The sequence below is a fragment of the Calonectris borealis genome, chromosome Z (genome assembly GCF_964195595.1).
Source record: "Calonectris borealis chromosome Z, bCalBor7.hap1.2, whole genome shotgun sequence".
NCBI lineage: Eukaryota > Metazoa > Chordata > Aves > Procellariiformes > Procellariidae > Calonectris > Calonectris borealis.
This window is the reverse complement of record NC_134352.1, coordinates 86,786,285-86,889,085: the sequence shown is the minus strand read 5'-3', so window position 1 is coordinate 86,889,085 and position 102,801 is coordinate 86,786,285. Positions and strand designations below refer to the sequence as shown.

The 102,801-nt window shown below is 44.7% G+C and overlaps 3 protein-coding genes across 5 annotated transcripts; all 3 read left to right on the top strand.

The window, feature by feature from the left end:
- Positions 1-18,714: 18,714 nt before the first annotated feature.
- On the top strand, positions 18,715-46,399 carry ATP8B1 (ATPase phospholipid transporting 8B1). The gene is made up of 27 exons (XM_075136577.1): positions 18,715-18,901; positions 22,527-22,624; positions 23,933-24,046; positions 24,581-24,679; positions 24,786-24,847; positions 25,287-25,359; positions 25,455-25,525; positions 26,778-26,860; positions 28,589-28,747; positions 28,926-29,014; positions 29,774-29,964; positions 30,881-31,089; positions 31,946-31,989; positions 32,133-32,289; positions 33,471-33,659; positions 34,415-34,527; positions 35,009-35,173; positions 35,533-35,644; positions 36,787-36,862; positions 37,665-37,797; positions 38,954-39,239; positions 40,009-40,232; positions 41,173-41,256; positions 42,203-42,448; positions 42,703-42,841; positions 43,954-44,084; positions 44,996-46,399. Exons 1-27 carry the CDS (start codon positions 18,721-18,723, stop codon positions 45,224-45,226), a joined length of 3,759 nt encoding a protein of 1,252 aa, XP_074992678.1. The 5' UTR covers positions 18,715-18,720; the 3' UTR covers positions 45,227-46,399.
- Positions 46,400-48,062: 1,663 nt separating this feature from the next.
- On the top strand, positions 48,063-64,190 carry NARS1 (asparaginyl-tRNA synthetase 1). Its single transcript, XM_075138071.1, has 15 exons — positions 48,063-48,165; positions 49,117-49,199; positions 49,422-49,487; positions 49,596-49,688; positions 50,125-50,214; positions 51,432-51,510; positions 52,510-52,580; positions 52,864-52,950; positions 55,984-56,205; positions 56,602-56,801; positions 57,267-57,402; positions 58,437-58,550; positions 61,217-61,348; positions 61,952-62,083; positions 62,689-64,190. Exons 1-15 carry the CDS (start codon positions 48,123-48,125, stop codon positions 62,818-62,820), a joined length of 1,680 nt encoding a protein of 559 aa, XP_074994172.1. The 5' UTR covers positions 48,063-48,122; the 3' UTR covers positions 62,821-64,190.
- Positions 64,191-68,024: 3,834 nt separating this feature from the next.
- On the top strand, positions 68,025-86,274 carry FECH (ferrochelatase). 3 transcript variants are annotated; one of them, XM_075136633.1, is made up of 11 exons: positions 68,027-68,111; positions 70,423-70,522; positions 71,739-71,858; positions 72,241-72,389; positions 78,565-78,699; positions 79,223-79,329; positions 81,360-81,458; positions 82,245-82,352; positions 83,335-83,499; positions 83,932-83,991; positions 84,493-86,274. In XM_075136633.1, exons 1-11 carry the CDS (start codon positions 68,045-68,047, stop codon positions 84,625-84,627), a joined length of 1,245 nt encoding a protein of 414 aa, XP_074992734.1. In that variant the 5' UTR covers positions 68,027-68,044; the 3' UTR covers positions 84,628-86,274. The 3 variants fall into 3 exon arrangements, with proteins under 3 accessions (XP_074992735.1, XP_074992734.1, XP_074992736.1); XM_075136634.1 differs by lacking the exon at positions 78,565-78,699 and having other exon boundaries at positions 68,025-68,111; XM_075136635.1 differs by lacking the exon at positions 70,423-70,522 and having other exon boundaries at positions 68,037-68,111; positions 84,493-84,911.
- Positions 86,275-102,801: the final 16,527 nt, after the last annotated feature.

The window sequence follows — 102,801 nt, the reverse complement described above, 5'->3', positions numbered from 1 at the left end:
TGCAAACATTTGAGTTCACAGATAATCTGAACACCCTGGATGAGGGAACCAGACCTGGTGAAATTTTACCCAGCAAAAAACCCGAAGTAATTTTTTCAGCCTCATTAATCCCCTTGATGCAGTTCACTGTGACAGCACAAGACTTTTGCCGCTGACGAGCAAGGTGCTGTAAGGAGATGATACTGTGTAGCTAGGATGCGAAAGCAGAGACAACTACTTTGTGCAGCAGCAGCCTCAGCCTGCATACACACCCAAACCTCCCCGGTCCTCACATCAGCTGGACAAAACGAAATCTGGTCACAGCGCCTGGGGATACGACTCGGTTCTCTGCCTAGGAGCTCCCACAGTGACTGTAGGTACTGCAGTGACTGTCTGTCACTGCAGAGCCACCAGCCCCGAGGTCTGGGGGTGACACTCGTCACAGCGGGTCACTGCAACCGTACAGACTGATGGGGCTACTGCCTAGGGGGCACGAGACACATCACGGGACACAGGGAAGAGCCTTTGGGGATAGCACAGGGTGGGATGGTCAGGGGAGGAACCACAGGTGGAGAAGGGAGGGATCCAGGTGGTCTGGGGAAGAACTGCCCGATCGGCACAGTCTGTCCTGAATTCTCATTAAACTCCATTTCTAAATACTTTCTCTCTATTCTGTGCGCACCAGTGTACATGGAAGTCGAAGCGCCAGCAGGATGAGACCGTTGGTGCTGTTTGCTCCTGGGCACCTCCTGCAACCAGGATGGCTACCAGGGCTGCCACATGAATGCAGATACAGGGCAGGTGTGTGTTTGTGTGTGCAGCAGCAAAACAATAGCGTGAAGGCCTTTGAGACAGGGTGACCCGGTCAACAAACCCAGGATACAAACAAACTAGCAAAATCTCTCCACCTCCAGTTTTCAAGTCAGGGGAACTAGTAGTCAAGTACAGCAGCATCCAGGATCACGTGCTAAGGCTTATGAAAACTCACTGAATTAAAACTTACAGTGGGAGCTCATCACGTTCATTTGACGAGATCCCAGTAGGCTCCGGAGATGTTTACATGTATTTTGCTGCAGTCTGAAAGAAGAAAAATACAGTGAAGAGGATTGCAAATGGATACAGCATATAGCAGAATTGCACTACTGTCAACCCTAAACATAACTGCTTTATTTATTAATTAATAAGCAAAACTATCCGTCTCAAGTGTTAACAATATCATGACTGGGCATCCTCCAACTCTCCAATCCTTCCTTAAAAGGACTTGGGAACCAGGAGTCCATTCTGACCTTTTACAAAGGCCAAAAGGTTAAAGTCCTGTACCTCTTACAAAGTTTTCTCTGTAACACTGTATGGTCCTAGTAATAGACGGGATAAATTAATCCTGTCGCTTAAAACACCACCAGGAGGGAGGTCCCACCTATGGCAAAAGCTGTGCCTCCTCGGTGCCGGCACCCGTTGCCCCCAGCCGCAGCCTGGGCTGGGAGCAGGGACCTCCTGAGCACCCCCGAGGGCCCAGCGCCCTGGGACACGCTGAACGCTGTCTGGTGCCAGACAGACCACTTCTCCTGCACACGGCGGGGTGACGCGCAGACGGCGGTAGCCGTCGCCCCAGCCCCCATTGGTACGGTGTTAGTTTCTGTCAGTCATCACCGGAGCGATGATGACTCCAGGGGCCAGGCTGCCTCAGCGCAGGCCTGAGGCAACGCAGAACTGCGCTCTGCTCGACCGGCACCTGGCCTTTGTCGACGGGGACGGAGGCCTGGGGCTGCGTCCTCTTCCTCCCACAACGGTTTGGGAGCCACTGTTGAAGCACTCCTGGCATCTCCTCTGGGTGACAGAACAACCACCGACACCACGTAATGGCAGTGCGGATACAGGCAGAGGGGCAGCGCCGGGGGTGGCCCTGCTACACGGCATATGGTGAGGGAGAGACGAAGCCTCTTTGCTTAGGGTGATGATTTCTGTGTGTTCTTTATTACCGCTAACAACATTTTCCCCTCACGATCCCGCTTTCTGCCCCTCAGGCCCGGGAGCCCATCCCGCTCCGTTCTGAACCCCTGTGCGTGAACCGGCGCCCTTCCCCGATGCCGGAAGGGCGGGGGGACTCTCCACAAACGCGGAGGGGGTTTTGCAGGACCTCGGCGGGAGCAAGGGCGCTCCGTGGGCGCGGGGCCTGCTCACGCCGCGGCCCGGCTCTTCTACCCGTGGACGGCGGCCCCGCGGACGGCGCATTCCCGCCCCTCACCTGCCGGGGCGGGGTCGCCCTCAGCCGTGCTGCTCGGCCGGGCGGGGGAAAAGCGGGGCCAGCACCGCCCCGCCGTGTAACCAGAGCCGCGGCTCCGGCGCAGGAGGGTCCCGCCGCCGCCTCCCCTCTCGTGGGCCGGCGGCGGCGGGTGGGGGGAACGGCCGTGGCGGAACGGGGAGAGGGACAGGCACAGGGACAAGTCCGGGGCCGGCGCGGCCCCTCCCCTCCTCCTGCGCGGCGGGGCCGGCCCGGCGAACTGGGGGAACCCGTTTGTCCGGTCTGACGGCGGCTCCCGCGGGGCGGCCGGGCGGGAGCGGGGCCGAGGGAGGCATGAGAGGTCCCTGAGCGAGCGAGCGAGCGGCGCTGGGACCCGCGCCCACAGGTGCTGCCAGCGGGCGGGCTGGGGCCGCGCCGCTGGCGGGAGCGGGGCGCTGCCTCCGCCGGCTGCACCTGCCGAGGGACGGCGGCGCCTCCTGCCGAAACTCGGGCGCTTCGGTAGAAGGGGAGCGGAGCGGGTCCCCAGCCGCACCCGCGGGCCAGCCCCGCGTCCTCTCGCCTCCGCGCGGGTTTGCGGCCGCGCCGGTAGCGAAGTGCGGCGAGGCGGGCTGCCGTGCCGGGGAGCGGCGGGGGCGCACACCGGGGCGTCGTCCGGCAGGTATGTTAGCCCCGTCCGGGCAGCCCGGCTGCCCCCCGAGAAGCGCTCGGTGGCGGGTCGGGGCGGGGGCTCCAGGGCAGAGCTCTTGTCACAAGCCGCCCCCGCCGCCTCCTCCCGCACCCGCTGCCACTGACCTGGGAGAGGTCAGAGCTGACCCTAGGGCGGACCTGAAGCGATTTTCTTTCTCAAAATATCACCCCCTTAATCTGAAGCCTGATGGGTTTTTGTTGGGAGGTGTAAAAGCTGAAGCACCTCCATCAGCTGGTTCGGGCTCGGGGTGTGAAGGCGGCGACGGCTGTGCCTGGGGGTGCAGACGCTGTTTGCTCGGGCGGGGCTGGCCCCAGGGGAGCTCCTTTTCCATTGGACTGGGGAGGTCCGGTAGCGCAATGAATATTTAAACAATTAAATATTCATTCAGAGAAGAGCGGCTTCGTCAGGGGACCGTGAGGCGGCTGGTGCCGAGGCGGTTGGCGCGAGGCCCCTTCTGCCAGGTGAGGCCTTTGCTCGCGCCCTGCCCGTCCGGCGTGGCGGGGCCGCCGCGGGCACCGACCGGGCCGCCTCCCGCGCGCGCGAGGGGCTCTCCTCACCTCGGTGCCTACGGGACAGCGCGTTTCGGCAGCGTCGATCGAAACCCTCGCGGTGATTGAGTCTCCCTCTCCCACCCAAAAAGGCGTGCGTCAGTTGATCATCAAGTTTACCGCAGAGTCTCCCAGTCTGAAGCTTTGGGTTAAGGAAAGAGTAAGTATTTGCTGGGAGGTAAGGCACGGGGGAACAAACGCAGCTGAGCTTTCTCCCTGAGCTCTGGCAGATGCCGCCGTTTTGCTGACTTGCTTTTGTGGCCGTGGGCTAGTTGCTCTGCTTCTGGCTTTCCCCCCCATCTATAAATGAGGAAAACAGCTTTCACGGTTGTGGGGTGATTACTCGTTAGTCAATGTTTATACAGCCTTTAGAGCAGTAATAGGTGTCCATATTAAGGAACTGTCATAATTCTGCAACAGAAAATACTGGAAAAGTTATTTGTGAGGTCAGTCACTCACTTGGGAGATGAAAAGCATTTTTTGGCTCCCCAGAAAATCAGTATCTCAGTCATGTTTCCTTCTGCTTTGTGTCTATAGCTTAAATAGCATCCCTTCTCTTAGAGTCTGAATGGAACTGTGTTAAATGGAGCAGCTAATGAAGTATTTCACCACTGGCTTGAATGTCAGCAGAAACGTTTTGAAACCGAAGAAGGCATACTGTACAGGGAGCTTCTGGCAATAAATAGTTTCTGGTAATGAGTAACAGTGCGGTGTCTTTTATCTTGGGTGTGTGGTGGGGGGTCTGGATGTAAGTGGCTGAAGAGTGCCCTGGATGAGTCAGTGGGACTTACAGCTAACCTGGTTCTTGTACAGCCCCTGCCTCTGCAACTGCTGCTGCAGTCCTTGGGTTTAACTCCCAGCATAAGTGTCTTTACTGGCTCAGACTTGCTCACAATTTTCTGTTTGGTTCTGGTTTTTTGTATGTCTTTCTCTTCAAAGTCTGATTCAGGTGTCAAGTGGTATTTGGTCATTTTGTCTTTTTCCTTGTGAGGTTCTGCATTGCCGTTACTGATGTTCACGTTAGAGTGTGGTTGCTTTTGTATCTGTCTCAGACCCGTATTTGTATCTTTGTTAACTTGTAGGTATCATAAAGCTTATTTTCGGTAACTTCTAAACTGTTCTCTTCATTTAATTCTTCCTTGTGAGGTAGCCTGTGAATGTTCTAGTCCCTTGCTTTGCAGTTTGTGATGGTGAATTCAAAAAGCCACTTGCTCGCTTTGCATTGAAGCCCTCTATTTAAATTAGCTAGAACTTATTTTCCAGGCTCTTTTGTTGTTGTGGCTTTTATTTTGATGGCATAGGTAATCATATTGGGCCTGAGTGTAATGTGCTACCTGTATTTAAATATGGGGAGGAGTTTGATTGATTTTCTTTTAATTATGAGGGGGTTTGATGTTCTTCCTTGGCTGTTTCCTTTATCTGGCCTCTGTTAAATGAGATGCTTTGTGAGATGTAATTGAATGTGGGATATAAGCCAGGAGCTTCTGAAATCTAACCCTATGTCTGTCTGTGACTTACCGTATGGCCTTGGGCAAATCACTTAACCTTTCTGTGTTTCTGTACTTGTCAGGGGTGAAGAACATGGTTCTCATTATATCCCTAGGAGACTGATGGTGCATGAGCTCTCAGCCCTGCTTTGAAGATGCTGTGCTCTGTGACAGAGCAGTACTGCTGCACCTTTGCTTTTTGGCAAGCTTACAAAATTATTCTGTAACGTGTAGTGGTATGCTTAGTGCTGTGTGGTTTTTTCCTCACGTATTCTTATATAAATTAGAAATATATTTTTAATTTGACAGTAGAGATGGACAATTTCAGCAAGTTCATGGATGCTTTTGTTTACAAAATGGTGTACAGTTACACCCAGGGAGATGTAAAAGCAAAGTAACATCTAAAAGAAAAAAATAAAAGGGAGGGGAAGAATAAGCAGTGTAGAGAAAACAGGAAACAAATCAAGGAAAGAACCAGGTCAGTTGCCAAAGTGACTTTCTGCCTGAAAGGAGGAAGAGGAGGTAGCATGAAAGGTGTTAGAGAACTGACCAGAAATCTTTCTTTTTGTTAAGAAAGCTTTGCAAGGCAAATTAATTTCACTATTTGCCTAAAAGAAATTTTCTTTTGTTATTGCATGCACATAGTCTCATGAGGTGGAAGTCAGCCAAGAAGCCATTTTCTAACATTGTTTCGTTGCAGACGGAGCCTAATTTAAAGTCCAATACAGGGAATTCTTCTTGAGCGGCCGGTGGTCTCTGTGCACTGACAGTACAAGCGTTTCAAGCTACGTCTGTAATGCACTCTTTTGGTTCAGTCACAAACTGTGTTGGATAAAGGTCAGTTTAGGAAAATATCTCTAGTGTCAATTTTAGATGCTGACGGAAAAGGTATATTACTGTGTAATCGCCAACCTTGTTAGCAGGAAGTAACCTTTATTTTTCACAGTTAAAAATACCTGCTGGTTTTGATAGGGGAGGGCAATATTGAGGAAAATAACTCTATTTAAAGTTCCAAAAATCTTCCATGCCAAACAATACGGTTTATGTGTGCACAAAAATAACGATTTTTTCCTTTATTAAAACAAAGATATGCTGTTTATAACATGAACCTTGAGAGGCAACGTAACGATCTCTGTAAAAGGCAGGTTGAAACCCCCTCAGAGTACATTCGAACCTACAACTTGAACAAAGGTTACCAACTTTATTATCTTCTGTAAAGATAACTTGCCTTGACTTGGACTTTAAATGATGGAAAGTCTGCATGTCTGTTAATGAAAAATCCCAGTGCAGATAATGGGTAAAATTATTATTTTGTTTCTGCAAGTGGCCCATCTTCAACCACCAAGCCTCAGGCAACTTGGACTGTAGGCTATGGGTATCTCTTTGTTATTATTTTCTTCTAAATTGTTGGTGACTAGTTAATCTTTTCCTTGTGTAGAGTCCTGTTGGCTCATAGTGATCAATTCACTTATATTGGAATGTCCCTCACATTCATTTTCATACATAGCAATCTTAACATTTTAATAGGTAGTTATATTGGTCAGTACACAGTGGCCACTAGTTTAATTCTAGTGCTTCCTCTATGAGGAAGGTGTGTTGTTTTGTTTTTTGGACGAGGTGCCTTTCTCTAGTTGGTGTGATCATGCAGAACTGGGATGGGAAGCATTAGGAGCGAAGGCATTTGGAAGCGGGTGTCCCCCATGTTTCCGTTTTCTTCTGCTGATACTGTGCTTTTTTTTTCTTTCTTTTTTTTTTCCCAAGATTGGTCTTGGACGTCTGTCAACAGTACAAAACTGTACGCCCTCTTTCCGGTCACCTCTCTGCAGGGGGTTTCAGGGTTTTGGTGCCTCAGCTTGTTTGGCTGTGCCTTCTGTATGTTCATTGGAGAAACTGTCACTTCCCTTCACCCAAGTTTGAAAAGAATAGCTTTTGGAGAAAGCAAGATTTCACAGAGCTTGGTGGTACTGAAGTGTTACAATTTTAAAATGGTGTTTACCTCCTGATGGTGCAGGTAATTAGTGTCGCTATGGCATCCAAGGAGGGACTGGAGTTGATTCCTTGTAAAAGAAACATCTGTGGATATTACAAGGTTGGCTGTGTACGATGCCAATTGAAAAATCTCTTGGAGCTGGAAGTAGTCCAGTTCGGTAAATCCTTGATCCTCACGGTTAAAAGGTATAGCTTTTGGAAACACCTTTTTGGAAACACCTTTTTTAATGAGTGGTTGCCCTCGGTACATCGTACGAGGCTGTGTGTGTGTGTTTCCTATTGCAGTGCAAGCTGAAAGAGACGCCATAGCTGTCTCCCAGTACTGTGCCAAGAGGCTTCTTTGTGGCAGAATAGCCTCCTTCTAGCACACGTGTTTTGCCAAAGCAGTTTGTATACTGGGAAATAACAGTGCAAGTTTGCTTAAGTCTTTATTTCTCCAGCATCCTTATTCTGCACAATTATGGCACATCTTGTTGCCCACTTCAGACATGGGTGAGTTGATAAACATAATGTTAAAGTTTTGAGTGAGGCACTGTGGGCTTACGGCACCTTAGCATATAGCTGTGTACACGCAACTCTCCATCGGTTGTCTGCGCTGTGGTATTCCCAGATTTTTATCCTGGCGCTAAAATTTAAAAATTGGTGGTAAGGGGAGATAAGGAGAAATCAATTATTCACCAGTTTAACCATCTTCAGGTCTTCTTCCTCTGGTGGATATTAATGAAGTTATTGCTCATTCTCTGTTAGTGTACAGATTGTGTAAGATACGTTATTTCTAATCAATAGATACAAGATGTTAACTTTATGATGCTAATGCTTGTGGAAAGTGAAATGAACCTCTGCTATTCAGACTAAATTCTAAGTAGCCTCTGCACAATTTGTAGTCACAAATTGCTTGAAACGACCTTTTTTATAAATGTTTTCTGTGAGATGAGGTACTATTGTCAAAATATAAATATATATAAAAATTGTGTGTGCGTGTATTTGTACATGCATATGTGTATAAAACTTGGGGCTGGTGAATGACAGCAATAGATGATATAACCAAGCTGACTCATTTGAGACCTGTTGCTTACGAAGCAGGTTCCCCAAAGATTTCTCATGTTGCGGTGATAACCTGAGTCTCTGAAAGTGCTGTTTGAATCTTTTGTGGTTCTGTTGTGTGGTGAAGATCTGGGACTCGTCAGGTATGATGTGTGTTCTGGTGTCCTGGGATTTGTAGATGCACTACTTCACCACAAGCATTTTATCCTTAGCCATATTTTAATCACTTGCATTTTAACCTTTTTTTGGTGGGAATTCTGAGTCACCTCATGTTAGGCATGTGCTGGTGGTTTCAAGGTGGGAACTTTCTCCAGGGTCACAGTGCAATGAAGAAGATGTATAAGGTCAGGGGTTTGTTTCCTTACTGCTTCGGCTTTGATTAGCTTACGCTCTTGAGTATGGTTTGAGCATACTTATTTCAGAAAAGCATGCCTGACCCAGAATGTCTTTACTGTAGGAATTGTTGAGCTGTGGGAGCTCTGACAGACAAGCAAACCTCTGCTTATTTCCTCAGCTCTGATGTATCTCCGTTGGAGCGGTTTGGCTGTAAGCTGACCCATTTGTAATGCACGGTATAAGTGTTCAGCAGTTCTGTTTTCCTGAAGCAGCACTGGGAACTGGGGTGTGCCTCTACGTCAGCTGCCAGGAACCTAATTGTCCGTGATGCAACTGACAAGCAGACTCTGCCCAGGTACCAAGCGTGCCATTTCCGATAGTCATTGGGAGCACTTGGGATGATGCTAAAGGGCACACACCGTATATGATACGTTCTGAATTATAAGCTGTGTTTTTTTGCCTAATGCAAAGTGTACTTGGTTGGCTTGGAGGAGTTGAGGCTTCAGCTTCGGGATTCAGTTTGCCCCACTTCTAATGTACTGCATTGATGGTACTTGATGGAGACTGCCTCAGATGAGCAAGAGCATGCCTCCAGTCACAGCTGACTTGAAATAGTTACCTGAAGTCTTGAGGTTGCCTTTCTCCAAGGCATTCAAGAGCTGGGCTTTGCCACGGTCATGGCATACCGTAAGGATGCATACAAAAGTCGGTGTGTTTCAGAACAAATGACTGATAGAAATCGTTCCCCTTGAAAGTGTAATTTTGGGGGTGTTCAATTATTTTAAGGTGGTCCTTCAATGAAGTAAATATAACTGTTGTGTATGAAGTAGCTGTATAAATTGATGAGCTTAAAGTGTGTAATTTGCATGGCAATCTAATCAAAGCTTAGTAGGGTTTGGAATGAAGGTTATTTCCTTGGCCCTTTGTGCTGATTCATGCTATTTCGAGTAACTACTTTTTTTTTTCTTAAAATGTCATAAAGGTTAGCTAGAAGGTTTGAGTTGTTCAGAAGATACTTCTATCTGCCTGTCCAAGCACTTCTTACCAGTAAAGTTTCATATCTGTTTTGAGTAATATGTGATCTGTCTCTTATATTTTGGAAGCAAATCTAGTTTTATATTTTCTTGTTTCCTTGTAGAAGCTTTTTACAAGTAGATTAGTTGATTAATAGATTTTTAATGAAGCACAATACTCTATTGGCTGGGATCACTGAAGTGAGAATAGAAATGCAATATCCTGCCATCGAAGGGCTTCAGTTCTGACCGCTGCTTTGTGAGGATTAGATAGCGAGCAAAAACTGTAGAAGCATTAACTGAAGCCATGTTACCAACTTGATGATTATCAGGCTGGGAGACGGACTGCCGTGCAGTGTCCCAAGGTAACGGTTCTTCTGGATATCCTGTAATGCTCACCTACAACTATTATCTCATTTGTTGTTTGTACCAGCTTGTGGAAAGTTAGGTGGCAGCTACTTTTGTGGCTGTAGGAATTTCACTTCACAAATAAAACAAATAGTATTTTGTTGTCTCCCTGATATTTATAGAACCCTCTGAGAATTTCTGTGGTGAGAAGTTGGGCTCCTGGTGTGGTTTCCTACCCCTTCCTCTGTGTTTCATGGTATAAAACCATCTTGCATTTAAGCAACTGCATTGGATGTATTCATCTCATAACTTGGGGGAATCCTCTTTCTTTTCTTATGCCCTAAAAATAGCAATAGCTAATAATATCCATATGAATTGCTGTCACCAGATGGGAAAAAAAAATCTTTGCATGTCAGCTGGATGAACCATCCATATGCTTTGAATTCTGCTGCTCATTGCCTCTGTTCTGCTGGTTTTTTTTTTTTTTGCTTCTGTTTGAAGCCCACTGCTGTCTTTTTAGATCGAGAATGTTAGCCTTAAGACAAAATGCGTGCACCTCTGTATACCTCCTGCTTTGCTGTGCAAAGCAGAGCTTCCTTTTTCTGAAGCAGTCTCTGTTCCTTGGAGTTCTGCTGAATTTGCTGGGTGTGTTAGTAGTGTGAGGAGGTGGGAATTACCCCGGTTGTGTCTCAGTGTGCACTGCCTAGGCGTTTCAGAGCCCCTTTGCCACAGTCAGGTTTACAAAATCGTCATCTGGATTAAATACTTTGCTTTATATCTGCGTTGTCAGAAAGGACAGATAAATTGATCCTTAGGAAGCGGTTGTTTTGTTTTGCTTGCACAGGACTTGATATTGGTGACCAGGTTATTTTAAAAGAAACAAAACTGCAACCTTACCCGAGAGTGGATCGTGAGCTGTCTTTTCAATTACAAACTTCAGTTCTCAAACATTGTTAGAGCTGTTCTTTAAACGTGCGCCCATGGATAAAAAAGTCATTCTTAAACCTAAGGGGGTGTAAGCTGGGGTACGGACTTGAGTCTCTTAAATACAAGTGTCTGCTTTGATAGAGCCATCAAAGTACTCTGTGGGCTCTCATTTCTTTTTTGGTTTTTGGATTGCAGTCCTCCAAGTGTCCATTCAGTTGCTCTATTTACCTAACAAGCTGTCTTTGTTTCGTGCTCCCTTTTTAGCTTAAAATCTCAGTTACTGGCAAGATGAGCAATGTGTTACAGCTGAAGATGGCAGAATAATTACTTCTGTCTCTTAGGGGAAAATGTAATTGGAGTAATCGTGCATCTGCTAGAAAGTCCTTGGGGGGGGAAACCCCCACCCCAGAGATTAATGTTAGACATGGTATTCTAGCTGCAGTTTTGGAAGTGCATATTCAGTCCTCCTGGGAGTAGGCTTTGTTTTTCAATGTTTCTTTCTCCAGTAACACATAGTAAAGAAATAAATCTAATAAGTGTAGGAAGGCTTTTAAAAACATGCAAATTGGTGAACATGTAAATTCTACCCAGGTGGAGAAATTTCAAAATTAATTTTTTTTTTTTAACAGTTACTCCACTGCAACACTATTCTGCTGGCAAGGAAAACAAGTATTGTTTGACTAGTTCATTGTTGGCGCTCCAAGTAGAGTACTGGCTTTAAAATGTTTCATGGAGTTTCCCAAGTGAGATTGAAATACAGTCTCATTTTACTGAACAGGACATTGGTGTTACCGTGTTTTAACAACTATGGTTTTGCTGTTTTATTGAAGAAGACTATTTCCCTTTTGGTTTGGCAAAATGCATTTCTTTGTTTCACAGCAATGTGAAGCCTGACAGCTTTCAATTTGGATTACGTTGTTAATGGCGCAGCAAATGATCACGATTTAATAAATGCGGAATTGGTGCAGCTATGGAAGTTTCAGCATTTGCCTTCTGCCTGCCAAGGCGGTGACTAGTCAGCTGCTGTTTAGATTTCCTCTTGGGATCCTCTCGACAGGTGCCCAAGAAAGACTTCGTTCAGGGGCATACTGAGGCAGGAAGCTTGTTTGCATTTACCTGTTTTTTGCTTTGTTTTGTTTTGGTTTTTTGGTTTTTTTTTTTAATATGTAGTGATGGCTCTTGTAATCTTTCTAGAGTGAAGAAATATGGGATGAACCCCAAATATCTGAGGATCAGGCTTCTCATTTACTTTTTTTAATACATAGTTAAATATCAGTGAAACATCTTGATGTAGTTTTTTTGTCCTATTTTAACTCCAGAGACCTATAGTAGGTCAGAAAGGTCTCCCTGAGCTTGCTTTTTGTACTATTTGAACGTGTTTTATGACCCTTGCTTAAAATAGTGATGTTGCATTCTAAAACAACAGTCTGTGGCAAGGTTTGAGAAATTGTTGTACTAGGCACTGCATGAACGTGTGAGATTGTTGTGCAGAACAACATGCTAAGGAGACGATGGCAGGTTGTAAGCTGGGCACATTTTGTGAAGGGACTGATGACTGACTGACAGGTATGTAATTATTAGGCTTGTTCTACTTCACATTGTAGGTTTTTATATCCACAATAAATAAAAATAACAAATTTAGTAACATTTTAATTCTTTTAGCATTAAAGTTATGCTCCTTGTGACCCCAAGTTCTTGCAACAGTGTCACATGCAGTGGCTCTCCGGAGGAGAATTGAGAGTAAAATTTTGTTGTTGTTGTTGTTTACAGCCTTCAAACAAATGCAGTAAATGCTTTTTTTTACAAGGTTTAAGTTATTCCCAATTAGCTAGTACTTGCCCTGAGGCATGAGCAGACACAAAAGCTGAGTGACCAAAGCACTGTGGAATTTTCACCTGAGTTTTCTGCCCTTTTAGTAAATAAACACAGTGTTGTGATTTAACCCGGCAGGCAGCCAAACACCACACAGCCGCTCGCTCACTTCCCCCCCTGCAGTGAGACGGGGAGAGAATCGGAAGGGTAAGCGTGAAAAAAAAACTCGTGGATTGAGATAAAGACAGTTTAATAGAACAGAAAAGGAAGGGAAAATAATAATGATGATGATGATACACCATGAATGATGCACAATGCAATTGCTCACCACCCACGCTGACCAATAACCAAGTAGCAATCGCTACTTCCGAGAACGCCTACCATTCATATACTGAGCATGACGTCACATGGTATGGAATACCCAGTTGGCCAGCTGGGCCAGCTGTCCCGGTTATGCTCCCTCCCAGCCTCCTGTGCTCTTGGCAAAGCATGGAAGCTGAATGTCCTTGACTAGTAGGGTACTTAGCAACAACTAAAAACATCAGTTATCAACATTCTTCTCATACTAAATCCAAAACACAGCACTAGGAAGAAATTTAACTCTATCCCAGCCGAAACCAGGACACTCAGGCAGGTATATTTAAACTTGTGTTTAATACTATTTTCCTCTCCTTTACCTCCCCCATACATCAACCCTGCTGTTGGATCAGCTTAATTTTCTAAAATAAGGAGACTGTTAGCCCGGTTTATGCCTGCTATGCCAGAACCGGGAGCTAACCATTGCTTCCCGCTGGCCCGGGAAGCGTGGCCGCCCCGGTGAGTGCCCGCCTGGGCTCAGTGCCGACCCCAACCCCTCCGAGGGAGACAGTCTTTCTTGCTGCACTGGCTATCTCGCTGCAAGCAAGGTTAAAGCAGCTGCAGTTCAAGTTGTCGGTGCTCTGCATGCCCGCTCTCAGAGGCTGGCTGATGCTGATGGACAGTTAGTGGCTACTGAGCTGTGGGGAAACCTCTTGATTTCGTCTAATGCTTTCTCTAGACTGAAGTTTTGTTTAATGTCAGGGTTTCTGCCTTTGTGACTTATCTGAAATGGAGTGAAAACCCCTGTCTTCAAGTCAGGAACTAGAAAATAGGACCATACAACCAAGAGCCAACTGGTTTAAGTGTTCTTTGAGTATTTTATCAAGCACCGTGTTACAACTGTGTTGTTCTATCGCAGGCCCTCCCAGAACTGTTTCCACAAGCACCAAAAGCTCTCTTTGTAAATTTTGACAGCATTAGAATTTAATTCAGAATTTAGGAAAGTTACTTATGTGTAACACTGCTGGTGGGATGGCGTTTGCTGCCCTTGAAAATGCATAGCTCAATCCCTGGGCAGCAAGATCCTTTGGGGTTTAAATGTTACATGTAGTCAAGTAGATCTCGTCTTATGAAATGCTCATCCTGTCTCTGAGAGGAACTGTGCAGCTTCTCTTGCGTTGGAATTTTGTTTTGCTAATTACTTTTCTTTGCCACTGCATATATTCAAACATTAATAATTATTGGTTGAATCTAATTTGATGTGAGAGATGATGCCCTCAAAGCCTAGTTATTTGTAGCTTTTTTTATTAGTCCATTCAACGCAAGATCTGTAAAAGCAGTGTTCATTTTGGGTTATATTATTGTGAAACGGGAAAAGCAGATGGGATCTTGTGTGAAACAGTTTTACCCCCAGCTCCAGCAAGCCAAACCTTTTTTTTTGCCTTACTTGAAAGACTGTTTTGTAAGCGATTGTTATTTCAGCTCAAGTCTGAACGTAAGCAGTGCACACAAACATAAGAAATTGTCTGTCTCTCTTCTGAGAGTAGATCCTTTTAAGAATGGACCATTGCTTTTATTTTATTTCAACACTGTTCATAAATAGTTTGTTTCTCCTGCATGGCATAGCCTTTCTAGCTTTTTTTTTTTTTTTTAAATTGTGGTGCCTTTTTTCTCCTCAGAATAGTGACCGCTGCAAAAATCAGTAGCGGCCGCCCTCTCTTCCTGCCATGTTTAATTCACCTTTGGTTTCTGTTGCGTCCATCCTGCGTCCAGGTGCCAGTGGATGTGTGCTCTGCTCTCTTTCCGTCCCCAGCTGCCTCAGTACTATTTGGCATCTCTGCTGGTCCGTGCTGTCGGTCCCTCCTGTCTCCTCTTTCACGTTGTGATCATTCTCTACCTTTCTCTGAACTTCTGACGTGGCTGTGACATCCCAGCTAGCCCTTTCCATGCAGACTAGGTGTCAAGAAACTTAACTCTAAACCAATTTGTCACCCTGTCACTGGAGGACTCCTTCGCCCTTGGCTGCACAACACCTCTCTGCTCTCTTCCGACTGCGGGTGCCTTTCTGCGGTCTCCTAGCCAGCTCCCGGCTCCCCCGCTGCCACGCGCTGGCTGACAGCCCCGCCTGTGCTCCCCATCAGTTGGACCGCTGTTCCCAAGGGCAGGGTGCCTACAGAGCAGGCAGGCAGCGATGCTTCCCGGGAGACTCTGCTGGCTACCAGGGATGTTAGTGGTGAGATCTGCATTTCATGGTATCAGGGTTAGTAAATGCTGCCTGAAATTACTGGCGTGTGTGCGATTTCATTGCCTTCTGCAGAAATGAAAATGGTGCTCTGCAGCACAGAGCAGCTCAGTGGACAGAGTTGTGCTGCCTGCAGGGTAACAGTTAATGAGATTTCCTCTGTTAGCGGGGTCTTCCAGTTACCAGTTTAGTTCTTTAAGGAGGTAAAGTGAATACAATTAATTTGATCTTCCCCCCAATAAACCATTGCACTGGCATTCCCAGCTAGCATCACGGGCTGCTTCTGTTTGTATTTTAGGTATTTCCATTTAGCTATGCATCTATAATAGAAAACAAATGCAGTGGTTTTTTGACATCTCATCTAACCCTTTGCATGGTTAATTAGTTCATTAATCAGTTAATCAGTAAAGATTAATGGACTAAAGGCTGAATCTCTGTGTGCCAGGGGTGTGAGCTTATTTTGCTTGTCTTAGAGCGAGAGCGATTCAAAGATCTGGTGGTATTTTTTTGTTTTAAGGATTGTGCTTGTAAGGATCTTCAACTCTTCCCCTCCAGCAGTCCCCATGTAAGGTATTAGCAGGGCAGAATCCTTGACTACTGCAGGGCTCCTTGCAGTCATGTATATTATATATATTTATATATATTTCAAAGAGGAATTAGTGTTATGTCCTGCTCTAAAAGGACTTTGTTTAACATTGAAACAATTTGTGATTTAAAACTTAAGGAATTTCTTCTGCCTGAACAACATTCAGTGCAAAGAAAATCTAAGCATCTGTAAACCCCAAAGGAGGCACATGGTTGAAGAGTCTGATCCTGGCTTGCTTACAAAGCTAAGGCATTGTTGGCTAAGGGCAGGATTGTCCATAGCCCTGTTTGGGTAGAAAAAAATTGGACAAAGTCAAATGTTTGCCTTGGCTGTAAGTATTGCTCAGCAAGTCAGAGTTTGCAGAATTGTTAAAAGTCAAGACTAATACTCAATTCAGCAGCGTCCGTCTGGCTTGCCGACGGAATGAAACCTCGATGTAACCTGGGGGCCCCTGAGCCCTGACATGGGTCAGGCAACTGCCCGCCTGCAGCCGCTGCAGCGCAGCGAGGCGAGGCACTGCGCCCAGCAAGGGCCGTATAGCCAGCTGCTCATTGACCACCGCGTGCCAGAAACTGCGTGGATTGCATCACAGACCGCTTCCTGTAATGATGTCTGTGCAGGTTGTCCTGGCCCCGTGTATTAAGTTTTTAATGAGTAGGTTGCTCTGGAGATAAATTTTTGGTTCAGGTTTCATACTTTTCTTCCTTTCTATATCAGGAGAAATACGAGATTATATGGGGATGGAGTGGTACCCTTAAAAAGAGGAGAAATAAACCAAAATATCACAGTGAGGTATTCAGGTGCCTGAGTTTGAGCTTGAATCTCCTGTGTCTTGAGGTGAATTCCCTAACTCCAAGGCTATTTAGGAAAACAAATGATCTTTTCACAAACGTTTCAGGTTCCACAATTGTGTTAGTGACTAGCTGTCATATTCCTGGCTGATTGCGTCAGTGAGCAGCCTCTAACAGCTTGAGTGGGTCTTGGGAGAAGTTGTATTAATTCATATTAGATTAAACTGTGTGTTCATATGATACCTGGTGGGTTTGGTTTATTTTGTAAACTGGCAGTCTTGAAACATTAGCCTGTGTGCTGGGCAAGCACTGCAGTGCTGCGGCTCATGGGTGTTGCATGCTTTGGGCTCCCAGCCAACAGTCATGTCATTTGAGTAGCATATTAAGTGCTCATGTAATATTTATCTCTCTCTTATAAGAGATGTTAAGGAAGGGAGACAATTCAGCTTTGCAAAAATAGAAACTAAAGTGGATGTCGACAGGGTTTGGTGTCAGGCCCAGTGACTGCTGGTTTTGTTAGCAGCAGCATACGGGGTGTAGGGTGGCGCTGGCCTTCCTTCCCAAAACCGGGCTCTTTTTGCAAGACGGGTCAACAGGCAGGTACACTAGCTGCTGTGCACGTTATGTTACTTGGCTTCAGCGATCCTTTAACTTGGTTTTATTTTGAAGTTGCCAGGGAGCAGCAAGAGCAGCACTGCTCCCCATGGGAAGGCAAGCGGACGGGGGTCCCAGGGCTCACGAGGCAGGCAGGACAGGTGACGAGACGGTGGCCAGGGCCAACCAGAGTCCAGGCCATAAGGCAATGCCACGGGGATGAGGCAGGTCCAGGGTCAAGCCGGGAAGTTGATGTGTAGCTCAGGGTTTGGGTCAGGCCCAGCGATGGCTGCAGAGGTCCACAGTGTCGAGGCAGAGCTGAAGGGGGCATGGACATGGCCACAGCTCAGCTAGAGACTGGCCGTCCTCTGATGCAGCTCAGACCGGGCCCGTGGCCTGAGCCAAAATGTGGCTCCTGGTCCCATGGGCGTGGGCCGGGGTGAGGCTAGTCAGGGCCAGAGAGGCTTATTAGTGCCCTTGGGGCCCTGGCAGAAATGGGTAAGGTGATAGAGCCCCCTCCTCTCCTCATGGTTTTTAATTTTCTTACAGTTGTTGTGGTGCCTAGCACAGACAGGACAGAGCCTGTTTGGAAGTGTTGATCTGCAGAAACAAGTGCAATTTAAGCTTCAGTACCACAGATTTGGGTATTGCATGGTTAGAAATGAACAGGACACACTCGTCAGAATGGCCTGAACCCTTGTGCCACATCAGTTACTAAAATGCCAGGACACCCAGCAAGTCGACTAACTGGCCAAGCATAGATGAAGACCACCTAGGAATTGTGCAGGTGGTTATTTGTAGGTGTTGGTTGGAGGGGAGTTACGCATAAGTAGATGGTTTCTGGATTTTGTTTACAAGCAGTTAATTGGACGCTGCCTGTTGCAGTAGATACTTAAGCTGTAGAAACTGTCTTGGTGATCTAAAAATGCTGCAGGAGGCTGGGATCCCTTGTTGCCTGTCTTGCTCCCATCTCAGATCACAGCCAAGTGCAGCAGCCCAAGTCACAACAATGTTGGGAGTTTTTTAAGAGCTATAATTTAAATAAACTTTATGGAAAGTGGAGATCCCAATTTGGGAGATAATGTGCTAGTGCTCAAGGGTTAGGGAGCACGTGCGCTTTCTGAAAAGCTTCAGGCAGAGGTATGCGCACACACATCACAGCTTCAACTGACTGTTCTTGTGTGTTGAACCACAAATTAGTTATAAACTTCCTCGGATATTTGGACACCAAGATGTGGGATCTTGCAATGAGAAATGCTGACATTCAGCCTGTGGGGAGGGGAGAGGAAGCGAGGACTGGTTTGGGTGAGACTGGGCAGACTGGGATGGAGGAGCAGCTGCGTGACCCGAACCCTGGATGGCACGACTCGCACTGGCCCGGCACTCGGTGCCCATGCCTGGCCCCACCATGGCCAAGCAGGGCTCTGGCTCCTGTGGCTCCGCAGGGGACAGTGTAATGGCCGCTGGGAGTCAGGTGTTTGTGGGCTCCCTAATTCCTACGTCCCACTCCAGGTGTCCTGCGTCACGAGCACAGGGCGTTCCGTAGTCTGTTGTGTGAGCACGTGTAATTACATATAGCAGAACGGTAATGAAAGACTTGCTGTGAAAATAACTGCCTCATGACTTTGGTCTGTGCTTGAAAACCAAGCCCATGCTCTACGCTGTCCCAGGCAAACTGGTTTCAAACATGGTTTTTGGTGCATCAACAGAGTAAAATTACGGAGACGTGGTTTCCAGCATTTGCTATGTTAACTCCTTTCCCTAACTTCTATGAAATGCTTGCAGGGCGCTAGCAGCATGATCACAGAAAGGGATTCGGAGACCACCTTTGATGAGGATTCCCAGCCTAATGATGAGGTGATGCCATACAGTGATGATGAAACGGAGGATGAGTTGGACAGTCGGCAGCCTGCGGTTGAACCAGGGCAAAACCGAATCAACAGAAACGCCGAGGAGAGTCAAGAGCCATTGAAAAAAGGTAACGTTATGACAGAAACTTGATTTGGGTAGCAAATGATCCTGAATACAGAGGCTGAGCCATGCATGGATCAATTTGATTTGTGCTTATTCGTTAGGTAGGATTTGGAATGGTTTATGTGAATTTGTGGAGGAGTAACTGATGGCAGTTCAGTTTAACAAATGTCAGAATGAAAATCAGCTTCATTCCAACCTGCAAGCAGAGTTCTGTGCCACTGCTTGTTGCGTAAAGCTAATGATCTGCATGGTGGGTGACCTCATCTTAATTAAGGCAGCCCTAGATGTGCATAGCCTGTGGTCTGAGAACTGCTCGAACAGGACTTCAGATACTTGTCTTCCCTATCATCTGGAAACTTGAACCAGTATAAGCCAATTTGCTGTGTTTAGTCAGTTGGTTTGCATGTATTTCTGCTTTCTAAGTATTGTGCAGATGAGATTTCAGCTCCAGTGCTAATTTTGTGGCCTCATGATTTTCTTTATTTGCAGTAGTTTCAGAATTACAGAGAGATGGTTAAGGTGAGTAGGAGTTCAAAGAAACCCGTCAAGTTCAGTCTATGCTGCCACCAGCGTAGGAACATAAATGGGAGGAACCTCGCTAGCATGTTTTAGACATACCTGTTCTTAACCAAGGAACAGGTCCAAGGAAAGTCTGTAACTCCCCTACGTACATTTTTTTTTTTCAATGTTGCAATGTGAGTACTTTTTATTTAACCACCGCCTGTTCAGTATATATAGATTTCTTCCTGTTTGTGTAGCAATAGGGAACAGTTGATCACCTCTCACTTTCTAAATGCCTACTACGTGTTTTCATTTTATAACCACCTATTACATGTTTAGTTTTGGTGTTTTTTTATGATGACTGAGGTAACATAGTCTATAGAATAAACACAGTTTTTTCAGCCTCTCATCATCCATCATATTTTCTTGAGTTCTCATCATGACTGTTGCTCTCTCCCCCCACTCCCTCTTCTTATTTTATCAGATATTTTATTTCGTAGCCACAGTACACCAGCAACCACAGGTTTGCTTTGTGGCCTAGCATAAGCAGAAGGAAAAGAAAAAAGAGAGAAAGAAAACTAAAACAGGACCGCCTACACCTTCAGTTTTTTTTCTGAAGTGTGCTGTGCCTTTTCCTTTATTCTGGTGAATTGGAGAGAATCTGAAAGCAGGGAGATCAGTTTTGATTCTGCCTTCCAAAGGGTTCATAACTCCCGCTAGTTCAGTGTAACCACAAGTCTCTGCTGTCTATGCAGTTAATGTTACCCAAATGATTATCCAAAATATGGACTAGAGCTATGGATATGCCAGAGTTCCTTTGAACTCCGAGCTAGGGCAAAAGCTTTAAGGAGGTAAAAGATGTTACCATGCAGGCTTGGTAGGCCAGTACTCTAATCATAGAGCTTGTAAACAGTTGACAAACTCTGTCAGATTTTTTTTTTTTTCCTCTTTAGACCCTTTGGGGTTTTTGGTTTGTTTATTTAAATCCTCTTTGCCTGCTTTTTCTGGTTAAGAGATAATTCTCTGGCATAAGTTGCAGAATTTGTAGAATCTGCTGACTGGTTCAGTAGCTAATTATATTCAGGTAGTGCTACAAAAATGTCATCCTTTTTGCTTATTTTCTTTTTTTCCCTTCAACAAAGTCAGTTTTCCCTTTATGTTCCTTTAAAGATGATGAATTACTGATGCAGCTTCCCAAATATTAGGTATTACTTTAAACTGCTTGAAGTGATATTAATTTTGGGGAGCTTCCTTCCTGCAGGTTTTATTTAAGACCTAATTTGCCAGTTTTCCATCTGGGGTGCTAAGGTTTTATCAACACTGCAATGTTTTTGTGAATGTGGTGAAGAAATGTTCTTATACACATTTACAATTTCCTTCAGTCCTGTCATTAGTAACTTTCTCAATTCATGCACTTTAGTAATGCTTATCTTCTTTTAAACCAAAACCTGGTCCTCCAAAATTTTTTTGTGAATTTTGTGTAAGGCAGCTAAAACTCTGTGACTCGCAGCACTTCTATATAAGCCCTGACCAGAATGCACAATGTATCTTCACCATCTGCTGTATGTTTTCATTTATGCAGTCTTAAATACAAGCGCTACAGCGAGATAATTATTGCTCTACTATCTTCTCAGCTTGCAACCAATATGCTGGAAATGAGTTGTATAGTCACAGGAAAGATCCTGGATACGTCAAACGAGAACTTGCTTTATGTGTTGGATAGAAAAAAAAAGAGGCTTTGTGTCTGGATTTGAGTTTTTCAGTCTGAGTCAGCCTTACGGGACACGACTGCCTTTCAGCGGCCCTTCCAGCAGCCCAGGAGCACCCCCGCACCGCTTCCCCGCCGTCCCCGGCAGCGTGTGCCGGTCCCCAGCCCGCGCCTCTGCCTCCGGGAGTTTCGCCCCATCCGCGCTCTGCAGCGCTGCCCGCACTTAGGTCACAGGAATCCCGGGAAACCAGAGAGAGCGCCCATTACGGACAATCGGGGTTGGAGAAAAGGGGGAGATGCTTGGCTGATGAGTCAGGAAAGCTGAATTTCAGAGTACTGCTGCCTCATCCTTCCCAGGCAGGCAAAGCACGCCTGCGAGTCGGCTTGAAAACCTGCTGAATGAGTTCGGCGGGGAGTTTCTTTGATGTGGGCAGGGCCTGAACTGGTGGGTGTGGGTAGCAGGATTAATAGGGCTGTCGGTGATGCAGGCTGGAGCGCAGGAAAGGGATCTGAAGGATCTTGGAGGGAAAGAGGTAGCCTGTGAAAGAGCGGGCGTGGAAAATAACTTGACAGGAGGAGGCATTCTGGCAGTAAATAGTGGTCAGCCAAAAGCTATCCTAGGTGAACCCCATTTAAAGATGGACTTTGTAGGACTTAGATTAATGATAGGGACCTTAAGGTGGAGACGGATGATTTGTTAGCAAGTCCTCTAGAAACTTTTTCCTTAGGGAGGCTGTATGTCAAGTCAGGTTTTAAATGCTAAATACTGAAGGTGACAGAAGGAAGCAATATTGCTTAGCTGCTTTGTAAGCAATTTTATCAGCTTATGGTCAAAAACTTCAGAAGGCTGCTGCAGACATCGCTTGTTTAGTTTTCTTAAATTTTACCGCAAAATGTTCCTGAGTTTTCAAGCAATCAAACAAAATTGCTGGCTGAAGAAATAAAATGAGCACTTCAGATTTTTACTTTTTTTCTAGTTGTAAATGAAAACCATTGCACAGTATGGTTACATGAAATAATTGTTTTCAAAAGTTGAGTGGACCTTTTCATTTCTAGAAAGACTGAGAAACCCTATTTGGGGTGCTTAGTGCTTCACAGGTGTAAAAAACAAACAAACAAAAGGGGGGAAAGAAAGGAATTTAGCATGAATAAATGTTACTCTGATAGATTTTCAGTTTCTCATAGAACTCCCAAATTGTTAATCACCACTTCTTCCTACCTCAGATTACATTTTATGTGTTAATAAAGACAAATAGCCTGGAAACGTCTTGAAAACCTTTTTTTAGACTATGTACTAAAAAGCACGTACCAGTCTTGTTTCAATTGAAAGTACCTTTAAAAGATGGCATTTGAGAGAACACCTGAAACTGGCAGATTTGTAACAATCAGATGTTGACCCATTTTGTCTTGTCTCTTCCAGACTGCAGCTGGCAAGTTAAAGCGAATGATGAACACTTCTATGAACAGCCCCAGTTTAAGAGAACAATATTTCTGTGCTTCAAAAAAAGCAAATATGCAGTAAGTTTTCTTTTTCTCAATTATTTGCTAATAGTAGTTGTCAGGGTGAATACTTTCTTAATCTCAGTAAGATCTTCCCAACCACTGCTGATTAATGTAAAAGCCGCAATTAACACTTCCATAGGATTTCCATCAAAGGTGGGGAAGTATAACTGATTTTGGGTTTGTGAATGGAAAATCATGGTATCAAGAGACTTGTTTAAGATGAGATAGAGAATTAGAAGCTAGGTGTCCTCAGTCCAAATTCCAAGTTTTATCTGCTCAACTACGGCTGTTGCAAATGTCCGCGTAGGTGTCATCTTTCATATGAGAAGTCTCAGTGTAGTATTAAGCAACATCCTGATTAAGCTAGACTGGGACAGTCTTAAAAATAGACATTTGGGAATGTCTAGTCATTTAAACAGTGTCATTCTAAATCCACCTAATTATGATAAAGGAGACATTTTTATCTCATTTATCAAGACAAAAGGTTGAATTTTTTTTTCCCTGTTCCTAATTAACTTTTCAAAGTAATAAAGCTATGGTGCCTGTATGTGGTGCTGGTTTCGAGTCACAGAGGCTTGGGCTGCGTGGACTGTCCGGCTTTATCTGTGATGCCTTGGCTCATGTGGTTCCCTTGTACCTGCTGAGATACCTGCCTTGCCGACTTGAGGAAGGATTATCTCATGCATGAGTATGAACTTTTAATAGTAAAACTGCTACAACTGGAGCTGTTAAAATGGAAATCCCTCATGCTTGGACTAGGTAGTGACTGGCACTCATGAGACTCAATCTTTGCTGGATCTGACATTGTCCCTCCTGAATAAGTCTAATTAGCAGTCCTTTGTATCTGGATTCAGTATTTGTAGTTTGATGCCTGAGACCAATTATATGCCTAACAGTGAGTTGTGTATTTAGCAAATAATGTTGAAAGGCGTTACAGAGAAGATTGCCAAGGAGGAGGAGAGCACTGAAGTTTCCTCCCTTCTCTGTGCTCATCTGGCAGTGCCATGTGCACTGTGTCATTTACCTGGGGAGAGGCTGTAATCTCTCCACACTGTGACTGTGCAATGCCCTGTAGTCCTCGGTGTAGCTAAAGCTTCAGTCTGAAATGCTTTTTGGGGTATGTTAATGTCAGTGAAACAGACCTTTTTTGCCTTATCTCATTAAGACGGTGACCCATGTTAAACTGTTGAGGAAAGGTACAACTCTAACGAAGTTCATAGGAAAGATTTCACTAGTAAAATGCTTTACTTAAAAATATGCATTGTACATTTGTAATGTAAGAAGAATCTGCTGTTCTAAATGACGTTTGGTTTTCTTCAACAGGGAAATGCAATTAAGACATACAAGTACAACCCTATCACTTTTTTACCACTGAATCTGTTTGAACAGTTTAAAAGAGCAGCCAACTTCTATTTCCTCGTTCTTCTCATTTTGCAGGTAAGAAAGTTGGAGAGAATACTGTGAAGTGAATTTGAGGTACTAATCTGCTGAGCTGAATAATACTGATGACACAATTCAGTGCTATCCTGTCAGGAAATTGAAGGGTACTTTGTAAGGGACTGGATCTGAACTACTACAGAAACTAAGCCCATCTTAACAGAAATCTGGAAAAACCTACACTAGCTTTGTGTTAGCTAGGATGACCTAGTTGCAGAGTTCATGAATTTCGGGGGGAAAAGATGTTTCTTTTACTCTGTAAAACATGATGGCCTTAAGTTCCACTCACGAATCAGAAGGTCCAACAGAAAATATGAGGAACTACAATTGTTAAAGAGAAGCCGATGCTGAGGTGGGGCAGCACGGTCAAACTCTCCCCCAAGAATTTTGTTCATCTTCACAACCTGACTTAAAATTTTCTCTCTGATGTGTTGGTTTTCTTTCTTATGTTATAGTTGGATCACTATTAAAATGTCTCTGAATTGAGCTTGATTGATAATCCTGTATTGAACTGATTTTATTTGTCTTTTGTAGTCGATTCCCCAAATAACTACCCTGTCATGGTATACAACGCTGGTGCCCTTACTCTTGGTGCTGGGAATAACTGCAGTCAAAGACCTAGTGGATGACATTGTAAGAAACATGTTTTGTTAATATTAAAAGCAAAAAACCCCAGTGTTTTTCATTTCTTTAATTGTGATAGGCAGTAGGGAGTACATTCTCTACTCCTGGTTTTCAGGCTCGTCACAGGATGGACAACGAGGTTAATAATAGGATATGCGAAGTCATCAGGGATGGAAGGTTTGTACTGTTCCCTCCTTAACTTTGTAAGTAACGTTTGTTGCCTTGTTGCTAAGTTTCATCACAGATCTTAAACCATAGGTGATAGAGAAAGTTCAGCTTTTTGTTCTCTGTTACACGTCTGTGTGAAAACCTAATTGAAAATGGAAGAGAATTGCCCAAAGGAGTAATTTAAACTAAATTCTGTGGCACTAAATCTGTGCTAAGAGCAACTTCTTTGGAGAGAAGGACAGAAATTCAAATATAGGTGAAGAGGGAAGAGAAGAGGTAGGTTGACTTCTAAGTTACAGACCCCCATCTAAAAGTTTCCAAAAAGAAAAAACACACCTTACTAAGGTGTAACATTTTTGTACTAAGGAAAATTCAATATTTCAAGATTTATAGAGTGCATAGTGTTCTAGATTAAATAGTAATAATTATTAAACTATCTTGATATTAGGTTCAAAAACACAAAATGGAAAGATATTAAAGTTGGTGATATCATTCGTCTGAAGAAAAATACTTTCGTTCCTGTAAGTGCTTTAGATATATTTGTTTTATGTTTCTACAGAGTTCTGTACGAATCTTGACTTGGATTTATTTGATGCTTATTTATTTGTTGTTCTAGGCTGATATTTTGCTGCTCTCCAGCTCAGAACCAAACAGTCTCTGCTATGTAGAGACAGCTGAACTAGATGGGTAAGGCTTTATTTAAGGATTTCTTGGATTTAATTTTGGCTTACTGGTAAAAGAGCAGGAAGTGTGTATTTCAGACTCTACTTGTCACTTGTTAAGCCACACCTGGAAAACTGTGTCCAGTTTTTGATTCCCACAATTCAACGATCATTAAAAATTGGTGAGTGTCCACTGGAGTGCCACAAAGATATCTGAAGTGTTGGAGAAAGTGATATATAAAAAAAGGGTGAAGGACTTGGATTTATTCAGCCTGGAGAAGAGAAGGGCGATTCAATCAGTCTTCCAGTATCTCAAAGATAGTTACAGTGAAGATATTTTCTTCACAAGGATGCATATTGACAGGACAAGAAGCAATGGATATAAGTAGCTCCAGAGGAAATTCTGTCTGCATTCAAGAATAATTGTTCCCATGGTGGATAATTTTTACCATTGGAATAAGTTGCCCGGAGAAGTGGTGGAATTTCTCTCACTGGAAACAGTCAAGGCTTGGCTTGACAGGGCCCTGGACAATCTCATCTAATGTCCTGCTTCCAACAGGAGGTTGGACTGTTGATTATCAGAGGTCTCTTCCAATCTGGACTTTTCTATTATTTTAAACTTTTCTTATTCCCTGGCAGTGGGAAAACAAAAATACATGTTTTTCTGTGGAAGTTTTTCATAGAAACTGCTTAGATAGCATAAATCTTACTGTCTCTGTCATGTTGCTTTGTAAATGTTTTAGTTCATGTTGTCAGAAAAGCTAGTGCTGAATTCTTTTAGAGAAGTCCGTAATGATACGGACTTCACCTAATGAGGTGAAATGTTCCTTTTTCCGAATGAGCAGTGTATTCGTCACTCAACCTTTAGTAATCTTAAAAACAATGGCTTATAACAGCGTGTAAAACAAGGCTCTGTTTGTGTTGCAAAAGATTTGTTCTCTATTGGAGCTTTTAACAGTATCAGTTATTAAATATTGCTTTCAAATAACCATTGCTTCAAACTTAATTATTGCATTAGCAAAACAATAATTCTGAGAAGCTTCACTTATCTACAGTGAGCAGACGTAAAAGGGTAAGATTTCACTTGTGAAGAAAAGCAGCCAGTGTAAGAACTAGTCACATGCTTCGTGAATGCTTCATATTCATGGAAATGCATGGCTTTGCCATTGCTTCAAAATAGGAGGTTGGCATATTGATTTGCTTAATTTAATTTTGTTCAAACTTCTTCCCTATATCCATATTTTCAATAAAATGACCTTTTTATCCTTTCTTCTTAGCGAGACTAACTTAAAATTCAAAATGGCACTTGAGGTAACACACAGATACCTTCAAGAAGAAAGTGCGATGGCAGACTTCAATGGTTTGTACGGTTATATTCTTATAACTATTCAAATGTTGCTCAAGCAGTTTATAGGACAAGTAAATAGAACATGGGTGGGGACGGAAGTGTTGCCAATGGTGCTTGTGATTCTGCAGTTAGTGGCTTCCTGGCTTTTGTCACGCAGCTGCGTAAGCAAGTTGCACAAAGAAATCTGCGCTGCTGAGCAAAATATAGTCTGTCTGAAGATGAGACCTTTGCCATGAATGAGCTATGGCACACGAAGCAGAGATGATGGAGCCCTTTATTAGTGTTTGCCTACCTGTTTTCTTTGGAAAAAAGTATGTTTGCTGCTGGGATTGGATCTGGAAAATATCTTCTATTGTCCTTTTCATATTTATCATTATGATCTAGCCGCTTTCTGTGCTTGTTGTGGAAACCTGAAGGGCAGAAATCCCTTCTTTTACTGAGATCTGACACAGAGTTTTATCTCAAGCTGAATTTTTTAGCAATCCTAAAATTGCAAATGGTTTAAAAAAAAAGGGGGGGGGAGGGGGGAAAAAGGGGGGAGAAGGGGGAGGAAAAAGGGGTGGGGGGAAGGGAAAGAGAAAGAAAGAGACTTAAAACAGAGTGACATGGAGAAGTAAGCAAGTAGGGACTGTTCCTGGTTTCCTCTGGTATAAGAACTGAGAAACATAAAGTGAAATGAGCAACTGACAAATTCAAAATAAACAGAAGGGAGACGCTTTTTCACACAAGAAGTAGTTAGGCCAAAATTCAGAGTTTGTCAAAGGATGTTGTGGATGTAAAAAGTCTGTGCTTTCAAAGAACGTCTCTTGAGCAAATTTATACGGAAGGAGAGCCTGCCCACAAAGACATCGGCTCTGGTTCAGGAGTTCTGTTGGCTGCAATTTGCTGCGAGACTGTGAAAGCGTTTCAGTGGCCTGCGCCTGTAATTTTACTCTTCCTTGCACATCTACCAGTCTTGATGAGAGACAGGGATCAGGGCTAGAGACAGAAGTGTTTTGGCCTGAAACTGCCATTCTGTGCTCCTCTGTAGCAATCGGTGGTTATGCTGACATTTACATTTACTTATTTATTTCTGAAACACAGTTTTGATAATGGTAACTGCAGCATGAAGCAAAATTTTAGGGTGAGCTCAGTTTTGGGGATGGAAATGTAAATATGTAGCATCGAGTGCCAATCATAAAGTAGGCAGTGGGAATAGGGCAAGTCAAAGTAAAATGTCACTTTTTCAGCTGCAGTATTCAGGTATCTGCGCAGTGTAGCAATGCACGGCGGCAATGTGCATCTGTAGCAACGTATTGCATGAAGGTTGTCTTCCCCTTGTGGGATCATTGCTAGTAAGTCTTCAATGGCAAAATGAACTGAACGCTGCATTCATGCTAGAGCGTAAGATCCAGAGACATACGCTCTTGTAGGCAGGCATTTGTTAAAACTTGAGAAATATTAAAAGAAAAGGTGAACAAAAGATGCCCTATTTGGCAGTAAATACTGCCTGTACTGGTCTTGGTGCAGAAATGAATTCTTTCTGCTATTTCAATCTGGAAAGCAAAATGCCACCCTAAGATACCGTATTTAAAATATCAGTAACACAGCACTGAATATTTGTACACCCTAAATTTCAAAGAAATGGTTTATTCAAAAAACCAACCTCATGAAGTAAAACTACTTCTGTGGTGGGTGCAAATCAATGCATTTTTATTTAACTGTTGTATATTAAACATATTCTCCTACAATTTTTTTTAGGTCTAATTGAATGTGAAGAACCTAATAACCGACTGGATAAGTTTGCAGGAACATTATTCTGGAGAAACGTCAGTTATTCACTGGATGCTGATAAGATTTTGTTACGTGGGTGTAAAATCAGGAATACAGAATTCTGCCATGGAGTGGTCATATTTGCAGGTATTTATGAATTGAACATGTGTCATATTTACCAACTAAAAGCATGCCCTGTAGAGTGAAATGACGTCTTTATCTTATAAACATTGACTGTATTTTATGTCCCAGTTTTGCAAAATAGTAATACTAGCACTTGTTTGTGTATTGTATCTTCCCTTTCTTTTTTTTCCTTTATTTTTAGGTGCTGATACAAAAATTATGAAAAATAGTGGAAAGACGAGATTTAAAAGGACAAAAATTGACTCCCTTATGAATTACATGGTTTATACTGTAAGCCTTTTTGTCTGAAATTCAGATGTTTGAGTTCATTTTAAAGTGCATAGAGTGAATGCACATTTAGGAAACTTTTTTGTTTTGTTTTGGTGTAATAAGTATGTTTCCACTTTGCTTTGACCTGATGAGTTGGGATGAAGTAGGAGGGAATCTACAAAGGTGCCTTGCTGTTGGCAGAATCTGCGACCCTAAACTGCAGGTGTAGGGCAGCCTACATGATGTGGAAAAACGCTTCAAACCCAGTGTTGCAGGTGCTTCTGCTTGTCTGCACTGAACGGTTGGACAGAGACCTGAGGACCCCGGTCCAGAGGTCCGTTCAGCCTGCAAGGTTCAACACCTGTGGGTTTTGTCCTTGGCCAGAACCCGAGGGGTTGTGTATGAGGAATACCCCCTGCCCTACAACCTGCGCTCTACCGAGTGTGGTTCTCTGGGACGGGGAAAGAGGAGAGAGGCGCTGGCCTGTTGGCAGGCAGAGGCACTTAACGCAGCACGATTGCGGTTCTGTCCCTGTTCCGAGCATGTTCGCATACCCTATTCGCTGCCTGCTTAAATAAACGTAAAAACATGAAAATAGTGCTTGGGGAATAGACTAAAATTAAACCCAGATGATTTGAAGAGACCATTTTGTGGGAAAGGTTTACTCCCCTTCTTCTTGCTTACAAATAAATGTAGTATTCTATTTTGAACATGGAGATTTGGAATTTAAGTCGAGGAAGTGTTTCTGAAGTGTCACAGGCCTCTCTGTGTACACTGTAGATCTTTGTCGTCCTCATCCTGCTGTCGGCTGGCCTTGCCATTGGACACACTTACTGGGAGCAGCAGATTGGCAACTCGTCGTGGTACCTCTACGATGCACAAGACTTCAGTCCTCCGTATCGTGGCTTTCTTAACTTTTGGGGATATATCATTGTTCTGAACACCATGGTTCCCATTTCCCTCTATGTGAGGTAGGTAAATACCTTGGCCTTTAATAGCTGAACTGGTGATAGGGTTGAATTACTTAACTTCTGCATTAATAGTGAATGGACTTAATTTCCTGTTGGTGGTAACAAATGCAGCTTCACATTGGATGACGACGCATATTAATTCTCTGTCTTACTGAGAAGACACTGGATACATTCACCCTCTTCACTGAGATTTTACAAGAAAGTGATCTGTATTGCTTTCATACAAAATCATCACTCGAGGATCTTTGACTCGGAATTTAAAGATACCAAACTCTTCTTACAGTATTAAGCATATTTGTTCTACACTTCAACTAAGGAAAAAATTCTCCCAAGCAATGATCTCTGCCAAAATTGGAGGCTTGATCCTGATAGTATTTAACTTCAGTCTAATTCTGCAGTCATAGTGCATGAAGGAAACTACTTGGAAAAAAAAATTAAAATGGAAAAACTGTATTTTCCAGATTTATTCTCAAAAGAGAGGCCTCACTGTTCCATGAAGTATGAATAATTTTGCCTTTGCCAAACCTGTCTGTAACATATTTGAAGTCATCCAGCCTTCTATCCGCTCTTCTCCAAATTGTACTTAAAATGCTATTCCCAAGTGGGGTTTCTATTTGTTATGGGAGCAGCACCATCGATACTTCTGGCTTGATAAGACTGTAGAGGCTTTTCCCCAGTTACTGCGGTGTTGTTGAAGCTGAGCTGTGTGCTCCGACATCAGTTTGAGTGGCCTGTGTAGGGGTGATGGTGCTCTGTAATGTGCTGGTAAATGTAATTGTTTTGTCTTAAGCTCCTGGGCTATATAAGCAATTTGAGTCCTGGAATATAGTCAGAGTCCCCTGGATCTGATGATATGTCATTATTTTGAAATATGAGATGCAGCTGGGAGTGAGAAAATTCATTTTATTTCATTTAGCGTTGAAGTGATTCGTTTGGGCCAAAGCTATTTTATAAACTGGGACCTGCAAATGTATTACCCTGAGAAGGACACGGCCGCGAAGGCCAGAACCACCACGCTGAACGAGCAGCTGGGGCAGATCCACTACATCTTCTCTGATAAGACGGGAACGCTTACACAAAACATCATGACGTTTAAAAAATGTTGCATAAACGGCCAAAGATACGGTAAGTCTGTGCCACACTGCTGCCCCTGTAGTGAAAACCATGGCTAGCACAGGAGCTCTGATTTATGACAGGAACACAGGGGAAGGACCCTGCAAGTCCCTGTATAGCACAGCTGGCAGCCTCTGACCAATCTATATAAATGAGTAGGAATTTTAATGCTTGCTTGAAATTGGGTGCACATGAGTCTTTTTAGTTTCAACTGAACTTCTGTGAGTTAGCCCTGCCATTGAGTAAAGCTCCAGTAAAATTTATTTGTTGGGGTTTTCCCACCGTTTTCCCCTTTAAAAAGGGGAAACTCATGGACCTGAGTGGAAACTTCCAGTAGAAAAGTCAGAAATGAGTAATTTACAGAATGCTTTACTTCTGGTAGAAACACCTCAGGGACAAAATTTATCTAGAAACAAATAGGAAAATTTAACAAGAACAGCAGTTTTTCATTTCAGTGTTAGTTACTTCCATTTCCAATCTTGTCTGGATTTCAGTATTTAGAAGATGCAGCATATGTGCTCCAAAACTATTGTTTGGTCAGTTCAAATAACAAAGAACGCAGTGTGCTAGCGCCATGTGCTTTTTCAACATCCTAACTCTGAAGAGAGATGAGGAATTTCTGACAGTGAAAGCTGTGTTACACCAACATGGATGTTTCATGACAATTCCACCGCATGCTTTTTTTCTTATATTTGCTTTGGGGTCACTAGTATACAAAGGTGCTGCGGCTGTGAAAGAACTTGCTTTTTTTCAAATCTGAGCTGTTCTAGTGCGGTAGATATTCTATATGTTTTTTACTTTGTGAGTGAGTTGTAAAAACTTCGTTACTCTGTCCCGTGCCTTCTAACTGATGGTGCTTGCATTGCAGGAGACTGCCGGGATGGAGCAGGGCAGCTTCAGAGCCACCCAGAGGTAGGTCGGTCCGATCTGGCGCTGAAGGCACTGCGGTCTGTGGAACAGGGGACGTTCCCTTGCCAAAGTGTCAAGAGATGCAGGTAGGCACAAAGCAACTGCACATGAGATAACTCAAACTCTCCCTTCTGTTTTCTAAGCAGCAAGTGGATTTCAGCTGGAACATGTACGCAGATGGAAAGTTCTCGTTCTATGATCACTATCTGATAGAGCAAATAAAATCTGGAAAAGAGCCAGAAATTCAAAAGTTCTTTTTTCTGCTTGCTATTTGTCACACAGTCATGGTTGACACTTATGATGGTGAGTATGTTTGGGTGCTTTTTTTTCTTGTGTAAGGGGAAACAATAATTCAGATCCTCTCCTTGCACAAGGAAGAGGTCTGAAACTACTGCTAATCCCCTAAGTGAGAAGGAGTGCTAGGCACTTAAATTAAACAAAAGCAAGAGCTGGTGCTATTCCCTGTGCTGAACTTATCTGACCATTTATGGAAGGAGGACTGTCTTTATGACAGTTACAGTTGTGGCAAATGCGCATCTTAAATAACAGCAGATTTAGAAAGGTAGGGGAATAGTTTATACAGAAGTCTTGTGTTTTCATGTTATAGGTCTTCTCTCTGTTCAAATATATCTTTAAAATCTCAAAAGCAGAAACCTCGAATAAAATGAAAATGACACTAGCATAGTCTCCGGTTCCACATTACATCTGTGAAAGTACAAACACATTTGGACACTTGTTTTCAGTGTGGAAAAAAAAGCGTTTTCAGCATGAGGGTTTCACGCCCTTACTCCTTGAAGCACAGCGGCATGGACGTATACAGATCATGTATGTCTGTCCTAAGAGTATTGGCAGCAAATAACCAAAATGAATAACAAAAATGTGACAGAAACTAAATTTACAGGTGAATGGCTATTGAAGAATTCATGAATGTGAAAAATAAGGTTGGAAGATTCAGTTAGAATGAAGAGTAATATGGCTTTACTCCTACCTTTGCGAGATCTTTGTGAAACCGGCAGTCTCCTGTCCTTTCTTGCTCTTCCTACTAATGTTTTTGGGGTTGTTTCCAGTACATTATATTGGTGTCTGTGGCCAAGGATTTGTCTTTTGGAGCTTCCTTTGAAAATGCTTAAATGAATGCATTGAGAAATTAAGATATTTAAGTTACATTTGTTTTGAGACAGAAAAGTTATGGTTTTTGCTTTTGTACCTGGAGGGAAGAGGGTTCAGTGACTTACCCCGTTTGGAAAGTACAGGTAATAAGAAGGAGGGGGTCCCTAATCCCTCTCCTCCGTGTGCACTGCTATCTGGTGCTGCAGCAGTGTATTAGACCTCCCTTCAGAAAAGGAAAGGATGTGGCATTGCATGTCCAGCTCTCAAGTACTCTGAAGAATGGGTGTGAATTTTTTAGCTGTGGTGTCCGAGTGCCCCTGTAATGCTCAGGTATATCCTGGCTTTCTCTTCTTTTCACTGTTTCAATGACACAGGCCAGCTCAATTACCAAGCAGCTTCCCCAGACGAAGGGGCCCTGGTTACGGCGGCCAGAAACTTTGGCTATGTTTTTCTTTCACGAACACAAAATACCATCACTATAAGTGAAATGGGGATTGAAAGAACTTACGATGTCCTTGCTATCCTGGATTTCAACAGTGACAGAAAACGGATGTCTGTCATTGGTAAGCTGATTACAACCAACATTTACAGAAAAAGTCATTTGTATTTCATAGGTGAAAAAGTACGTGCAAGGGAAGTTGAAGTCAAGAATTACGGCTGTGTTACGCACAGCCCTATGATAGATTTTAATCCACATAGCTCTGTATAGCAAAAGAGAGGTTTCATAATTAGGTGTGAATGTGTCCACTAGACAGTCCTGGTGTTCGGACGTGGCCTCTGCTGAAGACAATCTTAGGTCCCTTTAGTAGAAGCTTGAAGAAATGCTGCAAAGATGATTTATTCCCCTTTTTCCCCAGAGAACAAACAAGTTATATGTTCCTCTAGCTATTGGACACTAGGTATGCAGGTTGAGGGATAAATAGCTCTTTAGTTTTAATTTCAACTATCTTTAAAGAAGTCAGTCTTGAATCAGTTAGAGATCTGTTGTTTTTAAGGCTATAATTATGGTGCATTATCCCTCCAGCGTATGTCTCTGCCCAGCTCCTATGGGCAAGTGAGATATTAATACTGTATGAAGCATTATCAAAAACGTAGTCATTGGGAGTTTAAATATTCTCTCCTGTCACGAAAGAGAAGAGGAAATGCACTTGTCAACCAAGTTACTTAATTGAACAATATTAGAGATGATGAAGAAGAAACATGATCTTGTAGTTTTGGTACTTAACGGCAATAGACTGAAAAATCTAATCTGAAACTATTCCTTTATTTAAATATGTACTCTAACATTTTGTCCAACCTCTCATATTTTACTCCACAGTAAGAGAATCAGGTGGAAATATCAGGCTATATTGTAAAGGGGCTGATACAGTAATTTATGAACGGTTGCACTCAAGGAATCTAAAGAGAGAAGCTACAGAAGAAGCACTAGATGTACGTTTGTATTTTATATGCTATTTTTAAATGAAAAATTGTTTATCTGTGACTATAATCTAATTATTAATTTCCTTTTCCTAAGCTATTAAAACAAATGCAGACCTATAATTGGTTCTACAAGTCATCCCAAACCTGAGAAATAATCAAAGTGATAGAAGTTTTCATGCATGTTCTTAAAAATGCATTCATTGTCTTTTCCTGAGAAGTGAACTTAAATTTTGTTTACATGCTTTTTTTTTTCATAGTTATCAGTATTCCAGATCACTCCACTCTGTTCTATTTGTCACCTCTTCAGTCTTTCTCTTCAGACTGCCTTGTGAGGTATAATTTAATTTTTGGCATTTCTGAAATACCCAGGACTAATTGTGCAGTCAGATTTGTTTATCAAGACTTATCAAATGCTTATGATCTTAACTCTTATGTTTAGATTGCAAATTAAGAGGTTTGGGAATATGTTTTTTTTTTAACTATTTTTCAGATTTTTGCAAATGAAACTCTTAGGACGCTCTGCCTGTGCTATAGAGACATTAGTCGTGATGAATTTGAAGCATGGAATAAAAAGTTTATGGAGGCCAGTGTAGCTACAACTAATCGTGATGAAGCTCTGGACAAAGTATATGAGGAAATAGAAAAAAACTTGATTGTAAGTCAAACTTTAAATTTTTAGTGTACTTTTATTCTTATCTAAGAAGAAACAGATCTTTTTGAAAATAAATCATCCTTGTTTATTAGGACATTTTGATTTAGATCTTTTCAGTATTTTTTTGGCTTTAGAGCCACGCCAAATTTTGGAGTTTAATAGAATGAAGGGAAATGTATTTTAGTACATGTATTTCAGTGTAGTCACTTCTATATGCAAGAGTTTGTCTTTACTGAATTCTTAGCTTGAGCTGTACCTTGGCTTGAAGACATATCCAGGGTAGTTTCATTCTCTACTGAAAATAAATCAGGTTTTTATAGATGTTTATCCTACTAAATACCTATATTTCAAATATCTTCTAGCTGCTTGGTGCAACAGCTATTGAAGACAAACTACAGGATGGAGTTCCAGAAACTATTTCCAGACTTTCAAAAGCAGACATTAAAATCTGGGTGCTTACTGGTGACAAAAAAGGTGGGTTTACTTACAGCCAAAGAGCTAGTAAAAACAGGATAAGGGGTAGAAGATAAACTGGGACAAATGCACACTAGAAATAAAGCATGTGTTTCTAGAAAAGCTGAGTTTGAAAGTCCGTTTAAATCAAAACTGGAGGAATTTCTACAACGTGCAGAATTTCATCCTAGCTGTTCCCAGTCCAGAGTTACTGGATGGGCTTCTGTGTGACTTCTGTTCCTCTAACAGATTTAGCCGAGATGACTGATTTTGTGACTGTCTTCTGTAGGGAAGTATCCAGCTACTGCTTTTCCCAATGCAAAGCAAATGCAGGACAGCTTGCTTTTAACATCAGAGGGCAGGTACCAAAGCTGTCTTTTTACAGAGAAAATTTACTTTTCAGATAATCACAAGTGCTGCTGACAGAGACTGATTTGCTTTTCTTTTGGTAGTTGCTAGTCTGCAGTCCAGCAACACGTTTTGTTAAGTCAGTTCAAAAAATGGCATTAAATTTGTAAGTAAGAATGGCTGTACTACAGCCTGGATGGAGGTGCAGCCAGACCAGCATCTCTCTGACGCTGGCAACAGCCTTGGTTCAAGGAATCCACAGTTAAGGACAGGGCAAGGTAGTGTGGCATACCCTGTGGTTGATTCTTGCAATGCCTTCGGAGTAATGGCGCTGACATGGAGACAGCATCTCCATCATCAAGTTAAATAGGCCCTGGTAGATCTTTCTTCCATGAATTGGTGATAGACTTTTCCAGGTCACCAACAGTTTTTGCATTCAAAACACCTTGTGACAATGCATTCCACCACAGTAATGTACATTTCATAGGAAGCGTTGCATAGGAAATATAATTCCCTGTTGTTGACTTTAAATCCATTGCCCACTGCGCCTTCATTGCCACACAGTAGTTGTATGACAAATAATTGACAAGCATTCTCCCAGCTTCTCTGTGCTATGTATGATTTTTTTTTTTTCCCCCTGTTCATCCACACTGTGGTAATGAAAGGGAACTTCTCATACTGAAACATAACTTACTTAAAAATAGAATTAAAATTAAAAATTACTTAAAAGGACTTCAGGTACTTCTGGCTGCTCCCAACAGTTACTCATGACAGAACTTTAAGTAAATATTTTCCTCTCTTATTTTTTATTGTAGAAACTGCTGAAAATATTGGATTTTCTTGTGAACTCTTAACAGATGAAACAACAATCTGCTATGGAGAAGATATCAGGCAAGTGAAAAGCACAAAGGATTTCTTTTGTGGGAATTAAAAATTTTTAACATTAACCCAGCAGTAACATTGGTTTGTCCCACAGTGACTCTTCAATGACTGAACAGTATTTCTTGGCAGTTGTTCAGCTGTACGTTGTCTGTTTCTTTGCTTTTTATGGAATTGTAATTTTACAAGGCAGCCTCTTAATTGTGGGTAGAGGTGGTGATATCCTATTTGCAGGAGGTTATACATTCTAGGTCAACAACTGTTGACATGAAATTTGTCCTGTAGCTCAGACAAGTCTGGAGCCCACCTGGAGTGGGCTAAGCAGGTCTCTCCCTAGTCCAAAATTGAGTACTTGCCAGGTTTTGCTCTCACTGCCTGTCCCTGAACTCCAGCATTACCCCAGCTGGTCTTTCACCCTATCCCATGCTCCCACGCAGTACAGACCTATGCTATAAAAACACAATGGATCACAAGGTATTCAGCGCTTAGTCATAAAGAATTTGTCAAAATGGTTAGACCCAAGGAAAAACAACATGGGGCTGGGAGGAGAACTAGGATCTTGGAACAGTGTCAGAACTATTCCTGACTCGTTTTTCCAAATTTTTCCTTATTTGCAAAACAGAAAGGATGTCAAACCAGTGTGATCCTCTTTTCACTGTTGCTCTAGCACTGCTTAGAACGTTGCCTAATATGTGGCAAAAAAAGTCCTTGCAGCATGTATGGCATTTCTTTCTTGCAGATTTTCAGTCTGGGACTGATACAGCTTAAAGTTTATCCTTGATTTTTCTATTATAGTATCCACCTCTCTTTCCAGTGCTCTTCTTCAAACTAGGTTGGAAAACCAGAGGAACAGAGCTGGATCAAGTACACATTCCTCTCTAAGAATGAACGAGCCCTTCTTCCAGGGTAGTAGAGATCGTGCTTTAATAATCACTGGCTCCTGGTTGGTATGTACAAAAGATATTCTCCTGAGAATTTGAGATTTTGGGGGTACCACCAAGTCACAGTGTCCTTCACTGAGGACTCCGTTCATTTGTCTGCTTTGCTAAACCAATCAATGAAAATTCTTTGGCCATTGTGCCGCCAGTTGAACACATCTGTTTGGTATTTTTGGTTTTGAAGGTTGAAAATAGTGCTCAATAAAACAAGGAACGTCTTGGGCCTTTCAAATCACTCTGGTAGCTGCCATCAAAGTAAAGCCAAGCCCCTGCAAAAGCACAGTCTGATTTTCAGCGTTTTTATTCTTTGTGGGGATTCTGGTCTAACGGAAAAAAAATGAGAAGGAGATTCTGCCAGTGCTACAGGATGCATGGCTTCCTGTAGGCGCAGAAATCGTGCTTGAAATGAGAGATAGGAGTGAAAGCATAGAAACAAAAGACAAGTTTCCTGCTCAGTCCTGCAATATAGTGCTCTGACAGGAGCTTAGAAAGCAGAGAAGAGCTTTTAGCAGAGAGGTGACTAGCAGTAATTCCGTGACTATTACCCATCCTGTTGGCACGCTGATCTTACGGACATCTGTAAAGGAGAAAGTCCAGTGAACAGCTAAGGACCATCTGCCACGTTTCAGTGTTCCAGCCCTAAATCTTTATTTTGTATAAAGAAATGTACATCTGTGTATAAGGCATAGGAAGCAGGCTGGGGATGCCTAAAGGTAATCTAGCAGGAGCATCAGATAAAATTGCAGGTCTCTGTTACCTCCTACTCCAGCTGAACCGCCCCAGAGCTAACCTGGGTATTTATAGGACACTTCCACATGTGCTGGGCATGGTTGTGCTTCCTTTAGGAGATGAGGAAGTAGGAGGGAAGTTTAAATACCAGAATGTTTTCAAAAGTGAATTAGTTCCCATCAGAAGAAATGTTCCTTTGAACTCTGCAAGAAGTGCTGTGATACTAAATACAATCATTTTGCTTGTGTTAATCCCACCAAGTACATTCTTTTCATTGTTTCTGTAGCTCTTTGTTCACTTGTCTGCACGAGCATTTTATTAAAATGCTATAAATGGGTGATGGGAGCATAATGAAGTTAAGTGTGTTGTATAGGCAGTACTTGGAGTGCAATTTGAAATAGAGTAGAAGGAAACATAAAATATTTTTGTTACACAGAATGAAATCCTGCTAGAGAAGAAAAAGAAGAAAAATAAACTTAAACTGAAATTCCCCAGAACAGCAGAAGAGAAAAAAAATCAAACTGAGAAGAGAAGAAGGGCTGAAGCTTACAAAGAACAGCAGCAGCAGAACTTTGTTGATTTGGCCTGTGAATGCAGGGCTGTGATCTGCTGTCGAGTGACTCCAAAGCAGAAAGCCATGGTGGTCGAGCTTGTGAAGAAATACAAGAAAGCTATTACTCTGGCTATTGGGGACGGTGCCAATGATGTAAACATGATTAAAAGTAAGGCAGCTGTAAAACTTCTCTCAGTAGGAAAGACTTCTTCTGGGCATTCTTCTGCAGTGTCTTCGCTATTACTCTTTGTTCAGAAGACTCTACCATCTATTCCATTACCCATGTTAACGTCACTTGGGGTTTGTTAGCTTCTATGCCTGTGCTTTCCCTTTTTGAGGAAGCCCTTTATGAAATGGTTAGTGGTTTTTGCTGATGTATTTTAGCTTTTTCTGTAGACGTTCCCTGAGAAGGCACTTGAATTACATCTGTTACCATGTTGTGGGTTACAAAAGTGTAATGTAAAGAACAAAGCAATAGCTTAGCTGCCCCTTCCTTGGAGGTATTAGCTGTGCTGTATTGCAACTGGTACTCTTTGAACCGCTTCCTGAGAAATCCCACTGAGAAAGAAACTTCTGGGATATGGTTTATGTTAGGAGTGTGTTTGTAAACTACCTGGCCAGTTCGTTCAGGGGCTTGCTTGCTTTGTCTCATCGCTTAGTTCTCCCTTGGTCAAATTTCCCAGCGTCCATTCTGACGGAACAAGCACTGAGAGAGAATCCAAGCAACGATGGAGACGTGAGCAGTAAATAGCAGGGCAAGGAAGGGCTTATGCAGTGTTGTGTTAGTCTTTAATGCAGCCTTTGTGCTGTATACAGAAATAAAATGAGGCAGGAGAACCTGAAGCAGAGAATGGGAATTGATAGAAGATTTGCCCTCAGTCATGTTGTTCCTCTCCCTTTGTTCAACACAGTGTGTGGTGTTTGTTTCATTAACTTAGCTGCCCACATTGGAGTTGGAATCAGTGGCCAAGAAGGGATGCAAGCCGTCATGTCAAGTGACTACTCTTTTGGGCAATTCCGCTACCTCCAAAGACTGCTGCTGGTCCACGGACGATGGTCTTACATTAGGATGTGCAAGTTTCTAAGATATTTTTTCTACAAAAACTTTGCTTTTACACTAGTCCACATCTGGTATTCCTTCTTTAATGGCTTTTCTGCCCAGGTAAGAAGGCATGCTCATGTGTAATATTAACAAGCAAATCTTCCTTTTTGTCAGTGCAGAAGTGATGGGAACCTGAAGTTATCATCAATAATTTCTGCAGGAGAATAGGGGATAACTACTAAGCTAGTTAGTTACAAGCTAAGCAGTTGGTTATGATTTCAGAACACTAATGTCAGTATCATGATTGTACAGGGAGGAGGGGAGGAACAGATTATTATATAGCCATTTGGGAAACCTTTCCCAACCCTGCTACTTAAGATATTCCTAGGTGAAGTGAGATGGTGCATGTATATATCAGTAGGAAACCAAACTCATTTTTTTTTTATCTTGGAACTGCTGGCTAGGATAGCTTGAAACGTGCTTGTTATAACTGGCAGTGTTCAAAGTTCACATAGCATTGATAGGTTGTGTTGAAAGGACTTTAAGAGTTAAGATGCATCTCCATGGGCATAACCAGACGACAGGAAGATGTCATTGCATGTACCAGCAGGGAGGGTTAGGGCTGCAGTCACAGACAAGCAGCCCTGCCTGAGGTTAATGCTGTTTCCTGTGATGGAAACTGTGGATGCCTAGGACAGAGCAAAAAAAGAACATAAAAAGAAACCAGGGTTCCCAAACTTGTGTGTGAGATGTCAAGTGCTCATTGCAGTCACAAGCGCAGCTGTGCCAACCAGAATGACGCTTAGTGTGAGGTGTTCAGTTTTGATAGCGTTCCAGGTCAGGTACCTCTGATGGGTTGTAAGGAGTGGGGCAGCTTAATACAGGCTAAAAATAGTTTCAACAGAGCTTTGAGCTAAGGTGCTGCTTGCCTTTTGGGTAAACACTGAGACAGGTAATTTAATGCTATAGTAGAGCATGTGTGAATTTTCTCAGGAATTGAAAGGAAAAGGTGTAATCAAAAAGAAATCATTAACTACTGAAATTCCTCCTCTTCTTGCAGACAGCTTATGAAGACTGGTTCATCACGCTGTACAATGTATTGTATTCTAGTCTCCCGGTTCTGCTAGTTGGCTTGCTTGACCAGGTATTCTCCATGTTGTTAACAACAGATGAATCCAAAGGCATCTAACATCAAGTCTTTAATTACACTGAAACTGGTTGCTTTGTTCTATGTACAAGGCATTTTGGGGGTTTTGTTTGGTCTTTTGGTTTTTAAAAATGTATTCTTCCCAGTGTGTAAAGTAACAAGAGACAATAAGCAGAGGGTTACTGAAATAGCCAAAGGGTCAGAGGTCTTCAGTGCTAATAATGTTTGTTAAAAATATTTCTAAGTGCCTGCTATTCCATGACATCATTCACACAGCACAGCAACAGGCAGCTTTGTTAATGGAAAAGATACTCCTTGCTTACCCTTCTGAGCTGAAGATGTAGGGACTGCACAATTTTAAATGACTGTATTTGACAGGAAGTCTTGGTGTGTAGCATTTGTTTTAATTCAGTGGGACAAGTGCTTTTGCCTTTTCCGCTTGTTTTTCCATACAAGGCTTACCTGCTGACTAGGCAAATCAATGTTTCTGCTTTCTTTTGTGATAAAAGCTAAGAAATAAATTCAGAACCAAATTAAGCTCTCACTCGAGTATTTGTTAGAGACTTAAAGTCAGGACATGCAATGATAGCCCCCATCTTCTGCTTATTCACCGTGTAGGGAAAGGACTGCAATGCAACACATAGCTGTAAAGAGCTGTGCAACTGTGGACGTTCTTGTCTTTGCAAATAATGGGCTAAAAACTTAGAAGCCTGGAAACGGATTATGTGACAGCTTTGTGAGTGATGTCTTCCAGACTTGGTTCTTCCTAGTTGCATGTATTACTCTGCAAAGTCCTGCTGCCCACACTGCTATTTGAAAAGGAAAAGAAATCTGCCATTTCCTTTGGGACGTTGTATAGTTGAGCTTCTTACTCTTCAGTGCTCACACTGAGACCAAGAAATCGCAGCAACTTTGTTTTTTTTTCTTTTCTCCCTCTATTAAGGATGTGAGCGACAAATTGAGTCTTCGGTTCCCTGGACTGTATGTTTTGGGACAGAAAGATTTACTTTTTAACTACAAGAAATTCTTTTTAAGTTTGCTTCATGGAGCTATAACTTCATTGATAATCTTTTTCATACCATATGGAGCTTACCTTAAAACTATGGGACAAGATGGCGAAGCACCTTCGGATTATCAGTCATTTGCTGTCACAGCAGCATCTTCTCTTATATTTGTCGTCAATTTTCAGGCAAGTAAGCTTAGCTTCCTGATCTCTGTTGCTCTGAAAACGCTTTCTGGTCACGTTTCTAAATTTGTCTACTAAAACTGCAATAATATGCAAAAAGCTTCCCCTTTCTGCCTTCTCTCTTCTCTGTTGATGCTCTCTCTCTGGCTGACGTGTAACTGCATGAGAGATGACTTTGCCAAAACGCTGTCAGTCTTCAGAGTGGTTGACATTATTTTGAGTTAATAAACTAATTTGGAGCTTTTGTTTGCTTTCAGATTGGCTTGGATACATCTTACTGGACTTTTGTTAATGCTTTTTCAGTATTTGGAAGTATTGCACTTTACTTTGGTATTACATTTGACTTCCATAGTGCTGGAATCCACGTTCTCTTTCCTTCTGGCTTTCAGTTCACAGGTCAGTCCTTGTGTTTCGTGTTTCTTGTTCCTGTCTCACACAGCTTTGTAACTTGAGCAGAACGATGGCCAAAATGGCATGAACCTGATGCCTGTGAAAGGAAATGGTGTTAAATGCTAACACACTTCCAGGGAAGGGTTTTGTTTATGTTGGGGCCAGGTTGCTTTATTGTAATATTTATTTTCTTTCAATGAAAATAAGCTGGAACTTGACGTTGCCCAGCAGTAGGAGTTCGCAAATGAAAACTAAGTTAAAATTGGTGGGGCAGCTTAAAGCAAAGGGAATGCGATGATCTGGCAGGGTATGTGTTTGCCAGGTTGCTCTAACTGATCAGTGGAAGGTAAAAGCCCAAAGTAAGACAGAGCCAAATGCTGTTAGCAGCTCCTTGGGATTTTGCTGGAAGTCCGGGGAGGTGTAAGTAGCAGCCATTAGGAAATTTTTTTCTGAGGAAAACTCTGCTTCCTAATTTTCCTGGTGACAAATCTTTCTTACGTTGCCTTGGATCTAAATGCCCCCCCCCAAAATAACAAACCCCCTCAATTTTATATTCTCATTTTTAAGCTGAACCAAATTGAAAAAAGGTAATTCCTCTAATACAGTGTTTTTCTTTGACCTTTATAATGTTTTACACTTTGTAACTTCCTTCTACCTGAATACTTCATGCATTTCAGAAGTTTATAAAGATGTGACTGCTACTTAGTTTGATAGAAAGTTCTATGAGATTGGTGTTTGGCTACTAAGTATTGCTTGCTTTCTAGACCACATACATACCAATGATACCAGGAGGAGTTTTTCTTGCTTTGCATGTTTTAAAGCAGAACAAAAGCCATGCATCTCAACCAAGCGTTTGTCTTGCAGCCTCCCATAACTCTTAAAAGGGCTTTGACATGAATATGGATATGTTGTAATAGAAGTGCTTTATAAAATTATTTCCTATTATGCTCTCTTCATAGTAGAGTCTCTGAAGAAAAGCTTGATGTTGTGATACACAACAGAATACCTGGATGTTAGGTCATCAGGAAAGAAGCTGTGGCTTTTAGTATCTTATTTGTGTTTTATAACTAGTTTACTTGATCTGTCATAAACTAATTTTTTGCTCTTTTTATTCCTAGGTACTGCTCCAAATGCTCTGAGACAACCGTACCTCTGGCTGACCATAATTTTATCAATTGCTATTTGCTTACTTCCTGTAGTGGCACAGCGTTTCTTATCAATGACAATTTGGCCTTCGGAAAGTGATAGAGTGAGTAAAGTCTGAAGTTGTTTTGGTTGATTTGGCATGATTTACTTACAGGAGTCAGTATTGGTGCTAATATCAGAGATAATTGAGCGTGCCCTAGGAAGAACTACATGAGGCTGGAGCTCGGGTCCCGTGGGCAGGGAGGGTGGCAGCAGGGCTTTCCAAAGCCCAGACTGAGCCTGCCTTCTAGCTGGGTGACGACGGGTGCTATGACGTTTTGCCGTCCAAAGCAGTGTGTCACTTTGCGGTGTTCTTATTTCCCCGTACCTTCCTTGTGTGCTTCTGTGTGATGCAGAGGTACGGGTACAAGCTCAGCACACAGTTCAGTGCGGGCTAATTCAGCGTTTGTCTTGGCTGAGCACTTGACTTCGTAAAACCACAGAAGCCTACTTTGAAGCTACTGATGGCCTAACTTGTTTTTATTTGGGCTGTGTTGGAGTTCCATTATTATCTGTCAGAATATAGTGGACAGCTTTTGTTTGCCTCTGTTCTGCCTTGAGCTGGCAAATAGCGTATGGGTATGAAAATAGTTAAAATTGCGGTAGTGTTGTTTAAAAAGATATTAAAAAAGATATTAAAAAAGATATTTAAAAAGATATAAAAAGATATTAAAGTGCCAGCATGAGAATACAGGAACACCTTTCAATTACATATCTTCAGTCCACTTCAATGAAAGACATTTAAAGATAAATTAAAATAATGAAGTTCAAAATAATACAGTAAGTCTTCCTGAAATGGTGATGTGTTACTGCATATATTCTTGTTTCTAACAAAATCAAATTTAAACAAAAGAACCCTCCTTTTAAGCAGTTTGAGGATGTAAAAAAGTATTGGCTTGTTTCCCCAGACGGTAAATGCAAACAAGCTGTTTTCCCTTGTAATCTGTAAACTAATCTGTCTTTGCATGCATGAAGATTCAGAAGAACCGTAAGAAATTCATGGCAGAAGAACAACAGTGGAAGCGAAGGCAGAGTGCTTTTCGCCGAGGGATATCTGGCCGTCGTTCTGCTTATGCTTTCTCCCACCAGCGGGGATATGCTGATCTTATTGCTTCTGGACGCAGCATACGGAAGAAACGGGCTCCTTTAGATGCAGTCTTAGGCAACAGTGTGACAGAAGTCAGAGATGCTCGTGACAAAAGCTGATCTACTGCATTTTGGGGAGAAGCTTTTTATCCCAATAATTGCACAAAAATTTTTTTTTTAAACAAACTCAGGATATTTTTGTAACCAAATGGCATAAGGATGTGAAGATTTTTATGTTTTATCACAGAACTTCCTGGTTTTGGACTACTGGAAACATAGAAAGGCCAAGAGTTTTCTACGGAGCTACTAATCCTTGTGCAACTGATTTCTGTTTGATGTGAAAGTGAAGGATATGTGTGCTAGGATATGAAAACCCAGCATTGTAATTTTTTTTTTTAGTGATGCCTGGAATTGCAAACTTTTTTCACATTTTAATAATATGTTGGTATAAAACTGCAGCTACATTTCATATTTTGTCTTTGAAAGCAAACTGCTAAGTAGCAGTTATCTTGTGTGCGCCATTTCATGAAATTGCACAGTTATAATGGCAAATCAGACGATCACTCTTTTGAGAGGGCCCTAGATATTCTCATCTGAACTTGTACAGCTGAGGGTAAGATACATCTGGTGATAAACTTTAGTCAGTGTCAGATTTTATTGGGAATTCTGACATTTACAGGTGTGGTTTCTGTTCCTTTCTTTCTTCAACAGTTGACTACAGCTTGCTGCACTAAATTGAGAGAGATCGTTCTTTGCATCTTGTTAGTATGAGTGATATGCCGTTATTCCTTTCATAGCCAATTCCTTGATTTCCCCCGGAATAAAGAGATCCGAGTCAATAGTTAACAGAGTTTTTTCCTCACTTGCTGTCTGTTTCTCTGCCTGTCTTTCTTTCCAACTCTAGAATATGTTTGTGTCTACTTATACAGTGTATTTATGAACAGATATGTCTGATCTCTGGAGAGCTGCCCTTTGAGCTGGCAAAAGTTTGTTCATTTCAAGCAGTCAGTAATGGATAACTAGAAAACAGTCGCTTGTAGGTGGAACATACTTCACTTGCTAGTGAGTCAATTCTTACAATGTAAAAAGTGTTTTTATGAGAGTCCCTTTACATTTGCACATATTTTTACTCTTCAAGTTGAGATGTATTAATGTTTCACTTATATCTACTTCCAACTCCCAGACTAAGGTTGATTACTGAAATGGTTTTATAGTAAAAATCATGATATACAGCTCTTGTTCAATGGAGTGTACATTTCAAAAATTTAATGCAAATAAATATCCTAAAGTTTACAGCTTCTCTTCTAATAAGTATATGGGTAAGAATAGAAGTGTGAGAGGAGTTTAAGTAGGAAATAGAGATAACTAATCTCTCATTGAGACAGATGGGTTTGGTCTTTAAAAAAAGAAAAAAACCAAACCCCACCACATGTTGGACTCTAAAACCGTGTGTAATATTAAAATACTAAATAATGTAAATTCAGGTGGGTATATTCCTTTTATTTCTACTGAGACTTACTAAAGACAAACATTTGTCATAGATAATGATTGTTGGGCTTTGACTGGTCATGAAAAGCAAAGCTGCTCTAGCTAAGGTTTGATTGTTTGAAGGGTGACCAAAAAGTTAAGAAAACGTGGATGCGAAGCGAGTTTGAAAGCTAGCAGGCTCTGAGCCTGCTGGAGTGTTCTTCCCCTAAGGAGAAAATGTTCCTGCTGTTAGCACCACAGTAGGCATGGCAGACTTTGTGTTAGAGATTTCTATCAACGGGGCTTTATTCCTTGGACAGGACGACGGGGCATCCGATACAGAGCCAGGAACGCCAGCTTAACTCTGACCACGCTGTCCGAAGTCTCAAACGAGGAGAAGCTGAAAGGAAGGCGTTAAGTTTCTGGGTAAAAAACGGTATTCCTCAAAACAGCCTTTCTTACAACCTCGCTGCGCGGAATGGGCCTGAGCCAGTGGCCCCTCCTTGTGCCGCTCGCTCCTGCCGCTGCCGCTGCCCGAGGAAGGCCCCTTCTGCCCGGGGCGTTCTTGCACCCGCCGCGCTCTGGGGACAGCGCTGGCCCGCTCCTGCCCGCTTCCCCGGTGTGTGGAGGCCCCTCGCTCCTTGCGGGCCGTGTCCCCGGGCCATCGCCGGGGAGTCCAGGAGGTGAACGGGGACGGTATGGAAAAGCAGATGATGAGGTTAAACACAACGTCGAGTTGAAATGGCTGCAGTGGAACGGCTGTAAATTAACACTAAAAATGTTTAGTCTCCGGCCCCTCCGCACGCGCGGTGACGACGCTACCTGAGGAGGAACAGGCATCAGTGACAACGAACGCTCCGCTGCCTTTCAGACAGCGCGGGGGGGCGGGGCCGGGGCGGAGGCAGGCGGGCGAGGGCGGGGCCGGAGGGGTGGGGCCGGGGCGGAGGCAGGCGGGCGAGGGCGGGGCCGGAGGGGCGGGGCCGGGGCGGAGGCAGGCGGGCGAGGGCGGGGCCGGAGGGGTGGGGCCGGGGCGGAGGCAGGCGGGCGAGGGCGGGGCCGGGGGGCGGTGCCGGGGCGGAGGCAGGCGGGCGAGGGCGGGGCCGGAGGGGTGGGGCCGGGGCGGAGGCAGGCGGGCGAGGGCGGGGCCGGCGGGGTGGGGCCGGGGCGGAGGCAGGCGGGCGAGGGCGGGGCCGGGGGGCGGGGCCGGGGCGGAGGCAGGCGGGCGAGGGCCGGGGGCGGTGGGTGCCTCCTCCCCCTCGCACTGCCTCCAGGCACGTGACGGGTCTGACGCGCCCGCATTGCGCAATGGCTGCGTCCTGTGGCGCGTTAGCGCTGTCCGTCACGTACGTGTACTCCGGCGTGACCACGCGCGGGGCGGGGTCCCTTTCCCGCCACGGATCCTCCCCGAGGGCTCGGGCAGGGGCGGTGGCTGCCGCGGGGCGGGGCGGGGCCGGGCGGCTGATGCAAGGCGGCGGCGGGTTGGCTCAGGGCGGCGGAAGCGCGGTGACGACGCTTCCGGCGGTCGGCTGCGGCAGTGCGGGCTGCGGCCATGGCGGGAGAGGTGCTGGGGAGGACGGCGGCGCTCGTCCTGGGTGAGGCCCGGGCGCGGTCGGGCGGTCCCTGCGGCGCCCGGTCTCGGCCGTGCCCCGGCGATGCGGTGCGGTTGGGCCGGGCCCCGGCCCGCGCCCCTCGCCACAGGCAGGAGATGGCGGCAGGCGGGTGCCGGTGCCGGCCGCTCTGGCTGGCGGCCGCAGGGCAGCGTGCTCGCCCCGGGGGCTCCGGGTTTATGGTGGGAAGGAGAGGAGCCCTGGGCGTGACTGGAGGGGTGGCGGCGTGCCTTAGTGAGGCTCGGGAGGTGGCTCGGTTCGGCATAGCGGCAGAGGCGGAGGGTGGCCCGAGCGCCGGCGGGGGAACAGGGGCTCTGTGGCGGCCTTGCGATCGGACGCGGGCCCTGCCTGCCTTGGTCCCCGCAAGCTGGAACCGAACACATCCACGGGAGCGAGAAGGTTCCCGTTTCAGCAGCCGGTCAGTGGAGGGGGGACCCGGGCAGGGAGCGGCAGTGGCGCTCGGGGCTCCGGAGCGCAGGGCATTGGCGAATGTCCAGGCGCTGGCAGAAGGAGGAAGGGTTTTCTGTGCTTTTGGTTTGTGATTCACTTCTGGGCTGTGAGCGAGCTAAACGCTGACCTGAACGCTCTGGCTGTTCTCAATCACTTGTCTCCCTGCTTGCCTAGAAAAAGTTATTTCTGTAAAATGCTGCTTCCTTTTTTGGTTCCTGATGTGCAGCCAGTGACTTTCAAGAGTTCAGTGTCTTGGGAGTCCATAAGACTTTAGCGTAACACACTTACTGCATGGATTGATTTTTAGAATGCAAAATACTAAGCAATTCTTATCCTCTCTGACCACCTGGTTGTTTTTGAAGGTTCCTCGCTGCTGATAACGGTGAAGACTTTATATCCTTGTGTGTGTCCAGTTTCTTTCTGACCATTTCCATTGCTGATAATTTTTTTTTTTGAGTAATTGTCTGTCTGTGTCACGCATTACAGAAGAGCTGTATGTTTCTGAACGAGAGGGCAATGATTCCACTGGTGATGGGACGCAAAAGAAACCATTCAAGACTGTTTTAAAGGTAACTGTGGAAAACACCTGGTGTTTGTTTTGAAGGGTGTGAACTGCGCTTTAGGTCAAGTGATTGGCCTTGTATTCTAAATACAAATTTTATATCAGTTTTTGCAACTCTGACCAGAAGGATCAGAAGTAGGATGTCTGCTTGGTGTCTGCTCGGTCTCTTTAAGGATGACTTTAGTTCACTTGCAGTGCTGTTGATTCTGTTGTTTTCTCCCCCTTTTAGGCTTTGATGACAGCAGGAAAGGAACCGTTTCCTACTATTTATGTGGATTCGCAAAAAGAAAACGAGGTGCCGTAGCATTAGAGCTTCCCTAGTAGAAATGATTTTAATGCTCCTTTGTGTAAAGGCACACAAATGTAATCTCTTCTCTTCTGTTCTCTCCTTGGATGGATTTAGAGATGGGCCATTATTTCAAAGTCACAGATGAAAAATGTCAAAAAACTGTGGCACAGGGAACAAATGAAGAATGAAGCTAAGGAGAAGAAGGAGGTAGGTTGCAGATGATGCCAAGTTGGAGGAAGCATACCACCTTTCTTTTCCAAAAACATTAAACAGCATTGTTGTCAGTCCCACCCCTCCAAAAAAGCTTCAGTTTGTTCTTCTTCTGTGTTGCTGTTTTACACATATGTTATTTACAACTTGCCTTCGTTTAGATTAGGACAAGCAAATGGCTGAAACTGGGTGAGTTTTGAATAATTGTAATTTATTGCCTTTAGACTTTCTGGAAAAAATGTGAAATGCATCTGTGCAATGCATCTTATCCTGGTCTTGAATTAGGGCAGGTTTAGGCCTCAGCAGGGTAACATCAAGGCTTTTTATGACGTCTATGTGTGTAAGTGTACATTATAGTGTCCAGTAATTGCAAAGACTGGGAATGTTACAAAGCCTGGTTACAGCTACTTAATACTTTCTTTTTTTTAACCAGGCAGAAGATCTCTTGAGGAGAGAGAAGAACCTGGAGGAAGCTAAGAAGGTTGTTATCAAGAATGATCCTAGTCTTCCAGAGCCAAAATGTGTGAGTAAGATCCAGTGCGCTTGATCCAAGGCCTGTGTTACAGCGTCTTGTCTGCACAAAGATTGAGTCTGTCTCTGCTTTGTGGCTCTGGCAGCTGTTGAAAGCCACTGTCTTTTTGCTGTCCGTAAACGTAGCTTTGTTTTTCTGGTTATCTGTGTCCTCTAGTATATAGACTTTGGTCTTTCTCATGCATTTGATGGGTATCTGAACTTTCTTAGTTCACATCAGACTTCTCTGTATCGTGTTTGTCTGCTGGTGGAGACCATGTTTCTGTTTGAAAAAGTTCATTAGTTTTGCTTTGTCTGATTATTGTAGTGGTGGAGAGTGAAGAAACAATGCTGGTTAGAGGATGTAACTTAAGTTACCGAGACATGTTCTTATTTGGCTGTTTGTGGAGTCCTGCTGGATCTGGTGATTTGGTGCAGTCCTTCGCTTAGTAAGCAGATACTGCGTATGCTCTGTGATAGGTTTTTGTACGCACCCTGTGTAGAAGCGGTTTCTACGTACCTGCGTAGAAGATGGCTTTGATTGGAGCCCTGCGCTCTCATGGCTGCTCTTTGGGAAAGGGCCAGCCGGGCCCAGCTGTGCTGAAATCGGTCTCCTCTACACCGGTGCACTGTAGCAGTCCTTAACTGCCTGAGGCGTGGTCCGTTTCGAAGGTGCCTGCTGGGTTAATTGTTGTGACTGTAGCAGTGTCAGTACCTCAGCTACGTGCCTATATGTAGGGCCCAGCGGTGCTGTCAGATCCAGGTCCTCTGCTTCTTAGACTGCTATCTGAACTCATCTATGGAATGTCTTTAGAAATTAATCCAGAGTGCGTTCAGAGCGCCAGAAGTCTTTTGGTCTTAAGGTGTGAGCTGTTAGGAGTTTTCACTTCTCCTTTTGGGCAAATGCAAAGTGAGTTTCTTTAAAAGCTATTACAGTCCTTAGTTTCTGCATGGCCAAGTAAGCCTGCTAAATAGAAAGGACTCAAGTCTGGAAGTGCTGTCTGAAGGTACTGCCTGTCCTGGCTACAATCCTCTCTCCTTACTAAACAGCTGTTCAGTATTGACGGCTGTGCTTACACCCTGGGTGGAACTGGGCGTCAAGTGCTGCTGGGAGGAGCCGTTTTGGGGAGGGAGACATCACATACACTTGTGTTCTAAGTAATTGTGGAAAATGCCATCTAAATGGTGAATCATTTCTCTGTTTGATTGCTTTTATTCCCTGTTTTACAGGTAAAGATTGATGCTCTGGAGGCTTACAGAGGCCAGAGAGTGAAGATTTTTGGCTGGATTCACAGATTACGGAGGCAAGGTAAACCACAAGCATTTAGAAGTTACTGAACCTGTGCAGAGAGATGGAACAAATTCAGTAGCCTTCAAAATTTGAACACTTAAAATGAATCAGACAGCACCTATTCTTAAATTTTTGAACCATCAGTTAGATGTCCTCTTAGTTTATCACAGTGGTCACTACGACACTGAAAATTTTGCGTGACGTATAAGCAGATAGACGTTTCTTTCTTGAAATCTTGTGGGATTTTCAGTTTGGAAGCCGATCTTGCAGAATTTCTTCAAAAGACTTGTTTCATGTTTTAAACTGATTCTGCAAACTGAGGAGTTAACTAGCAACTGCTCATAGTGAAATTAGCAAATTGGAATTTTAAAGTTATATGAAGTAGCATAACTTCTTTTAAAATAAGTTTAGCAAGTAATACTTGCTATCAAAATGATTGGTATTCTAGTTAGCAAAGTGACGTCGATCGGGGCATGGAAGTCCACGGCAGAGGTGGTTCTGACTCCACAGGTATTTGTTCAAATTATCACTGAAGTGGTTGTGGATCTGGATATCATGAGCAGTTTCTAGCAAGTTACTTTTGTAATTAGATGCTTATGTGGAGAGGTGGGTGACCAGAGTGACATCACTTTATCCATGTTAGGTGTATCTTGGGCCTGTGCATTCAGCATTTCTGCAAACAGACTTATAGTCCCTCAGGACCAGAGGGACATCTGACGTCACGGCGTGGCAGCACAATGTTGAGCTTGGAGCATGCTTTGCTCGCGATGTCTGTTGAAACTTACTTTAACTTGTTAATACAAAATACAGCTCTGTGAAAGGTTTCTATAACTGTGCTAATGCTTCAGTGTTTACCTGGAGCATCTTTGTCTCTTAAAATGGAAAAATGTGATCACAGTCCTTCTGTAATAATCTGCACATCAGTGATTAATATGTCTTGGGAGTGGGTCTGTTCAAATGGATTGGTGAATAAAGCTGAGGCGCCCTGGGTTTTTTTTCTCTTCTCTTTTTAACTAGGAAAAAATTTGATGTTCATTGTTTTGAGAGATGGCACAGGTTTTCTTCAGTGTGTCCTTTCAGATGAACTGGTAAGTTGTGATGATTTAATTCTGTTCTGTCATTAAATAAGTGAAGTGTTCATACCTCAGCCATCTTTCTTTTATATAGACGATTGGAAGTTCTCCTAAACCTACTGATTAAGTTGTACTATTGTTAAATTGTATCTCCTACCACTAGAGTTCTTTTGTCAATGTGAGAACTATTTAGAAGTGACTATGAGTTAATCTTGTCTGTGACTCCCATAGATGTCGCAGGAAAACTAAAACTAAAAAATTGCCTTAACTATGCCTTTGTCTCTTCTTCTCTCTGTAGTGTCAGTGTTACAACGGGCTAATTCTCTCTACGGAGAGCAGTGTTGCAGTGTATGGTATGCTGAACCTCGTTCCTGAAGGCAAGCAGGTACGGGAGTTAGCGTGTTTGGGTTCTCTTCCTCTTTAACAGTTTATCATTTTCCTGACGGAAGGAGAAGCGGAGGTGGAAATAATTATTAGATGATTTTGGTAGAAGTTTGGTTTAGAGAAAAGAACAAATGTCCCAGAACTGCTGCTGTCACCCACAGTTCAGCGTGAACTATGTGACGGTTCTGCTTTTGCCTGAAGCAATTTTCCACTGATATGTCCCATAGATATTTCCTAGAATATAACAGTGGAAGATTATCTTAAATAAATGACTTAGCTTTATTTTCCCTAACAAGAGTTTTGTTCAGTTTTTATTTTGTGAGGCTAAGAATTTGGGATTAGCTCTCTTCTTTTACTGAGATGGATTTATAGGCTCTTCACCGTGTTGTGTTTGTCCTCCAACACTTGACAGCTGTATGAACTAGGCAGTTTACTGTAACCTGTTTTACAAAACTTTGTTTACGATGGTGGTCTCAGATTGGGGACTGGGCAGGTGTGATTTTAGGTCTCAAAATATGATGCTGCTTATGCCTTGTGCCTTTCTCATTCCAGTCTAGATCTACAAACTGTTACTGTTTGGAAAATTGTTTGAATCTGGAGTTAGGGCTAAAGCCATGTTAAGCAGCTGTGCGTGAAGGATGGCCCATAAAAAGGATTCCAACTAAAGGCAGGAGAGAAGCTTTTAGGAACCGTTATCTGTGACAGCAACTCAATGCACTCATCAGGACATGCAGGCCTATATCAGGATATTTACTGAAAATTATTGTAAGACTTCTGTCTTAGTTACTAAGAGGTGACTGAGAGACAAAAATAATTTGTCTCTGTGTTGCAAAACTTAACTTGTGATGCAGAAACAGCAAGCAAGCTCAGGCCACATTTGTTCTATTAAATCTTAAGTCATCCTTTTAAGACATGAGCTCCTGATAGCTGCTTATAGTAACGTTCTTTTTTTCTGAAAGAGAAAGCAAAGCAGTAATGTTGAGATTCAGAGGACAGATGTACGTTTGATCTTGCTAGTCTGTAAGCTTACGTCTTCCTTTAGGTATATATTCAAAATTGTCATCCACTCTTGCACTGAGAGTTGTTTGTTCTTTTATGTGGATTGGCAATCTGTATTCTCCTGTCTGCTCTCTTGAGTAAGTATACTAACTCTAGAAAGATAACAGGGAGAAGAAACATGTCTGAAAAAAAGAATCACGCTTTGGAGTGTTATATTGCTTCAAACAATGTTTCCAAGATGTATTAGACAATATTTGAGCAAAGTAGTCCCTCACTGTGGCTGCCTGTAGTGTGTAAAATAAGGTCAAAGCGTTAACCTTTTGTGGTGCTTTGTAGATAATTCAATTTTCTTGTAAGCCATATACTGTTGGCCATTACTAGCATGTTTTGCAAATGAAATTTGGATGGGCTTAATTGTTCTAGTTGTCCCTGCTACTCGGGTCCTACCCCAAGAGATCGACCTGAGGTTAGAGAGCCAAGCTCAGTTAAACGTGAATCCACTCCCTGTTGTGTTTGCTGATCAGAAGTTAGCAAGATTTCCTTTCCTTCATAGCTTACACTACTGGGACTTCTAAAAATAAATGCAGCCAAACAGGGATCACTTTTTTTTTTAAACAACTTCATGCAATTTGGTAATCATAAGTAACTCGTAGTATGTTACTGCTTATAATGTTTCGGACATTGAAAACACTTAATGTTTTCATGTCTCGTCACAACGATACAATGCTTTTAGTGAACAGAACCACCAGATTTGTAAAAATCTGTTGATTAGACTTTGAAAATGTGCATTTATACCCTGAAAATACTGTGAATGAAAAAAATACCATTTTAGGGGACAGAAGCCTACTGTGACCCACACGGGGGAGCTGGTGAGACCAGAAATGAAGAGGTCTGTTCTGTATAGCCTGGGCAGCTGGACAGGGCTGAGCCCTGGCGCGGAGACCTCTGCTTGCCCTGTGGCAGCAAATAGGACAGGGGAGATAGCCAGCATGAAACTTGCTATTTTCATATGGTGGTGAGATGCTACCTAGTGTAGAAAGATTGCTTTAGTGTCTCTGACAGACAAACTCAAAAGTACCCATAGTGAGCTAGTTCTTCCTCTGTCATGATCTAAGCAACTTTTTTCAACTTTTTTGAAGTTTGCCATCCAGTAGGAGAATGTGGCTCAAATAGTACAAAGAACAAAATACCTTGAATGTCGTACTGCAGTCTTGGGTCTGCATTTTCTTCTAATAGATGGGAGCACTCTTCACTCTGTGTGTGTGTGGTGGTCTTAAGGCATATGGGAAGGTTCTTTGTGCCAATGTGTTGTGTTTTAGCACCATACAAACTACTACGAAGAAAATTAACTCTATCCTAGCCAAAACTAAAACACAGTGTAAGTTACCACAGAATGGTTTTGGTTGGGAGGAACCTCTGAAGGTCATCTGGTCCACCCTGTTCTTGAGGAAGATGTAATGTGAGGTCAGGCTGCCAAGGGTCTTACCCAAATGTGAACATCTCCAAGGATGGAGACTGCAGTCTGGCTTGGTCTATGCTCTAGCATTTCAGCACCCTGGGAAGAATTGTTTTCTTTATAGCCCGTTGAAATCTCCCTTGCTGCAACTTGAGATGTTTGTTCTTTTGCTGGACACATCCAAGAGAGTCTGGCTCCATCTTCTCTGTAAGCACCCATTAAATAGTTGAAGGTAGTAAGTAGTTTCTCCCTGCTTAGCTTTCTGTTCTTCCAGCTGAATAAACCCAGCTGTCTGTGATACATTCAGTTTAAGTATAATATATCTGGAAGCTTCTAATTATCTACCTGTAGTACTCAGTCCCATTCACGTTAAGTCTGGGGAACTCATAGTGGTTTACAAATGGCACTTCCAAGCGTGGTATGACTGAGTTACAAAGCAGTCACTTTGAAAATACTGCAATTAGGATTTTAGTATCTTTTGTTTAAACTGGGTTAATATCTCTGCTATGATGCCAGATGGTGACATCCAAGGGGCGAAAAGTGGACTTCTGAAATTTTTATGTCTCTTCAAATTGGCAGGCTCCAGGAGGCCACGAGCTGAACTGTGATTACTGGGAGCTTATTGGTCTGGCCCCAGCAGGAGGAGCTGATAATCTACTCAATGAGGATTCAGAGGTTGATGTGCAACTTAACAACAGGCACATGATGATTCGAGGCGAGAATATGTCCAAAATCTTCAAGGTGCGCTCCATGGTAGTACAGGCCTTCAGGGATCATTTCTTTGCCAATGGATATTATGAAGTAAGTATATTTTTCTGTGTCAGCAAATGACTGTTTTAATGTCCTGACTTCAAGGTTATCTTTTTCCTGGAAAAACTGTGTAGACTTTCTAACTAACCTGAAAGGGGCAAAAGAAAAGCTGTTTATTAGGAAACTATTATTTGATCGCTTTCATAGACATAGATCTCAAAGGTGTGTAGACGCTTCTGACGTTACAGGGTGATTCACAAACAGCTTGCATACCTCTCGTTAGGGTGCTGAAGGATATCAGACTGAAGTACTTGTATGCGTGCATACAAAAGCTTTGTATTTGTAGATGGTGTTCTGGAAGAGTGTGTCTTGCATTACTGCTCTTATGTGTCGTCATCATTGTCCTTAATTCTTCACTTAAGAAATGACAGTCTTGTTCTTTAACAGGTCACACCACCAACTTTAGTCCAGACGCAGGTGGAAGGCGGCTCAACCCTATTCAAACTGGATTATTTTGGTGAAGAGGCATACTTAACACAATCGTCCCAGCTCTATCTGGAGACCTGCATTCCAGCGTTAGGAGATGTTTTCTGTATTGCTCAGTCGTACAGAGCTGAGCAGTCCAGGACCCGCAGACACTTGGCAGAGTATGGAGAGAGTATATGTCTTTGTTATTTATGTATAAGTGAATCTATAAAGCAGGGGAGTAGCAGGCAGTTGGATGACGTAACGTACAGTGAGCAGACAGCATAATATAATGTGGAAGGACTGATCAAAAGTATTTGGGAGTAATACCTTGTCTTGGTCAATGTCCAGCTAGTCATAATACATTGACATTTGGTGAAGGAAGATCTGGGCAAAACAGAGCTGATGCATTTTTAGGAAGCTTTGTGTTTTTAGAAAATCAAGTTCATACTGTTATCTTCCTTATTTTTTCTTTTTTTTTTTTATGACTTTATTTCCTTTACAGTGTAGAAGTGGGAGAAATTAAAAAGGGGACAAAAGTGTGTGTTCTTGGGTTGTGGGGTTTTTTTTCCTCATGAGGATTTTTTTCATGGCTAAAGATTTGTTGCTTTTGTATGGTTTTGTAATGGCATGACTTTGTGTTTCAGATACACTCACATTGAAGCTGAATGTCCTTTTATAAGTTTTGAGGATTTATTGGACCGTCTGGAGAGCTTGGTTTGTGATGTAGTAGACAGAGTCTTGAAATCACCTGCATCGAGCTTACTGTATGACCTAAACCCGGTAGGCAGCAATGTGGAACAGTCATGAATAGCCAAGAAAATAAGATCTTTAGCCTTTCCTGAGCAGCATGTTCATCTGGGGAAGGCAGGGCATGGCAGTGAGCTCTGCTTGCTTGCTGTTATTAATAAGAAAATTATTAAGTAACATCAAAAGAATGAAAATGCTGCAAGGCTGGAAATTACTCTTCCAGAAGCAGGGGACTGTGGGGAAAGGAGTTCCCTGCTAGCAAGTTCCAGGAGCCAGCAATGTGCTGGGATTTATTGCAATGTGTACTGTACCAGTGGAATAAAAACCTCTATCCCAGAGCTCGTAATATTGATCGGCTGGTACTTGCAGATTGAGCACAAGGGAGCAATGAAACAACTGGTGTTTTACTTTGTACCTTGGAACGTGGAGCTCTGTAAAGCTATTTTCATTTGTTAGAGACCCTTTGTCTTCTGTTGCCTTTGCAAAGAAGATGGCTTTAAGAGACTGCTAACCTTATCTCCATCACTAGCTTTACTCTCAGAGCCCATACGAACTCAGTCATCCCTGTTATTTTGAACTGTTTTCCTGATAAAAACTGGGAGGTTCAGTTTTGGGCTGAGACAGGGGTCAGGAGGTAGGAAATAGCAGCAGCACAACCTACCTCTCAAAGGCAGGTTCTGAAGCTGTTCTGTGCACAGGGAAGCAAAAATGTTCTTTTTGTGGCCTTGCACATGGAACCTCTGCTGATGGCTCAGTTTGAAACACCTACATGTGCAATGAATTCATAGAGAAGAGGAAGCAGCTTTGAAAATACTTTCTCTCTTCTCTCTCCTGCAATCTTTTTCAGCATCTGTTCTGTGAGCTTTACTGGGCTTGGAAGATGGCTGTGTTTGGTTCTAGCTTTTCAGTACTGAGCTTTATCTTTTTTTTTTTTAAAGCAATAATTTGTCGATGTATGAGTTGGAAAGAGTAACGTGTATGCTTCAAGTCTGGAAGTGGACTTGCTGAGAAAAGTATTCTTTAAAAATGGTACTCTTCCAACTGTCTCTGTCTGCTTTTATTTACAGGGCTTCAAGCCGCCTAAACGTCCTTTCCGACGAATGAACTATACTGAAGCCATTGAGTGGTTAAAGGAACATGATGTGAAGAAGGAAGATGGCACTTACTATGAGTTTGGGGAAGTAAGTCTTTCTTAGGCTCTTTAGGAATCAAAACCAAACAAAATCCCATGGCCCCGCACTAAGGGCGTGTAAGTCCCTTGAAGAACAGTGTGTTTGGACCATGATGCTATTGGGCTTACTCTTGCTGTGTGAATCTGTTTTGTTTGGTTTGGAATGATATCAATAAGGAGTGAAATTCTAGTCCCGTTTAAGTTAAAGGGAGTTTTGCTATAAACTTCAGTGAGGCCTGGGTTTTTGTCTGAACTGTGCTGGGAGGTGTAATGATGTCGTATTGGGGAATGCAAGTGTGGGTTGGGTTTTCACATAATGTCTTTGAACATTGCAATCAAAATCTGTGTTGTCATCTGTCCATCTGTTCCCTGTCTCGCTCTTCTCCAACATGTAAGACAAAATTATTTGAAGGAGCTCAGGAGGACTTGGTGGTGTAGCCATAGTCATCGAAAGATTTAAGAGAAGTGAGATTTTTAGAAGGAGATCATATAATTTTTTAACTTCAAAGTCTACACAACATGTTCTGAGGGAACCTTGGCAGCTCAAAATCAGATGTGTTGGGTTTTTTGCTGTTACTGTTTTTCCCATCTGTATCAAAGATGATAGAGATGAAGGGAGGGAAAAGCCTTCAAACTGCACTTAAGGTTCCAGAGGGAAATAAGGATTCTTACCTCCTCTCCCCCATTGCGGGCTGACACAAGGCCTATGTTCCTTGCACTTTCCTTGCTGTGCATGCTATAGTTGGCTCCTTTCTGCCCCCCCTTCCACAGCAGTCAGTGCTGTAGCAGTGTTCAGTTGGATGAAAACAAGTAACAGGTGTGGCTGTTTTTTCCTTTTAAAGAAAAAATCTAACCTTCTGACTTTAACTCAGAATCTAAGAAAAGTGTGATACCATCGGCTGAATAAAAGTTCAAATTAAACCTTTCAGGGATAGGCAGAGTTTTTTGACTAAACAAAGTGTGTTCGTTTAACAAGCCATGATCACATCATCACTGAAGTTCCCTGTCTCTCAGAGTAACTGTGGTGTCATCCTTCACTATTCCCCAGTTTTTAAACAATTGTAGAGTCATAGAATGGTTTGGCTTGGAAGGAACCTTAAAGATCATCTAGTTCCAACCCCCTGCCATGGGCAGGGACACCTTCCACTAGGCCACATTGCTCGAAGCCCCGTCCAACCTGGCCTTGAACACTTCCAGTTGTGGGGCATCCACAACTTCTCTGGGCAACCTGTTCCAGTGCCTCACCACCCTCATCATGAAGAATTTCTTCCTTATATCTAATCTAAATCTCCCCTCTTTCAGTTTAAAGCCATTACTCCTTGTCCTGTTGCTACATGCCCTTGTAGAAAGTCCCTCTCCAGCTTTCTTGTAGGCCCCCTTCAGGTACTGGAAGGCTGCTCTAACGTCTCCCCGGAGCTGTCTCTCTTCCAGGCTGAACAACCCCAACTCTCTCAGCCTGTCTTCATAGGAGAGGTGCTCCAGCCATCTGATCGTCTTTGTGGCCCTCCTCTGGACTCGCTCCAACAGGTCCATGCCCTTCTTATGTTGGGGGCCCCAGAGCTGGATGCAGTACTCCAGGTGGGGTGTCACGAGAGCAGAGTAGAGGGGGAGAATCACCTCCCTCGACCTGCTGGCCACGCTTCTTTTGACACAGCCCAGGATATCGTTGGCTTCCTGGGCTGCAAGCGCACATCAACTGATACCCCCAAGTCCTTCTCCTCAGGCCTGCTCTCAATCCATTCTCTGCCCAGCCCGTATTTGTGCTTGGGATTGCCCCGACCCATGTGCAGGACCTTGCACTTGGCCTTGTTGAACTTAGAGGTTCGCATGGGCCCACCTCTCAAGCCTGTCAAGATCCCTCTGGATGGCTTCCCTTCCCTCCAGCGTGTCGACTGCACCACACAGCTTGGTGTTGTCGGCAAACTTGCTGAGGGTGCACTCAATCCCATTGTCCGTGTCACCGACAAAGATGTTAAACAGTGCTAGTCCCAATATCGATCCCTGAGGAACGCCACTCGTCACTGGTCTCCACTTGGACATCGAGCCGTTGACCACAACTCTTTGCGTGCGACCATCCAGCCAATTCCTTATCCACTGTGTGGTCCATCTGTCAAATCCATGTCTCTCCGATTTAGAGACAAGGATGTTGTGCGGGACAGTGTCAAATGCTTTGCACAAGTCCTGGTAGATGACGTCAGTTGCTCTTCCCTTATCCACCAACTCTGTAACCCCATTGTAGAAGGCCACCAAATTTGTCAGGCATGATTTGCCCTCAGTGAAGCCATGTTGGCTGTCACCAATCACTTCCTTATTTTCCATGTGCCTTAGCATAGTTTCCAGGAGGATTTGCTCCATGATCTTGCCAGGCACAGAGGTCAGACTGTGAGACTGACTGGCTTGTAGTTCCCCAGGTCTTCCTTTTTTCCCTTTTTAAAAATGGAAGGCTTGGATTTTAATTGAACAGATTCCCCCCCCCCCCCCCCCAACAAATATGTTTTTATATATAAATATAGTTTCTTCTAAGATAAGTTTGTTCTAAAAATTTAGATAAGTTAGGACAAATGTGTGGATACATGTGGTCTGAAAGTGTCTTTGTTTCATGCCTGATACATGTGGAACTCAAGGTATTGGAGTGGTTTTGGTTTTAAATATTAACAAAGCCTTCTTTAACCTTAGGATATTCCTGAAGCTCCTGAGAGATTGATGACAGACACCATTAATGAGCCAATCTTGTTGTGCCGATTTCCTGCAGAGATAAAGTCTTTCTATATGCAGCGCTGTCATGACGATTCCAGGCTTACTGAATCTGTAAGTTGGTATCTTACGTAGTGTTGCACGCGTCTAAATAGAGTGGGGAGTGTCAGTGTGAGTGAGCATAAAATGAATAAGTTCTCCAGGAAAATCTTGGCGATTTCTTACCAGGTTTTGTTTTGGTGTCTCTTGGCATGGCTTGTTTAACCTATAGAAACAACTGTGAAGTGCTAATCAAATGTCGGTAGATCACAGTGAGCATGCTCTTCCCTGACCTCAGGTAAGTGCTAGTCTAATGACGATACTTCTGTGACCTCTTGGAGGCTGTATTGTCTGAACGCTAGCTGTCTGGCAGCCAGGAAGAGTCGGGGTTGCTGGGAATGCTGCTGGGTTTGTGGTTTGGGGGAGTTTTTTGTTTGTTTTTTTTTTACAGTTCAGCGTGGCCAAGAGTATTAGAGATTAAGTTAGAGCATCTAGTCAGTTGGTTTATTCCATCTATAAATTGGGTCTGGAAGGAATTGCCTTCCTTCCTGTCGTGGAGAATTAAAATTGCATGGTAAAATGTGTTATGGAAATACAGTTTTAAGTTTGGGCTATTTTTCCTCCCCCTCCTGCAGACAGCTTAATTGTAATAGTTTGATCTCATGTTGTGTGTTGTAGGTTGATGTGTTGATGCCCAATGTTGGTGAAATTGTTGGAGGCTCTATGCGTATCTGGGACAGTGAGGAGCTACTCGAAGGCTATAAGAGAGAGGGCATTGATCCCACGCCGTACTACTGGTATACTGATCAGGTTTGTAAAACAGATTAGATGTGCTGCTTGTCAGATGGGATATTTGATTTTTTTTTTAAACTGCTCTTAAAATGATGCAGTCTAAATTGGAAACATGTTTTTGGTGGCCCAAAGTAGATAGTCGTTTAACCATTGGCAAAATGCAATGGGTAACAGTTTCCATTCTGTTAAAACTGCTGTTGTTTGCTGCAGTTGCATGCTGCCCTTACCAGCTCACCTTCATTAGACTGGTCTGTGTGGATGTATTCCTCTCTTAATGTCTTCTGCAATGTTTGTGAAGCCCTTGTTGTGAGATAGAGAGGTTGATCTTTACAGTCTTGAATGGCTAAGCTCTAGCTAGTGTAAGGGGAGGAGAAAAGGAGGCAATTAAAAAGGCATCGTTAAGACTTTCTTTTCACCTTCCTTTTTCCTCTTCTAGTCCTTACACTGGAAACGCAGGACAAGTAAGCAAAAATATCTTGCCTGAAAAGAGCATAGTCCATTTTCCTCATCATTCAGAAAATAATCTTGGAAGGGTTTGGGGTTTTTTTTGGTGGTATTACTGCAATTATAATATAAATAACAAGAAAATGTTTAATATCTACTCTCTGATCTTAATTTCACAGAGAAAATATGGTACGTGCCCTCATGGTGGATATGGTTTGGGATTAGAACGGTTCCTAACCTGGATTCTGAATAGACACCATATCCGAGATGTCTGTCTCTATCCACGCTTTGTCCAGCGCTGTAAACCTTAGCTATCCTTGTGATAAACTCCTAGAAAATTAAGCAACTGATGCTTGGAAAAGAACGATACCCTCTGCTATACTACAGCCTGTCTGAGAACAAGAATTACTGCAACCTGTTGCTAATACAAATATTAAGTTAGGGTGTGAAAAGGAAAACAAACAAAACCCTTTTTTAAAGGAAAATGCTCCTAATTAACTGGAAGAAGCCTTAGAAAAAAATGTTAGATGCATTTATGCTCTCAAGTCAACATAAAACAAAGATCCTGATAAGCTGTCATTTAAAAAACAAGATATGCTTCTGCTTTTAATTTCTGTGACTTAAAAGAAATATGTTGGGCATTTGATTTTTTTTTAATTTAATTTGCTTTGATTTTAATCTGTTTTCTCTTGTGGTTTCTTGTTGGAGAAATCAGGAGTTCAAGCTCTTTCCAATTCCAAATTTCCAGTTTCCAAATACTGACCTCTGAGAATGGTATGAAGAGACATCATCTAAAGAGCTCAACAAAGTATAAAAATGGGAATAATTAATTAAGCGCTGCACATTTTAGCTCCTACAGTTTTTAATGGAAGTTCTGTTTGAGTTTATTCAGTAATAAGGTATGTAGTATTGAGCACAAAATCCCACTGCAAGAGGCGTGGGTGGTTTTTTTCCCCCAGGTTATTTATTGGTTAGAAATGGTGAGGCTGATGGTGAGGTACGCTTTGCTACTTTTTCCTGATACCTGTGGATGAAGTGCTATCGTGGGTCCATGCGCACCCGACCTATGCTGCACTGCAGTAGGAGGGGACATGTTGTCAGAGCACTGTCTGCCAGCTCGTGGACACTGGGGTGTCTGTGGTGCCTTCCAAATTCAGATTCTGCCATCTGTTTCAAACCAGAAATGACTGATTGAAGACCCAAAGAAACTGGTAACTTTGAAATACACTTGGATTTCAGCATTGTATGCTGACTGAATTGCTGTCCTCTCTAGACGAACTGTAGTTCAGGCAGGGCTTTCCCACGTCGTGCTAAAGCATGTTTTCATAGTAGAGCGGTTCTGTGTTTCCTAGCTGGCTCCGTGTTCTCTTGTGCTACTGCATCTGAGCAGATTCTCTGGCTGTAATCAAGTTATCAAGTAGGATTAATTAAATATTTAATGTGTTGAGTCATCTGTATGCTTTTTAGTCATAAATAAAGCAATTCCTTTTACTAGAGAGAAAAAAAATGGGTAGGTGCATCATTTGCTCTCTGCACTGAGACTTGATCTAGATTTGCCGTTCATAGAATTGTTGAGCTGTGCAATATCCATATTTTTTAATAAATGACTGGTTTTCTTCATCTTGCATGTTACATATATAAACTGGTCTAAATCAGCAACCAATAAATTATGGCAACATAAGTTGGCGTGCAAAACAGTAGTTCTTGACCTGTAATGTCTTCCTTTCCTTTCGCTTAGTCTTTATAGCTTACTTGCTTAATATAGCCTTAATATAGCTTAATATCTATGTGGGCAAAAGCACAGGAAAAGTGAATTTTCAAGTGCAGTAAACACATATTCCAAAACATGGAACTAGCTTTTTTCTTTTTAAATGAAATCCCCATTAATTAACTTACAGGCATGAATTTTTCTACCAGTTACCCAGTTGAAACATCCTAGAGAGAATAAATGAGAAATGTGGTGCTGACTAATTGGTTGCCAAGGCAGCAGCTCCAGGGGGAGCGGGCCGTGACTTTTGCTGCTTGTAGCTGTGACTGCCCAAAGTGAGGCCAGGTTTGTAAGCAGAGTTAAGATCTCCCTCGCCAACTGATAGAGTTGGAACAAGTGAGGTTATTTCCAGAGCTCTTAAACATCTGGATTTAATGTCTTGGGGTTTGTTGGGGACTGCTGTGGCATGGCTGTGTGACCTGAGGGGTGCCCCTTTGCAGCAGGGGAGTTGAGTAGAGGCTGCATGAGGATGAACGAAAGATGCTCGAAGAAATGAGCATTGCTAGGATGGTTTTCTTTCACCCTTTTCACCTATTTTCCCAGTCCTTTTGTAGCCACAATAGAAGAAAATCTTGTACAGTAACATGCCTCAGCTCGCTCTCACATTTGTCCTACTCTGGTTTTGATGGGTTGTTCTTCGTCTGAATGCAGAACATAAGACTCTCTTAAATATCTGCAAAAGTAGAGTCAGTTGTAAATTTCCTGCAGTTTGGGGTATTGTTGCATATGTGTTAAGTACATAAACTAGAGGAAGAGGAGAAAAATTAACAAGCTTGACTGCAACAAAATGCTAGCAATTTCTTACTTCTAAACTTGCATGCTTGACAGCTTACTAACAGTGAGCTACAGGAAAAATCCCCCCAGTCCAAAGTTGAACATGCTACCAAGCAGTAATCCTAGCCCTTGGGGTTTTGTTTTTGTGGGATTTTTTTGTTGTTGGTGGTGGGTGGGTGGGAGGGGAGAGGAGCTCAAGAGGCTTCTATAATTCAGAATATTTAGGTGTTTATGAGCATATAAAGACTTTTTATAAAAAAATTTCCTTCAAGTGCCTGAAGTGATGGGAAGAGAGGAGAAAGCTATACTAGAATCAAGGGATAAGATACTACTAGAAAAACATCACTTGTTGGCAATCAGTTTTCTGTCCTGAAAACTGGCAGGGCTGAGCTGCTTTGTAAAGGTTAAAAGCCTCCATATCAGGGGAGCTACTAGAGGAAGGTCTGAGGACTTAAGAGGTGCTCCTGGAAGAGGCAGATCAGATAAAGAGCTTAAAAGGTGACTAGGATGAAAGATGCTGTCGAACGGAGACTGCTGTGCAGTTCCATAATCTGCTCGTGGAGCAGAGGTGGTGCTGTGCAAATCACCTGCACGGGAAAGACCCCTGAATTAAGCAAAAGCCTGTGCAAATCTACTGGTGGAGTAACAAGGAGAAATTCCTTAGGCAGCTGCTGAAACCTAACTGACAGGAACGTGATAATGTTGAAATGCTGCTTCAAAACAAACCTTCACTATGTTAAATAGGATTGGTGTAGTTCCTGATTTATCATCGAAGCTCAATTCAGGTTTTTGATCATTAAGAAAAAAAATTACTTCTAGAGATTGAAAAATGATAAATGTAGCTTGGTTTTATTTCTGTGTCCTGTCAGTTGTGGTTTTGTATGGTGTCTTATTTCTTTTTTTCTTGTGTTCTTACAAAATTTGCTGAGTTTGATTTTGTCTCCAGTGATTTAAAACTTATGATGACCCTGGGTGTTTCTGGCAGCTATCCAGAAAGCTAGTTTCGAAGCTCTCTGTCAGTAAAGCTTTTTGATTGTAAGTTCTTATTCAGGGCTGATGTAATCACGTTTGCTGCTTCACATGTTCTTTGGGCTAGCAGTGTTCCCAGGTCCTTCATTTAAGTCCTCCTTAATAATACAAGTACTTCGTATATGTGGGCAATACTGGTCAGATACTGGGGGAAGCGAAGCAGCTAGTTGGTCTCACGGGCTGTTAGGACTCCAGGGACTAGAGGGAGCAGCAGTTTCCTCTGGGCTCCATCACAAATTCCTGCGCAGCTTACATCCGTTGCAAATTGTGGCTGTTAATAACAGCTCTCAGAAGGGCACTGCAGCTGCTTGGAATACAAGAATGCTTGGTTTTATTTTTATTAGAAAGGGTAAACAAACCTGCAAAGGAGGAGAAAACGTGCAATCAGAACTTGGATTTCTCCTCATCCTCACTTTCATTTTCCCTCAAGGTATCTCCACACAGTTGGACTGGTAATTGGATTGGTAATTCGTAAACTGGACTGCCAGCACTGGCTCCAAGGTCCCTTCAGCCTTGTAACTGGCAGCTTTGAGATCACTATTGTGTAGCCTTGTTTGGGTTACATCTCCCTACATGCATTATTTGATATTTATCTGGAACTCATCTGGCCACCCTTTGTAAGGAGCTTTTGAAGTTCCTTACCAGTGTCGTGGCACTAACTATCCCAGAGAGCCCAGCATACTTCAGAAATGTGACATTTCTCCTCTTTGCTCACTTCCCCACCGGGCAGCCAGGACTGAAACAGCTGCCGCTCGCTGGAAGGGCGAGGAGAAGGGTGGTGCTGCCAGGCCTTGGGCGGCGAGAGTCTCTGTAATTTTATCAGCTTTTTCAAAGCAAGTACCGTGTTCTGGGCAACAGTTTTCCGGTGGTCGTTGTGAAGGTGTGCCAGTGCAGCAGGAAGTGATGCTGGGTGCTGGCGCAGCCGCGCTGCCCGCTGCCGGCACCTGCTGCTGCGCCAAGTGCTGAGGACCGGTTCGAGCGCTGAGGACCCGTTCCTAGCTGGCGTGGCCCTGCGCGGCGTCCTGCCCCAGATTCGGTCAGACACGCCGACCGCCCTCACATGTGTCTTCCAGTAAAACCTCAGGTGAAAACACCCCCCCAGTCACACACACAGATAAACTCTGGGCGGCAGTGGTACCCTGAGCACAGCTCTGGGTGCTGATGCAGACTTACAGAGTGGGATTGCTGTGTTCAGACTGTACGTCCATGACCTGTGCTACCGACGCGGGCCCTTTTCAGACAGGGTAATCTCCAGCCCCAAAGCTTCAGGACTGTCCACAGAGAGGCAGCTAACCCGGGTGACAGGGCATGGGGACAGCTCTTGGAGGAGCAGAGAATTATTAGAGGCAAAATAAGATGGTGGAAGAGGCCATCGGTTAATGTCCCCTGGCAGAGGCAGGCTGAGATCACACCAAGACTCTTCATGAAGCCGGGAAGAAGGGACGAGGACTTTTGTAGATGAGGATCCTGGCTTAACCACAAAGGGTGACTGAGATCTGACGTGGTGGATGAGCTTCTCTGTTGAGAAAGATCCCAAGATTTAAAAAAAAAAAGATTTACAATCCTTTTCAAAAGGGTCTGCAGCTTCTTTGGAGCCTAACTGTGCAAACCTAAGAGATGTCCAAGTACATATTTTATTTAGCATGCGTGTTTGCAAAGAAAACCTTCAAAATGTAATCCCTGCATAATGGAAGGGATGCTATTATTAGTTTAGCTTCAAAAAAATTAGATATTGGGGTCTTTTGTTTGTTTTGATCATGGGGTGCTTGATCTCTCGTTTCTGAGCCCTCGGTCCTGTGGTAACGGTCGCACGGGGACCGTGGAGGACAGCCGGGGGAGAACAGCCTGAGGGACTCCCGGCTCGGCCACGGCCCGGCACCGCCCCCGTACAGCAGCGGGGGCGGTGCCGCGGAGGCGGCGGGGGCGGTATAAGCCGGGGGGCGGCGGCGGGGCCGCCTGAGGGAATGCAGGCGGCCGCCGCCAAGATGGCCGCCGCTGGTGCTAACGCCGCCGGACGGGCGGCGCGTCATCGTGAGTCTGTGGGCGCCGTCCGCAACCGGCGGGAACGGGGGGCTGAGGCCTGGCGGGGGCTGAGGGCTGCCGGCAGAGCCGCGGGGGCTGTGAGGGCGGGAGGGCAGCGGCACCGCCGGGACCGCGTTACACAACGCCCGTGAGGTGCCTTTGCGTAACGCTGCCGGTAGTGCCGGGGCCTCCGATCCCCGCGCCGTGACCCGGGCTGGAGCCTGCGGGCGGCGGGGGCCGGCGAGCACCGGGCGGCGAAGGCCGGGCGCGGTGGGGCTGCCTCTGCCGCGGGGGTCGCGTCTCCGCGCTGTGGTAACTGCGCTGCAGGGACCTTAAAGAAAGTCCGGCTTAATTAGCGGAGCGCGTGGGTAGTGCCGGACCGGCTAATGATGGTTTTTCCTCTAAATGAACTGAGGGCTGTGAGGCTTGGGATTTTCTCATCTGAGGTACATTTGTCGTTTGCTGCTGTCGGCCTCGGTTTTTCATTGTTTGGTTTGGTTTGGTTTTTTTTTTCCCCTCTCAGGAGTTTAATTTTAAATGAGGGACTTTCCTTTTTAGAAAGTGTTTGTGTAAAAATCATCCTTGTTTAACAGTTCACAGGTTGAGTTTTCAAAATAAGGCCAGGTGCGGTGAGGAGGTGTGAATAATGAATACGGTCACAAGGCAGTTTCACAGCTGTCCTAATGCTGCAAATGTGTGTTATATCTATTGTCTACTTATAGTTTGTATTGCAGTTTTTACAATATGCAGTCACTTTTGTGGGCTCCTTCAGCAGGAGCTCTTTTCCTCACTCTTTGTAAATATGACGCGTTGCCCAGTTACTGCTGTAACGGCGGAGTAACTCCGTGTACTGCACGCACCGGGGACCAGGTTTGTCAGGCCTTGGCTCCAGAGGCTAATACGATAATGCCATTTCTAAAACTTATAAAGGAACACTTTTATCAACGTTCCATCAAGCTGCAATCATCATCGTCGCACATCGTGTGCCTTCTGTGTCATGTGCTTTATGGTGCAGGTAGAAATATGCCCAAACCTCACCTTAAGTAAAAGAAATGCTTTATGGTATTTATTTACAGTGCAGAAGGATCGATACAGCCATTGAAACTTCTCTTTTTATTGTTCTATATAATTAACATATAGTGTCAGTGCTTCAGAAAGTAATAACCTAGGAACTGGAAGAAGAATATAAATATTTGAAAAGAGTCTTCCAGGCATCAGCGATGCTTGAAGTTCTTCAGTTTGCAGCCTTTTATATCACTGCAGACAGAGGTATCCGCAGCTACACACTCTTAATCCCGAGTAAGAAGCTGGATTTGCAAGATGCTTTTCACTGTTGTTGATTTCGGCAGGTTTTGAGGGCGTTCAGCATCTGTTCAGGATGTTATTAGGGAACCTGTGAACCATAAGACGCTCTTCTCAGCGGGTGGATGGGCCGCTGCGGAGGTCTGTGCTATTGGGGCTCAGTTGCTGCTGGAACTCTCGCAGTCTGACGAGGGAAGTGTTGCACCAAGCGATTGCTGGAGAGCTAGGGATGCAGAATTTAACAATTTTTTTCGTCTTGGGCAATTCACACTATTGTTGCAGTAAAAAATACCATGAACAAGACTATGAACTCTTGAGGAAAACAAAGCATGCTTTTGAAAAAGCAGGCTGTAACCAGCATGTGGGAAGACTTTACTTCTAAAGTATCCTGGTTTTTGGCTGATGCTGAAATCCAGGAATAATAGAAATCGCCTAGCTGGGTAGTGAGAAAGAAGGCTGCCCACGTCCCTAGGTAAATGGATTCTGAAATTGCTGCTCAGTGTACCCAACACAGGGTCAAACTAAGGAGCTGTGTCCTTATGGCTCGCAGATGCTGACCTACGTTGCTGAAGTTTGCTGGACCCTAAATTAACAAATGTCTAACCTACATTGTCGAGGTGGTGTAGAAATACTTTGCTTGTCTACAGTTAGCCCAGGTATGTCTGTACCATGAGACACTTACTTCGTTAGTGTGTCAGCCCTGCGTAGTTTCTCTTGAGTTGTCACCAGTTATTTTGGACTTATGATTGGAGCTTAAAGATTAGTGAGGCTTTTGTTTGGTTTTAGGTTTCTGCCTGGTATCTGAAAAGCTGTTAGTATACAGAGTGTTTAAACAAAGGCAGAAGCTTGCAATTTCATGACTTTCTTTGGTTCCAGGACCTGGAGCTTAAGGGAGAAAATGCCAAGCAGCGCAATACTGCCAAGTGTGTTTATGTAGCTGTTGAGGGATTAGTGCCTATCTGTGAAGAGGCCCTCAGCCCGGAGCAAGGTTATCAATGTGCTGTTATCTTTCTTCCAGTTGTAAAAAGTCAGCTGAGGGTCCCAGTACGGTGGAGAGGTCAGGCAACTGCAGCCGCAGTGACAGAAAGCACAAAACCTCAAATTCAGCCAGAAGTGCGGTAAGTTTGTCCTGAGGTCTGGGTGGGTGTGACCTGCTGTTGTTGCCCTCTGTCTCTCTCCGATATGGTATGCTGCTTTACTTGCATAGCAAAGCTGGTTATGTAGTAAAATGTGGCAGTCATGGGGCTTGATCTAGGTTTTTTGTCCGTGTGTAATTGCTTTTATCTGGCTGGCTGCAATCACCGAGGCTCTTGTTTTCACAATTCTGTGGGGCAAGGATTGCCTGCCTTGTTCTCTGCAGAATGCAGTGAGGCAGTGGCCCATGGTAAGGCCTGAGGCAGTGCAGAAGCAACAGAAGAACAAACAGTAGGATATTATTATTATTTGAGGTTCTGGTTCCTGCTTCCTGGATTTTGTTCAGCAACCTCCTGACAGACACTCGAGGAGGAGGGGATTGGAAACTGAGGTTCCAACCCATCGGGGCAGGCCTGGGCTCCTCTCAGTGCCCTTTGTAAGACTTTGGCTTTAACAAGAGGAGGGCAAAGCTCCCTGTGCAACCTCGACTCCGTCCGCTCAGGAGGCGAGAGATCTTGATCACTGGCCTCATGCGGGCAGGGGAAACAATTTGATGGGGAAATCCACCTCTTGGGTGAGAGTTGTGATCAGCAGCCCTTTCTGTAAAAGCTGATACCGCCATCTGCTCTGCTCTGCTGTGCTGGGAGGGACCTTATCCTTAGAACAGTGTGGTGGACCTGCACCTGGGTAGAAAACCCATTGTGGGGAAAAAAACCCCAACAACCTAAACAAAACCAACCCTGCACTTATTTTATGTGTAGAATGGCTCTTTGCTGCTTTCACTGCTTTGGGAGATGAGATGTGTCTCCAAAGTAATGAAGACAAAGACCTGTGTGGGTAGCTCATCTGTTTTCTGTGGAAGCTGCTGCGTGGTTCGGTTGGAATCTACAGCTGGCGTTCAGCTGAGATAGTTCCTTAGACCCTGTTTTGTAACCTCCCTTACAGCCTTCAGCTGCGAGATTATTTTCTCTGTGTTGCAAAGTGATTACTTTTTTTAAAAAAGTAAAGATCGTGTAAATACTTGTTCTCTGGCTATTCATGCTTGTAGTTCATATTTTTACATAAGCAGGATGAGCTTCTAAATAGGATGGTGCTTTTGCAAAAGACAAATGCAGAAGGATAAGCTGATTGTTTTGTAATAATAATAATAAAAAAAAAGCAGCAGGTCACTAGGATTTGAAATATCTCTTGCTTCCATAGGAAACCTAAAACAGGAATCTTGATGTTAAACATGGGAGGTCCAGAACGGCTGGATGACGTGCATGATTTCTTACTTCGTCTCTTCCTGGACAGAGATCTAATGACGCTTCCAGTTCAAAAGTGAGAAACACTGTGAAGTCTTGTGTTGCAGTCAGTGTTGGGTGTTGCTGTCTTAGCTGTAGGCTTGGAGATTTAACTTCTGTGTATATCAGCATTTCTTAAGACTGTTTCATCTTGGGACCAGTCAGTGCAAGAAACAGTGTTATAATTCTCTGGAAATAGGTGTGCCAAGTTCGTTCTCTTCTAATTGCAAATTGTGGTTTCCTGTCACTTAGCAAGTTTGAGAAGGGTGATGGAATATAACATTAAACAAGCCATGCAATGATGGTTTGCTGTAATTTGGAGAGATTGCCACAGACAACCCACTGCAGCAGAGAGATTTGGGGAAAGGGGTGGTGATTTGGGTTATGATATTAATATGTGTACCTTTTGAATGTTGTAGTAAATTAGCACCCTTCATTGCCAAACGCCGCACACCGAAAATCCAGGAGCAGTACAGCAGGATTGGAGGTGGATCACCAATCAAGAAGTGGACGGCGGTGCAGGGAGAAGGCATGGTGAAACTGCTGGACAGCATGTCTCCTCGCACCGGTACTTTACTGTGCTTGTTAAAAGTTTCTTTTGTCTCATGTGTTGAAAGTATGCTTGTAAAGCAGCTTTTGCTTCTTGATTTTTATTGTGTGTGTGAACAGTGTTCTCACTGTTCATAACAAATATATTGCAGAAGTTCTTATTCGTTAAAAACTCAGCATATCCAAAATCACACATGCAAATATATTTTTGTGGTCACTTCTGTGGCTGCATTGGAGAATGGCTTTGATTTTGGAGAGTACTGTCGGTACTTGTTCAACCTGCAGTAACAGTGTAGCACTAAAAGCCAACAACCAAACATTTACCCACCTTCTCAGGCTGGATCCAGTATGTGCTGTGGTCCAGCTGCCACCTCTGTCTGTGCCCAAGCTTAACAGCTGCCCTGCGTATGTCCGCCCTTAGATGCTTTTGGCATGTTTTGTCTTGCATAACTTCGGCTGTCAGGAAGTTGGGCATCTGGCCTAAACTGGTGGTCTCTGCTCACTCCTTCATCGAGAGAGAGTAGGGCTTGGAGAGAAAGTGATTCAGTTCATCCTAAGGCCATTATCAAAGATGGGCAGGTGTCACCTCTACAGGTACCCTTATCTCCTTTGATTATGGGAAGAAATCTAGATTACTACGGGAGACAAGTATCTTACTTTCAGATGGCTGAAGCTAGGTGACAGGAGTCTCTGTTGGTGTGTATGACTGCAAGGTGTCATACCTTGCCCTGTAAGCCCTGCTTGAGCTTGAAGAAGTCTACACTGAAGACAAGTGGTTGAGCCTTAGATGATAAGAAAGGGGAATGTATTTCATGTGAACAAATAAGGCAGGCATGGGAGAAGGGTGTTGGAGTGGCATTCGCAGTAGCGTAAACGGGGTGGGGACTTCTGACCATTAGCAGTGGCAGTATAATCTCATGTAATTCTTTTATCTTTTATGAAGAAATAGAGTGGGAGAATGATGCTCCTCTTAGGCTGCGCGTGTACGTGCACACACAGAGCAAAGAACGACTGTTGATCTAGGGTTTCCTGGTTGTTCATGTTCTGCACACTGGTGCTATTGAGTTTCACGGGGGGTGGGATCTCCTGCTGTAAAGTGCACGGCCACCTTCTCGTGGCTGCTTCTTGTAGCTGACTGCAGGACGGTGTCATTCAGCTGCCACACACTCACAGCAGCAGCAGTTAGGGCTCGGAGGACAGTGCAGCGTTCCCTGCTCCTGCTGCTTCCTGCAAGGGCCCTTCCCCGTTCAGGGCCAGCTTGGCTGGGACGCTGTGCAGGGACTGTCTGATGTAGAACAGCTCTGAGGCCAGAACTTAAAGCTATAAAGCCTTTTGTATTTGCCGTTGTAACGTCAGCGTGAGCCTAAAGAATAGCTAACTGCATGGGAGGGTGTCGGGAGTCTGACTGTTCTCCAAAGCCGCAGGTGTCTTTCATTCCTCTGAAATGTCCCTCTGCAACTATTGCTTGGATGTATCCAGAGCCTTTAAAACTTTGTCTGAATCTGTAACTATTAATAATGGATAAAAGAACACACACCAATTAGCCCCGATTTCAGGACTGAAGAGGAGGTCAGTTGGAAGAAAAGACGAGGTATCATAGATGAACGTTGCAGGGCTTGGTTCAGTGACAGCAGTGAGCCCCAGCCAAGGACGTGAGCAGGAGATAAGGCCTAACGGTTTGGCTTGGGTGGAAGTAGATACTGTCTTTGCCAGTTCTTCCTTGATGACAAGAAAACTTGAAAGGTGAATACAACCTCCCTCTCCTCTCTCCGGATCACTGAATCTCTCTTGAACCTTGCTCCCTCGCAGCAAGGAGCGGTGACTTATGGATTACCCTGTGCCAAGCTACCTGGTAGCATTAGTGTGATGGGAAATGGGTGCAGATGCTTCTGTGAATGTCCTTTTACTAAGGCCTTCAGCTAACATGTTTTACCGTGCAATTGCAATGGGCTAGGTGTGCAAACACAAACAACTATGGGCATCTGCGTGAGGTTAATTTGCTGTGATTCAGCCATGTTCAATCTCTCTCCTAAAACCTCCAACCAAATGGATACATGAGTCATTTTTCACCCAGGTTAAGTGCATTCATGGTGAATTTGCAGTGGTTTAGCTAAACTGCTTTCAAATTGGTTGTTAGTTGAATTTGACTTCAGCTTGTATTGTGCAGTTAACAGCAGAGGAAAAACAGACTTCTAGTTCATCTCTGCTTCTTGCTGAAGGTGATAGGTCATTTGCTTACAGTACCTTTTATGCTACAGTTTCTTGTTCTGTGACATTAAAACTGTGGCATTAATAAATGCGAATGGCAGCACTAGAAATTAAACTTCCACATTCACGTAGCAGCTCAAGGGTGATGGCCATATTCTGTGTCTAGCCTCTTATGGGACAGGCAGAAAAAGACAGTGAATCACTACTGCTTTGACAAAAGCCAGGAGAAACAGGAACGCGATGGTTGGTCTGTCTGAAATGACCTGTCTGGGGGTCACCTTTGTTCAGATAAGGTGTTTCTCTGCATTATGCTTTTTGTTCTTGAAGCAGCAGACTACCTTTGTGAGTAGAAGGAGTTAACGAGCTCACTAAGCTGCCTGCTGAATTCCTCACCGGTGTGTTAGCTACAGATAATACTTCTCATCCTGCCACTCCAGTAGGAGCACTAAACATTTTTAATAGAAAAACTGCTGGAGTAAGAGAAGCCAAAGAGGAGAGCTCTCTGTTCTCTTCAGCTCAACAGCTTTACAATGCGTGGTGCTGCAAGCTGCCTTCTCCCTTCAGTTTCCATGACCTTTGCTGATGTGATGCTGGTGTGTCAGGGAATCCCCTCCCTGTTTGACAATACACGTTATTTGATTCCTAGCTATATTGTAGTTCTTTGTGGCATCTGCTTCAAACTTGGGTAGAAAAAGGCTAGAGGTAGAAGATTGGTAAAAGGCTCTGGAAGGTGAAAAGTAATGCTCTTGGAAGGCTAGAACCAAATTTATTTCATTCGTTCAACATGTAACGTGTACTGATACCTTCATTCGGGTGATGTTTGATCCTTTTTCCACAGATGCTATTCTCTAGCTTAATTCCAGCTGTAGTCCCTGCAAGGATAGTCAAAGCCTGAAGCCAAAACCGCACCAAGCTGTGGCATCCAAGGCAGTAGTGTTTTTAGCAGCAGCAGCCCCTGAAGGGTCAGGCTTGCAACAGGTTCTGAAGATAAAGCTTAAAAAGTTTATCTGCTTTTCTCAGGGTACCACTCCTGCTTGCTTTTGTTTGGTGACCACTTTTTGTGAAGTCATGCCCGCCTCTGTGCAGTTCTTACACCTGATAAGTCGTTTAGAGACCTTTTTTACTTAACAGTAGCTGCGGGTTTTAAAAATTGAACGTGCTAACCGTTGCTAACAATTGAATTGAGTGCTAACCATTTCCTTAAGTATTTCGAGTAACCTTGCAGCGATACAGAGTACTGTGTTGCTTCAGAATAGCTTGAAACAGTTGGATGTGCTTCCAAACTGAGCTACACGTTTCGGAATATCGCGTGCTCACAGGTAGCACTTTGGGAGCACTGAGCTCTGTTAATGAGTAACTCGCAGGTTGTGGTGGTAAGACTTCAAACACATGGCAAAGAAGAAATACTTCGCATACTCGTTTTACCTTGATCGGGACTTTTTGGGTGTAGAGTTAATAGTTGCTGTGTATTTGCAGTTGGTGAAGAGCTCATGTTAGACAGTATCAATAACCACCTGAAATTCCCTCCTGCATAAATTAATCAATCTACTGATTTACTGACTTGTAGTATACATTTGACATGTTACACTTCGGCAATGGGACTAATGTAAAGTAGTAAATAAAGAGCCTCACCCATGTCATCTGGGAACAATGTAATTTTAATATGAAGCTTTATTGTTACAGGCAGCTGTCTGAAAATGAACAAGAGTTCTTCCTTCTGAACGAGTGAGGTTGGGTAGGCTCCGTAGTCCGTAAGAATAAATCACACAAACATGGTGATAGGAAAATCCATTTCTATTGTTGGGTTTTTTTTTTTTAGTGCTGGCATCAAATAGGCTAATGTCTTGCAATGGTAATTAAATTTTAAGAAGGCACATCTTGATTTTTTTATTGTTTTTAATTATAATGTTCTTAATATTTCTGACAAGCTGTATTTTAGCTGAGATTCCCTTGTCAGCAGAAAGAAAGCTCACAGGATGAAGGGGGGCACGTTGGTTCTTTAGATTGGCAGCTCTTTGTGGAAGGAGATGTCACTCTATTTCTAGTAGTTCTGACTCTTAACTGTAATGACAAAATGAGTATGTATACAGGCATGAAAATCTCTCCTTTGCTGCTTGTGATCCAGGACAAAACATAATACTGCGAGAGTGTTAGCCATGTTTTTTCCCAGTATGTCCTTTCCCAGGTTAAACTCCTACTGTCTTTGCTCTGTTTAGTCAGACTTTTGTTTTTAATGCCATTTAAAAAAGTTAATGAGGTTACTGGCTCCTGGGGCTCCTGAAGTTGGGTCATTATTTGCTACTGCTCTCCGCTGGGAGTTCTCTTGCCTCCTGCAGAGAACTGGGGGTGACTAAACTTGTTTTCTGAATCCGGTGTAAATGCGTGGAGTGGAGACCAAGCACAGGACATCTGCTTCCTTCAGAAACCTATTCAATATTATTTCAGAGCTAGTGACCTGGAAACCCTGAAAAAGAAACTTTGCTTTTGTTCTCCTAAGAACCTCTGTCCTCTACTTAAAAAAAAAAAACAAAAAAAACAAAACAACAAAATAAAACAAGAAACTGCCCTCCCTCCCTCCCCCTAACCAAGCCATACTCCCCAAACCTTGAAGCCGACAAAAGATTAGAGATGAAAAATGGAAAAACGTCAAATGTTTTCCTTGGAGAGAATAATATTGCCTCCAAAATAAAGTGTTTAAAGGCATGAAGATTTCTATGAAAAACACCCAGAAAACAGAATGGAAGAATATGTGTCCCTTACGCAGTACCGCTAATCTCCTGCCCCACACAACAGCCCTGGTCCTTGGGGGTTTATGTGCAAACGGAGCAGACTTACCAGCGTGGGGGAAGGCATCTTCTCTTGCAAAGATGGTGACTAGTTGAATCAAACGATAGTTCCACCTTGTCTTGTTTTTAGCTTTGTTTTTTAATGTGGATAACTGGAGGCAAGGAAATGGAAAGAAATGAAATAGAATTACATCTACATAAAATGATGAAGGAAAAGATAAAGTAGGTGAGGGAAACGCAAGGGAGCCAGGTCTTTGCTGAAGCTGAAATAGGAGTTAGAGGGCAAGGAAGGGAGGGCATGCGGAGCAAACGGTCAGTGCCTGGGAATTCTGCCTGAACGCCCCTGCAGTGCTGGGACTGGGGGCTTGATCCAGCAAAGGCATATGAATCCTTTGTGCACTGAAGGCGTCCTGTTTTAATGACTTCTCTATTGGCACCTGGAGCATGAAAGGGATAAAATTATCTGATTTTCTTGAAATGCCTTACAGGTAGCTAATGTTTATAAGGTGCAGGGCCTTTTCCTCTTTGAAGCTGATCCCTGTAGAGCAGATTATCTCAGTGCTGGCACACAAAACTGCAGCCCAGTTATATTTGAAAGTTTAGGTAAATAAAATTTCCTGGAATGTGCAAACTGCTTAAGCAATGCATTTCCTTTTGTATGGTGGAATGAAGAAAGCCTTGTCTTTCCTAAGGTTTTGGCATTTTAATTACACTGGTGTATTTAAAACACCTGACTTCTGACTTCAGTAAGCGAGTTGAGCTGTGCTGTTAGGAAGCCCGTAACACGTCTGTAACTGTGGTCTCTGTTAGGGCATAGTAGTGTTCATTTAGCATCTTGTAGTGACGCTTTTTTACCAATACATCCTTTAAATCAGAACTTGCCCAGCAAAACATGAGCTCTGTACAGTCTAGAAACCACGCCTCTGCTAAACTAAGTAAAAGCAGAAGAATGATGCTTCCTGCAGAAGCAAACAACAGTATAAATCACTTTTAAATTCTAATAACAGCAAAGTGAGTTACTAGAAAAATACTTGGCCAAAGAAAGATGTGTTTATATGACAGCGGTTTAGAAAATATCAAGAAGTTTATTTCAACAGTTTCAGTCTGTCTGGTTCTGGACTTTGTACTTATTAATGACGTGTTATTGAGAGTTCTTGGGGTTTTTTTCTGCAATTTCTTTTCCTGTGCTTTGGCTGGCAGCGCCTCACAAATACTACATTGGCTTCCGGTACGTCCATCCTCTGACAGAAGAAGCAATTGAAGAGATGGAGAAAGATGGCATTGAAAGGGCTATCGCTTTCACGCAGTACCCACAGTACAGTTGTTCTACCACAGGTAAGCGTCTGTGCAGGAGCAGAGCACGGACAGTGGCGAATGTAGGCACGTGTCTGCAAGCCTTGAGAGAGCGTGCGGAGTGTCAGTGCAAGCTGTCCTGTCTTCCTCAAAGTGCCCCTTCCTGTTGGCTTCATTGCCAACTCGAGGTCCTCTGTATTTAGTATAATTCTGAATTTTAGGTAGAAACTTCTTAACTCAGGATAGCTTTATGTTACCATTGTTATTGTGAGATAACATAAACTGAAGGCTCAGGAACATGACTGAGAAAGCTTTCTTCATGGAAACTAGCGCAATAATTGCTCTTCAGTTAAAGAATGGTTTAGCGAATTGTTCTTGGCTGGTACGTTGTATGAACTTTGATAAAATTGCTCCCATTTGAGGCTCTCTGTTCTGACTTACATTTTAAATGTGCATTTTAAATGTGTAGCATTTTAAAATATAATACCTTGCTACAAAACTGATTTCATCTGACAAGTTGCTAATGCCTTGGCTGAACTTATGTTCTTAATTCTCTGCATTTCAGGAAGCAGTTTAAATGCCATTTATCGCTACTATAATAAAAAAGGGGAGAAGCCGAAGATGAAGTGGAGTATAATTGACCGATGGCCCACACATCCCCTTCTTATTCAGGTATGGATTCGTATGAGAGCCTTTGAGTCAGAATGAGAGGTGTGAACTGAGCAGGTCTGATATGTTATCAAATTGGCATTCTTTGGGCTTTTCTTAGATTGGTTGATGTAGGAGAAACCAGGTATCTTTGCATTGCCAGATGACTTTAAAACAACAAAGAACTAAGTAAATACAGATGTTTATTGAGTTTCGTTTTTAGAAATATTTGCTACCAGTAAAAACGCAGTATAATGTTAAGCAACAGAAACATTCTGAGGAAACACTTCACTTAGATCAAGTCTTAGCTTCTAAGAAAGCTTACAAGATTTTTAGCCATAGAATGTACTAAAAGAAGATGAACCTATTTGCTGATTTAGGCTGTGTTTATATATTTTATTTAAAAAAAAAAACTTGAGGAGAATAAAAGGAATGCTTCAATTTGAGGGCACATTTTAGTTATGGTAATGAAATGTGTCTTGTCTACTATGTATGAAATTACAGGTGAAGGATGGTTATTTCATGCCAGATGTTTTGGCATGATAATGTGTGAAAGTGATCACCATGCATATCTTGTTTTAAAAGCATAGTCATATTATCATAACAGCGTTGGCTGGAAGGGACCTCTAGAGGTCAAATTCCTGCTCAGGGCAGGTCTATGGTTGACAAACCTACAGATCATGTTGGTTTGTCAGATTCTCATCCAGCAGCAAAGAGGCAATTCTAGGCACAGCACTGGCTGTGGCAGGAGCAATTAAGGGAAACCACCTTGCTCCTTGCTTTTCAGAGAAAATGGCACTTATCTTTCTTGGGGAGCCTCTCCTCTAGTTTGAGTTTTGTGGTGTGCTGAACAGATGATAAAAAATGACTGAAGGAAGGCAAGGTGGAACGGCCCACACTGTGTGACCTTCCTCTGACAAGCTGCCTGAGCATGATGCTGTCCTGGGACGTGCCATTCTTATTGTGCACCCTCCATGCCTTCAGTATGTATTCTCCCTGCCTACAGTGAAACATCTCAGCGAGTTTAGGAACCTTTCATATCTTCAGGGAACCTGCAAAATGGTTTCGATTAGACAGAGTACGTACAACCCCCTTTTTTTTTTTTTTTTATAAGCTCACCAGTGTGCGTTTCCTTAAGCCCGGGGAGGCTGTAATTGAAAGGGCTGACTCAGCCCCTGATTATAAAGTTGAAATGGAAATTAAATTTTTTTTTAACATTTCTGATCTGTTTTTCACTGTAAAATATCCGAGAGAGAAGACCATGCAGACAGAGTTGTTTCATGCTCCTGCAGCACCAGATGCCAGCAGTGATGGCAGCTTTTCTCTCTGTCCGCTCCCTCGGCCTAGCTGTGTGTATGCGGTGTTACGGCTGGCAGTGGGAGTGGAGGGTCAGAGGTATTTCCCTGCTTTTTTGTGTAGTACTAAGAACATTTCAGATGTTGATGGACAGAGGTGTCCCATCTCTCCCATGTTCTCTCCCATCAGCTGAGCTTAAGGAGGAGGTCTCTGAATACAGTTGAATACAATTATCTCAAACTTGCCTCAGCAGTCCATTAGGGGACACCTTTTGCAGAGCAGGCTTTTCTCTGATGCCGTGTGTATGTACTCTAATTTAGTCTAAGTGTAATGGGGCTGCTAAGAGAGGATGGTTGTGCTCTGCCCATTCGCCATTTCTTTCTCCCCCTGCCCTAGCAGCTGCACGCGTGCGCCCTCTGTGGCCAGGGAACCGCTCTTCAGAGGCAGTAGAGGAGAGTTGGGTTGAATTGGTTATGTTCTTTCAGTTTGTTACCAGCATCTTAAAACCACTGGGATGATCAAAAGTTCATGAGGGCCTTTGGTGTGTTGGAATTGGGCACTGTGTGATACTGTGTATGTGACAGTATGTAATACGTGCTGTCTCTCGCTATTGCCCCCTGCTATTGCCCCACGCAAAAAGGAAATTTTGAAGTTCTCAAGGCAACCTGGAACATCGAAGCTGCCTGTTTCGGGACATTTGAGATCATATAATGTCTCTTAGTGTTTCTATTCAGGTCTTTCCTTTTTTTTCTGAACAGTGCTTCACCGATCACATACAGAAGGAACTGAACCTGTTTCCCCCCGACAAAAGGAAAGATGTCGTCATCCTCTTCTCGGCTCACTCGCTGCCCATGTCCGTGAGTTACGTCAGGTTGTTTCTGTCATAGTTTGACCAGAGTCACACTAGCTGGGCTTGAATGGAAGGGTGTGCGGCTCGCACACCCACAGGGCAGGGCCACAGTTGTGGAAGTGCCAGGCAAATATGAAAGAGAAATATGAAGGCAAGTTAGTGAGTTGCAGCTGGAAGCCTGACGCAGAGCTGAAGGCGAGGCACGTGGACTGTGATGACTCTCCGGCATGCTTACTCAGATCTGTGCTGTGGGGCACCATTGAAGATGGGGCGCTGGGTCAGGTCAGACTCGGTACGGCTGCTTTCATGGCCTCACGAACTTGCCAGCTCAAACCCGGATGGTAACGGAGGGGAAAATTTGGTCATTTTCTCACCTCTAGAAAGCAGTAATAATACTTTTCCCTGAAGGAATGAAAGTAAAATCTTTGCAAAGTTGCAATAAATGACTTCTGTCAGCAACCAGCGGCTGCAGTGAAATGGCTCTTGGATCATTTTTCAAAAATGCAGTGCAGTTACCAAAATGTAACTATATCTATATATGATGATAGAAGAATTTATCTTTTCTCTTGCGAAGCAGGAGGAGTACATGTCCTGATAAAACAGCTTCATCATAGGTTTTGCTGGGCAAGAATGCAGGTTTTTCTTCCCTGTTTCGGATGAGCCAGGCACTTGATATGGCCCGTCCTGGGTGCAGCCACATCACGCGCAGCGTGCTTACCTTTCCCAGTCTTTAGGTGGTCTTTGCTCAAACATGTTCACTGGAAGAAAAAGGTCTGGTGTTTTTGTGTTGAAGGTAGTGAACCGTGGTGATCCGTATCCTCAGGAAGTGGGAGCTACTGTCCAGAGAGTCATGGAGAAGTTGAACTACTCCAACCCTTACAGGCTTGTGTGGCAGTCCAAGGTATGTGCTCAGGGAAGCTGTAAAGCCACTTGCCACTGTAAAACTCTTCAGGTGACGGAGTTTATGATCTTCCAGCTTAAGAAGATCATAACCTCAGTGCCTTTTTCCCGTTTTCAGCAAGTATTTCTGCTAGAACAGAATCCCCATCTTTTACTCAAATTCAGTCCACAGTTTCTCACCTTTTTTGTGTATTGCATCATTTTAAAGTAGATTTTTGATGTGTCTGTTAGAAAACCTATGATCTCATAACATCTAGTTTGGCATTTGTCTTTGTCAGAAGGAAAAATCAAGCACTCATTGGATTTTTAAGTTGTTGCTTTTGGAGAATCTCTGAGCAATTTTTCTGAAGTCATCATGGTGATATAGGCATTCTTAATAATAATATGAGCCTAATCCAAACAGGCTTCATTATTCTTGACAAAGACTGCTTGCATTACTTTGTACTTACTATTACTACTGCAAATAGCAAGGAACATAAGTTTTACCAGAATTATGTAATACAAGTAACCTTATGTCTCAAGGGCATTACACCTATCATGCCATTGTTGTCTTGTTCTTGAAGTTGCATATTATGGTACATCGGCACCAAATGCTTCGTGGATAGTAAAGAGGTAAGGACAGGTTGCTGCAGAATGGTAACTTCTTTAAAAGGCAGGTAAACCCTGTGCCGTAGGGGTCAGGGTTTTATTGAACTGAAAACAGTACACTTTTATTCAAATTTTCATTTATTTTAATGAGAGTCTCATTTAGGCCAGCCCAGGTTCTGTTTCTTTGGGATTTAAATGACAGGACAGTATGTCTTCATAAAAAATTTAATGGAGAAAGTGAGAGGTACTATCAAAAGCACGGAAATACAAATAATTGGCTCCATCTTAAACATAATCTGGTCTGTGTTGTCCTGCTTAAGAAAACATGCGTGTTCTTTGTAAGAATGATTTAATGAGGTTTTTTTTTCTTTATTTCCCTCCCCCTTTTCTTAAAGGTTGGACCAATGCCTTGGCTTGGTCCACAGACAGATGAGACCATTAAAGGACTGTGCCAAAGAGGAAAGAAGAACATGTTGTTGGTCCCAATAGCATTTACAAGTGACCACATTGAAACACTTTATGAACTGGATATTGAGTATGCCCAAGTTTTAGCAAATGAGGTGAATGTTTTATGGGTTTTATAACTGTTTGGATAGTGGTGCTCTGAAATTACTTTTCCTGTCTTGAAATTTGCTTTGTAATTGCTTCTTGCAATATGATTTGGGGCAAATTTTATCTTTCTGTAAATTGAAAATTAATCTAAACTGGCTTAACTTAAATTAATTTTTAGCAACACAAAACAGGTGGGAATTTGTCTTTTGAGGTTTAACTCTTTAAGCCACTACTATCCTAACTAAAAAAGAATCATGGATTTTTGGCAGCAAAGTGAAATTTTGCATCATAGTTATTTTTGCTGTATTGAAAAACATGGTACGGCATTTAATTCCATCATTTTGGGGGAACTTCTGAATGAAGCAGAAAGGAAGATTTTGAAGGCTAACTAGTGAAGGATCTAGCAGACTTAACTTTTTTTCTCCTTATTTTTGATTCAGTGTGGAGTTGAAAATATCAGAAGAGCAGAGTCTCTTAATGGAAATCCACTGTTCTCCAAGGTATCTTCTTTGTTGCAGTAGTTATAAAAGTTTGCAGTTGTGTGTTTCCTACTAGATTATGGAGGTCTTCTTGTAGTTTTTAAAGTATTTTGAGTTTAAGAGCAAAAACGGAAACCCCTGTACTTAATCTGTATACCACGAAGTGTTTTATTTACCACAGTTTGTGTTGGGGTTTTTTTTTGTTTGGTTGGTTTTGGGGTTTTTTTTTTGGTTTTTTTTTTTTTTAAAAGAAGTTCAGAAGCTTGGTTTGACAAAAAAGAAAAACAGTTTTATATTCATTTGTAGTAATCTTTTAATGAAATATTTCTCTTAAGATATTAATGCCAATGCAGTTTTAAAGCAGGATTTTCCCCTGAAGTAAAGGAGGGTAGTGCTTAAAAAGTGTAGTCTGGTGGATACACAATTTGGCAATCTCACTAGTCAGTGTGACACGTTAAAGCATTTTTTTATTTTAGGCAGATAGGTTTGCTCACTTCTGATTTTTAATTAACTGTCTTTCAGGCTCTGGCAGACTTGGTCTGTTCGCATATCCAGTCGAATGAAATCTGCTCTAGGCAGTTAACCCTCTGCTGTCCGCTCTGTGTAAATCCTGTCTGCAGGGAGACAAAAGCCTTCTTCACTAATCAACAGCTGTGATGGGCGGTCTAGGAGAGCCCCGCTGGATTATACAGGAAAATTGCCCTGGTGAAGCGGTGCAAGGGAAAGAAACCGCTTGACCAAACTCTCTGCTGTTACGTACTTACAGGCTGGTAGTCTGTGATGTTAACCTCATGTAACAGTGGGGAGAACTTGACTTTTTTGTTTTATTTTTTCTTATGTTCTCTTTCTTGAGGAGAGTTTGTAGAAAGTATGGAAATAAGGGCCTTTATCCTGTGAGATGTGAAAAGATCTCGTTTCACCTGATCCTGATTGGACTTAGCATGAACCCATAAGTACGCACTGAAAAACTTAAAAAACTTTTCTACGAATTAGCTTCTATTTCCTATGCAGGGATTTATTTGTATGCAGTTTTGTCAAGAGTGCATTAATTTCAGCTTTCCAGGTCAAGCATACAATTATTTGTTTTGTTTATGCCTAAGGTACCAGCATAGTCACTGATTGTCTCTTCTGAGAGTGATTTTTCAGATGGGTTTGAAGATCAAGTGGCTTCTAATGCTTTTAAAATAATGTGTATATTTTTTTTAGAACATAAAGATAAAGCTTTGTTTTCTTTTGATTTTTTTTCTCCTGCCAGAAACTTCCAGTGACAGCTTAGCTGGGATAATAGAACGCACAAGATTTGTTTACACTTTCTAGAAAAAACACTCTCATTATCTGCAGGGAAGCCTCTGCATTTGAAGAGCATAAAATGAAAGGAATAAGCCTGCTTGAGTGCTGCTGAAGAACATGCTCAATTGGAACAACCTGTGTATGTTTCAAATCTAGCAGCTATCAGCAGCATGTATGGAAGCATGTTGGGTTATCTTTTAAGCAAAATGGCTTTTTAAAATTATTATTAAAAAGGGCTTTCTCTGTTTGGTTAAGTAAATTTAGGAAGTTGGGCTTGCTCTCCAGAAGGTTTATAGATCTGCTGTGTGCTTTCTACTGTGCCACAGTGCTGTGGTTTTTGTGGGATACCTATGGAGTTCCATAGGTACAATTGATCTAGCTTAATTGATGTTGTTATTTAAAACTGAGATGATAAATCAGGAGTAACTTATATTGCAGATGCCTGAGAGCAGGCAGCCCCGCAGGCTGACAGCTGTGTGCTTATGCATACCTTTATCAAAAGCCGAATTTTGTCTGTTAGATTTTTGGCACTGATTGTGGGCCGGGAGTGTGCACTCGTAACCCAGCTAAACTTCTTGCTTGTTTTGGCAGGTGTTTGGGTGCTTCAGGACTGCTGAATCCACTCCTAAGTAGTGGTAGTTTTGTAGAGTGAAAAACCTTTTTAGGGCAGTATTCCCCTCACTGTCAGCACCGGGACCGGTGTCCAGGTTGGTCTTGGGATAGGAGGGGGCTTTTCGGAAAGGCTGGTCACCACACAGCACGCCTGAGCTTGGCGCTTGAAGTAATTCAGGGCAGAAGTAGCGCAGCACCTCAGTCAGTGGTCCTCTCGCACAGGGACCTCTCCTCCTGCGTGGGACAAAGGAGGAGCAAAGCTACGACAGTGTTCTGTGGGACTGAGCCATACGTGTATTAGTCTGGCTGTCAACTTCATGGGTATAAATGTTTACTTTATATAATTAGCACTGAAATGCCGGTACTTTGGCAATGCAGGTTGTTGTCTGCAAATTGATGATTCGGCTAATTGTGATGTTTGAGAAGCAGATGCCATGCTGCTCAGTTTTATTTGGTTATGTAATTAGGAGGCATGAACAGCTTGAACCTCTGATCTTTCAAGGATAGGGTTGTTTAAAAAGAAAATAGGCCTCTGTTGGTATAACAGGGGTTTATCTTGTTCTATTTTATGTTAAAGAATTAAACGTGGGATACTAAAGAAATGAGCGGGTGCTGTGTGGATCAGCCAGTGGGCTGAGTACTGCCATGGAGCGATGTAAATCCTTGCTAGGGCCTGTGGCCGAATACGTCTTGAGAGTTGATTGACGTGTCTGCACTGCCATGCTGCAGCTTCCGAGTGTGACTATGGTGAGACAGACTTAAATTCCTTCCGTGCCAGAACCTCCTACGTTACTGCTGTCCCTCGTTGCTTTAGCAGAAAGAAGTCTTCCTTGACCCTTCATACCTGTGCCTGTTTCAGTGGCGGGGAGCCACTGTTCTCCCTCCTTGCTCCATCCTTGGTCTCTGCCCGCTGCCTCGGCAGGAAGAAGGAACGCAAAGCTGATTCCTGCCCTCGCTCGGATGGAGTAGGTAGAGTGTCACGTGAATGGAAGAGTGAAATTTTCATGGAAAAGCTTTGAATCAGTGTCAAAAGAATACAAATGACTGCAGTATGTCTGGGAAGGGAACACTGGCCTTATGTCTCTCGTTGGACAAAGAACTTTCTCCGTTCCCATTTCTCTACTTGACACTTATGGGTCAGTGGAAAACAATCTGTTTTGTAAAATCTTCCTGCTTACACCTCTTTGCTACCAGCTGAAGGGTATATTGACCTTCAAATCCAGGTTGTGACCAGCACATTTAGAAGCTGGAAAGTGAAGGTTTATGTCATGTGAACATTGCGATACTATAAATATAGATTGGCTTTTTATTTCCATACTGGAGAGAGTACTGAAAATATTAGCCAGCACTAATTATGAGGCATTATGTTTGTCCCCAGTAATAAAAGGTATTTAAAATTCGCTTTTTAGTATGCTAACCACAAGTGAGATAATTACTAAGCCTATTGCTGCTATTAGACCATAATGTAGAAATCACTTAATTTTCTAGCTTTTAGCAGAAGGATCTTGTCTCATAGAGTTGGTGAGGGTTCTTCATTTTGCTGAACAGATCATGTAATATCACTCTGTCCTGCTATTTAACACACATTATTTTGTCTTAGCACAGCATCAAAAGCCTGTTGAAAAACTACCTAAGCAAGTTAGCTAGCAGCTCTTCTTAATATTTTTAATAGAAATCAAGATAACAGTGAGACTAATAACAGTGGGAATTCTGCTGCCATTGAAATCTAATCCTGGGTTTTCTGTTTGGGAGCAATTCTGACTATGCTAACAAACAGTGGAATTCATTTCACCTTACTTTAGATGCTTCCGATCTACATGCCGACATCTGAGCTGGTCTCTTAGGCAGTATTTATGGTCAAAAGATTGTTTTAATAGGTGTCTCTGAGAAATTATTCATCTCTCAAAGCAGATGTCCACAACGGGTTGGATGAGTTTCACTCCGTTGCTGCCTCTGACCATGAAGGGAGCGTGCTGCACTAACTCAGAGGTAGTTAGCTACATTGCACATGTCTAACACGAGGAGAGAGGAATCCCATCCATTTATGTGCCTTCTTCTTCAGCACTCTGCCAGTGATGTGTAGCTGCTGCATTTGGGAGGTTGCAGTCTTAATCCTACAGTTATGCATTCAGTTTGCCCCTCTGGCAAATTTTAAACATTTGGTGCTACTGACTCAGGACCCAGTCTCGTCAGATCCTGAGCGCTTTCTGCCCTGGTTGAATTGCTTTGAGTATAAGGAAGTGTCAGCATCTGTGAGACTCTAGTCCTCGGACAATGATCTCGTTTGACTTTTTCATTGTCAATGACAGTCCTTTTGCAGTACTTCATTTCATTTGCAAGTGTTTATCATTTACGTATGCCCTGACAGAAAGCAACCAGTTGGAGGTGAGCTGAAGTGATGTGTTGAGGCAGCGTTGTACCCCAAGATTTTGGTGGTGAGAGCCGAGTCCTCAGCTGGACTTGAGCAGCGGGGGGCTTCGGGGGCGGTGCGGTGTCGCTGTCCCCTTGCCCAGGCTGCTCAGTCTGACCCGCCGATGCTGGCGGTGCCGTTTGCAGCGCAGGCTGACAAACAGCCGCACAACTGAGGCTGCGCCTGAACGTAGGAATGAGAGCTGGGGAGTGAAATCTTCACACCAGCACTCCCGGCGCTGTGGAGCTCTGGCCTGATTGAAAAATAGAGGAGTTCAGGAACAGAGCCCTTGGTTTCCTAAGGAAAGGAGTGGGAAGTAAAGGTGTTTGCAAACGGAATGTTTTGAAGAATTTGCTCATGATTAGGCTGTTCTCCTGATTTAACTCTCTGCAATTTTGCTTTTTTCTTTCTTTGTTTAGCTGAAGTTTTTCTCTTTTGGAGTTTATAAAATCTCCCTTATTACTGGCTGCATTTTAGAAAATGTGATAACTTCCAAAAGTGGTGCTGCAATATTAAAAGGTGTGTGGGTAGCGTCTGTGAGCTAACCTCCTGCTCCCCCTGGAGAAGAGGGTGTTACACTTGAGTTCAGTGGGGCTGGGATCTTCCTAGGAATATCTAAAAGCTCACTTTATTTTCCATTTCTACCACACCCAACGAGCTGGAAATCAGTGTGAAGTGTAAGATGCAAGAGAGAGAGAAGTTCCTTTTATTTTTTAATGCCAGATGTGTACAAATATTTGCTTTTAGTCCAACATGTATTTCAGATTGAACAAGGACTTCCATTTAATGTGACACAAAAAATTTGTGTAATCTTACTGTGTATCATTTGCCATGGATGGAATTTCAATTAAATTTTTTGGAAGAAATAACTGAGCTGTGTGTCGTTAGTAAGAGCCCTTTATGATGGTATTTGATGTCCTCTCTGTTCCTTTCCTTTTCTCTGCACCAGAAAGCAAAAGCATTTGGGCGCGCACTGGGCAGCATTTTGATTCGGATCAGTAGTGAACTGTGGAGCAACGATTCCCCCCTGACAGAGCCGATTCACTTTGTGCGCGAGAGGTTCAAACTCTGGATGCCTCTGGAAGGAAGCGCTCCAGATGTGCACCAGCGCGCCCACTGCACGCGGTCTCAGCCTTTCCTGTTTGGATGCTCGGTCCAAGGAACCAGACTAATGTTACCTGGAGCAGGACCTCAGCACCGCTGAGATACACCGGTCTGGTCCTGCTGTGCCAAATTACTTCCTGAAGTGGCCGAGCCGTGGTGGGTCAAATCAGCGGAAATAGTGGCACTTCGGCCCTCTGGGCTCGCAGTCCTTCAGGTCACGTCGGGCGCGTGCGAGGGCAGAGTTCACTAACGAAGTTCTGTGAGCAGCAGCCTTTATCTGGGTATTTATGTGTGGTTTTGAAAATGGGTGTCCCCAGTAGTGAAAGCTGCTTATTCCCCTCACGCAGAAGTGTCTGTATGCGTAACCGTTCGGCAGCTAGTAGAGTGTTGGGCGTGATGATCTCACACTGCCCTCGCCTCCATGGCTTCCCACCTCGGGTAACAAACTCCAGTGTCAGTTAAACTGGTCCCTTGGTGGAGGTGACAGTTGCAGAGCGAGGCTTTCGCCCAGGAACCTGCCTACCTCTGGCTCAGAGAGCGGTGCCTTCGTTTATAGTTTTCTGAACAAGGGGTCAAATTCAGCCGGAGCCTTTGTTTTGAAGGCGCAGTCTGTTCCCGTGTAGATGAGCGTGCTCAGGCGGGGGGGAGTTACACCTCACCCTGCCTCCGGCTCTGTTTGCCACGATCTCGCTAAGCGTCCGGGACGATGCCAAGTGATGCTTCAGGATGTGGAAGGGGATATAAAACACACAGATGCACGTGGTGCGGTTTCCTCATGCCAAGGTCCAGCTACACGCTTGGAGGAGGTGTGGAATTGAGTGTCGGTCTGCTTTCTGTGAAAACAGGGTTTGCCTGCTTTCTGTGGAAATGGGCTCACGAAGATGGTGAATAGATGATTTGCATTAGTTTTGAATCCCACCTGTGGTTAATTTATGCAGTTATCTATTAACAGTCTCTAGGCAGCTTATTTCTTATGTTAAAAATTAAGTGCTTGATTGATTATTTTCTAGAACAGTGATGAGAGTTGTTGTATACTTAAGCTGATCCATTAGTGAGCTCTCATTACTAGATTGTGATGGGGGAGAGAGCTGAATGGATGGAAGCTGGGAAGAATGAAGAAGAGCGGTGATTTTACTTCCTTTCTTTTGCCATTTTGCATTTGAATGGAGATTTGGCTGAGTAAGCAGTGTCACGTTTATTTGAATCCAAAAGAATCTCTTTAACGTTATGCAAGCATTGGCTCACTCTGCCTTTAGAAAGTTATAGTAGGGTAAAAAATTGCCAAGCATCAGTTGGTCTGTGGTGATCGCCTACCTGCCGGCTTTCACCTTCTCATTTCCCACGTGCGGTACGACGAGAGAAGCTCCTCCGCATTCAGCAGGAGTGACCGGAGGTCCCTCTGCTGCTGTCGCGGCAGAGAAGCTGATTTTGGCAACTTCTTGCCTTGTGGTAAATCAGCTTCTTGCTGGTTTCTGCTGAGATTTGTACGGGGAACCGTGACCTCGGGGGGAAGCCCCTCGCCCCCCTGCGGCTGTGGGTGGGCTCCACACACGTGGCTGCCCCGCTGGGACCAGCAGCGAGGGCGTCTGTGGGATGTCACTGACCGGCGGGTGATGCTGCAGGCGGAGGCAGCTCAGGCTCGCAGCGGCTGCACAGCTCTGCACAGGGCTGCACGACGCGCATTTTCCCTAAACTAATCCTGGGAAGTTATGGGATTGTCTTGGCAACAAAGTCACTTTGTATTGGATAGACGGGGGTTTAGGTTGCGGGAGGATCAGTATTGATGTCCTGTTAACAGCCGGTAAGCTGAACTCCCTGCTACCCTGCAGCAACCCCTTAGAAAGGAAAGCCGGCATACCCGCTGCAAGTGCGTTTTCAGAGTCCAAGGAAACGGCCCGTGCATTTGCCAGCAACTGCAGAGGTAACGTGTCCACCTGCTTTCCTGTTTTGCTGCTTTCCTCGTGGAGGGCGGGCAGACCCTGAAACCGGGGCCGACAACCGGGTCCTCGCACCTTTATGTTCAGCACGGGCTGGTCGAAGGCTTAAACTGATTCGTACCTCCTGGCTGGGTCAGACCACCATCGGGGCCATCCGAGCACGTATGGGCTGCTCTGTGTCTTTCATCCTTTGTGAAAAGTACTCCTCTTTTAGCAGGACCACCCATGGTGCGCTGGGCAAATGATTTATTTATAATTCATAACTTTCAAGCCCTCACGGGCAAGTTCTGCTCTTGCACATGGAGCACAGGGATTTGTAAATTTGGACCATGTCTAAAATCTGCCTTTTGTTTTCCTGCTAAATTTGTGCTTATCAGTAAGTGCCAGGAAAAGGTTATTTAATTTGCATCCGTCGGCCTGGCTGAACGGCATCCTTTACGTGACTGCACGGAGATGGATCGTCTGGAGATGGATCGTCTCTGAGACGCGCAGCCTGTTATCCCCCCGGGCTCAGAGGTTGCGTCGGGAGCGGCTGCCCGCTGACACCTGAACCCCAAAGGCCAAGAGATCACAAGGCCATAACGTGGGGAGAAGGCACTAAAGGTGTCGCTGCCGTTGTCCTCGGAGGAGGCGACCGTACCTGCGATCACATCGCTCACGGGGCAGGAAAAAGGGCTGAACGTCACGGGGATGGGGACGGGGTCGGGGACGCCCCGCTGCATTTTGTAACGCATGGCAGAGCCGATGCCTGGTGGTGGTGACGGGCGTTTCTCGTCGGCCGCAAGGACGGCTGCGAGGGCTCCTCCAGGACCAGACCTGCCGTGAAGGATGCGGAGTTCGAAGTCAAACCTCTGTCTCATTACCTTGATGTCAAAATACATTGTCCACGAAGTACTAAAGAGTGACATTACCTCCTGCTGATTTATGGCAAGGTTTCCAGGGTCTCTCAGAAATGCATGTGAAGACACATTTACACTCCCTAGTGGCGAGGAAAACCTGACACAGCGGCCGAGAGCAGAAATACTCCGGCAGAGCTGAAAGCATAACCGCTGCACGTACGCTGCAGCGCCTGGAAAAAGCCATTATAAATAGCAACCTCTCCCCAAACAGTGCTCCCAGGCCAAGACGCTGGGGCTCGAAATGCAGTGCCAGAGAGGCTTTGAAAGATCTCTAACCGCAGAGCAGATGGATGCAGCTGAGAGGGAGAGGCGAGGATGAAACATCGTCCTCCGAGCAGCAGCGGCTGGGGCCGGGCTGGGGCCCGCAGGCGTCGCCGGGCTGGCACCGCGAGAGCGCAAACGCCTCTGGCAAAGGGGAGCCTGCCCGAGACGGCGTAATGGCAGCACTTCGTGTAAGCGCAGGGTTCTGCTCAAGGTGTGCAGAATTTATGGTGGTGTTTGAGGTAATTTGCTGCTGTTAATTTTGGCTGGGTAAATAATTTGAAGTCAATACACCTACTTGAATAATTATGTCAGCATAACTTTGATCAGAAGACAGCCTGTTACATTAAACTGCAGCACTCTGCTTCCATTAACAGCGCTAGAGATTAACTGAAGATATTAAGTGAGATTTTGGGATTATTAAGCCTATGCATGATTTAGACTAACAGTATCTCACATTGTCCTGCCAAAGAATGCACTGTTTCCCAGCAGCGCAGCAGACCCTCGTTGCGTTGGTTTGAACTGCAACTGCTACGATGGGCATAAAGCACTCAAATGCAGAAAAATATGGCAAAAAACGTTTCTGTGAAATCACTGGAAAAGCTCTGATGCTGTGTAAGGTGGGCTCAGAATATGCAGTGGGGACAGATGGGACTTAAATGTGCAGTAACTAATGTCCTCATGTTCCCTGCAAATGGGTTTGCTGATTGCAGCTGCCAGGAATTTAATTAAGACCCGGGTTGACGCCTGCTGAACCGACGGGGTCTTCCCGTGCCAGTGGGCTACGGCCAGACCCTGAGGTGGCGAGGAGCACGGTTTCGGGCGATGGCAAAGGGGTGTTGCAGGTGGTGAGCTCCTCCCTTCCCTTGGCGTTACGGGCAGGGTTTACCACGGTATTGTAGTAAATAAACCACAAGCTCTGTACTTTTGAGCATTGTTCGGAGTCAGCCTGTTTGTATGCTCTCCCTCTGACATGGGTGCTCATATGGAAGAAAAATGCTACTTTCACAAAAAGGAAAAAAAGGAGGACGCTGCTGCCTGACAGCGCGTCCCCGGTCCATCTTCTCTGGCAAACTCTGTTGACTTCGTCATGATCCGTGTTATGTCCAGGTCCCTTCAAAAGATGCCCGGGGCAGCTGTGCATGGGAACATGTTTTCCAAATTCCAATTTCTTCAGGAAAATGCCCCACGTTTGGCACAGAGGCAGTGTGCTCAGGGCTGGTTCCTTCCCGGTGCTCCCAGCACTGACGCCTCCCTGCCTGGTAACTGGTGGAAGCTGAAAAGCTTGCCTGCGGAACATCGAGGTCTGTCAGTGGATTATTGGGAATTGAGGGGGGTCTCGACGTGAGCCTGCTCAGCGGTACAGAGATCTTCTCTGATGGATGAAGTCAGCACTAACCCACCGCGTCTCGCCCGGGAGATGCTTTGTGACAGCGTGACGTGAGCACCCCCTGCCCAGAGACCGAACGGGGACCCAGCAGTGGGAAGCAGGAGCAGACAGCAGGAAGGTGATGTGAATTGTAACCTCCGGAAGGATCGCCAATGCTTACTGGAAATCCGTGATGCCGGCTGATGTGAGAGCAATGCTGCAGTCAGCGCAGCTCAGCTCTGGGACGTACAACATGCTGTGGAGGAGAGAAGACAAAGCAGGTTTGGGGCTGAGGGATGGAGAAAAGACTGCTGTGTGCAGAGCTGAGTGAGAGGTGTCCCTGGGGAGGCTCTGGGAGCTTACACAGCAGTGGTGGGCGCCAGAATGGCCTTAGCAGCCGTTGCAAACCACCCCGAACAGCCCAGCGGCACTGCAGGATTGTGATTGATAGTTAAGTTGCTGCGACCGTCTGCTCTCACGGAGGGGACTGTCGGTCCTTTGGTTGGCAGAACAGAGCCTTGGAATAATTTATTGCTCATCGGGGACCCAGTAGCCCAAAACGGTTTGAAAGGGGGATTGCGGCTTCTCAGCCAAGTCAGTGCAAAAAGGCTGTGCTCCTTCAGAGGGTGCCTGGCAGAGCTGCGGCTCCTGCCCAGCGTCCCAGCACAGAGCCCACGTGTCCCAGTGCTACAGAGAGAGGAACAGGAGGAAGGACCCCGGAGAAAGGAGTTTCTCCTTGGACTCTGCACTGAGAAAACAGCCAGCTACCATGGGCTGACCTGGAGGTTTGGACTCTGGGCTTGGTGAAAGTTGGCGTTTGTGCGTGAGGTGCTAGAGGGTGCGAGAAGTACCTTAATGGCCGCTGGCACTTTAAATCTTTTTAAAATGTCTGCGTATGAGTGAAGGTGTCTGGGGACAAACTTAAGCTTCCCCTGGCTGCGTGTGTGCACGGCGAGCCAGAGCGCGCGCACAGTTCGTACTCCTGAAAGCGCCGGGGAGCAAAGCCTTCCGGAGCGCCCCGTGCCGCACGAGCCCCCCGGCCCCTTCCGCGCGGCTGCCCAGGAGCCCGGGCAGGGCTGGCCCTTCCGCGCGGCCCAAGGGCCTGCGGCGCAGCCGGCCCCTTCCCTCGCTTGGGGGCCGGCAGCCCGGGCCCCCCCGTGGGTGCGCTGCCGGGGGGTTGGTTTTTCTCCCGGGATGATGGGGAGGGAGCTGTAATGCAGAATCCAGAGCCCTCAGTCATTCTTTTCCTGTCATTTTTAAGGATGATCCATAACGTGTGAACATCACCCGCAATCGAGGCCTAATTACGTTTCTCAAGTGAGCGCGCTGCATTTTCAAGGAAGTCTTAAACGAGCACTTAAGCTGCGATGCTGCGGAGTGCGCGCTGGGCTCCCGGGGGCTCGGCGTCCTGCGGGCTGCGCGGGGCCCTCGCAGCCAACTCCCACAAGCACTTTTATCACAGAGTTATTAGGCCATTATGGTCTACGATTGTCTTTTACTGCCTTTGATTTCTTCTGTTGTCAGGCGTGAGGAAAGTGATGTGTAATATGATCCAAAGTGTTCTTGTTTGTTTTAATCTACTGTTTTAATATATTATGGCTTCCTGCCATTATGCCTTTCTGAGATGGACCCCGGAGTCACTCGCAGAGGTTTTATATGTGCAGAAGCTGAAAGGCATTTTTCCAGTGGGTACATCTGACGGTAGGCAGAGCTAATCGTATTGTTTTCCCCTCTGTGTGTGTGTGTGTGTGCACTGACACTGGTTGTTTCCACCTGAGCATCGACCATCCCGCTGCGGTGTCCCACCACCCTGCCTCTCACAAGTCGTCTTTCCTCCTGGTTGTTTTGCTTAAGCACCTCCATGCCCCGCGTGCTAAAAAAAATATCAGTGACATTGCACAACCTTCTGCTGTTTTCCCCCAAAAGAAAGCAGTTGCCTTACAGTGACGCTCCGTAACGGGGTGCACGCTGGCTTCCAGGCTTTTCCCCTGGGGTTCCCTACAAGGCTTCAAAGCGGGGCTGGGCGCTTGGCTCGCAGAAGATGGCAACGCTGTAAGTGAAACCCCCCGTTGCCAGCGCTTCATCTGCAGTCGGGAGGGACCCGCGCCGTCATCGCCGCGGGGTCCGACACCGCGGATCGTTACTGTCCAGTTCAGCCTGACGGACGCACTGCCGTCGCCGTCGCCGCTGCGCGCCGGCCTGCCCCAGGAGGAGGAGAGCGTGGCGCCCGCTGCCGGGGGCAGCTGGGGGTGAACGTTTCGGGGGGCAGCCCAGGATCCCGCCACGTGCCATGGAGCCCCGCCGGGGAGCAGGGGCACCAGCCGGCCTGGCCTCCCCGGGGTGTCCCTGCGTCCTTATGACGTGAGCGCAGGGTTTTGGTGGGGTTTTTTTTAACATTGGTGACAAAACTAAGGGGTTTTTAAGGCGTTTTAACCTGGAACGATTGTGTGAGCCCCCGGCAGGGTTAAGAAGCAGCGAGTCAAGGGGAATTCACAGGAATGAGCTGCTCCACCAGGGACAGGGAACTGATCCCCTCGCCACGGGATGCGAAGTCTGGCCTGGACCCGAGTGCGGGTGTCACGACCCGGCACTGGGAAAAGCCACAAAAGGAGAGAGCAGCAATTCTTGTCTCGGGAGGCTTCCAGCTGCTGCCGGCCGGCGGCGGGGAGCGGGGCGGTGCAGCCGGGAGATGGAAGCGGCTCTGCTCCAGAGACACCACTCCCACCGCCGCAGCTCCGGCGCTCCCTGCCCTCGGGTTGCCAGGAAGAGTCGGAGGAGGACGTGCAAAGAAACACACCGCAGCTCTTTAATGCCCTTTTGGGTTCATACTGGTGTGTTTTGCAGGCCCAAATGTGACTCAAACATAAGCTGATAAAGTGAGGTGGGTGAAGAAGAGTCTCACGTAGGTGGTGGGGGTCCCCCGGTGCCACGCGGGGTGCCGGGGGTGCCCCGCCGTGGCTGCCGTGTGTGGGCAGGAGCTCCTGCCGGGACAACGGGAGGATCTGGAGCATCAAGTCCTCCTCGGGTTCCTCAGCTGAGCGCGGTCGCTTCTCCGTCCCCTGGAAGTGCACGCTGCTGTGCTGGGGGCCTGGCCGCGGCTGCTCGGGGGCTGTGCTCAGGGTGCTCCGGCAGGGCTGCCAGGTGCCGGGGTGGATCAGCCGCCCCGTTTGACGGGTCGGTGGGTAATGCCCGGCGTTCGCAGCACCGCTCGCTGCTGCGGCACAGCCCGGTGCCCACCAAGGCCAGTGGCTTCAGTGCGTCCCTTCACCCGGGGGATTTGCAGGAGAAGCCGAGCAGCGTGCCCGGCTGAAACCCTGCCGCACGCTCAGGTCATCCTTCAGCTTTTTGTCAGCTTAATGAAATGGTCCCATTTCCTTCTTCCAGATGTGCCCGCTGCTAAGGGCCTGGAAAATGCATTCCTGTGGGAATGATCCCGCAAGTGAAATGGGAACGACCTACCGTGGGCTGCATTAGTCTCAGTGTCATCGCTTTCATCTTTTTGCTGTTAAACTGCTTTTACCCTTCCAGCGGTCAGCTACCCTCCCGGCCCTTCCTCGGGACCGGCAGCCGTCCCGGCGGCACTCGCCTCCGCGGTCCTCGCCGCCGCCTGCTCCCGGAGGAGGCCCCTCTGCCGGGGGGGTTTGCTGCCCACGCAGGAGCCCGGAGCTCTGCACGGGGAGGGGCTCGGGAAAACACACCTAACCCGGCTTGTTCCTTCTCGCCCTCACCGCAGAGCCTGAGCACAGGACCTGGTGGGTGGGCTCCTTTCCCCGGGTGCGCGGGGACACAGGCGGCATTGTCACCTCCATTGCCCCTCTGTGTGGACCAGCCGGTCGTAGCCGTGCGAGGGGAGCGTGGGGCAGGGGCAGGGCGCTCGGAGAGGTGCTCAGCCCCACGCCTGCCGGGTGCGCGAGCTGCCGGGGGCACGGGGCTCGGGGGGGCTCGGCTCCCTCCCCTTCCTCAGGAGTCCCCCCCACACCCCGCACCAGAGGGTGAAGGTGGAAAGGGGACTTGAATGGCAGCATTCTGGGCTCTTTGACACAAAATGCTGAAGAGGCAGGTCTGCTTTTATTTGCACTGGTAGCCACTCAGCAAAGTTAAATGAAGCAGCGTAAATGTAATTAATGGCAGAATCTGGCTCAGTGTCGAGAGAGGGACAAGAAGAGAATGAGCACGAAAACGAATTCTTCTGTGATTTCATTAACCCCAAGGTTAAAAATCGGTGCTAAGGTTAGATTCAAGATGATAAAACCCACAGTGCCTTTTTACCAGCAAGGGTGCTGCAGCCCCCGCAGCTGCCCTGCGTGCGGCACAGGGTGCTCGCCTGGGGACGGGACACAGCGGTTCCCGGGGGGCTGCAGAGTCCCCCCACAGCCGGCGCTGCCCTTTACCAGATGCAAATGCAGGGCTCTGTTTTATTTTCAGTCAGTCTGCATAATTATAGGATTTTTCTTTACAAAAGACCTTGAATACTCCCATGCCAGAGCCCCAAGTCCCTGTCGTGCGAAGACCCCTGAGCAGTGGCGCTGAAGCAATGCGTATGCGTCGTAGCACGCGTGATAAGCAGGAGGGGTAAAGGTTAATGCACTGGGAAGGCTGTGCGAGAGGAGACCTGGGAGAGAAGGTTTGCAAAACGCTCCACTTGAGAAATCATCTGCGGGATAATGAAGTTGCTTCTCTCCATGCTGCGGTTTGTCCCTATTCCATTATAATCCTAGAATCACAGAATGGTTTGGGTTGGAAGGGACCTTAAAGAGTCCCGCCATGGGCAGGGACATCTTTCACTAGATGAGGTTGCTTGAAGCCCCATCCATCCTGGCCTTGAACGCTTCCAGGGATGGGGCATCTACCACCTCCCTGGGCAACCTGTGCCAGTGCCTCACCACCCTCATCGTAAAGCATTTCTTCCTTATATCTGATCTAAATCTACCCTCTTTCAGTTTAAAGCCATTACCCCTTGTCCGATCACTACATGCCCTCGTAGAAAGTCCCTCTCCAGCTTTCTTGCAGGCCCCTTCGCGTGCTGAAGGCTGCCAGAGGGTCTCTGGCACTAGCTGCATGAGCTGTGTTCGGAGAAGAATGCGTCAGACCTTTTCTCAAGTACATTCTGCTCATACTTGGCCAGCTCCTGCATGCCACGTAGCGTTTTTGGGACGTGCTCCTACATTAGTCTGTGCTCGGCTCTGCTTTACCCTGCTGCACCCCTGACAGCGGTAACAGCCCGCGCCTGCGCTGGCGGCCTGAGCAGCAAAGCTCCGCTCCGCCCGTGGTGCAGGATCAGGCTGCGGTCAGCAGCTAGACACTAGGAAGGCACCTGGAAAAAAAAAACCTAGGAACTTTTCGTCGCACAAGGAAGCAAAAGCGTTGTTTTCCTCTTTTATTGAACTTTGGCAAATAATATGTGTGTGTGGGTTTTACATCAATAGCTATAAATAAAAATTTGAAAGCAATGTAATACTTGTCATTAAGATAAAGGACATCTATTGGCACAAATCATTGAGTAAAAACCCTTTAATGATAAAATAACATTCACTCTTTAGCTACTTTATTTGTCTGAAAAACTCAGCTTACACTCAGTTCAACATATCACCTTCCACAAAGTTAAAAAATGACATAAAATGACATAATAAAATATACCTTAAATTTCATAATACAAGTACCTTGGCAAATTTTAGCAAGCTGGACCACCTACTGTTGGCCACAGTAGTGAACATTGTCATCGTCTCACATACCCCTTGTTGCCTTTGGACTGAAAAATGCGGGTGAACTCAGCGTGTAGGTATTACAACAACTGCGTGTCGTCTGAGTGGTGGCTGGGAGCTGCTAGCATGAGTTGGGTCTGCCGAAACAAATATCCAGTCTGCTTATTGCGGAAGAACATATAAAGCTTTCTGGAAGATTAAACACTATTACAATCATTAACTGTCTTACAAAAAACCTATTTAAAATTCTTGTATCCATTACTGTCTTTGGCAGATAAATAAGGAAAAAAATAAACAGACTATATTACAAAGCTTTCATTATCACAATCTACTGTGTAAGGCCAAATAAAAATATGTTTCTTTGCACTAATGAAAGCACATCTCTAACATAGCCTTAATGACAGACAATATAAACACTCTACCGACGTTACTTCAGATGCCTCGTTAGAAGACTGCGACTTCTGGACTCCTATTCCCCGAGCGGCACTCTTCCACGCAGAGCAAAGTGTATTTAGCAGTTGATTTGGCTTTATGTCCAGTGTCACCAGTGAGCCAGGGTTACGTGACGAGCCCCAAGCTGGACAATCGAGTTGCCGCTCTGCTAGCGGTACTGTAAAACTGGGGGTCTGGGGCGTGGAACCGGTTTAGGACACGAGGGGCAAATCAAAGGGGGTATGAAACATTTCGGACACCCGAACCCCGCGCGGCGGGTGGCGAGCGACGGGGCCGCCCGAGCCGGTGCTCGTGCTCCCTCCGGCAGGCTGCGGCAGCGGGGGGACCGGCTGGGCTGCACGGGCAGGAGCGGCGCAAGGGGTCCGGCTGCGCCGCCCGGACCGCCGCCCCGCGACAGGCTTGTCCGTCGCGACAGGCGACGCGGCTGGGAGAGCGCCGCTGACCCCGAACTCGTCTGTCTCCTGGCGGGCGCCGGCTCGCCGCAGCAGGCGGGACGGTGGGCCTGGGCAGGAGCCGCGGGCAGGGCAGGGGACGCAGCCGAGGCTCCCCAGCACGCCCCCCGCGCCCGGCCCCCCGCGCCATGCCCGCGGGTCTGCCATAAAGCCAAAGTAACTCCTGTTCCTGGGAAAAAACGCACAGTTGGCTCCGGTTTGAGCAAGACGTGTCTTTTCAAGTGACTGACTTACGCGTCGAATTGGCCGGGAAAAAGCTGCTAGTTGGCCAAACTTTTCCTCTAATACAAATTTAATTTAACTGGAATTCAATTTGAGTCTGTGTTTAAAACACGGAGAGATGAGAACTGATCTAAATATCGGTTCTTATCGGGACTTCATCGTATGAGGCAAAACTGTGCATGTTTTCACAGCTTAAATGTACACACGACTGCGCCACAACTGCTAACAGGTAACAGGCCCCATGCATAAATAAATACCATCAAACCAAAAGACCTATTTTCAAATTCAAAAAAAGAAGTTGCCATTAAGAACCACGATGCATCACACTGCTAAGGTTTTGCCTCATGCATAAAAATGGTAGCGCTGACTGGCAGTTGCTAATTATAATACTACACCGTCACACAGAACAATTAGCTGTTCAGACCAAGTAGCACAAATGTAGAAAATAATCTTTTTTTTCTTTTTTTTTCAACAGAGCAAATTAACACAGATTGTTTCTTCAGCAAAATATGAAACTGTAAACTTTGGGCTCATTCTGCAACTTTTCCCCAATCCTTAATAAACAAAAAAACCCAATGGGAAGAAAGACTGACGTACATTTTTAAGCGCACCTTTTCCGTCTATTACAAAAGCACAACCTAAAACGTATAAAGCTTTTCCTTTTTTAAATCACAGTTACCAAAAAGAAACAGTGAATAATTTATTACATACGCTATAATTACATTACTCTAAACAACTATTCTCTATGAGGTATATCTGAGAAAATTCGGTAAGGGATTGCACGGTCTGCGTTGCCAACATGCCCAGTTTTATATTAAAGCTTTGGAACCATGAAGAAATAGAGAAGGAAGAGGAGAGGAGAGGAGAAGGAGAAGGAGAAGGAGAAGGAGGAGAAGGAGAAGGAGAAGGAGGAGAAGGAGAAGGAGAAGGAGAAGGAGCAGGAGGAGGAGGAGGAGGAGAAGGAGAAGGAGAAGGAGAAGGAGGAGGAGGAGGAGGAGAAGGAGAAGGAGAAGGAGAAGGAGGAGGAGGAGGAGGAGAAGGAGAAGGAGAAGGAGAAGGAGGAGGAGGAGGAGGAGAAGGAGAAGGAGAAGGAGAAGGAGAAGGAGAAGGAGGAGGAGGAGGAGAAGGAGAACGAGAAGGAGGAGGAGGAGAAGAGGAGGAGGAGGAGGAGGAGGAGAAGGAGAAAGAGAAGGAGAAGGAGGAGGAGAATGAGAACGAGAACAAGAAGGAGGAGGAGGAGGAGAAGGAGGAGGAGGAGAAGGAGAAAGAAGAGGAGGAGGAGGAGGATGAGGAGGAGGAGGCGGAGGAGGAGGAGGAGAGGAGGCAGGAGAGGAGCCTTTGGTATTATTAGGAGTTTTGTTCTTTGCAGGGCTGCATTGCAAAGCACCACAGTACAAAAAGCCCACCAGGTACGATTCGGCGGCCCAGTTGAAGCTGAGGTATTCACAGGAAGAATTAAAAAAAGCACAGAGAGGTCTAGACTGGCAAAATCGTTGCTTTGGTTCAAGCAAGGCACTCGTCCCGTGGTAATGTCACACTTTGCAAGTGAAGCATGAGTCTGGTGAGAACCGCGACGGCTGCAGAGGACCCTGCCAGCTCTGGGGACTTCCTGCGTCCAGCCTGCCACCCGCCCGTGCTGTGCAGGGGTGGCGAGGGGCACGGCGGGAGGGCTTCACCTACCACAAGGACGGATCGTCTCCTCCACGCCCAGAAGGCATCCTGAGAATTATTATAGCTTTCTATTGAAGGAATATATATATATATAGATATAAAAAGCACACTTGTCAAGTCCCTATCTTTTCCAATACAGACTCAAACCCAAAAAGAAATACAAACCAAAAGGCAACATTTAATTAAAGTGGAGCTTTTGTGTTGAGCTGCTGGTACTCTGCCTGTGAATCCCAAGGCATGGCTCAGGCAGATTCCTTAGGGGAAGGCTCAAGCCCCCGCAGCAGACGGCGGCGCGGCCCCCGTCCCGCCCTGGGACGCGGCTCGCCCGGGCTCTGCGCCGACGCGGGGTCTCACCAACGCAGGAGATGCTGTCGGGGGTAAGTGTCGCCTGCCTTAATTGTCATTAAATCAAGGCGTTTGCACCCACGCGGGGCAGGTCCAGAGATTAA

What these genes read in the sequence shown, in the direction of transcription:
- ATP8B1 (XM_075136577.1), top strand. Translation starts at nt 18,721, where the DNA reads ATGATCACAGAAAGGGATTCGGAGACCACCTTTGATGAGGATTCCCAG. An exon ending in AAATAGAAAAAAACTTGATT is followed by an intron (nt 35,174 to 35,532) that starts GTAAGTCAAACT and finishes AATATCTTCTAG; the next exon opens with CTGCTTGGTGCAACAGCTAT. An exon ending in TAATCACTGGCTCCTGGTTG is followed by an intron (nt 37,798 to 38,953) that starts GTATGTACAAAA and finishes TTTGTTACACAG; the next exon opens with AATGAAATCCTGCTAGAGAA.
- NARS1 (XM_075138071.1), top strand. Translation starts at nt 48,123, where the DNA reads ATGGCGGGAGAGGTGCTGGGGAGGACGGCGGCGCTCGTCCTGG. An exon ending in GACGGCGGCGCTCGTCCTGG is followed by an intron (nt 48,166 to 49,116) that starts GTGAGGCCCGGG and finishes CACGCATTACAG; the next exon opens with AAGAGCTGTATGTTTCTGAA. An exon ending in ATTCCAGGCTTACTGAATCT is followed by an intron (nt 61,349 to 61,951) that starts GTAAGTTGGTAT and finishes TGTGTGTTGTAG; the next exon opens with GTTGATGTGTTGATGCCCAA.
- FECH (XM_075136633.1), top strand. Translation starts at nt 68,045, where the DNA reads ATGCAGGCGGCCGCCGCCAAGATGGCCGCCGCTGGTGCTAACGCCGCC. An exon ending in CGGACGGGCGGCGCGTCATC is followed by an intron (nt 68,112 to 70,422) that starts GTGAGTCTGTGG and finishes TCTTTCTTCCAG; the next exon opens with TTGTAAAAAGTCAGCTGAGG. An exon ending in CAAATTCAGCCAGAAGTGCG is followed by an intron (nt 70,523 to 71,738) that starts GTAAGTTTGTCC and finishes TTGCTTCCATAG; the next exon opens with GAAACCTAAAACAGGAATCT.